Source organism: Mustela lutreola, chromosome 4 (assembly GCF_030435805.1).
Source record: "Mustela lutreola isolate mMusLut2 chromosome 4, mMusLut2.pri, whole genome shotgun sequence".
NCBI classification, from domain to species: domain Eukaryota; kingdom Metazoa; phylum Chordata; class Mammalia; order Carnivora; family Mustelidae; genus Mustela; species Mustela lutreola.
In genome coordinates, this window is record NC_081293.1 from 90,969,781 (window position 1) to 91,113,959 (window position 144,179).

Here is a 144,179-nt window from a genome sequence, read left to right on the forward strand (position 1 = left end):
TTTTTTTTGTAACACCAGTATAAGGTTGATACTTAATGCTGTTACAAATAATACAAAAACAACTACTGGCCAAAGCAATTCAGGATTATCAAGGCTAAGATATTATATTAGTTTGCTAGGACTGCCAAAAGAAATACCACAGAAGGGACGCCTGGGTGGCTCAGTTGGTTAAGCAGCTGCCTTTGGCTCAGGTCATGATCCCGGCGTCCTGGGATCAAGTCCCACATCAGGCTCCTTCCTCAGCAGGGAGCCTCTGCCTGCCATTCTGTCTGCCTGTGCTTGCTCTCTCCCTCTCTCTCTCTGATAAATAAATAAAATCTTAAAAAAAAAAAAAAAGAAATACCACAGACAATGGGGTTTAAACACCAGAAATTGATTTTCTCACAGTTCTGGAGGTTAGACATCCAAGATTAATGTGTTGGCCACTCCCCCTGCTTGTGCACTTTCTCTCTCTGACAAACAAATAAAATCTTTAAAAAGAAAGAAAGAAAGAAAGCTGTATTTTGTAAAATGCTTTTCCTATGTCTATTTAGAGTATCATATGGTTCTTGTTCTTTTATTAATGTGGTGTATCACATTGATTGATTCACTGATGTTGAACCACACTTGCAACCCAGGAATAAATCCCACTTGGTTATGGTGAATAATTCTTTTAATGTGCTGTTGGATCCTATGAGCTAGTGTCTTGGTGAGAATTTTTGCATCCATGTTCATCAGGGATATTAGTCTGTAATTCTTTTTGGTGGGGTCTTTGGTTTTGGGATCAAGGTGATGCTGGCCTCATAGAATGAGTTTGGAAGTTTTCTTCCATTTCTACTTTTGAGAACAGTTACAGAAGAATAGTTATTGATTCTTCTTTAAATGTTTGGTAGAACATTTAAGGTAGAACTTTAAGGTAGGACTTTCCCCTGGGAAGCCATCTGGCCTGGACTCTTATTCATTGGGAGACTATTTATTTATTTGAGAGAGAGACAGAGCAAGCACAAATGGGGGGAGAAGCAGAGGAAGGGAGAGAAGCAGACATCCTGCTTAGCAGGGAGCTTGACATGGAGCTCAATCCCAGGACCCTGAGATATGATATGAGCTGAAGTCAGAGACCCAGGCACCCCTCATTGGGAGATTTTTGATTACTATTTCAATTTCTTTGCTGGTTATGGGTCTGTTCAGGTTTTCTATTTCTTCCTATATCAGTTTGGTAGTTTATATGTTTCTAGGAATGCATCCATTTCTTCCAGATTGCCTAATTTGTTGGCATATAATTGCTCATAATATTCTCTTATGATTGTATTTCTTCAGTATTAGTTGTGATCTCTCCTCTTTCATTCATGACTTTATTCATTTGGGTCCTTCCTGTTTTCTTTTTGATAAGTCTGGCTAGGGGTTTATTAATCTTATTAATGCTTTCAAAGAAAGAGCTCCTAGTTTCATTGATGTATTCTACTGTTTTTTTTTTTTTTAATTTCTATATCATTGATTTCTTCCCTAATCTTTATTCTTTCTTCTCCTGCCAGATTAGGCTTTATTTGTTGTTCTTTTTCCAGATCCTTTAGGTAGAAGCTTAGGTTGTGTATTTCAGACTTTTCTTGTTTGTAGTATAAGGCCTATATCGCTATGTACTTCCCACTTGGGACTGCCTTTGCTGCAACCCAAAGGTTTTGAACTGTTGTGTTCTCATTTTCACTTGCTACCATGTATTTTAGAGAATTCTTTAATTTCCTGGTTGAACCATCCATTCTTCAGTAGGATTTTTTTAACCTCCATGTATTTGAGATCCTTCCAAATTTTTTCTTGTGATTGACTTGAAGTTTTATAGTGTTGTAGTCTGAAAATATGCATGGTATGATCTTAGTCTTTTTGTACCAGTTGAGACCTGATTTGAAACCCAGTATATAATCTATCCTGGAGAATGTTACGTGCACATTAAGGAAGAATGTATATTCTGTTGCTTTAGGATGAAATGCTTTGAATATATCTGTTAAGTCCATTTGGCCCAGTGTGCCATTCAAAGTCTTGTTTCCTTATTGTTCTTCTGCTTAGATGATCTATCCATTGCAGTGAGTGGGGTGTTAAAGTCCCTCACTATTATTGTATTATTATCAATGAGTTTTTAAAATTCTGTCATTAATTGGTTTATATATTCAGCTGTTCCCAACCTAGGGGAATAAATACAATTGTTAGGTCTTCTTGTTGGGCAGACATTTTTATTATGATATAGTGTCCCTCTTCATCTCTTCTTACAGTTTTCGGTTTAAAATCTAGTTTGTCTGATAAAAGATAACTACACAAGCTTTCTTTTGATGTCCATTAGCGTGCTAAATGGTTCTTCACCCCACTGTCAATCTGGAAGTGTCTTTGGATCTAAAATGAGTCTCCTGTGAGCAGCATATCGATATGTCTTGTTGTTTTAAGATTTTATTTATTTACTTGAAAGAGAGAGCAAGTGAGAAATAGAGCATGAGCTGGGAAGAAGGACAGAGGGATAGGGAGAAGCAGATTCCCTGCTGAGCAGGGAGCCCAACTTGGCTCAATCCCAGGATCCTGGGACCATGATCAGATCTGAAGGCAGTTGCTTAACTGACTGAGTCACCCAGGTGCCCCTCAGTGGCTCTTGTTTTTTTTTTTTTTAAGATTTTATTTATTTATTTGTCAGAGAGAGAGCAAGCGAGAGCGAGCACAGGCAGACAGAGTGGAAGGCAGAGTCAGAGGGAGAAGCAGGCTCCCTGTGGAGCAAGGAGCCCGATGTGGGACTCGATCCCAGGACGCTGGGATCATGACCTGAGCAGAAGGCAGCTGCTTAACCAACTGAGCCACCCAGGCGTCCCTTTTTTTTTTTTTAATCCACTCTGATACCCTATGTCTTTTTACTGAAGCATCTATCTAGTCCATTTACATTCAGAGTAATTATTAAAAGATATAAATGTAGTGCCATTTTATTACTTGTAAAATCTCTGTTCCTGTATATTGTCTCTGTCCCTTTCTGGTCTTTGTTACATTTGTTACAAAGAGAGTTTGCTCAAAGGATTCCCTTTAATATTTCTTGCAGGCCTGGTTTAGTGTTCACAAATTCCTTTAGCTTTTGTTTGTTCTGGAAACTTTTTATCTCTTCTTCTATTCTGAATGACAGCCTTGCTAGATAAAGTATTCTTGGCTGCACATTTTTCTTATTTAGCACCTTGAATATATCATGCCAGTCCTCTCCAGCCTGCCAGGTCTCTGTGGACAGGTCTGCTGCCAGCCTTATGCTTCTACCCTTGTAAGTTAATGACCTCTTGTCCTAAGCTGCTGTCAAGATTTTCTCTTTATCTTGGAAATTTACAAGTTTCACTATTATATGTCAAGATGTTGACCTGTTTTTATTGATTTTGAGGGGGGTTATCTGTGGCTCCTGGACTTGAATGCCCATTTCCTTCCCTAGATTAGGGAAGTTTTCAGCATAATTTGTTTAAACAAACTGTCTTCCCCTTTCTCCCGTCCCTCATCTTCTGGGAACCCTATTATATGGATATTATTTTGCTTATGGAATTGATGAGTCTCCCTTTCTCTCTTCTTTTCATTTTCCTTGTTTTCCATCATTTTATGTTCTATATCACTGAATATCTCTTCTGCTTCACTCATCCTCATTTTTATGGCCTCTACTCAGGTCTGCATCTTGGTAACAGCATTTTCAATTTCGGCTTGACTAAATTTCAGTTCTTTTCTTTCTACAATATGGGATTCTCTAGTGTCTTCTATTCTTCTTTTCAAGCACAGCCAGTATCTTTACAATCATTGTTTTAAACACTAGTTCAGACATCTTACTTATATCCATATTGATTAAATCCCTGGCAGTGAGTACTACCCTCCTGTTCTTTTGTCCAGAAAAGAAAGGAAGAAAGAAAGATGAAAAACAATAATAACAACAATGACAACAGGAAAAAATAAAACAAACAAAAAACAACAAAAAACTGGATCCTGGGTGTGTTTTTGTCTGGTTGTTAAACGAAACTCCCGAAAAGTGGTCAGTTTTCTACTTGTAGAATTGAAGCATTTCTTTTCTCAGATCTCTGATTGATTTCTCAGGTGTTCAGGATGATTTGATAAATATCTAGCTGACTTCAAGGGACCAGACAAACATAGGGTTCCTCTACTTCTCCACCATCTTAACTCCTCCCCTGTATCCTAGCTCTAAAGTAACATTTTACTTAAAGAGGAAGTGTTAGCTGCGTTTCTGTTAGGATCAGGAACCAGTAAGGATGCCCGGTACCTATGCTACTATTTCACATAGTACTGGAGGTTTTAGCCAATACAAACAATAAAAGGAAATCAACCAGAAACAGGAGAATCGGTAAAAGAAGTAAAAAGGTCTGATTGCAGATGACATGTTAGAATTCCTAGAAAGCTCAGAGACTCAACCATAAAGCTGACTGAAGCAACATAGTTCTATTATGGCAGCAAAATATAATATCGACATATAAAACTTAAATGTCTTCAGATACAGTATAATTATATAACAGAAATATGTTTAGGAATAAACATAAAATATATGTTCAAAGTTTATAAAAGGATACTTTAAAACATGTCTGAAAGGTACAAAAATGGATTTTAGACAAGTGAAAATATATCCAGTGTTCTTGGATAGAATAGCTCAGTATCATAAACACACTGAATCTCTGTAGGTTAATTTCTAAATTTAATGGAATCTCAGTAAAAACACCAAAAATCTTTTCTAGAGAGTGAAACTAAAGTTCATATGGAAAAATAAACTCACAGTAGAAAATTAAGGCAACAAATATGAAAAAATATTGACCTTACTAGTAATTAAGTGCAAATTAAAACCATGAGATATCAATCTCTCTATTAAATTAACTAACCATGTTAACCAATATATTAAATGAACTGATATATTTAAAAATAGCAATAAGAAACTACAATAGAAACACAAAAGAAATTATTGTGGAGAATGTAAGGAATAGCACATTCATATACCTGTTAGTGGTGTTTTTAATTGTACACACTTTGGAGGACTATCTGGCAACATGTTAAAAAAAAAAAAATACACTTCTTCTTAATGTTTCACTTCTAGGAACCTATCCTAAAGAAAATATTGGGAATAGGCAGCAAACTAAATGGCCCATGGTAAGACTCATAAAATGAATTATGGCACCCCCCACAATAAGGCCATGAAAAATCATGCAGAAGAATATTTAATGACAAAAGAAAATATTCATGACATATTGTTAAGTGAAAAAAAGAAAATGACATTAGTAACATGGTCAGTACGATTCCGATTTTGCAATTGAGAAGAATTGTATGATTCTCTCTGAGTGGTGTGGCTGCCTGTAATTCTAGTATTTATCTTTGTGATTATTGGTCTTTTTCCTAGAAGACTTTAATAAAAACTCTCTTTTGGGGGCGCCTGGGTGGCTCAGTGAGTTAAAGCCTCTGCCTTTGGCTCAGGTCATCATCTCAGGGTCATGGGGATCGAACCCCGCATTAAGCTGTTAGGCAACAGACTCTTGATTTTGAATGCGGTCATGATCTCAGTGTCATGAGATCAAGTCCCACCTTGGACTACCTGCTCTGCATGGAGTCTGTTGGAGATTCTCTCCCTCTCCCTCTGCACTTACTCTCTCTGTCTCAAATTAATAAATAAATTTTTAAAAAAGAGACCCTCATATACCCACATGTATCCATCTGTGTATCTATATCAAAGTTCAAATACTGAATTAAATATTTGAAGTCAGGATGTGTATATCTGTTTCATTTTCCTAAACAGCAGTAGTTCATTTCAATGTCAGGGATGATGAGGGGATGGGAGGAGTATGTGAATTGATGAGCTGTCTTACTGTTTAGACTTTTTAGGGGCTGCTTGAAACTTTCCTTTGGCTTAATTAGTAAGGCTCATCTTGCCTATTTACACACCATGCCCTCCTTATTTCTCCTGTCTAAAAGACTGCTTTGGCAGCAGGTTTCCCAAGCAGTCACCTTATTATATAGTTCTAAGGAATACCCATGGATTTAAATGAGATTAGAAAAAAAGACAATGGTGTTTTTGCAGCTAAGTAAGTTTGAAAATAGTTTTTAAAGTGTAATTTTCAATAAGTTACAAAGCATGACTACCTCTTACGAGTATAAAATCAAAATGTGTCAAAGGTCTATTAACTACATCATTAATGAGGGAATGGCAGGATGGTAAAACTAGCTCAAGAAGTGTTTGAAGAACAAGAGTCCATATGTTAATCAGGACTAGAATTTTTTTTTGAAAATGTAGAATAAGATTACTGTGTTAAATACAAAAGTGGTTAATTTCCCACCGGGCAAAATGATACTTTGGGGGGTTATCTTTACTCTGACAAGACAAATATCATTTGTTGTACTATCAGCTGTGTTCAGGTTAAACTCCTTTGGAATTGCAAAATATCCTAATCAGTAGTAAGTAGGAAGTCAAACAAAGGTTTTCCTAGCAAGCTTGCTAGAAACTTTGACGTGGACATTGAAACAATCCCCAGGAATCCCTTTTGCCTGTTTCCAAATTTGGGTCATTTTTCTTTTCTTTTAAAGAGTTTATTTATTTATAAATAAACCTGATTCACGGCTCAATCCCAGGACCCTGGATCATGACCTGAGCCAAAGGCAGATGCTTAACGACTCAGTCACCCAGGCACCCCAGTGGATCATTTTTCTTAATAAGCAGGTTAAACCAAAGCTAAACAGGTTTCTTTCCTACTGGTTGTCTTCTATGAATATGTTAATGTGCACATAATGGTATTTCAAACAAGCAGAGTTCGTAACATGATGAAAATTCAATTTTATTTATTTATGTATTTACTTACGTATTTATTTTCCTATGTATTTATTTAATTGACACAGGTCACGTTATTTTTGGTGCAGAGCGTAGTGATTCGAGGAGTCTCTGTGTTATGCTGTGCTCACCACAGGTATAAGTAACATCTGTCACGATAAAATACTGGTATGGTACAATGGACTATATTCTCTATGTTCTAGCTCTTATCCCCATGACCTACATATTTCATAACTAGAAACTTGTATCTCCCACTCCCCTTTATTCATTTTTTCCCATTTCATCCCCTCTGGCAACCATCAGTTTGTTCTCTGTGTTTACGGGTCTGTTTCAATTTTACTTTAGTCTCCCACAACACTTATAAAGTTTATTGAACAGACGTAATCTTCTCTTGCTCCTGGAAGAAAAGTAGGGTGGGTGCAAAGATTTTCTACTTTACCTAGGTAATAGTTCTAATTTGGTACCAAATCTTCCTTGTCACCCCTGGGGTTATCTTTTCTATCTGACAGGAATCTATGTGGTAAAGTGCTTCACAGATTCTGGGCTTTATAACACTTTTTTTTTTTTTCTTTTTCTTGAAAAGGGAGAAAGAGTGCATGAGCAGGAGGGACAGGGGGAGAGAGAGAATCCTAAGCAGGGCGCACACCCAGCACAGAGCCTGGCACCAGGCTTAATCTCATGACCCTGAGATCATGACCTGAGCCCCAACCAAGAGTCGGAGGTTTAACTGACTGAGCCACCCAGGTGCCCCCCCAGATTCTGGGCTTTAATGAATAATAAACAACAAAGTCAGACACAATGCATTTCTCTAGATGACTAAATAATCTTCTGTGTAAACTGAATTGACATGCCTCCCCACCTTTTTGGGAGGGGCTCTGGAAAGCAGATGCTGAGTCCAAGTGCGTTACTGGGGTGTGTGGGTTGAATTGCGTCCCTCGCCCCCAAAGAACACAGAGGAGGGATGGGAAGCTCAAAGTCCCCCAGTGTGTCAAGGAGATGATGATAAGCAGCCCACACTCACCCCTGACCTTTGGTTCTTGGACCCTTGTATTCTATTGGAGAAGACTGTGGCTACAATGTAGCTGCCATTTTTGGCTTGAACTTACTCCCTGAGGCATCCATCATAAATCAAGTTTGGGTATTTTCTTCTGCCTCACCCACCCCTGGCTATTCATGTAAGTTGAGGAAGGGTTCCTGGTGCAACCATGGTGAGTGGTCAGGGCTGTGGATACTCTAGCTTGTGGTTTACTGATACCCTCTTGTCCTGCTTGGGCTTGATTAGGATGCGCCATTTCCCTCTTATGATGGGTTGTCTCTGGGATGACCTGATCCTATGAGCTGAAGAGTTTGACAGAACCCAGGTCTTGATAAGCAGATCTACATGCATGACCACTTAGTGTCCACGGGAAAGCATTTATCTCTTCCAGAGCCTGGAAGCACATCAGGAGCTATTTTTTTTTAAAGATTTTATTTATTTATTTATTTATTTATTTGACAGACAGAGATCACAGGCAGGCAGCAAGCAGGCAGAGAGAAAGGAAGGAAAGCAGGCCCCCCGCTGAGCATAGAGCCTGATGCAGGGTCTGATCCCAAGACCCTGGGATCATGACCTGAGCTGAAGGCAGCGGCTTTAACCCACCGAGCCAGCCAGGTGCCCCTGGGTGCTATTTTCAAAGTATCAGGATAGCCTTGTTCGAGACCCTGAGCCTGCATTGCTGACTCACCCTCTCGAGCCTGCCGTCAGCACCTCCCTGCATCTTCTCCACTATTGATCCCTCTGCCAGGTTCAGGCCTATTGGGCCATATGCCTAGAGCGGGGCTGCTTTGCCTACAGCCTGGGTCTGTTGAAGATCTCCTTCCTGCTCTAGGTCCCATTCAAAGGGGGAAGCCTTTTGTGTCACATGGAATAGGGGCTGGAGCTCAGCATCTTTGTATGGTTTATCTCTTGACCTCTGATCTTATTTATTTATTTATGAGAGAGAAAGAGTGAGAGAGAGAGAGAGAGGGAGCATGAGCAGAGGGGAGGGGCAGAGGGAGAAGCAGAGAGGTCCACAGGTGACCTGATTCCAAGACCGTGGGATCATGACTTGAACTGAAGGCAGACACTTACCTGACTGAGCCATCCAGGTGCCCCTGACGCACTGTATTTTATCAAGCCTCCAGCGTGCCAGCCATTTCTTGCTTACCCAGTGGATCAGCATGACGTCAACATTGTACATTGCATATATTTAGAAAGGTCGACCACCCTCCCTGGTGCTGGGTCAGGAACACCAAGTGGTAGAAAAACATGACACGTATCTCCAACATAAATATATGTGGTCTTAAAGGTAAAAGAATGATTAAGGAAGATATGTTGCCATGCCAATTTTCTGGCTTTGTTTGATCAAATCATCAGATCAGATAATGGGTACAACACGACCGAAATAGAGTTAAGTTCTAGATGAAGTGTTGACATTTGCCACAAAACTGGATTTTGAGCATTGTTTTAAATAAACTGAACTTGAAAGAGAAAGAATTTGTTTTTCCTTAATAGGCGAGATCTAAGGCATTAATGCTCATGGGAATTTCCTGAATAATTGGGCACATTTACCAAGCACAAAACAGAACAAAATGACTTACCAGGAGGGCTTAGTGCACATTGTTAGTATTCAACTTATGGGGCAAACATTTCCTATGTCCGAGAACCTACTACTAACAAGGCTGGCCTCTCTGTTACCTGAAAAATGGAGGTACCAGTTGAACAAATCTGGAAGTGTGAAAATTCACCCTACATCCAACAGCACTGACAACTTCTAGAAGTTTGGGTCTTACCTACACAGAGTCTGAGGGCATCACTGAAGTAGTGCTAAGTGTCAGGAAATAGTTCACATGATCTTAACGTTCTTGGGCCGCACTTGACAGTATTCTCTTGGAATTTGCAGAGTAGCACATCAATGGATAGGACGTCACCCCGGCTGACCTGGTTGGAGTACTTTAGGCCTTGTTTTTTGCTAATGGGCTAGATCTATGGCATTCCTGTTCATGGAACTTCCTGAATGGCTGCGCATGCTGACAAGAAGCAGGCAGATCTAAAGCAGCAAAGCTGGTATTCAACCTACAAGCAAACATCTCAAATTAGAGCATTTTTCAGGTAACAGAGCACCCACTGTGAACAAGGCCTCCCGAGTCACTGGAAAACGGAAGTAGTAGTGAACACCGTTTCTGCGTGATTTCTCACGGAATCTTGCATGTAGGACGATATCCGGTACACAGCATGTATTCTGTAAGTGATAGCTTTTATTATTATCCTTTATAATGATCCTAGCCTTCTGTCTACACTCCCCTTCCTCTCCCCATCTCCAAACGTCCCAGAGACCAAAAAAAGAACATCTCCCAGAGGAGTCTCTTAATATTTTATCAGAGCTTTGATTTGGCTTAGTGCTGATGCTCACCTAAGTGCTAATTCCATCCGGTCACTGGCTCCCTTCATCATTCCCAAAGAAGGTAAGAGGATGGGGAGGAGGGGGAGATCTGTGGGACCTTCAAAAGGAACGTGTGAACCACTGGCTAGAAGAACAATGTCACGGGAACATAAAGCCTTGAGAGAAACATCTAAAAATAGAGAAAAGGAGCAGAGAAATTAACTTCTGGCCTGCCCCCAATTCGTGTAACTAGTGCTCAGAGCTCAGCAGAGAGAGAGGAGAGATGTGGGCAGGAAGCTAGGCTGTAGCTGATGGGAGACTCAGGTGTCCTTATCCTGATGCGCATTTTTTTTTTTTTAAAGATATTACTTACTTATTTGGCAGAAAGAGACACAGTGAGAGAGGGATCGCAAGCAGGGGAAGTGGGAGAGGGAGAATCAGGCTTCCTGTGCAGCAGAGAGCCTGTGCAGGGCTCGATTCCAGGACCCCCGGGATCACGACCTGAGCTGAAGACAGATGCTTAACAACGGAGCCACCCGGGCGCCCCGCTGGTGGGACTTTTTGGACCGCAGTGTGGATGGGCACAACACACAAACAGAAAGCCATTTCAGGACTCCCCAGCTGCAGTCAGCAGGCCCTCTGTGTGCTCTGACTGCTGCTGGAAGGAAGCCCAAGCAGCTCTGTTCTCACTGTCCAGGACTTACAGATCATTGTGCTGAGAACAGTCTTCAGAGCCCAGGCTAGGAGCCACATGCTGGAGCGGGGCCCTGCGCCATGCTCAGGTGGCAGGATCCGACCCGTCACACAGTCTAAAGTCGGATTCGGAGTGATGGTCGTATTTTGGGAACTCTTAGCAAGTTGAGAAAAGGTGTGAGGCTTGAAAACGACATGGGAACTGGATAAGAGAGAGGAAGACAAGACAGGAAGGGGCTCTCCAAAGACTGCAAAACTTTGGGGATCAGATTCTCAGTAGCATTGGAACTAGGGATTTTATTCTTTAGAGGGATTAAAAGTTTATAATAAAAGAGGAATGTTTCTAGTTATGGGTACATTAGTTTTTTGTCTTTTAAGGAAGTGGGTTTGTTGACTTCTCTGTTTTATATACCTAGCCCTTAACAAAGATGATGATTAAGAGGTAGATTAAGCACTGAATTACATAGCTTGATAGCACTGCAAATCACTTCATTTTATTTTTCTGAGCTCAAGTAATAATTGCAGTACCTTTTCTCTTCTTATACTTACTTATGGTTTTATTCTGAGATGCCAAAGGATTTTACCAACATAAATTCAATGAACCATCAGAGAGCTTGTGGTTTAATTCAGGTCTGAACTTTGCTTTTTAAAAGTAATTTTATTTAAATTCAATTAATATATAGTGTATTATTAGTTTCAGAGGTAGAGTTCAGTAAGACCTTTGTTTTATAGATAGAGGCAAACTTGGAAACATTAATCAGCCCAGTAATATTGGCTTGAATTGTCAAGAAATTGTCAAGAAATATGTTTGAAATAAATTTTAGAGACACTTTTTTTTTTAAAGATTTTATTTATTTATTTGACAGAGGGAGATCACAAGTAGGCAGAGAGGCAGGCAGAGAGAGAGAGGAGGAAGCAGGCTCCCCGCTGAGCAGAGAGCCCGATGCGGGACTCGATCCCAGGACCCTGAGATCATGACCTGAGCCGAAGGCAGCGGCTTAACCCACTGAGCCACCCAGGTGCCCCAAGAGACACTTTCAGGAAGCATAAACCCTGTTTTTGTTTTTAAACTAGAACAATTCAAAATACAAAACTTGATCGTGGACTTGATGTCTGACGCTGCTCCATTGGAGTTTAGCCTTCAAGGTTCTGCAGGGAGTTGAGCTGGCGTTTTCTCAAGGGTGGAAGGAGGGCTGTTGTTCCCTCCCATAATTACGCAGCTACCTTGAGCTCTGCACTCCTTTACTCACTCACGCAGTGAGCATTTGAGGCCCAGCTATAGGTGAGTTACATTATTTGGAGACAGTATCATATCTTTGGAATTTTTTCTTTTCGGCAACAGCTTTATTGAGATTGAACTCACCTACCCTAAGACTCACCCATTTAAAGTGCACAACCCAGGGGAGTTAGTGTATTCAGAGTCGTGCAGCTATCGACACGATCGATTTTCATCAAGCCTAGGTGACCTTTCAATTTTACCTTTGATTTCTCTAGGCAAATGTATTTGCTTTTGCATATTTTTGGTAAGAGATATTTTACGAAATTAGATTTTCAGGTTCATATTGCTAAGTATATATTATGGCACCATTTGACTATGAAAATTTAGCTGTTTTAAATGGTACTTTAATTCTTTTTTTTTTTTCCACATTCGTGATGGAAACAGGCTCAGAGAGGCCAAGATGCTTAGCCGCGGCCACGGCACACCTCACAGCAGTTGGCCATCAACAGCGTGCCTCGTCTCCTTAGGCCACAGTGTTCTACATTCTACAAATAAACCCTGGGCTGTCTCCCCTGCACCAGCTCAAGGTAAACAAGTCAACTAAAATACCCTTCTTTCCCTCCACCCCCCCAAAAAACCCTGCTTTCTGACAGGTTCGTGCATTTCATAGCATGTGAATTCAGTGCCCCCACTGCTGGAGGGAGAAAACCACGCATCTTTCTATGTCTCCAGAAAGCCAGATTGAGAGCAACGCTGCCAGGCTATGGGACCATCAAGACCAGGCTAAAGTGGTCACAATCACTGGGATTGTACCCAGACAAAATAGCCAGCATTAATGGAACTCTATGATTTCCCCCCCCTTCTTTGTGTTTTCAAAAAACAATTTCAGGTTTAGAGAGGTCTAAGCAGCTTACTTTGGTTATCATATCTCTGTCAAAGCTGAGTGTTTTGAACAAAACCTAATGCAAAAATATAAATCCGAGTGGGGCGTCTGGGTGGCTCAGTGGGTTAAGCCGCTGCCTTCGGCTCAGGTCATGATCTCAGGGTCCTGGGATCGAGTCCCGCATCGGGCTCTCTGCTCGGCAGGGAGCCTGCTTCCCTCTCTCTCTCTCTGCCTACCTCTCCATCTACTTGTGATTTCTCTCTGTCAAATAAATAAATAAAATCTTTTTAAAAAAATAAATAAATAAATCCGAGTGAACCAAAATAAATCATTTTGGCTCATAAGCTCATTATTTTTATTTACAACCCCCCTTCCTCTCCTTTCCCTTCCTTTCTCCCTACTTGTAAACACTGGGGAAGGGCCAGTACCCAGAACTACTGACCCTAGCCCTTCTACCTACTTGTCTCCATGAACAACACGCTTTGTTCTTCCTTCTCCCCAATCTGGACCCCCCTCCCCAGCATTCAGAGGGCCCCAGAGCAATGCTGTCCAGTTCCCATGTAATGGCCACATTAGGGGGCTATGAAATTAATCAGTAGGTTAAAATGATTAATTTTAAAAATTATTATGAATATTAAAATTTATATATCACAGTATATCACATACAGAAATTTTTTAAGCATAGTATAAGATTTAGACTTAAATCTCAAGTCTAAGATTTAATTTAAAACCTTTTTTGGGGAACATTTCTGGCATCAGGAGAGGATGGGACTTAAAAGTGGATGACACTTTATAGCTGCTCTCAGCCAGGTGGTCCTTGTGACACGGAAGCGGGTTGTTAGTTTGTCCAGGTGCCGGGACTGCATCACTGTGATCACTCTTTATTTCCATCAGAAAACTATTTGAGGACAGTTAAGGAAGGAATGAGAAGTTTGGTTGTTTTTGGAAAGCCTTAAGACAAAGAAGGTGCCAACGTCAAACCTTGAAGAATATCCTGGAAGAAAATCCTGGAAACAACAGTGGTACCCTCCTTTCTCCCCCCCCCCCCAAGCATTATTTATTTATTTATTTATTTATTTATTTGAAAGAGAGAGGGGGAGGCAGAAGGAAGAGGAAGGAGAGGGAGAGAGTGATAGAGTGTGCAGGAATGAGAGAGGCAGCAGGAGAGGGAGAGAGAATCCCAAGCAGACTCCATGATGAGCATGGAGCCTGATGCAGGGCTTGATCCCAGGACCCCAAGATCGGGACTTGAGCTGAAATCAGGAGTCAGATGTTCAACAAACTGAGCTACCCAGGTGCCCCAGTGGTGCCCTCTTTTAAGATGCTTCATCCAACATTTATTCAAGGGCACAGAGGGGAGAATTTAGCTATTGATGATTCGCTCAAAAAGCTGAATTCAAGGTAAAGAGGTTTTTGGACCACAATAGCAATATATTTCACTCATGAGAGAAAAACTACGTAAGTCTAAAGTTTTAAAATAAACATAAAGTTAAAATTCTAATAATAAACAAAAAACTTCTAAGCAATAAGAAGGCATTGCTCCACATTTGATGACAGCAAAACTAAATGCTACATTGAAGAATGTACCTCTCCAGCATCACCTTGATCCCAAAACCAGACAAGGATCCCATCAAAAAAGAGAACGACAGACCAATATCCTTGATGAACACAGATGCAAAAATTCTTACCAAAATACTAGCCAATAGGATTCAACAGTACATTAAAAGGATTATTCACTACGACCAAGTTGGATTTATTCCAGGGCTGCAAGGTTGGTTCAACATCCACAAGTTAATCAATGTGATACAACACATTAATAAAAAAAAAAAAAGAACAAGAACCATATTATACTCTCAATAGATGCTGAAAAAGCATTTGACAAAGTACAGCATCCCTTCCTGACCAAAACTCTTCAAAGTATAGGGATAGAGGGCACATACTTCAATATCATCAAAGCCATCTATGAAAAACCCACCGCAAATATCATTCTCAATGGAGAAAAACTTTTCCTTTTTTCCCAAAAAAAGAAAGCTTTTCTGCTAAGGTCAGGAACACGGCAGGGATGTCCATTATCACCACTGCTATTCAACATAGTACTAGAAGTCCTAGCCTCAGCAATCAGACAACAAAAGGAAATTAAAGGCATCCAAATCGGCAAAGAAGTCAAACTATTACTCTTCGCAGATGATATGATACTATATGTGGAAAACCCAAAAGACTTCTAGAAACTGCTAGAACTTGTACAGGAATTCAGTAAGGTGTCAGGATATAAAATCAATGCATAGAAATCAGTTGCATTTCTCTACACCAACAAGACAGAAGAAAGAGATATTAAGGAGTCAATCCCATTTACAATTGCACCCCAAACCATAAGATACCTAGGAATAAATCTAATCAAAGAGGCAAAGAATCTATACTCAGAAAACTATAAAGTAATCATGAAAGAAATTGAGGAAGACACAAAGAAATGGAAAAATGTTCCATGCTCCTGGATTGGAAGAATAAATATTGTGAAAATGTCTATGCTACCTAAAGCAATCTACACATTTAATGCAATTCCTATCAAAGTGCCATCCATCTTTTTCAAAGAAATGGAACAAATAATCCTAAAATTTATATGGAACCAGAAAAGACCTAGAATAGCCAAAGGAATATTGAAAAAGAAAGCCAACGTTGGTGGCATCACAATTCCGGACTTCAAGCTCTATTACAAAGCTGTCATCATCAAGACAGCATGGTACTGGCACAAAAACAGACACATAGATCAATGGAACAGAATAGAGAGCCCAGAAATGGACCCTCAGCTCTATGGTCAACTAATCCTCGACAAAGCAGGAAAGAATGTCCAATGGAAAAAAGACAGCCTCTTCAATAAATGGTGTGGGGAAAATTGGACAGCCACATGCAGAAAAATGAAATTGGACTATTTCCTTACACCACACATGAAAATAGACTCAAAATGGAGGAAGGACCACAATGTGAGAAAGGAATCCATCAAAATCCTTGGGGAGAACACAGGCAGCAACCTCTTTGACCTCAGCCACAGCATCTTCCTAGGAACATAGCCAAAGGTGAGGGAAGCAAGGGCAAAAATGAACTATTGGGATTTCACCAAGATCAAAAGCTTTAGCACAGCAAAACAAAGTTTGCACAGTTAGCAAAACCAAAAGACAACTGACAGAATGGAAGAAGATATTTGCAAATGACATATCAGATAAAGGGCTAGTGTCCAAAATCTATAAAGAACTTAGCAAATCAACACCCAAAGAACAAATAATCTAATCAAGAAATGGGCAGAAGACATGTACAGACATTTTTGCAAAGAAGACATCCAACAGACACGTGAAAAAGTGCTCCACATGACCCGGCATCAGGGAAATACAAATCAAAACCACAATGAGATACCACCTCACACCAGTCAGAATGGCTAAAATTAACAAGTCAGGAAATGACAGATGCTGGCGAGGATGCGGAGAAAGGGGAACCCTCCTACACTGTTGGTGGGAATGCAAGCTGGTGCAACTACTCTGGAGAACAGCATGGAAGTTCCTCAAAATGTTGAAAATAGAACTACCCTACAACCCAGCAGTTGCACTACTGGGTATTTACCCTAAAGATACAAACGTAGTGATCCAAAGGGGCACGTGCACCCGAATGTTTATAGCAGCAATGTCTATGATAGCCAAATGGAAAGAACCTAGGTGTCCATCAACAGATGAATGGATAAAGAAGATGTGGTATATATACACAATGGAATACTATACAGCCATCAAAAGAAATGAAATCTTGCCATTTGCGACAACATGGATGGAACTAGAGTGTATCATGCTTAGCAAAATAAGTCAAGCGGAGAAAGACAACTATCATATGATCTCCCTGATATGAGGAAGTGGAGATGCAACATGGGGGGTTAAGGGGGTAGGAGAAGAATCAATGAAACAAGATGGGATTGGGAGGGAGACAAACCATAAGTGACTCTTAATCTCACAAAACAGACTGAGGGTTGCTGGGGGGAGAGGGGTTGGGAGAAGAGGGGTGGGATTATGGACATTGGGGAGGGTATGTGCTTTGGTGAGTGCTGTGAAGTGTTTAAATCTGGCGATTCAGAGACCTGTATCCCAGGGGATAAAAATATATTATATGTTTATAAAAAATAAAAAAAAAGAAGAATGTACCTCTTCTAGTCAATGAAATCTTAGTTTAATAAAGCCCTGTGTATGTGCATACTAGGTCACAATGTAAAATACATTTTTCTTACGGGTTGTGGTGTAAACATTTGAAAGCCCCTGTTTTAGGAACTTTGGTTAATGATCAAACCAAACCAAGCAACGGGCAAATTAAGTGATTCTTCCTCGCTTCCACATGTCTCGGTCTCTGCACCCCTTTAAGGATTTCAAGAGATATTTGCTTCCCTCATCCCACTCTCCTCTTCTCACCAACTTTTTATTCTTTCAGAAATGTTTCTAATATAATGAAATAAAACATCTTTGTGCCACCTAATGAAGTTCTCAAGTGCACGTTGGGGTGACCACCGCCCAAGGCAAGAAACAGAACATCTCTGGCACTCCGGCATCCCCTCCTGATCAGTACCCTTCCCTCTCTACAATTCTGACGTCGTCATACACATACTAAAATCTATACGGTCAGTTTTGATGGTTCGGGCTCTATGTAAATGGAATCATTCTGTAGGAATCATTTGTCTTTCTCTTCAGTCAACACTGTAAATTTGGTGCTTGCAGCTCTCATGTTTATTTTTTTAGGGTCAAGTTTGTCATCCTTTCTATTCATGGGCATTTAATTTGTTTCCAGCTTTGGAAAATGATAGACAGTGTGGTCATGGACATTGTCTTCTATGTATCCTGGTAGATGTGGATTGCTGGGCATAACAGAGCTTGACTTTCTTCAGTTTAGCTATGTAATACTGCACCCTCCACAGATAGGTTACAAACTGACATTCTCACCAGTGTGGGAGGGTCCAGACGCACCACCACTTGACATTGTCAGGCTTTTACAATGTTGTTAGTCTGAAGGGTGTTTAACAGTACGTTTTAAATTTGCATTTCCTTGAGTAATACAAGGTTCAGTAATTTCTAATTTATTAGCCATTTGGATTTCTTCTCTGAAGAGGTGCTTCCCTTTAAGACTTTTGCTTATGATTTTTACTCACCGATTTGTTGTTTTTCATATAGTTTAGAATTCTGCAGTCTGAGATGTTAGCCACTAGTCTCATGTGGTAATATAAATTAATAGAAAATTCAGTTCCTTAGTTACACTATCCATATTTCAAATGCTCAATGGCTACATGGGGCTGGTAGCTACTTTATGGGATGGCAGAGAACTACAGAATATCCCCCCTTACAGCAATTTCTACAGGAAATGTCTACAGGAGAGAGACTACAGAACATTTCTGACCTCACACAAAGCTCTCTAGGACAGAACAGAACTAGAGAGCATTCCATTGTACAGCAAATCCCACCGCACGATGTTGCTCTAGACACTTGTCTCTGTTGTATCTCCCCACATTCAGGGCCTGTCCATTAGTTCTTCCATGGTTCTTTTGATGAATGAATATTTTGAGTTTAACCAATCTTGTCCTTTTTGGACAGGGCTTTTTTTTTTTCCTTTAGGAATTTCTTCCCATCCCAAGGTCACAAGGATGTCCTTTTGTGCATCTGGAACTGTGTATAGAGTGTATAGAGAGGTAAGGGGCCAATTTAATTTTTCCCCTATGGATTGCCAATTGTCTTACCCTGTGGTGACAGTCTGTTCTTCTCCCTTCTCTGTATGCATCACCTGTCATAAATGAAGTGTATTTGTGTTTCTATGGCCTTTCCACTTTTCAGTCCGTTCCAATGTCCTTTCCATTTCCCTTACTCAACCGTAACTGCTGGACCCAGATTGTCAGCCACCTACCTACTGTATTGTCATGGATACTCTCCCGTCTTTATTTGAATTCTTGGTAGCATCAGGACAGTTAACTTTTTTTTTTTTTTTTTTTAAGATTTCATTTTTAAGCAATCTCTACACCCAGCGTGGGGCCCCAACTTACAGTCCGGAGATAGAGAGTCGCATGTTCACTGGGCAGCCAGCCAAAGCCACTCCCCTACCACTCCTGTTTTGAAGTACTTTCTTCTCTCGGCTTCTGGGACAGCGCCCTCTCCTGTTTTGCTCTCTTTGTTGGTGGCTTCTCCTTTCTGACCCGAACCGGTTTAGTTGTGAGGCCTCATCTCTTTTTACGCTATGCTCTTGTCCTTGGTAATCACGTCCATTTGGAAGGCTTCAAATTCCAACCATATGCTAGGGACTCTTGCCTTTGTCAGGGGCAGAGTCAATGATTCACTGGTCTAATGCAAGTTGGAGATGTTTGCTGGAACTTCTGGACATTTTTTCCTTGCTCTTAAGAGTGAGGAATGGGCAGTAAGCTCACATTCCTACTGGATATCAATGAGGGGGGAGTCTGGCCTTCACTGCTGTTGGTAGCCCTCTCCCAATGGGATAAGTCGGGCTGTGAGGAAGCCAACCGCAGAAGAGAGCACAACGGAGTTACAGAACCCAAGTGAGGCCCTTAGTGAGTTGCCTGTGAAACCCACCGGACCTCTACACTGATATGTGAACCAATAAAATACCTTATTTTTAAACCACTTGGAGTCAGATTTTTGTCCCTAGTGGCAGAAAGCACTCTAATGAATCTAAATCTGAAACTAACATGTCAAGGTAGACCTCTGCTCTGAACTCCAGGTGTGTTTATCTAAATGCCTATCTGGTATTGTCACTTGGTTCTCTTATATGCACCTCACATTTCAGAGATCTCAAACTGGACTCTTGATCTTTGCCCAGAAACCTCCTCCTCACAATAAATGGTAACTGTATCCACCAAACTGCTCATGCCAGAAACATGTGGGTCATCCATGATTCCTGTGTTTGTTCCCCAGACAACCCACTTAAGTCTTGCCAACCCACCTCTAACATGTTCATCGGATGTGTCAACTTTTTTCCATTTCCACTGTGGCCACTCTAGTCCACACCATCCTTGTCTCTCTCCTGGACAACTGCAAAGATCTTAATTGGACTCCCTGCTCACTCTCATACCCTCCAATCCTATTCCTTACAGCTGCCAATTTTAATCTGTAATTATTTCACTTTCTATAGCACAGCAGTTAATAGAATGGATTATGGGGTAGGACTGATGGGCTAGTTATCTACTCTACACAAGAAATTACCCCAAACCTCAGTGATCTAAAACGACATGTGACATCTCACAGTTTGTCAGTTAAGAATGTGGGCAGACTTAGCTGGATATCTCTGTCTCAAGGTTGATCAGGAGGCTGCAGTCTTATCTGAAGGCTGAACCGGGACAGGATCTGCATCTAAGCTCCCTCGTGTGGTGGTTGGTGGGTCCACACAGGTTGTTGGTTAGAGGCTGCTTTTGGTTCATTGCCTGAGGGGCCACTCCACATAGGGCAGCCCACAACATAGTAGCTGGCTTCCATCGGTTGGCTGTGTCCTGCAGTGCTTGGCACATATGGGTTCAGTAAATGTTGCCTTGTTATCCTGTTGAAGTGCAAGTCCACTGCAAATGTGTCTATGTCTTCTTGCAGTCAGGTATATTATTAAGGTGGAACTTGGACTGGGTCACTTCCCTGTTGTATACCCTTCAGTAGCTTCCACCCCACCTGGGATAAAAGCCAATCTTCTGAAGGGGCCCAAAGCCCTTGCAATTATCCAAACTTGTGTCATGCTGTTGTTCCTTACTCACATTGCTTCAGCCCCTGTGGACTTGAGTGTACCAGGTTCTTTCCCAGGTGGGGTCTGGACCATTCTTCCCTGAACTCTGCCTGGCTAAGTCCTGCTTGCCTTCCAGGTCCCAGCTTCATTACTAATTCTTTGGGGAGGCCTTCCTTGATTGCTTCATCTAAATTAGATCCCTGGGCATATTCTTTCATTGCACCCAGTGTAGCACTCCCTACTATTTGAAATTAAATGTTTATTTACGGGATTACTTGATCGATATCTGCCTCCCTCTTTAAACTATAAAGTCACCCTGATATGAGGAAGTGGTGTTGCAACATGGGGGCTTAAGTGGGTACAAGAAGAATAAATGAAAGAAGATGGGATTGGGAGGGAGACAAACCATAAGTGACTCTTAATCTCACAAAACAAACTGAGGGTTGCTGGGGGGAGGGGGTTTGGGAGAAGGGGGTGGTATTATGGACATTGGGGAGGGTATGTGCTTTGGTGAGTGCTGTGAAGTGTGTAAACCTGGTGATTCACAGACCTGTACCACTGGGGATAAAAATATATGTTTATAAAAAATAAAAAATTATATTAAAAAAAATAAACTATAAAGTCAAATCAGTTTTGCTTACTCTTGCATTTCTGCCCCCTGACACAATGTCTGATCATAACAGATACATAGTTAATATAAAGATACCTCTTTAAGGAATTTCAGAATCATGGGAAAGTATCTAAGTTGTTCTTCAATGGGTCAAACTGCCAAGGAACATCTGGATTCCCCAAATTCTATAATGAAGATTTTCTGTTTACCATAAAGGAGTTTCAGACTTATTTGGTTGCTATATAGGTGTCAATAATATGAATCCTTGCTGTGGGCTGGGCATAGATATAATGGACACTTTTCTAAAACATGCAACTGAAAGACAAGTTGAAGTACAGACTAACCTTTTAATCCATATATTTAAATACCAATCTGGGTAATAGCAAAATTAGAAGCCTACATATTCAATGGATTTTTTTAATACAACCAAGACATTTTTAATATATGAATAAAACAAATGAAAAGCTAGTAATCACAGCTATCCTTAGAAGCTGGATCTTGAATATATAAAAAAATTTCAAATTGATTCTCATTTCATTTCTATTTCTTACTTTCCTTTGTTTCAACGTTCTCTTTCTTTTGGCCAGCGTACTGCTACGTTGAAATTACAGTCAGGTTTTTCTGAGCCTATCAGCCTACGGAATTTCAAGAGGTTTGTTTTTTCTGTTTTGTTTTTGTTTTTGCTTTTTTTCCCCCTGCACCGTATATACATTGCAGAGATTTATCATTGTGGTTCATAATAATTGAATATTTTCAAGTTTCTTTTAATCATATATTGTTTAAGTTTGTTCTCACTGCCAGTTTCTGATCCTGCTAGATGCTGCTGATTTACCTGGCAAAGGGAAGCGTGAGTCATAACTATTGCCAGGAACATTTAGCTACTAGTAACCTCAGGCCACTCTTTACCTGGTACTGTGGGAACGAGGGGAGACAAGAGCCTGGGAAAGGGCATGAACTCTGGAGCCACACTTCCCAGATGTAGATTCTGGCTTCATTGTTTACGAGCTCTGTGACCCTCTGGCAAAGTGACTTACTCCAACAGGGCTTAGAATCCTTGTCTTCAAGATGCAGACAAAAATGGCATTTATCTCACTGGGTTGTTATGGAGATAAAAAGTTAATTTTCATAAAGCTCATGGAATGATTTCTGGTAGATAGCACTATCTACCAGAATTACTAATTCTTTGGGGAGGCTCTCTGGTAGATAGATAGCACTATCTACCAGAAATCATTCCATGAGCTTTATGAAAATAACATACATATATATATGTTATATATTCATATTTCCTTTTTGGAGGTTGTTGTTCCCTCCACCCCCCAGCAAAAAAGGTTTTTCTGGAGCGCCTGGGTGGTTTCATAGTTAAGTGTCTGCCTTTGGCTCAGGTCATGATCCCAGAGTCCTGGGATCGAGCCCTGCATCAGGCTCCCTGCTCAGCGTGGAGTCTGCTTCTCTCTCCCTCTGCCTGCCGCTCCCCCTACTTGCACTCAAACTCTGTCAAATAAATAAATAAATAAAATCTTTAAAAAAATAAAAAATAAAAAAAGGTTTTTCTGTCATCAGGGCTGTATCCTCCAGCTTGAACTTGAGGATACTGAATACAGAACTTCTACGTAACACATCCAAGCTATGGGACCGTTCCACGTTGTGTATAGATAATAGAGCTTCTCTGGGCTTTGGCTATTTCATCTACAAAATGGTAGTATCACCAGCCCTATCCGCCTAACAGACTTGCTCTGAAGAGGAAATAAAATGCAAGACAGCAACCTGAAGAGCATGTTCTTATGCATCCTTGTGGCCATAAACATACATATTTACCCCTTATGATAGTTCTAAGATTCTGGGAGCGTTGTGAGGGGCATTCTATAAAGTTAAATTATCCCACACTAAAGTTAGTTCAACAAAAGAGGCCAAAGATGCAGAACATTAAGAGGCTGAATTCAAATGACAAAGTATATACATGATCAATCATTTGAAGACTGAGCAACCTAATACATTTTTGTGTTCAATTAAAAAAATTTTTGCATTAAAAAACAAACACAAAGCCTTTCCAAATCATCCAGGATTCAGTGGTATTTTCACTTCTGAGAATGATTAGGCCCAATTTAGGGATTTTATTGGTTCTAGCAATATACCAGACAATTTAACCTAAGAGTTCACTTATTGTAGATAAGAACACATTTGAATTCTATCTGGGCTTCTTCCCTGCACACTACGTGGAAGGGAAAGCTGGCTGAGGAACTAACGGATCCTTCTTACAATATTTCAAATACATCAGTTTTTATGAATGAGAAACATTTCCTATTAATCAGTATCTAAGGCTCAACTGAGTTTTTTTTTTTTTTTTTTGGCATAGAATTCTAGAGTCTTCCTTTAATTTCCTCATAATCCTTGGTGTTCTTGCCAGGAAATTTTGTTTCATAGTACATTAAAAAAATTCTGGCATCATTTAAATTTTTGAACGAGTCTTTTATCTGGAATTGTTTGAGAAAAAGTTTAAGTTAATTATATAGCAGAGTTCTTAAGCCCCTTAGAAATTTTATAATGGGGATCATTAAAGAAAACCAGAAGTGGGATCTTGCCAAATTAGTCTAGATGGTAAAATATATGTTGTCTCCTGTTGGCAACTGCCAATCTTGGATATATAAACAGTAGTAAATGTTACCAATAATTCCTGTGAATGCCAAGAGGAATCAAAGTAAGCCGAACAGAACACAGGAACAGGTGGGAGTGCCCCTGAGTTGGGGCCAGTTTGGCCGACATGATTGGCTATTATCCCCAAGAGAGGTGGGGGGCACATCACCCAGGAGAGGCCACACACCCGCCTGTCCTCATGGTTTAAATGAGATGACAACACTTTTTTTTTCTTTTTTTGGAAACTAAATACATTTTAATAGAAAACAAAATACAAAATAACTCTTTTCAGAAAACAGAAATATTTAATCCTTTTTTCCACGAATTTGAACTCGCTTTATCCTCAAAGCACAGTTTTGGATGCGTGCGTATGTACTTACGATTTGTTTCACAAAGTGTTCGTTAAACCGCTATTGCAATGCAGGAGGTGGGAGCCAATGATGGCAGGAGGAAAAGACGTTGAGAGCCTCACACCTCCAAATAAATGGGCATTTGGAAATTTCACATCTTCTAATTCTATCTTTTGACTTATCACTTCCAATCCTTTTCATTTCTTTACTACCATCTGTCCTTTTGGGGGGAGAGAACTGTTCATACAAGTGCAGCCGTGAGGAACCTCTTCCTCTCCCACCATCACTGCGGGAGCCCAGGACTTTCTCAAACCAACCCTCCCCCCGCCCGCCCCACTTCTAGACATGTCAGCCGGAGTGATCCATCCATCACCCAGAAAGTTTCCCTTTCTCCCCAAACACTGTGCTACCCAATTCTCTGAATTCCCTGAACCTCAAGATTCCAAGTATCACAGCCAGTGCCAGGAGTAAAACCTGAAAGATGAGAGCAGAGAAGGCCCCTCTGCCAGTGCTAGGTTTCCTCTTCTCAATAATAATAATAATTATAATTATAATAATAAAAAATCCTGGTTCTCTGTAATTATGGAAAAGGAGAGACTTTTTGCCAGGATGATCCCTGCCCCCGGTCCTAGTTCCCAGCCCCGCCTTCCTGCACCGGTAAAGATCCACCCCGCACCCGCCGACGGAGCAGCCGTGAGCAGGTGGCACCGCTCCTCCTAAGGGTGCCCCATGACCATCCTGGGACCCAAATGCAGCACCCGGCGGCGAGGTAAGCAGCATCTCTTACGCGCGGGAAAATGAGACAGAGACACGAAGGTGCTCACACAAGGACACGAGCGGGATCTTTGTGGGAACTCACAATCTGACCTCTGGAGCCTCTTCCTTCTCCATCTCATGTCCAATCACAGCACCTTCCCCCTCCGGTCCTTCGACATTATGGGGGAGGGCAGCGAGTGAAGGGGTGACGAGCTCAGGATGTCTGCATGGGATGGAGGTGGGGGGTGGGGGGAGCAGGGGTCAGAGGAAGAAGCAGGGAGTCTTTCACAGTCAGTCAGTGATTCGATCTCGATGTGTCCTAAGACTGGCAGCCTGGAGGCTTTCCATGACTGCCCCAGTCCCTTACGACAAAGATTAAAAAAAAAAAAAAAATTTAATGTTCCTGATTTTCTTGTGTGATTCCAGTCACTAGAAGGAGGTTGCAGGCCATGAACTGCACGCTCAGCACGTTGCTCATCTGCCCGGTGTACACGCCCACGAGTTCGCCCGAGGAGCCGTCGGCAGGTGCACTGCAGTGCGTGTTCCTGATGTCCCAGACGCGCACGGAGTTGTCCATGGACGCGGACGCGATCAGGCTGCTGTCCGGGCTGAAGGTGAGGCTGGTGATATTGTCCGTGTGGCCCCTCAGTTCTTTATAAAGGGTCCCAGAGGCCAAGTCCCATAGCTTCAGCCGCTGGTCCTCGCCAGCTGATGCCAAGTACTTACCGTTAGGAGAGAAGGCAAGAGAGAGCACGGGGCCGCGGTGGCCCGTGAAGAGCCTCACTGAGTTGCCCTGTTGAGCGCTCCACAGCCGGACAGTCTTGTCGGTCGAGCCCGTGGCTAAGTAGTTTGAATTAGGGTGGAATTTGACACAGTCCACATCTGCCAGGTGTCCGGCATATATTCTCAGCGGGTACGTCCGATCAAATGACCACAACCTTGCGGTGCGGTCATGGGACCCGCTGGCAAAGTACAGGCTATATGGGCTAATGTCCAGGTCCCACACAGGGTAGGCATGTCCTTGGTACAACACAGTGTTGGTGAAACTGCTGAGGTCCCAGTACCTAATGGACATGTCTTCAGAACAAGAGAGCAACCCTGAGCTGTCTGCAAGGAACCTTGTGCTGTATACTGGTCCACAGTGTCCCCGGAGGATCTTCATCTCTGTGCCCGCATTGTCATCCTCATCATCCTGGGGACAGTGGGGGGAGGGGCAGGTGGCAGAGAGACACACAAGGGAAACATGTTTAGTGGTCTGCCATGAAAACCAAACAGTCCAGCAAAAAGAAAAATAAAGAAAGAAAGAAAAAAAAAAGCCACTACTTAGAAATAGCCTCTGACCAGTAGATGACAGTGGTCTTGTCCTTAAGGGCGACCCCAGGAAAACAACTCACAATTGCACAATGAAACACAAAGTCTCGTGCAACATTGTCTTCCTCAAGTCCATCTTGTAGCTAAGACTCAATCAAATCAAAAGTACACAAATGCCAAGCTATCATTACATGGTAACGACTGTGGACCTTACTGTCAGGCTGGGGGGGGACAGGTTTCCAAGGCTGCTTCAAAGATCACCCATGGTCACTTCCACTGTTAATCCTGACAGACATCATTTGGAAAGATTTACTGCCGAGTTTACATTAAGTTCTCAGATTCTTTTATTCTGTGGGCTTGTCTTCATCTGCTGGTTTTAGCTGCTTTCTAAGCCACATTGCTGTTTCGGCTCCACTAAGAAAATTTCTGGCATGTTCATTACTCCCATGAGTGGGGTCAGTGATGAAGGTAGACATGGTCTCACTTTAAAATTTACATGAAACTGTTGTAAAAGGTTAGCCAAAATAATGCCTGGACGTATCAGAACAAACAGTAGACCAGAAAGGTGCAGTTATCAGCAAGCAACACTCATACCGTGTGACCAGGCATAAACTGCCAGTGTCCAAAAAGAAATAAAGATGAAGTTTTAAAACTGTGACTTTCTGGAGGGTCTCAAACATTTTCCCAAGTGAGGCATGGGTTCAGAATGGCTTTAAACAAGCCGAGTGACTCATGGGATTCTTGGAACTAAAAGTGGGGACAGAAAAGAAGACAACCACTCATGGTACCGAGGGAGGGAGTCCTCCTACCTCACCCTCTTCCCCACAAGGACAGTATCTCTGTTCAAAATCTGTTTTCCCTTCATTCCCTCACAGACAAGCTCCTTAACACTACAGCTGTCTCTACCCAAGAATTCACAAATGAAAATGGGTTTTCATTAAATGCCGTAAGGAGGAGTAAGAAGAGTCCTGAACCAATCGGCTTTGTTAGCTGAGATATAAATATGTCTGTGGGCCTTAAGTTCCTGTACAGGAAAATCGCATCTTTTTAACTCCCATTTGAAAACTATTAAATTCAAAATAAAACAAACGCCTTCAATGTGTACAGATTTCAGAAAAAGTTAAGAGAAAATAAACATTGATGTCCATGAATATTCAAAATGCCTATTCCAGACACTCAACATTAAAAATACATAAGCATTTGGGAGCTTAACGTTCTACCGCGTTACCAAGAATATTAGTAATTTTCCTTTCAAAAGAGGTTACGACAACACTTCAAAATTTCAAGGATGACTCACTGCTGTACACCAGAAAGATTATATAAAAACTGTGGGAGCAAAAAACGACCCCAGATGAATTACACCAAGGCCCTTTGGAAGTGAGTGGTGGATTAAAGGGCACGTTACCATCTCTGGGGCTTAAGTGGTCTTCGTTTGGAACAGGCAGTTAGGGAAGCGGGTCTTCAGCTCCTTAGTGGGGACCTAAACAGTGCGCTCAGAGACGGGATGAGGGGGGTGTGCCAGGAGTCAAGCTGGCACTTCCCAGGGGTCTTGATGACTGTCTCGAGCACATGGACAAGCGCCTGGTGGACTCTATGGACCAGGAGATGGGGAAACCAGAGTATTCATGCTGGCTATCGCTATCAGCTCTTTGCCAGGACCACAGCTTAAAATAACCCAGCCACATTTTCTTCTGTGGCTCAACCCAGTCCCACAAAGGCCTCAGCACAGAGCTAAAACTCTGAACAAGTAGCTGATTCACACATGCCCAGCCCCAGATTCTCTCTTCCTTCCATGCTCACAGGGCAAAACCCCAAATTCCCTACAACTGACTGAATACCCAAGAGTAATGGGCATGCGTCCCAAATATGAATTTTTAATTTGTCAAGTATATTTGTGTCATGATAAATAATACTATGTACATTATACAGCATGCATAAAGAAATTTAAAAATAGTAAGAAAAGTAAGTATAAAAAGACTTTCAAAGCTTATCTTCTGTACCCCTGTGCCATAGTTTGCTAAGCCCTGCTTGAGACTATGGAGGCCCTAAAAATCTCAGACTTGTTACAGATGTCTGCTCCTGGACTAGGGGGTTCAGAGTGCCTCAGCTCAGCTCCAGGGTACTTTTTGGGGTCTGAAATGTAGCCTTGGGCTGTTGTCCCAACATTAGCTTCCAATGGAACTGAAAAAAATTATATCTGGCTGGGTTTGGGGCTGAGTTAAGACTTGGAAGCAAGTGGGGGGTTGCTCTCTCCAGGAGAGATGACGGTGGCCTGAACTAGAAAAGGCGGCTATTGGCTAGCTAAGCTGAACATGTGTTGTAAGTGTAAAACACACCAGATTTCCAAGACTGAGGACAAAAAAGGAGAATGTAACAGATTTCATTAATAATCTTTTAATATTGCTTACACGTTGAAATGATATTTTGGCCATACTGGATTGAATAAAATACATTGTTAAAATTAAATGACTCTTTCTTTTTACTTTTTCCACGTGGCTACTAGAAAAATCAAAGTTACAAACATAGCTCACATTATATTCCTCTAGGCCAGCACAGACCTACAGGACCATTTTATATACAAATCACAGAACTGAGTATTATACAACACTGACTTCTTTACTTTTGAAACTTAAAGACTGCTGGATTGGGGGAAGGCTCACTAGCCAGCGCATGGACCCAATACTGGTGCTGTAGTGCTGGCCTAGGAGGGCGGGAGGAAGGCAGTGATGAGGGTGATCATGAACACAAACCTGAAACGAAGAGCAAATCCTTGATTTGGTATCTGTGGTTTTGCCATGTTGCTCACATATTAAAAATACATAGTTACCAATCAATGAGGGTAAAAGTTGGACTTCATTTCCAACTCCATTTAGTGTGGAACAGAGGATGGAGGGTCTCAGACAGGATGGGGGCTACTGGTCCTAGCAGGAGGTGGGTCACTGCTATGCCAATTAATAGCATTTCAAAGGTTAATCTAGAAATATTTTTAAGTTGCAGATATCAGAAGGTATAGGGCAGTGCTGTAGATCCAGTTTTATTTGGCTTAATAAAGAGAGAAAATTTCATGCCCTCATAGAAGCTTTTGATTACTGTTTTTTACTTTCTAAAACGGAGATATAATTCATGTACTATAAAATTCACTCTTTTAGGAAGTATACAGAATTATGCAACTTTCACCATTCCCTACTACAGAACATTTTCATCAACTCAAAAAAGAACCTTTTACCCATTAGTCACTGCCTCTTTCCCTGTCCCCAGCCCCTGGCCACCATCAATCTGCTTTCTGTTTCTATGGATATGCCTATTCTGGATATTTCCTAGAAATGGAGCCATATAGCATGAGGGCCTTTATGGCTGGCTTCTTTTACTTAGTTAGCACAATGTTTACAAGGCTCATCCACAACACAGCATGTCTCATGTAGATGCACTCCTTTCTACGGCAGAACAATATTCTATTGCACGGATATATCCTATTTTGTTTATCTCTTAATCAGCTGGCTGACACTTGGGTTGCTCCCACTTTTTGGCAATTATGAATAATGATGTTATGAACATTCATGTACAAGTTTTTGTGGGGATATATGTTTTCAATTCCTTTGGGTATATACCTGGAAATGGAATCCGTGGGTCTGGTCAGTATTTTAAATACTCACTAGTAAAACATTTTCTCCACTAATTTATGTGGCCACTATTCCTTCAGGAAGATTAAGGTAGAAGTTGCAAACTGGCTTTTTAGTTGGGTTTTCATGTGGTTTCATACTTCCTACCATCTCTTTGATCCAGGGAGCTTTAAATGTTTATAGTTACCTGCTTGAATTCTACAGGTATGTGAATTTGTGACCTTTGCACTAAGAATTTCTATTTTAATTGTGAATCCTATCAGGAAAACAAAAAGTCCATGTTCTCATTGAAGAAATATTAAAAACTAAGTACCAGAACTGATTTGTACCTTGCTTTTCCCCAAAATGTTCCTTATCAGGAACAACCACCACACTCCCATTCCCCCCACCCAAAAAACCCCAAATCAAAAAACCCAAAGAACACCCCCCCAAACCAAAAACCATCCCCCCGAACTCCATCAACAACAAAAACTTTTGTCAACTGCTATGACAAAATGGGTGGGGGATTTAGAAATCCCAAACAGGAAACTCCTAGACAACATGAGAAGAAGATTGCAACTGTAGTTAAAAAATGAAACAAAAGTTTCTTCACAAGGAAAGCAGTTCCTTTATACTGTAGCAGAATCTACAGCACTTTCAATATGGACAACTGGGACTACATCAGGAAGATACTTAAACAAAGTATCTTCTTTTGGAGTGGAACAGCACCTCCTACCAGAGCTCTTCTCTCCTTGGTCTGGGCGCTCTCTTCCTGCTGCCACTCCCCTAGCTCAGGCCACCATAATCCCGAGTACAGCCTGTGCCGAGCTGCTCCCTATGTAAGCCCTCCCAACTCTAGCCTGCTTGAATTTCTCTCACTTCCTGGCATCCATCATGTTATTCTTTACTTCTGGGTCTTCAAATGCATACCTTCCAAAGTCTGGAAATCTTCACAGAATAAGTCACAGAGCTAATTTTCAGTGGTAGCCAGGGTAGATAGAGTCTTAAACATTTTTTTTTTTTTTAGTCTAATGTTCTTTCCCTATTTGTATCTACCTTTCTGTCTTTGCTGTTTTCCTTTATATTAATTTGTAATGCTGAGAATAATCTCCAAACACAATGTCAGTGGAATAAAGTCAGTGGAAAAATATTTTTCCTTGTATTTACAGAAAGTTGTAAATGAATGATGGCAGTATCCTTCAGTCGTATGTAAAGAACACTCAACGGGCTAGAATTGTCTCCTAGGAAAACAAATTTTAAAACTCAAATACATGTGCAATAAAAAAATTTTGGAGGGTACTAAAAAATCCTAGAAATCAAAGTATGTACATTGGAATGTAGGCCTTTTACTCATCACAACAAACTCCTCTAATTATATTGTCGGAGTCACAAGAAACAAAAATTCAAGGACCATGCTAACTGGAAGGTGACTAAGAAAACAAGAATCAGAAAAAAGGGCTTATTTTGTGCATCTAATATTCTTGGTATCCTTGAATGTTGGTTTTTTGTGGAAATTAACTTGAATGTTGGTTTTTTGTTTGTTTGTTTTGTTTTGACTCCTTGATTTCTCTACCCCATGCAAATAATTTTCCATTGAAAGTAACCTGAGGCAGAGCTACCTGAATTTCAGTGGTGAGATGACAAAAATATTCTCACTTTTAGCTTTCGTAGGGCCATTCGCAGGGGAAGTTAACTCTGTGAAGTTCAATTTTCTCTCTCTTTGTGCAACTTTGTGACCTGAAATGCAGGCCACTCGGCCTGCCCTTTTCAGTAACCACCCCAAATCATTACACTGACTGATGGATAAAATAGCAACTACACTTCCTGTGCACTTTTCAAAATGGGGCTGGGGAACATCCTGGAGCACATGAAGCCAGAAGACGTGCCCTGGCCTCAGGCCGGTAACACCCCATGCTGATGAGGGGAAGAGCAACCGGTGTTCTCGTTCATTACTGCTGATGAGACTGGCAAGTGACAATATTCATCACAATTTAAAATGCAGATCCTCTGACCCAGTAATGCTACTTCTAATTATTTATATTCGCATAAATGTACACACACACACACGCACATGCACACACGCACACACACACACACACACACACTTAGGGTAAATCTTAATATTAGCTAAAGGTCTTTAATTAGGCTTAGCAGTGTTATCCATATTCAGACAGTACTAAATATTGACCAATCATTAATAATGTTCTGTTAATGTTGTTAAACATAGTTTTCATCTCTTCCAAGGTTAGGCATGAGGAGGAATTCAGCGGTTACAGGTTACATGGGAATTAGTCTGGCCTTAGCTATACAATGGAGGAAATAATGAAGTCCATTCTCCACAAGAGCTGTCATGTTTGGTAAGAATTCTAAGCAAATTAATAAGGCAGGTGTAGGGAAGAAAAATGATATTCATACCTCCTCCTCCAGAATGTCACAAGCCAAGTGGATGCGGGACACGTCTACTGGATGGGGTTCTGATTTTAACTTCTTGGATCGTAAACTCCACAGTTTTATACAGGAGTTGTCAAACCCCGCAGCAAGCAGCTTGCTATCTGGGGAGATTTCTGCAGTGTTCAACAGCTGCTCTGTGTTATAGAAGGCATAGAAACAGATGGTGGTGAGGGAGGGAGGGCCATCTTTGACGCGCTTAATGCTCTCCTGCAAGACCTCCAGGGCAGCCTCGTTCTGCAGAATAGGGGCAGGCATGTCAGTGGGCTCGAGGCCACTGCTCTCACTCCGAGAGGAGCTGCCGCTGGCGTAGAGCTGGTAATCTGTTCTCTTGGCGGGCTGCACGTCAAGATGGATATGTAAGGTGAGGACTTTGCACAGGGCGGTGTTGTTGTCACTTTGGAGGTAGCGGATAAGGTAGTCGTAGCTGTCTTCCTGGAGACGGACCACGTACTTGTTATCTAGGAATGCTCGAAGCTTGAAGTTAGACAGGATGTCCTGGATGGTTTGAGTGGTCTGTAGCTGCTCAATGACATCCTTCTGGCTAGCGTTCTGCAGAAACATTCCATGGAAGCGGCTGTAAAAACTTTCCACTGTGCTCTTCGGACTATTCTGGACCAGGTTGAGATGGAGGTAGACAAAGAGAGGATAGAGGAGAGGCATCACTTCGTGGCTATGCTGGGAATCAGAATCTATAATGGAAAAAAGTGAGGGCTTTATCATCGGTATAATTTCAAAGAATAATGTGGCCCTCCTGGGGAGCCCACCATCACACAACACATTCTGGTCAGTACTGCTGATTGAAAGAGAAGCCCAACATAAAATTATGGGAACTCAAAGTCCACGCCTTTTGACCGAAGAAGGAAGAGCAGGGACTCTGAAGTCCAGCAAACCTGGCCCAGAAGTCGACCACAAATCAGGAATTTGATGCCCAGAGAGGGCAAGTGACTCGCCTAAGTTCTCCCGACACTTCACGGCTTGTCTCCAGGTCTTCAAGGTTCACAGTTTCTCCCCAACACATTAGTGTTTCTCAGATTGGGAGGCACAGACCTCTGAGGGTCCGTAGTTATATTCTTGGGAGACTGTGAGTTCTTCACAGAAACTTTTTGGTTGGATAATTTCTAAAAACAATGAACAAAGGCATATTCATAATTATCCGGCTGGCCATGAAGCAAGGACTGACATACGATTTTAGTGCTCTACTTTGTTTTTTGACTACTTTTGGCCTCCATCATCCGACAGGATTATCAGAATACTTATTTTAGTGAGTTCATGGGCATGCCTGGCTACCCGGGCCTGCACGTCCTAACACTAAGATGACAACACTCACCCAAAACTGTCCCATCTCTGCCAGTGCAGTCATTTTGATTAGGTTGGCTAAAAAAGTAAAACTACTCTTCTGCAGTGATAATTACAAATGAGACATCTTCATGTCATTAATGCTAAGCCATTTACTGATTTGAGACTTGAACACCATATGACTACGTGACTGAGGATGTTCCCAAGTGTCCAGCTTTAGCTGCCACAGGCGAGTGAGAAAAGCACAGAGGTGTATGTGATGCCCAAGTATGTGAGGGCGGGGAGAGCTGTGATGGCGCAGAGGTCTCACAGCCACTCCACCTGAGGCCAGCAGGGGCAGCAGGACTGACGCAGGGTGCAAGCACCTTGGGAAGCTGAAGCGAGACTAGGTTGTGTCACAGCCATGGGGACTGCCCCCATGCCCCTGGGGAGCAGCAGGTGAGTTCTGGCAAAATCTATCCGTTATATTCACTTGCTGTTAATTTGAACTTTATTGCTTTTGTGGTTTTGCTTGTACTTTGTGAGTTTTGGTTTCATACAGAAATACAGTAACCATAAACATTTTATATCTTGTGTAACGTTTGTGCATATTTAAGTAAATTAATATCAAAATGCTTTAATCAGCACTTAGTACTTCTGCTAGCATTTTTTTTTTTCCCCTTCATGAAAAAGAATCCATCTATGGCTCAAAATCAGGAACATTACATCAGGGAACCTTGCCTCCCCAATTTGATGATGAAAGACCCCAGCATGCTCCCTCTGCCTAATACCCTACTTCACTTTACCGCAGGTGAATTAAGTGCATAAAATGTGTATTTTAGAATAAATTTGTCCCTACTTAAAGACATATTTAGCAAATGAACTTAAATTACAATGATGCTTCCAATAAACTTAAGACTGTTACCTGGCCACTTTAGGCTCCTCATGTCTTTAATAGGCCAAGAAGGGAGTTACGATGCTGGCTGGGGTGACTGATCCTAACTACCAAGGAGACACTGGACTGCCAGTCCACAGCTGAGGTAAGGCAGAGTATGTCTGCACTAAAGGAGATCCCCCAGGGCATCTCTTTGTATCATTCTGCCCTGTGGTTAAGGTTAATGGAAAGCTATAAAAATCGAATCCAGGTAGGACCAGTAATGGCCCAAGACTCTTCAGAAATGAGATTTAGAAAAGAAAGAAAGAAGGAAATGAGGTTTGGATCATCCTATCCAGTAAAGAACCAGGACCAGCTAAGGTGTTTGCTGAAGGCAAAGAAAATGCAGAATGGGTAGTGGAAGAAAGTAGTTAAATACCAGCTATGAAGTATGTGACCAGTTACAGAAACTAAGATTAATTATTTAAGTTACCCTCCCTATTTTATTATGAATATGTGTGTGTATATATTTACACATATCTTTGTTTCCTTCCTTCTTTGTTCCCTTATCAGGTACATAAGTGACCCTTACTTTGTTTCAGAGTACTTAAGTTCTGTTAATACTACACCATAGTATTTGAGTTACAGGATATCAAGGAGAAGAGTAAATCATCTAAGGACTTTGCTTTCTCTTCTGGGGAAGGGATTCACGCATTTTTGGTTGTATCCAGGAGAGCTATACCATGTTAGGTGGATTAAAGACCTTGTTAATTGTTATCTGGAGATTAAGTATGGTTTAAGGGGATAGAGATGGGTACCAAATTGAACTGGGGGTAGACCTGGGGATGGTTAATTCTGTGTCATCTTGGCTGGGCCACAGTGCTCAGATACTTGGTTAAAACAACATCTAAATGCTTCTGTGAAGGTAATTTTTAGGTGTGGTTAAGATAAATCAGCAGACTTTGAGGAAAGCAGATTACTCTCCATAATGTGGGTGAGCCTGTCCAATCAGCTGAAGGCCTTCTGAGAACAAAGGCCGATGTCCTCGGAAGAGGGAATTCTGCCAGCGGATTGACTTTGGGTTAGAGTTGCAGCTCTTCCCTGGGTCTCCAGCCTGCCTTCCTGTCTTGCAGATTTTGGACTTGCTAGTTTCCATAAGTACATGAGCCAATTCCTTAAAATAAATCTTTCTGTTTATACATCGTATTGGTTCTGTTTCTATGGCGGATCCTGACTAATTCAGATTTTGGTGTTTCCTTAAATACTATAATTCTTTGGAAGACCTTTGGAAAAAATTTTTCCCCAAACTAATGAAAAAAACCCCAAAACCCCAAAACTCAACCCTTACCAATTACACAATGAAGGATTGTTTGCAATTCCTTAAAATCTTAGTTTTAGGCTTCTTTTTCAAAATAAGAGGCATTTTATTTTAATAAGTCTAGGGAAAAAATCCCCAAAACAAAAAAATGCAACCCAGCCACCAAAAGATAGGGCTACATTACTTTAAACTTACTGTAATTCACTGTTGTTTCAGCTCAGTTTCAAAATTGTTTAATTGTTCTCTCTCGTCTGAAGAGAACAGCATATCAGGTATAAAATAAAATTTTGATCAACATATTCATTATGTGGAACAAAGACTCACATAAGACTTAATTCCCATTTTTAATCTCGTTTCCTTGAAATTGTAACATATGTTTTACATTTTACTGAAAGTGTATTTGCTTGAAATACATTTTTTTCTAATTTCAAAAGAAAATGTCCTCTGAAAAGTGCGCTTTTCCTTCCTTCTATCCATCTAGCCACCGGCAATGTAACAAACTCCTACTTAGTGCCACACTCTGCTGGTGGTGTAAGAGGAAGTTTTTCACAGAGTTTGCAGAAATTAGTAGTGAAAAGGACACTACATTAAATGTAAACCAAGCTTGTCAGTCCTTGTTCTCCTGCCTGTCTCTGTAGGGTGGACCCCACTAACCCCACACCCCTGTCTTTTGTTCTGAAACCTCACACTACCCAGCTCGACTATTTAGCTCCCTTCCCTTTCAGGCCCCTCTTCCTCCTCTCATCCCTCAAATACTCACTTCGTTTCAAGGACGAACACTGAGCATGTGCTTCCTGTGATCCAGACACCTGACAACTATTGTAGTGTCTAAGGATCACAGACTCACACCCAGCTCGATTCCAAAGTCTATGCTCTTCCTACTATGCCTCCTGAAGAAAAGGGCCCAGAGCAACAGGTGAGCTCACAGAATCTCTCACCCTCAGATAACTTACAGAGGAAAGACAAACTTAAGGTACTACAGCCCGAGATGCTGTTATTTTCCTCGTATCTTCCTTTGAGATAATTATCTCCTAAAATTGGCATTTGTGCCTCCATGAAGCTGATACTGAGTTCTTCATCACAAGTCTGTAACTTTCTCTTAAATACTAGCCTCCAATTTTCTACTACAAGTGATACAGTAGGAGACTGCCATCATGATGTAAAAAACAACCTGATTTATTTCTGCTCAATGTAGCTTAAGTCCCCATTTGTCACAGAGCCCGAGTTATCCTCAACTCTTCCCCCTGTAATCCTGAGCCGTGGAGAGTCTACCTTGGGAATTTTAAGTACGCATTCAAGACCTGGCTTTCCATGGGCACAGCACTGCTGAGCTGTGGTCCTTTTCAGCTTGCTTTTCCAATACTGCAGTGGACTTTGGGCCAACCTCCTGGTCATCCCACTGCTTTCAGACTTGTCTCCTAGGCCTGATGGTCAGGTCGCTCCTCAACCTGGCTCCGGTGCGGCTGCTCTATCTCCGATCTGAAAACCCCATTCTTAACAAGGTGTTTCCTTCGCTGCTCCTGCACAAAGAATCTCTTCCTTTTTGCTCATGTCTTTCCACACACCCCAAATCTTCCTAGTTCTCTTCCCCAGTTTACTGAAATCCAACCCAAACACTGACTTAAATTCTACCTCCTCCTGAAACTCAGTAGGGCCTTCTCTGATACTCCATCCAAACCATGTTCTCCTTTCATTCCACAGTTCCTCTCGTACAAACTTCAGCACTGATCTCATCCTGGCCCGTGAAAACTCTTCCACCATATCTGAACTTTATTTAAAAACTTTTACTTCTAGCCTTCTTAGATTGCTCCCTATTTAGATTAATGACTGTATCTTACACTTTATCTTGGTGCTCAGAAAACTCTTGTTCATTTGACTTGGCTGACTGCTCTTCAGAGGCCTGAGGATAGGGAAAAATAATCCAGGAAAAGCAGTCTGTAAAAACACAAAAACAGGGCAACCTTTTCGGGTCCCCTCCCTCCTCGGGAGCTTTGGGCTATCACTTTGCTATCACTCAATAAACCTTGATAAAAAAATAAATTAATAAATAAATTAAAAAAAAAACCCAAATAAAAAACCCCACAAAATATTTATTTACCCCTCTAAATAATCTGGGTCCAGTGGATTAAAGAATTATAGCAGACAACTTCCTCAGTTTTGAAACAAGACAAAGAAGAAGGTTAACAGATTACCATTCATTAAAATTTGAAGTTCTGAGGGGAGGAAATTATGAGCGAAGACTAAAAAAAGTACCACATATTAGGAAAAAAACGGCATCATCAGACAAAAGGAGTCAACAGCTATTCTACAATAAGAGTTTTACTAAATATTCAAGAAAAATGGCAAGAACCCAAAGAAATAAAAATTTTTTAAAAGATTTTTTAAAAATTTATTTTAGAGATAGCGTGAGTGAAAGAGAGAGCATGAGCAGGGACGGGGCAGAGAGAAAGGGAGAAGCAGACTCCCTGTGGAGCAGGAAGCCCAACACAGGGCTGGATTCCAGGACCTGAGAGCATGACCTGGGCTGAAGGCATATGCTTAACCCACTGAGCCATCCAGGTGCCCCCTTAAGAAATAATTTTTTTTTTTTTAAAGATTTTATTTATTTATTTGACAGAGAGAGATCACAAGTAGGCAGAGAGGCAGGCAGAGAGAGAGAGAGGAGGAAGCAGGCTCCCTGCTGAGCAGCAGAGAGCCCGATGTGGGACTCGATCCCAGGAGCCTGAGATCATGACCCGAGCCGAAGGCAGCGGCTTAACCCACTGAGCCACCCAGGCGCCCCTTAAGAAATAAATTTAAGCAGAAAACTCTGCACCAGGATAAATCACATTAGTGATCAATTAAATGTATTAGTTCTTCATTGTGAAAAGTAATCACAGTTCTGTAATACATTATTCCAACGAGTCTATTTTATAACAACTATGCTTCACTGATTAAAAAATATAAGGGGCACCTGGGTGGCTCAGTGGGTTAATAAGCCTCTGCCTTCGGCTCAGGTCATGATCTTAGGGTCCTGGGATCGAGCCCTGCATAGGGCTCTCTGCTCAGCAGGGAGCCTGCTTCCACCCCTTTCTCTGCCTGCCTCTCTGCCTCCTTGTGATCTCTCTCTGTCAAATAAATAAATAAAATCTTTAAAAAAAATATAAACAAAAACTGGTATGTCACTACAGTCACGGATGTCATTCATAATGAAAGTCAGTCATGACTATGACAAGAGCCAACTCATGCATGAGTACATGGAGGGCATCCCTACTATGATACACTGGAGCTTTACGCTTCTGTCCGTTTCCCTCATTAGGCAGCAGGCAACGCACCAATATGCTCTACTGCAACATCTAGCCCAGCAAACAGTCAGTGCCTGACATAAACACCGGCGGAATGAACGAATGAGAAAGGGTGAGAGAAGCTAGGCATTCCTTCTTAAACTGGCTTCCTCAACTCTAGCATGCAGAGAAGAATTGATCATGGGGAAATGAACATAGTTATATTTTAAAAACAGAGTAAAATGCCTTCCTAAAGATTTCTAAAGATCTAAAGTTAAAAATTAAAAAGAAAACTGCCTAAAGCCTCAAACACCAATGCCAGTGATTACATAAAGCGTTATCTTCAACTTCTTGCTTACCTCTAAATGAAAGATTTTCCATAAATTTAATTTTTCTTTTTTTATCACTACTGGAGATGGAAAGCAGTTGATCACTATTCTGAGATATTTAACACTCATATGATATGAGGATCTTAATAGAACTTCCTTCTTTTCAGTTTAAATATAATAGACTCTTTTTTGCTAAACCTTTAAGCTTCATGATTTTTTCATTTTTATAACAATTTAACAGATGATTCATATGAATTCCATCACTTCAGTAACTCTGAGGCAGGTAAGATAACCCTCTCTATGGTTTATTTTGTAACCATTATTTCTTACTTCTTAACATTTTGGCCATTTTCCCTAGAATACAAAAAATGTGGAATTTTTCCTTTTAAAAATTCAGATCATTATGAGGGTCACGTAAAATCAGGACAACCTTAAGTGATGTAAGATTGAGTATATTATTGTGGTTTATACACTGATTGCCTTATATGCATTTGTGTGTGTGTGTCTCACATACATCTTTACCACTAAAACTTATTATTACCCTGAGAATTTTTTCAAATAAAAAAAGAAAAATGAAATAACCTCAAAGTGTTTTAACTACAAGTTACCACTAACCAATACCTGCTAATTACCCTCAACCCTTTGAGGGCACAGAAAGTTTGTATTTCTTACACTTCAAGGTGTTTTGTATGAAGAAAGCACTCAACAAAGGACTTTGATTAATAATCTGAATCAACATGATCTCCCTCACTGCAATAATCTTTCCAACATTAAAATTATCTGTAATTAAAATTATCTGTATCCCAGGCTTGGATGAAATTACTTGCTTGTACTTTTGAATCGCCTTATTTCACCAGGGAAGAAACCAGGGCCCCAGAGATGCTAAACAACTAAGTTTTTTTAAGCGATTCATTTAAAAAGTCATACAGTGAGATAGAGGAACTGACTAGAACCCCTATCTACTGATGTTGTGTTTTAGTGGTCATTACACCAGCCACAAACTGGACTAAACTACTTCTAATTTTTTTTGTCTTGCTGATTCATGAGGACTAGGTCTCACACTTTGGGAAATAAGAGGAAAAGTCATTTTGAGATGTACTATATTATTAATAGTGATTTCAATGTACATTTCAAATTCTCTGCATTTAAGGATGTTTCTCTACATGGCTGATTTAACTTTCACTACTTCAGTGCAAGCTGTGGGCATTCTGTGGACAAAACACCGGGAGCCTTAGCCCTCGCCAACTTTAACTCATGACTTAACTCTCCTAGGAGTTCCAATGGATCGTAAGATTGAAAGCAAGGACTGTGCTCAACTACCTTTGAATCTGCACTCAGCACACCCGACCTGGAATCTAGTAGGTTCTGAGGAAAACTTGCATGATTCCTTCTCGATAAGAGGAAGTTCTTAGTGCTGAGCACTTACCAGTGAGAAAATTCCGTAGTCGTCCAAACTGTACTTCATACTGCTGGGGCTCTGCCTGGCAAGGGGCTGCAGACACTATGTTGGCACAACCGGATTCTGATTGGACTGAGGAGGAAAAGATACATAAGGTGGCGATGGGAAACACAATTATTAACCCAGGATGTGGCAAGATGGATGGAAGATGGTGTTAAGTATATGTGTCAGTAGCAATGGACATTTCAGTAGACTTTCAAAATATGGTGGGGCTTCTAGTTAAATACGGCCAAGTGATGACACGTATCCCCTCTCCTTCCTGATACCCAAGATGAAATGACAGTGGAGGAATGAAAAGGCATAAAGTACAGGATTAAGTTGAATGAGAGAGGACATGTACGTAAGTTCCCGAGGGACATACTAGAAAGCATCTGACCCCATGTTTTGACATCCTACAATAATGTGAATCGTTGTGGGTCTGTTTTCAAACCATGGACACTCAGGCAGGCCCTTTCAACAAAAATTCATGTCTCTTGGTTCTGAGACATTTGTTGGTTCGCTGTTTTTTCTCTCAGGGACCCTTACTATTTCTCCTCCTCTTCCTCCTCCTCCTTCTTCAAGAAAGCTCTAGGCCTGGGACACCCGAGTGGCTCAGTGGATTAAAGCCTCTGCTTTTGGCTCAGGTCATGATCCCAGGGTCCTAGCATCGAGCCCCGCATCGGGCTCTCTATTCAGCAGGGAGCCTGCTTCCCCCTCTCTCTCTGCCTGCTCCTCTGCCTACTTGTGATTTCTGCCTGTCAAATAAATAAATAAAATTAAAAAAAAAAAAAAAGAAAGAAAGAAAGCAAGCAAGCTCTAGGCCTAATGTGGGGCTCAAACTCACAACCAGAGATCAAGAGTCACACGCTCTACCGACTGAATCAGCCACATGTCCTGGGACCCCTACTATGGCAAGATTAGATCCCTGAACTGATCTGCTTCCTCAACTTTCAACCTTTCTACTGATTTCTCATCTTTACTACCATTTACTTAAATTTACCACATTTCTTGCTCTTCTCCCAATGTTCTTTGTTTCTTTAAAGATAGCATTTTCTTCTTGGCTCAAGGCTATCAATGATGGTATTTTTGAAGTTTTCTTCTCTTGGCTCCTTGCTTCACTCAAGTTGCTTCTCGCTGATTCTGCCACATCTCCTCCTCACAGTGAGTACGTTGGGTTCTTAAGTGGCTGAACGTGAGGTACTACAGAGCTGATGGAAACTGTGTGTTTATCACCCAGCATGACCTGCATGGGTCATTTCCCAATGTCAATGTCTTTAGAGGTCTTCTCTCTTGGGCAGGTCAGAATCACCAGGGAAGAACCTATAATTACCTTCCTATGGATTTGTGACTAGCTACTAGTGTTCTAGGGAGCGGGACATGGGGAAGAAGGCAGGGTCTCAATATTCTGATATATGCATGTAAACATGTGTTTCATGTCCATTCTGTGAGTTTATGCTTTCTAAAACAACAACAACAACAACATTCCCTTACCTTTCTGCGGGGGTAAGGGGGCATTGGGGAAAAGTGGCTGGGGACTGAGGAAGCCATCTTTAATAATCTGGATGAAACATTAACACATTTCAGAAGACAGAATATGGATGTAGGAATGAAATTAATGCTGCAGGACTGAGGTAGCCACAACATAACATGTACAGAAATGCGGGATGCGGCTGAGAAGTCAATGTGCCCTGTGAGAACTCAAAGCAACACCCTGAAGCAGTAAGATGTGCGTCTGCCTTCAGCTCAGGTCATGATCCCAAGGTCCTGGGATCGAGGCCCACATCGGGCTCCTGGCTGGGCAGAAGGCCTGTTTCTCCCTCTCCTACTCCCCCTGCTTGTGTTCCCTCTCTCTGTGTCTCTCTTTCAAATAAATCAATAAAATCCCCCCCCCCCCAAAAAAAAAGGAATAAGAAGGCAGATGCCTGACTGGGCTACTTCTATTGTTGCAGGGGGAGTCAGAAAGCACCTTTGAGGACATCCTCAGTTTTTACTGTCCCATCATTCTTTTCCTATGACAATGGCAATGGCAACACACCCTTAGAGTGTGAAGGGTCTGGGTTCATGACCCTGAAGACAATAAGGGGGAGCAGAGGGAGCTGCTGCTACCAGTATGGGGGGCAGGAACCATCACGGGATGAAGCAGGTGGTGATGGATACTTAGAAGAGCAGAAGGGGGATGAAGCAGGTGGTGATAGATACTTAGAAGAGCAGAAGGAAGTATGGAATGAGAGAGAGAGAGAAGAGTCCAGTCAGAGCAGGTAAGAGGAACCAGGGCCGAGCTGGAGAAAGCGCTGTGATGTTGAACTCCACATACAGCCATTAAAGCAGCTCCCAGTCACCTGAAAAGCACTGCGGCCATCTGTTTTTTGGCAGAGTCTCCAGTACCCAGATCCAACAGAAGAAAATTATATCATATAAAAACTGAACTTACAACATAGCTAAGTAAAAACTATTTGCTGTTCTAAATAGATTTAAGACGCATTTTTCTAAAAAAGAATCTGATTTCAAGACAAAGGCCAAAAACAAATCTTAAAAACCTCAGGAACATATCTAGGATGCCAATCTTTCCAACCACTGATCCCAAAGTACTGTTCACCCAAGAAACCTGACTTCTGTGGGCAAGGCTCCAGGCTACAGGGAGGGACATGATGGAAACCCTGGCCCTCCGGCTCTTGTAGCATACTAGCTCACAGAGGGGAAAAGCTGCGCATAACATCAGATACAGAGAAAAGCAGAGAATTCCAAGGCAGGATAGGTTACGACAGAAGGCTTCCAGAAGTGGCTTTGAAGGAAAGATAGCATCTCTGAGGGCCGGCACCACCATGTGGTGCAGGTCTCTCCAGAAGAGGAGGGCAAGTAACTTCCCACGGACCTCTGCCTGAGTTCTCCAGCCTGCCTCCCCGGAGGACCCCCCGTGTTACCTGTGAGGTTGGCTGCCATCTCCTCAGCAGTCTGTGACAGCCGCAGTCCTTGCTTCAGGGGACCGTCGGAGTCCACGTACTGCCGGCGTTTGAGGTAGCAGGACACTGCCATCTGAATCTGCTCGGTGCGCACTCGTTTCATGACCTTCGGGGAGAACCACAGAACACTAAGCCACGTGGGAGATGACCCAATGCAGCCAGGACGCACGGGTCAAGTAAGGAGTAGAGAAAGACGTGGCTAGTTCAGTGACCTAGTCAGGATGCAAAGCAAGTGTCTTAGTTCCTAACCTGGTGCACTCTCTCACGTATCTAGTTTCTCAATAGTGATATGGTCAAGCTCAATTGTGGAACACAGGAATATTATGGAGACTAAAGCTGCACAGACCACCCTCCAAACTTCATTACACCACGATTTCCATCGTTCTTGTGGAACTTTTCATTAGAGCTGGTAACAACAAGCCAACAGGACCAAGTTGGTTCTGGAGCCTTTCACTTCTCCTCCTGACTCCAGGAGAGAGGTGTTGATCGGCAGTGAGCTAGCCAAAAAAAAGCAGGCAGGAGGCAATATGAAAATCAAAGATCCGAGAAACTCAGAATCTGGATACAAGGATGTTGAGAAAGTGAGCAGTTAACAATAAGGAAAGAATGCTGTGTTTTTCCTAATAGGAAAAGGCTGGCAGCACTACGTCAATGATTTGAGCAATGTGTCTTTGCTGTAATTCCACTACTGACCACCCTCACTCTTTATTTATAGCCTCAGGCGCAGGAAAGCATCAAAATGGTAAGAGAGTATGTATGTATGCTCTCACAATTCATACAAGAAAGGAAAAGAAAATGGTAGGCAGTGCGCCAAACAGGGCTCAATTACTTTATTGATCATTTAAGCTAATTTGAGGGTTCCCCTCAAAAAGGACTATTTTCCTTGACGACTCAATGAATGATCAAGAAGAAGAGGATCTCCTGAAGGTCCCACAGGTCTCAAACATTGCTCTGCCACAAGTAAAGGATACTGACATCTGGGTGACCCATGACAGCTGGATAAATTTTCTACGTTTGCTCTGTCATGTAAAAATGGAATGCTTGCAACATTATTCATACACATGTGATTGTCCCCATTGAAGTAACTTTCCTCAATCAATGGTTCCCAACATTTTATGAGTGGGAGATCTGCTTTTGGTAATTTATCTGGTGTGTCTGAGTTTTCTGTTTCAATGACATGCACTAGCCTTCTCCTTTCTCCATTCCTTTTTAAGATTTGAAATTCCCCCATTTCAGCAATCTATTTTTTTTCTTTAAACGTTTCAAAAATTTTATTTGTATCTAATTTTTATCCATCTGCTATTTCTTTTAGTGTATACGTGTGATGAATGGCCACATGTTGTACACAAATACTGGGCAACAAATTATTCTACAATTATTTGCAAATAATTCTTTCTTTCCAAACTGAGTGGTAGCCCTTTTAAAGTATACTCTGAATATCTACTTTTCAATTTCCTAAAAGTTCTACAACAGAGGAAACATTGAAGGCAGAACATACCCACACCAAAACATAAATATCTATATAAAAATAAAAATGTTGGGATATTATAAATGTTATTTTAAACTCTGTATTTAGAAAAATTACATTATTTATGCATTTCACTTTTGGATTACCAAAGAAAGTACAAAACATTTGCTAAAAAATAAAAATGAGGGGCACTGGGTGTGATACGGTTGACAGTGATACAATGAAAATTACTAATAAATTTCCCAAGACTGAACCACCTTTTTAATGTAGCATTTGCCTCACTCAGTTTTGGTGTATTAGCCTTTCACTATATTGCCAACTTAGATTATTTTTTAAATTAAGATTTATTTTATTGCCAACACAAGGATTTTGATACTTTGAGATTGGCAATCCCTGCTCCAAGCATTCATCTGTCCATCAATGAAAGCAGATAATTGTTTTCTAGTGGTTACTATTAAGTATTTTTGGCGGTGTATCATTTTCACTGTATCCGTGATTCTCTATGGTTCTCTAACTTGGCTACACCTAAGAACCTCCTATAACTGTGTGTATAAATAATTTCAGCCCTGGAAAGTCTGATTCAATGTTATATTTTGAGAAAAACAATGAATGTGCAGAGACGGTGACAATACTGCCCCTTCTCAGTTTGGCCCCAAGTCAGGGCTAGTCAAATCCAACCAGCTCCCACCGCCCCATCCTGTGCCTTCCCCCCCCGCCCCACCATGATGCTTGCTAAAGCTGCTTTTAATCTAACTTCAAGAGCTCCTAGTCTCCAAACTCTTCCAAAGCAGCCCAATTCCTTGTATTTTAGCTGAGACTAACACTTTTTCAGATTTCTTCCTGCCAATCTCTTGTTGCTATGGGAATACATGCTTGTATCAATGTGTGTCCCTCAGTGCTCCAAATAAGATGGGCATAAGAGATCGCCTCTCTAACAGGAAGAAACCACACATGGGAAAGACAAAGAACAACTGACAGAACAGACCCTGCAATGACACACTGACCTCACAGCAGGGCAATGTTTATGCGCATCAGAGGAGGGGGCAAAAAGATATGAAAGGTAAGGAAGAGTAAACAGGAGTGAGAATAAATGAACAATAGCAAAAACTGGCCATATTTGGGATTGCTAGAAATTAACTTATAAATACTGATTCTGATGACTTTGTCCAAATTAGCTGCCCCAAATGGCAGTTTCTCAGAATCCAAACCATTTATGACAAGGGACCTTCCCTGAGGGTGGGTGGTGAGCCAACAGTAGGACCAAGGACCTTCAGAGCAGGAATGCTGCCATTAACTCTCTTTTATAACCACACTCAACTGAAATACCAGAGACATGACCCAATGGATTTAAGTGGATTTGATTCCAACGCACACATATTTCAAATGAAATAAATAAATAATGAAGAGTTCTGTGGAGAAACCAGCTCCCCTCCCCCTTCTGATTTCTGTAATACTAATATCCATAAATGGACACATGAGGGGGGAAAAAAAACCTCCTTAAAATAGACCTTTCGGGACTCAGACAGGACACTAACACAGCAATTTCCAGTTACTTGCTTAGCTTTCCCCACAATTATGAAATCTTTAAAATTTAAATGAGGGTTGGATATAATTATATCCTTGTTAAAATTTCAGGATTTCCCATGATTTTCAATTTACATAACATCTTAACTTTAAAAAGTAAAAATACATGATCACATACTTTTCTCTTCATGTCATATTAGTAGTATTTCTGGAAATTAAAAGGAATTCTGACATAATATGTATCAATTTCTCACATATCAACAGCTGCCTACTGTTTAATACTTTAACAAAGTTGCTACATAAAATCAAGGGAGGATCATCTTCCTGTCTTAAAGTAACAACTGTGCAGGAAAAACCCCAGTCACAGTCTTGATATTTAACTACAGAAATACCGGGGGTAAAGATGCATGGAACCCAGGCACAGTCTAAAGATGATGATAATACGCGACTGCAACCAAGTAAATTTCTGACTGGTTACAGACCGCATCCTAACTCCGCCCATTCATGTTCAAATGTGTGTGTTGGTGGAGGGTATTAGAAGACTCCCAGGGCACCATGGGAAGGGCTAAACAGGACAAATACTACACAATTCCATTACGTGCTAATAGAATACTGCACGGACAATACCTCTTGGGTAAGGTGGCAGCTTTGAGCATGTATGAATTCGGAATGCATCCAGGCAAATTCACCACCCTGATTCTCAAATCAGCTCCCTGAATGAGTCTACTGACAGTGACTGTGCTTTAAAGCAAATGTGGTATGTGTGCTTTGAAGCAAATGTATTCCCATTATAAATTTATGGTTAGAAACAGATAAAAATGATTGTATTTTCTGTTAAATAAGATGTCATATAAAGTGCATACTAGGTGCCCAAATACATCAGCTCCCTTCTCTTTACTTGCAGAAGTTTAAATGTAGTATCTATCAAAAAGCCATTCTAAGGAGAACCTAAAAATCCAGCTTTTGCATTAATCATCATGAAGTGTATTCAATTATCTTTGTGACAACATAAATCACAGGTGACAAATGAGCCACAGTACTCTCAGTTTTAGTAACACCTAACATAATTTTAACATTATGATGGCCTTTCACATTTGATCTTTGCTCACAGACTGACAAGACTATACTTGAACTAGAAGCTGTGTTCTTTCTAATGGTGTCCCAAGAAGTAAATGGCCTGAATGAGAACAATGCCTGGAACTAGGGGCTCAGGATGTAATATAGCACCTGGAGTTTTTTGTTTGTTTTGGTTTGGTTTTGTGGCAGGGAGGGGGTAGGAGAGAAGCAGAACTCACCCAACTAGGCGGATGCCACTAAAATTGATCTTCTCTAACATCACCTGGGGCCTCTATCATGTTCCAGAAGTCTTTTCTCACTAACTTGTTTCCTTCCCGACGACTTCCCACCCCGCTATCCCAGTATCCTTATCCAGTCAACTGACCCTGCCCCCTCCCTTGGCGGGCTATTTACTAAGACCTGAGATTCCTCAACTCTTGCCAAATCAAACAGTCACTTTCCCACTCTATTCCACAAGTTCTCTTGGCTGCTGCATGTGCCTCCTCCTTTGAAACTCCCCTCCCCTGGCTGCTCCCCCTCTCCCATTCTTGGTCTGTTTCTCATTCTTCACATTCCCCACATCATCATACTACTTACACAAGACTTATGCCGTCTCTAGTTAGATCACCTTCCTGAGCTCAAGTCTGAGGGACATCTCTACGTAGATGCTGCAAACATCTGAAATTCGACATGCTCAAATTTATTATCTTCCTTCAAAACCACTTCATTCTCCTACTGTTCATAGCCAGCTTGACAGGACCGTGGTCTATCACTAAAGCAAAAACCCCAGTCATCATCTTAAGACTTTTCATCTCTCTCTCTCATTTCTAAGAGGCCACCAACTCCTTCTATTCCACACAGAATTCTACCCCATCTTCACTGCTGTGATGTGACAGCACAAATCACTTCCCGACTGGAATATTCCAGTATCCTCCCACCTCTAGCCCTACCTCAAAGCACGCTCTAGAATGCAGCCAGGGTAGAAGACAAATCTGATTATGCTACTACCAAGCTTAAAATTGCTCCCAGCCCTGTCCCAACGCAGGCTGTCCAATCCTGCCATCACTGTTCCTTAGTTTGCCCAGATAGATGGAGAATTCCTGGAGAACAGAGTTTTTCTTATCTTTACTCATGTTAAAAATAAAGTGAGGGTTGGGCGCCTAGGTGGTTCAGCCGGATAAGTGTCTACCTCTGGCTCAGGCCGTGATCTCAGGGTCCTGGGATGGAGCCCCACCACAGGCTCCCTGCTGCTTCTCCCTCTCCTACTCCCCCTGCCTGTGCCTGCTCTGTGTGAAATAAATTAATAAAATCTTTAAAAAAAAAAAATAAAGTGAGGGTTGTCTAGCTTCTGTTTGGAATTCTTGACAGTTTAGGTTCATGATCTTTCTGAATTTTTATGAGCCACAAATATTTGATTCCTGCTTTAATACTGTTTAACAGCACAGGAAAAAAAAAAAAAAAACTCCTACACAAAATCTCAGTAACACAGAAGAGTATGGCACAAGAACGGATATCTACATTATTTACTATGACTTCAGAAAGGAAACTTTCATATGTGTTCTATTTGTGAACACCGTTGTAGATGGAAAAACCAGACATTTTGTTCTCAGAGAATTAGGAGGAATATGTTTTCCTATGTTAATCTTTCTCCATGAAACTGAATCAAATGTAGCCAGGTTTCGGAAACAGTTTGACATTAAAACATTTATGTGATTTATGCATGCGTCGCAAAGTAGAATGATATTAATTTTTCATTTTAGAGTAGTTCTGTCCTATAGGACTTTCCTCAATAAAAATGTTTTAAGTCCGCAGTGTTCAGTATGCTAGCCAACAGCCACAGAGCTATTGAGCAATTAAACTGTGACTAGTGCTGAATTTTTATTTTAATTAAATTTAAGTAAACACATGTGCCAACGGTTACTGTACTAGACAACAGTTCTAAAGCATGGCATTACTTTGTGAAACTAATGTACTAGCGTCTTAGCCTAAAAATGCTGATTGACAAAGTTTTGTAAACATGTCTCATTACTAAATTACCAAATAACCAAAACCGAGTACCATTGACCCCTGAACAACATAAGTGACCCTCCTTGCCCCCCCCAGCAAAAATCTGCATATAACTTTTGACTCCCCCAAAGCTTCATTATTAATAGCCTGTTGACTGAAAGACTTACTGATAACATAAACAAAGAATTAACATGTTTCATGTAAGAGTTATGTACTGTATTCTCACAATAAAGAAAGCCAGAGAAAAGAAAATGTTACAAAAATCGCAAGGAAAATATTTACAGTACTGTTCTATCTTTATGGGAAAAAAAAAGTCTGTGTATACGTGGATCCACACAGTTATACCTGTGTTGTTCACGGGTCAGCTGTATTTTGCTAGTAAAACAGAACTACCCTCTATGACAACCAATCACTGTGACTATGATACATTTCAATACATTTTACCAGACGAGTATCTTATTTGACTGCTGAACAAAGAATTATGAATGGAAATTCTCCACAGTGTTTTCTAAACCTTGCCAGTATGCAATGTTTTTTAAACCTTCTAAAAGTTAAAAAATGAGAAAAGGGAATGTGTTCCAGGAGAGAGAAAGATCTGCAGTCAATTTCTGTGAAACATCGAAATAAAAGGTTAAGTTCAAACCCAAGACAATGATCTGCTTGCAATGAGAAAATTAAGAAGAAATTTTGGGGGTTAATTTAAATAAAAAAACCTTTGAGGACTATAGAGGAAACAGTCAAACGTCTGCTTATAACCTTTATTAACTTACATATATTTAAAAATACATTATATAATGCAATATATTAATTCACAAAACAATTTTACTCTATTCACTTTCATCTTCTACTTACTGGTCTCTCTGTGCTCACTTAAGCCACTTGGAATTATCAAATTCCATTTTCTAGAGCCACAATTACCAAATCAGCTATTAAAGAGAACCTCTTGAGTCCATACATGATGCTCTCATTGGAAATCTCAACCAACAAAAGCCAGCAACACCTCCTCAGGAGGGCAGAACATTTTTCAGTTCATCATATTGATTGATTGGATAAATATGTCAAAGTAGCATCAACTGAAGTTATTTTCATTCCATATGTATTTCCCAAACAGCAACAAGTTGTTTAAAATAGAGAGACTGAGGGATGTCTGGGTGGCTCAGTCCATTAAGCATCTGCCTTCAGCAAGGTCATGATCCCAGGGTCCTGGGATAGAGTCCACCACCAGGCTCCTTGCTCAACAGGGAGCCTGCTTCTCCTTCTGCCTACCTCCGTGTCTCTCTCTCTGACAAATAAATAAATAAAATCTAAAAAAAAGAAAAAAGAAAAAGAAAAAAAAAAGCGCGACTCAGAGTGCCCTGTAATAGCAGAGACTTGAACATGTGGTGACACTCTCCTTACAGAGGTATACACCTGGGGGACCCTTTGCCTTATAAACAGGTATATACAGTGTATCCCTGAAGTCAACTTTTAAGAGGGAAGGCTGCCTGGGATGAGCTAAGGGTTTCTTCATGTCTTCTGTAAATGCTCTCTAAGCTTCCAGATTTGGAATGAAGTGCCTCTCTCTGCTAAGCAGTCATTTTCCTCTCCGAGTCACAGGCAGATACAAAGACGCCAGGACAAGCGGATGGATGGGCCTTCCCTACTTTTAATCCAGTCCCACATGACTGCAGGCACAATCGACACAATCTTTCAAAAAAAACTAATCTGATGGCATCTGCTCAGCTTCAAAACTCTACTGCCTCCACCTGTGTGGAGGACAAAAAATTCACTCTCCCTTGTGTCATTCTGAGGTTACTCTGATCCACCTTTGTTAACTGATAGGTACCACCCCACTTTCTCATGAGTCTCAGGGGCTTTGGCCAAGACCTCTCCAGTAACTGGAGGTGCTCCCTACACTGGCACTCCAACTTGGGTAAATCCTAGTCTTTTCCCAGCTCAGTTCAGCTTCCTCCACCACTGAATCCAGGAACAACTTTGTCTCATTGCTTATCATAATATTTGCTTCCTACCCTATCATCCAATAACTAATACTTACTCAGTGTATGCCACTGGTAAGACGCTATTTTAACGGCTGCACATAAATTACCTCCTGTATACATCAACAGCTTTTTAAGCTAGGTAATACTCTCAGGACAGGAAAGCTGAGGCCCACAGAGGTCAGACACTGTCCCAAGGTTCCATAGTGCTAGGATGGAAAGGTCAACTGGCTTCAGGGTCTGAACACTTAACCTTTGCAATGTCCTACTGCCCAAAGGGTTCTACAAAATCAGAGGCTTCTTGACAATAGTGAAGGCTTACCAGTTGCTCGTTGAAGAATGATCTGAATAATTACAGGAAGAACAATTACCACCTGAGACGATGAAGGGAGGCTGGCAAGGACTTCTAGTACCATCCACTGAGTAATGTTGGTTTAACAGAGGATCCCTAGGGCTCCCTTCCAGTGAAAATCAATCGTCAAAATCAAAACCCTTTTTCTTTCTCCAAAGATGTCCTTCACAGGTGTTATGAAGGACATACGTTTGCAAAAACTATCCCCCACTCCAACTAGTTGCTGAGAAACTAAGTGAGGCCTTTACCTAGCTTCACAGTGACAGAAGCACACATAAACTTCATGTTTATAGACAGAAGCAACAAAACTATTCCAAGACACAATAACCTCATTTATTGCTTGATGACAAAGGAAAAACAAAACAAAACAACAACAACAAAAAAACCCCTCAAGGCAAGCCCACTCTTTGGTATCCTAGTTTAACACTGATTTTTCAAGGCAAGAAAAATTTGTAATTCGTAAAGCAAATCAATGTTAGTACAGGCTTCCCACTTAACACAAAATATTTAGGCCTACAAGGAATCTAAAAGGTAGTTTCCCAAAAAGGAAATTACAACAGCTAATATTTAGAGTGTTTTCCATATACCAGGCATTATTCCATTCATTATTTCTTTCTGTGGCAGCCTTTGAAAGATCCACTTTGAAGTCAGCAGGCATCACCTGAGGAAACTAAGGCTCACGGATAGTTACACGGATAGTTACATGGTTTTAACCTTAGCTCTAGACAGTCCGCAAGCCCCACGCACTACATTAAGTTTCTCGGAGTTTAAAGATGTGGCACAAACTCCCCTTCCTGCTCTGACTTTCAAGCGGGGCTGTGAGCACGGCTGGGGAACGGCTGCCTTGTCCTCCTTCCACGCCACAACTCAGGTATGTCACACACTGGTATCACAAGAAAAGACAAACTCCGCCCTCACGGTTCCTCCCGACACAGCACCCAACTAACTGCTTGTTCGCGGGACTCCCCATTCCAAGATTTCAATCTGCAAGGTCAGAGTTTAGGTAATTTAAGACGGACGCCGCATGGGACTGGCAGACTTACCTTCTGATCCCAGAGCCACACCAGCTGCGAGATCCGCAGTATAACGACACTTTCACAACTGATGGGAGAACTGCATGAAGCTTTCAAGCGCTCCACTTCCGCTAAGTCTAAAATGACACCACTGTTTCCCCCATCCACTGACTTCGGACCGACGCCTTACCTCCTACATTTTCAAAAGCCCTGGAGCCTCGCGAGTACCGCCTAGGCGCACCGACCTCTCGCTGTCAGGAGTTAAACCACCCCGAAGGCAACCTTGCAGGTCGGGATCCCCTAGTTCCGACCCGTCTAACTTGAGATCTCTCCTGTCACATGGAGAGGTCGATTTCACACCCAGCCACCCGCAACCACCATGTGCGAAGTTTAATCCCGAGTTCGGCCAAAGGCATTTCCTTTTTCCTTAAATGAAAAGGCGATTCGGACCTGAGCTCCTGCCCTGCTGCCCGGCGCTCAGGACCCCTTCCCGGCGGGCGCCCGGCAGCCGCCCCGGCAGGACCCACCCCGAGCAGGAACGCGGAGCCCTCCAGGTGTAGCTGGCGACTGCAGGCCACGCCGCCCGCGGCCGCCTGGGACTCGGAGGCCGAGGGCGGAGGCGCGGCCGCCGCGCCCGCGCACAGCCGGCCCCGCCCGCCCGCCCGCCCCGCCCCCACCGCCCCGCCGGCGGGAGCTGCGGACGCGCGCCCCGCCTAGGCCTCGCCGCGCGCCGCCGCGCCGCCGCCCGCGCTCCCTCCCTCCCGGCCCCCGCCCGCCCGCGCGCTCCCGGCTCGCGACCCCCTCCCCCGGCCCTCCCCGCCCGCGCGCCCCGCACTCACTGAACATCCCAGGCGGCTCCGGCTCCTCCCGCCGCCGCCGCCTCCGCGATCGGGTCGCTTCCGCCTCCGTCGTCTCTGCCGCAGGGTCTCGCTCCGACGGCCGGCTCAGCCGGGCCCCCGCGCCCCGCGCCCTGCCGCCCCCGCGGCGGCGGCTCTGGGCGGCCGCTCCATGACTGACTGACACGGAGCGGGCCGCGGGGTGGGCCGCTCGGGCCTCCAACGCGCAACCGTCTCCACCAATGGGCGAGGCGCCTCGGCGCTCGGCTGGCGATGCCTGGCGTGCGCGCCGCCCCGCCCTGCCGCGCCGCCCGCGTCGGACGGAAGGAGCGCGGGGGCCGCGCCCACGTGCTGGGGCGCCCGGGAGTTCGTAACGCCGCCGCCGCCGCCGTCCTCCGGCCCCGCCCGCGGTCCCCAAGCGGGTGGCCGCCAGCTGAGCTCCTTCAGCCGGACACCGCCTTCCGTCGCGCCCGCCGGCCCTGTCCGGGGCGGGTCTGAGGGGAGCCCCTTACCTGAGGACGGCGTCCAGGTGAGCCCCTTGCCGGGGCCGGCCCTGAGGCGAGCACCCCCCCAGCGCCGCGCTGCCCGGGCCGGCGCTGCGCCCCGCCCGCGGTCCCTCCCCGGGGTCGGTCTGGGAGGGAGCCCCTTCACCGAGGAAGACCCACCCCCCGGTGCGGCCGCGGGCCCTCGAGCGGACGGCAGGCGCTGGGGAGAGCCTCCTGGGCCCGCCGCTGGTCCGGCCTCTCCCGTCGCTCCTCCCCGCTCTCCGCGGATTCTTGTTACTTGGTTTCCTTCTGCTCCGCGGGATGCCCCGTGTGGCCGCGCGTGAGCGCTCTTTGCGTGAGTGCTAGCGCGGTTTTGCGTTGGGCGCTGGGCTTACGACGTCCAGGCACTGAGACCTCTGCGCGGCCCCGAGCGCGGAACGTGGGCAACCTCCGTGACGGTGTCTGCGGCGTCTTTGTAACCAATTCTGCGAACACGTTTTAAGTAATTTTGTAGCCGGTACGGGGGTTTCCTGACACACTGATGGAGAAGTAAGTTGTTGGACGCGCTCGTCTTGGACGTTTTGACAGAATGGGAAAACTGACAGCACTCGCGTGTTCCTCTGCTCTGTAGTAGAGTGAAGGAGGCCCTGCTGAATGTTCGCGCCCTGCACGCGGTGCTTGCTTGTTCCCTGCAGGATTACCTGTTGAGGGTAAGTAAGTTACGAAGGCCGGTCTGTAGGATTTCAGGCCCCATAGATTGAAGAAATGAAAGGGATCCAGCCTTTGGCATATCCTTTTGGTTTCATAGTATGTTAGAATCATGGGACTCCGGTTTTTTGTCTGTTTGTTTTGTTTGTTGTCCTATTTTGTTTTTATATATAATATTTATATTTCAGTATTTTGAAAAGTTTTCACTTTTGAGGAGCTGACTCCTTTTATATAATGAAAATGACTTAATGTGATACATTTCCCCTTTTTATTATGACTTAGGAAACTCAAAGCTATGTTTATCTCAGATTTGTAGAATTTCAGTTGGTTGGTATGCTTGCTTTTCTTTGTTCACGATTTTATTGTGCTCTATTTTTACAGTTTCAATTATGTAACAGTATTTTGTAGAGTCTTTTTGGAAGCAGTGCGTGTCCTTAAGCTCATATGTAAATGAATAATGTTGTAGTGGGAAGTTACTGTTGCAGCTGAAACAACAGTATTTCTTTTGGGACTGGTTTTATACTTTATTTCTTTTTTACTTGGTGAAATATTACTGTTTCCAAATACTGCTTATTTTTCTCTCTCAACTAATTTTTTATAACACTGGTTATTTATTTGAGAGAGAGCATGCACTAAAGAGAGAGAGAGAGCAGAAGCAGCGGGGTGGGGGTGGAGAGGGAGAAGCAGGCTCCCTGCAGAACAGGGAGCCACATGCCAGGCTCCATCCCAGGACTCTCAGATCATGACCTAAGCCCAAGGCAGCTGCTTAACCGACTGAGACACCCAGGTGTCCCTCTCTTTCAACTAGTTAATGGATCTTTTCTTAATGCATAGTATATTTCAGATGATTTGTGCAGAACCTTTCAGTCTAAAACCATATGTGACTCTCCTTTCACAAATAATTTGAACGCTTTGGGTTTTGCCCAGTTGTATTTCTTCACAATCACCTCTTGAGGACTTTTGCCCAGTTGTATTCCTACACAGTCACCTCATAGCAGGAATACTCCTACGTATGTCTATATAATACTTCTGCCCACTTTTGTTTAAATTTCCCCCAGAAAAATTAATGGGCTAAAGCATTTAAGATTTTTTTTTATTTAAATTCCATTTAATCAACATATATTGTATTATATGTTTCAGAGGTAGAATTTAGTGATTCATCAGTTTGATTCAACACCCAGTGCTCATTATTTCAAGTGCCCTCCTTAACACCCATCACTCAGTTACTCCATTCTTTCCATCCTCCTCCCCTTCAGCTACTCTGTTTGTTTCCTATAGTTGAGTCTTTCATGGTTTGCTTCCCTCTCTGTTTCTGTCTTTATTTTTCCTTCCCTTCCCTTGTGTTCATCTGTTTTCTTTCTTAAATTCCATATGTGAGTGAAATCATATGGTATTTATCTTTCTCTGTCTTATTTCACTTAGCATAATATTCTCTATTTCCATCCAGGTCTTTGCAGATGGCAAGCTCTAGTTCTTTTTGATGGCTGAATAATATTCCATTTTTATTTATATACCACATCTTCTTTATCCATTCATCTGTTTATGGATATCTGGGCTCTTTCCATAGTTTGGCTATTGTGGACTTTGCTGCTACAAACATTGGGGTGCAAGTGCCCTTTTGAATCACTATGTTTGTACCTTTGGATAAATACCTGGTACTACAATTGCTGGGTAGCTCTATTTTTAACTTTTTGAGGAACGTCCATACTCTCCTCTAGAAGTTTGCATTCCCACCAACAGTGTAAAGGGGTTCCTTCCTGTGCATCCTTGACAACATCTGTTGTTTCCTGAGTTGTTAATTTTAGCCATTCTGACCAGTGCAAAGTGTTATCTTATTGTGGTTTTGATTTGTATTTTTGTGATCATGGGCTACAGCATTTTAGTATATGTGCTGCTGAAGCGAGCATGGCTACGGCATCTTATATATATAGATTTATACCCAAATGTTTTGTTGAGGTATTTTAATTCACCAATTTTTTTTTTTTTTTCCTAAGGAATATATGTTACATGCATAATAGTGTATGTGATGTTCATTTTTGGTGCCTGTTGAGTTTGACCTTAATACATTTTTTCCACTTTAAATTGTAGATAAAGTGTAGCGATGGCTGCTGTTTACTCTGGCATTTCCTTTAAGCTTAAAAGCAAGACAACTTCTTGGGAAGATAAACTAAAACTAGCTCACTTTGCCTGGATTTCCCACCAGTGCATTCTCCCAAATAAAGAGCAAGTAAGTGTAACGTGAAACTTACATTTTTACAACCGAAAAGAACACTTATATGCATTGTATATCGACATTTAGTTAAAATTTTAAAAGATTCAAGAAAAGGTTGGAGAAGGAAACATGGTTGCAGGTTAAAAGTAACGTCAGGGAAAAAAATGCATGAGTTAAATATTTGATTGACAGTTTTCTATTACGAAGTCTCAGCATTTCTTTTATATTTGGAAACATTTCTTATATTTTGAATCAAATGTATGCATCAGTGAACAAGTTGGGAATTGAGTTACAGAAATTAGAATCTGAGTCTGGGTAGCTCCATTTGTTGATAAATCCAAGCTGCTGCGCCATAAGCAAGTGCTTGTTGGTGCTTAGTTAAACGTCTTTGAATTTGGTAAATTGACAGGAGGGGAAGTAGAGAAACTTCAGTATTTGTAGAAAGCCATTCTAGAAATAGATTAGGAACCAAGAAAGGCTTTTCTCTTTGTTAACATTTTTCAAGCTTATTTGGCAAAAAAAACAAAAACAAAAACCTCAAAAAACTTAACTGTAAAACACTAGAAACCCCAGGGTGTTGAGCTTATCATATTGTATTAACACACACCCATATGCTGGTATTCAAGAAGACCACGCAAAGTGTGCCCCAGGTGGATGACATCTTTTAAGATGATGATGAGGCGCAGTATGTAGAGCAGAGCACTCTTACATCCAGTGGTCTCTAAACCTGGCTGCACCTGAGAATCGTCTTGGCAGCTTGGTAGTCACTAGGGAAGGGCTAACCAAGGTGAGATGGAAGGGGAAGTGGTGGTGGCAGTTTGATTAAGGTCTCACCCAGTCTCATGCTCAGAACTTTTTTCCCCTTTTAGCACCTGACACTTTCATACTGTTATTGACAGTGCCGGTGGCTTGAGCTGAGGCCTCACCACCTTTTCTTGTGTTTACGAATAAGGGAATGTATCACAGCAATAGAAACTATATATGACCAACCCTCCTTTTCATAAAGCACTTGTGCATTATTTTGCAGAAGACTTTCTCTGTCTCCTGAGGAAGTAAATGTACCTAGAGGGTACATGTAACATGGGAAACCAGGACACAAGCTCTGTCTTTTGGCTCTACATTTTTACTTTTGTGCGTTTTTCATTTTGTGGCCGTTCTGAGCAATTGTTGTGCTACCTACTTTTGAAAATGAGTATAACTTCAGAAAAGTTAGAAGAAACAAGAGTTTCATTTGAAACATTTAAATGGCCCTGCAGGAAGACAAAATTGCTTTTTCTTGCTTCATATTGATTCTATAATAATAAACATTTTAAGATACTGAGATGTTTATATAATGTTACCAAAGGTAAGTTTTAAAGGACAGCTTTTCCCCTGGCAATTAGATATGGCCACACATGGAATGTCCAGCATCTTTATTGGCAAAGAAATTCATTTATTTTTAGAGTATTATTTCTTCCAAATTCAGGTACTACTTGATTGGGCAAGACAGTCATTGATTGCATTTTATAAGAAAAAACTTGAACTGAAGGAAGACATTGTTGAAAGGCTTTGGATCTATATAGATAACATTCTACACAGCAAAAAACTGCAGGATCTCCTCAAGAATGGGAAGACAATTAACCTTCAGATTTCCCTAGTCAAGGTAATTATCTGTTTGCCCTGTTGTCCTGTATGTGTGAAGTGTATCTCTGTTGATTTTCTGTTATTTATTGAAGTTGCAGGAAGTATCAAGGTAGAAGAAGAGAAAGAAATAATACTGCGATTATAATGACTGACATTTATTGAAAGCATATGGTATGCTTTATGCTGTGTGAAGCATTTTCTATTGTTTAATATTCAAGGAAAGCCTAGAACTATTTCATAGAGTGGTTGTTGATTACCTTTTAATTGGAAAATGTTGCCAGTAAATAATACTACTTTGTGCTCCCTACCTCTCCCTGCCCTACTTTGTCATTGGCCTGAAGGAATATCAAAGGCCAAAATCTGACTAGGAATTTCCTCAACGGTTTTTGAGTCAAAGCAATTTTGAAGTCTCAGATTAGAATTATGAACTTCATTGTCAAAACTAAGTGTTTTGAAATACTGTGAGAGTAGTTGGTGACAGTAGAAAGTACTAATAATGAGCGCTTAGTTTGTGCCAGGCACAAAGGGGTTCAGTAACTTGTTTAGAGTCACACAGCTGGTAAGTGGCAGAGCAGGCATTTGAACATAGATCTGCCTGGTTGCAAAGCTTGTGCTCTTAACCCTCATTCTGCCTTGCCCACAGGAGTGTGTAGGCCGAACGAAAAAATTTGTAAAGATTGATAATAAGAAAATTAAATAGTTGAGCTGCCTTATGGTTCACAGACATTAGTGATTTTTAAAATCGTGTTCTAAATTATATGTTACTTTTTAAAATAATAGACTGGCCACCAAAGTGGGTTATTCTGATTTATCCTTTGGGAGTATGGAAAGAAAATCTTACGTTTCTAAATGTCATGTTTTAATTTAGATACATTTTTTACTTCCATGAGATATTTGTACTGTAGTGTATGCGTATGATTTATGAATAAATTATTCTTATTGGGTACAAACATGAAAAAATTTGGTAGATGAGTTTATATAATCAGAAATATTGATGGTCACTGTAGTAGTACATTGGCATTTAAGTATTTGGTATTTTCATTTCAGTTTTTCCAGAGCCAGCGGTTACTTGAATAGAGATCAGTGCACCTGTGTCTTTGGGCTACTGATAATTTAGCCCCCAGGATACATTTGGTTTTCAGATACTGTAAGGCGGGGAGCAAGCCTCTTAGCCTATGAGTGAATTTTGGAATCTGCCTAGGCCTCACAATTTCTGGCACTTTTGAATTTCAGAATTTTAGAAGCAGAAGACTATAGGTTTGCTGTATAGTATGTAGTGACTGCCAACATTGGCTTTCCTCTGTCAAGAGTACCTTTTGCTTTGGTTTTTTAAAATAGAAAAACAGTGTATTTTGGGCCACAGGATTATAGCCCAGGCCTACTGTCCATCCATCTGTAGCATCTAAGCTGAATTGCAGGTTTAGGATCTAAGCAAAAGTAATCTTTGGAGTTTAAGTCTTATAAAAACCAGGAGCTGTTTAAATAGGGACAGCGGAATTACAAAGGCACTAATCCCTTTTCAGAATTCATGTTGGTAGGAGATGGATGTATGAAGGACTTAAAACAGGTACTCTGCTTTTGCTGGGTGCATTAAGCAAATATCAAGTTCATTTAGATGTGATAACCTGGGGATTTCTTTCTCATCAAGATAAGTGCAAAGAGTGAGTTCATTGATTCTCTTGTATTTTTCTTGTATATGTGTGGAGCCAGTAATGAGTCTTTTTTTTTTTTTTTTTTTTTTTTCTTCTTAACGCTCAGATCATAAATGAGAGAATAACTGAATTCTCTCTTTCGGAATCCCGAAGAAGTATGTGTGCTGTGCTGAGCTGCTGCCAGGGCATCCTCTCAACGCCCACCCTTGCTGTCATCTACACGGCTAGACAGGAGCTGATAGTGGCGTTGCTGAGCCAGCTGTGCTGGCTGGCCTGTAGGCAGCCGGAAGGAGCCGTGGTAGCCCAGTTATTCGAGGTCATTCACTTGGCGCTTGGCCACTACCTCTTGATCCAGCAACAGCAAGTCAACCCAAGACGTGCCTTTGGGGAGGTTACTGGGCACTTGCTTCAGCCCTGCCTGGTCCTTAGGCACTTACTCTCAGGGGGCACGTGGACACAGACTGTCCCGGGCCAGTTGCGGCAGGCGCTGAGCCGGGATGTAAGGAATCAGATTGAGGCCATGCTTCGAGGTGGAGCTTTTCAGCCCGAGTTGCTCTCGTCCTACAAAGAGGAGCTTTTAGACCAGCAGCAAGGTGACATGAAGATAGGCGCCATGAAGAATCTTCTAGCTCCTCTGGACACTGTGATCGCCAGGCTGGTAGATGCTGGCTACTGTGAACCGTCCCTTCATGCTGCTGTTATAGCCAACTCAGTGGCCTTGCTGTATAAGCTCTTTTTCGAGTCTTACTTCAAGGAGGGGAACCAGCTTCTCTGCTTCCAGGTACTCTCCAGGCTGTTTGGCTGCTTGAGGATTTCACACCTGCAGGAGGAGCAGCTAAAAGGCCTGGCTGCATCAGATTGGACCACAGAACTCCTGGTTCTAGAACAGCTGCTCAGCTCAGTGGCCAACAACAATATTTACAACATTGCTGCTGATAGGATCCGGCATGGAGAGGCTCAGTTCCACTTCTACTGCCGTGTGGCTGAGCTGCTGATAAACCATTCCCAAGCATCTGTGCCAGCCTGGTTCCGCTGCCTTAAGGCTTTGATGTCTCTGAATCATTTGATTTTGGAGCCAGACCTGGATGACCTTTTGGCTTCAGCTTGGATCGATGCAGAAGTGACAGACGTTCGAACCAAAAAAGCACAGGAGGCACTTCTTCACACTGTCTTCCAGACATATGTCAAACTCCGACAAGTGCCGCGGTTGTTTGAAGAGATTTTGGGAGTGATCGGTCGTCCAGCTGCTGAGGCACTGAGGCAGCCTGTGCTGACCTCAGGCCCCTCCAGGGTGCTCTGCGAGTGCCTCCAGGACTTGCCTCCAAGTCAGATCTTGGACACTTGGTCCCTCATGTTGGAGAAGTTCCAGTCTTCGGTCTTACCGTATTTGCGGGGTGATGCTGACATGGCCTTGAAGTTGTTGTCCCTGAGCTCTCTGCTGCACTGCGTCATGTTCAACATGCGGAGTCTGGACAGCAGCACCCCTCTGCCCGTCATCAGACGGATGCAGTGCACAATGGAGAGGATGCTCCAAGAGCTTGTGAGGCCCCTGTTGGACCTTCTGGATCCCCAAGGCCCAGAGCTTGAGCTCTGGCTACAGAAGGTCAGTGACTCTGCACTCCTGCTCTCTTACACTTGGGCCCAGGTTGATGCCATGCTCAGTATAAACTGCAGCCAGTATCACTCTGTGTCTGGGGCTCTTACAGATGTTGCTGTAGAGATCTCACACCTGCCCTTGTTGCTCCCCGGTGTTGAAACGTGCCATTGGAAGAAGATAGAAAAGTTTACAGCTCAGTTTGACTCTCTTGGCAGGTACTGCTTAGCACAGCTCTACCTGCAGAAAATGAAAAGGACTTTAATGCAAACCAGTTTCCAGTCTGAAGAAGCCCTCCACAGTTTGAAGTGTGATGCTGCCTACATTCTTGGTTCTGGCAGAGAAAGCTTGAATCGAGGGACAGCAGCTTCCTGGGATGGCCAGGTTGGGACAGTGAGTGCACTCACGTACCCTGTAGCTCACTGGCACTTGGTTGTATCGAATCTCACAATTTTGATATCCTATCTTAGTCCAGATGATGTGAGATCTCTGGCCAGTGTGCTGCTGAGAACTTTACCAGTGAGCAAAGCCCAGGAAGGCTCAGCAGAGGAAGAGCCAAGCCTCACGCTTGAAAAAATATCCAGCGCTGTCCTCCATAGCCCTCTCTTTCCAGAAATGCAGTCCCTTTATTCTGCTTTCTTAATGTGCCTAACTGAAGGATGTACTAGCGTCTTGCGTTCTGGTGCCCAGAGTGACCCAAGTCTTCTCAGTGAACAGCTGCCCTGGCTTTTTGAAAAGGACCACCTGGTGGTGGCTCTTTGGGAAAACAAATTTGCAAAAGTTGGACCTGAAGGTGTAGAACCAAAAGGAGAAATTGCCCAAAACTTACTGTCCTTGGTGAAGAGTGACTTCCCCATTCAGCTGGAGGGAGAACAGTTAGAGAGCATCCTGGGACTTTTGGAAGTTATTTCTGCTCTGCAACTGGATAGCCTCTTGACTCCCTATCATGTGCATTATTTTCTTCTGTTACTGTACTTGGCCATCACCAAGCTGGGGAGCTCTTGCTCCTCTTCAGTGACCCTCAAATTTTTGATGACTTGCTATCGGCTTCTCGGTTCCCTGCAGAGAGGGAAAAGTGCTCGCTCAGTGCTCAAGATTATGTATGTTAGTGATATATTTGAGATCACATTGACCTCATTGTTCAAAGCCAGTGGTAGATTTCTTGTTAACGTGGATGACCCCTCTTGGTTGGAATTCCTCCAAGTGGTAGGGGCATTCTTAGAACAGCTAATGCAGATGCTCACCCAGACGAAGCTCAGCTTGGTGCTCAATTTCAGGAAAATCGTTGCATTCCTCCACGAACTGTGCCCTGAAGCAATTGCAGGCAAACGGGTGAAAAATCAGAATCCTTGGGGCCAGCACCTCCTTCTGGTGTCTTTAACCAAGTTGTGCCAAGTCCTGGGGCCTTTTGTCAGAGAGCGGAAACAGCAGCGTGAGGCCCCTGAAGCGCTGTGCGAGCTGCTGCAGAAGGCCATTCTCCACACGGGAGCCGTGCTGCAGCAGTGCTGGGCACAGGGGGCCCGGGGCCAGCGCCTTCCCTCTGTCTTCATCGCGTCGGTCAGCACACTTTTGGAGGCAGATGTGGGCCAGCTCTCCAGGCATAGGACAGAGGTTTCCACAATGACAGACGAGGTGCCGCTGTCCCTTACTGCCTTCTACCAGAGTGTTTGCTCTCAGCTGCTCTCAGAGTTGCCGGCTCTTGCAGGAGATAGACCGTGTTTCCAGGCGGCCATGCGGTTTTTAACTCTGTTCTTTTTGGCCCCAGAACTACATCCCAAGAAAGATTCTGTTTTTACCTCCATGTTTCATTCTGTGAGAAAAGTTCTTACAGGTAAGGTATTTTCTCTTGAGCTAATTCTGTGCTGTAGAGCTTTTGGTAAAAGCTAGTAAGCCACCAATAAAGTGAGTGCCCCCCATCCCTCACACCCTTTTGGAACAGGTGTTCATTTTAGAAGGTGCAGGCCAGTGAGCAGGAGACCCCCCACCCCCCACCCAATCCCCCAGTCCACTCTGAGGAGCTCATTTCTAGTATCTGCATTCTCTGCATGGATCAGCAGTGACCCTCACAGTCCTGCTTTGTACACAGATAGTAACCTTCTAGATGTACTGTTTGTCACTGTGGTTTTTCATTTATTTTGGAGATTGTTCTAGGTTATAGTTTTGAAATCTATTACTCTTATCTTTTTTAGCTTTTATCTGTCTTGGCTCTGGATAGTCAACATCTATGATTTCATCCTTCTTAGTAGGGTTTTTTGTATTTGATCTTCAGTGCCATCTTCGATGACTTAAAGATCTAAAATTGGTGAACTTGAAAAATGCAGCTGACTTTATTTACAGGGAATTCCTTGAAGGCCAGACTCCTACTCCTAGGTCTTAGGGTGGTGCCTGGCGGTCATCAGGCTATGGATTCTAATAGGGCAGAAACTCAGCTGTCTTCTTGATCTTTTAGTCTGATGTCATCCTTCTGGGCCAGCCAATCAGGACTACAAACCTAGCCCATGTCTGTGCAGAAGCGTTCAGTATCTGTGGTCCCTTATCTCAAAGGCCAGTGGGCCAGACTTGCCTCTGTTTTAAGACAGCACTGTTTCAAGTTGGTGTAGGTTTGTTTTCTTTTTGTTTTGGTTGTTCCTGAGGGGTTGAGCTTTGTTAGGACAGTCCTTAGAGGTGAGGCTGGGGAGTCCCTAGTTCTCAGAATGAATGACAGGCGGGAGGGAGACACAGATGGGGCTGCAGGCATGCTCAGATACAAGAGTGGAAAATAGGGCCTTTTAGAAAGCAAAGCTGCCCGGGCTGCCCGGGCCAGCGCCAGAGCTGGAGTGTTAAGGCCAGAATAACACTCCTGTTGTCTCCCTCTCAATAGCCTTTCTATCCCTGCCTTGATTGTGGATTGACTGAAAAGGCTTTGGTGTCACATGTTCTATCTTATTCTGTCAGCCACTCTTTTAGGGAATGGTGTTCACTGTAGTGGAGGCTAGAGTTTAGTCTTTTAGTAACACTTTCACAGTGTCCTAAATGAGTAATCTAAGAAATGGCAGCTGATGATGGTCTGAAGCTCTCTCTTCCCTTTTGTTAGAATACTGTGTCTTTCTTTCCCTCCAGTCCTCGTGACTTGAGGTGGCCTCTAGGTCCTAACTCTGTGTCCGTGGACTTCGGATGCTTCTGGCCCCAGGGCCTCAGTTGTGGCGGTGAGGGGGTGCTGCCTGGCTGCCCCTCAGACCACAGGCTCAGGTGTTGCTATTGGGTCCAGGCCTCATGCCCTTGAGCTGCTGGACTTTGTCTAGAAAAGACCAGAGTGAGAGGTCCAGAAGAAATGCCTACTGGGGAGGGCCTAAAGCTTTGAGTGGGGAGAGGGAGAGTTTTGGTGGCTATGAATAACCTGAGTGTGGCCCTCTGGTATCCTCAGGGGTGTTTCAGGTAGGTTGCAGCGCATAAAAGTAAACATTTGTAAGGAATGCTTTCTGATGGTAGAATAGAATAGACAACTTCAATTCGATCACAAAAAAATGGTTATTTTTACAAATGTTTCGTATATATATGTGGAACCACGTCCTACTCTGGAGTTGAGTGCAGTGTTGATTTTGATCTATCTAATCAAGTAAACAGACATTCACACAAATCAGAAATTGCAGAACAGTGAAATGCTGTCGAGTACACCAGAAGTAGGGGACTGTGGGGTGAGAGTTTGTGTAGGCAAAGCAGTAGTTGGCAGTGGCCTTCAAGGGACAGGCAGGGGACAGTGGGGAGCGCTAATGTTGAGCCTCCAAGCGGCAGACAGTGCGGTGCTCCTTCCTTTGTTTGCCAACCGTGGGAGTTAGTGCTGTTACGCCCATTTCACTGATAGAGAGCTCATGAGTCCAGGATCTTAAAGCTTATAGGACACTTCCAGGCTGAGGTCTTTCTCTCTCAAATCCTGTTGTTCCTTCCACCCCTCAGTGCTGACGTAGTGAGCAAAGACTGGGACATGGGAAGGTACTCTGGCATTGTGGAACAGTCTGTGGGCTGAAATGTGCAGGGAAGGTAAACTGGTAGCAGATGGTAGAATGGCCCAGGAGGAGCCATTAGCAGGCTTTCCCGCATCAAGTGAGGAACATCTGGATGCCTGCGGCAGACAGACCCTGGAAGTTTGGAGCTTTTTTAAGGTCTTCATGCTCCCGTCTCTTTCAACGTACCATGCCACACCTGTGTCCCTACTGATTTTACCAAAGAATATGGGCATACCTCATTTTATTGTGCTTTTCTTTTTTGAGCTTCACAGATACTCCATTTTTTAGTTTGAAGGCTTGGGACAGACTTGCTCAAGCAAGTCTGTTGCACCATTTTTCCAGGAACATTTTGGTAAATATTGTGGTATCAAACTTTTTCATTATTATATTTGTTACGACGATTTGTGATCAGTGATTAAGACTCACAGCTAGATGGTGGTTAGCATTTTTTTAGCAAGAAAGTATTTTTAAATTAAGGTACGTGCATTGTTTTTTTGGATGTGATGCTGTCATACACTCAGTAGACCACAGTATAGTGTAAATAAAACTTATCTGTGCTGGGTAACCCAAAAATTCATTTGATTCATTTGATTGCAACATTTGCGTCATTGTGGTGGTCTGGAACTGACCCTGTCCTGTCGGCAAGGTACATCTGTACAAGGAAAGTAGAAGAAAGTATAGAGAAAGTAGCAGTCATCTGTGTCCCATAGCCCAGTGTTGAGCACTGTGGACCATTGTCGTCATCCTCTCAGGCTTGCCCCTTCCCTGTGCTGTGTGTGTGCACTCTGCACAGGTCAGCTGTGTGCAAGAGAACACTATCGCTCTGTGGCATGGGCCCCGCCTTCTTTGCTTGCTCCTCAAGTATTTCCATGCCTCTCAGACCATGACTTTTAAGGGCTGGGGCCCCATTTATCATGTGGTTGTTCTAGTATATTTGACCTGCCCCCATTTTATTTTATCTTAGCAATTTTGGTTTCTTTTCCACACAGATCCTGCAGTTCCGGCTGAGGTAATTCAGGATATTGAACCTGACTTGGGAGCCTTACTCACCCAAATGTTAGAAGTTGGGACCACAGAGGATTTTAGGATGATGATGCGGTGTATTCTGCAAGGATTGGACATCAGTAACATGTGGAAAGCCGATCTGCAGGTGTGTACTCCTCCCTGGTACGGCAGGCACATAAATGATAGCTCAAATGGGAAAATTTATTTGAGATGTGATGTCACCCCTAAAATTAAACACACAAGATCAAACCCCAAGGGGGGTTTATGAAGGTAGTCCTGGCATGTGAAGAGGCTTGGGGCTTTAGTGTAAGGGCCCCTTATTCTTTAAAGAGGAACTTTTTCACACCTAAACTATGAGTGTTTATTATATGAAGTACTAAGTGTTGCATACTTATAATTATCAATATATGAAAAGAGATGGACTCTGTTTATCCTATGTGTAAGATACCTCTCATCATACTTTTTAAAAATTTTACTTGACTTGGTCACATCGCCCTGATCCTGTTTGAGAATCAGTCCGATTAGCAAGCTGCCCTGCGGTCCTTTGCACCTTAGTATGCTTGGTAGTTGGTAATAAAGCCCTGTATTTGCATCTGTCATTGCGTATTTTGGAGAGCCTCTCTACGGAGCTTACATGCTCGAGTTTGGTCTGCTAAGCAGCCCTGTGTGCTGGACTGGTCAGACGTCCCTGCTTGCACAGGAGGAAGAACGTTACAGAGCTAATTATCTTGGAACCAGCAATGCAGGCCATGTCTTTTGGTTCTGAGTTTTCTCTGCCCCATGAATGGCTTCTTGACTTGAGGGTATAATCAGCATTCAGGCTTGGGTTTTGATTGGGGTGGGAGGAGAGCTAGAGAGGGTAATTGAGGCCACAGAGGGGCAGCAGGGAGAACTCACATCTCCTGTATGTGAGCAAGAAGCCCGGGCTGGACCAGAGCTACTGCTCTGCACCAGCCCCCTACTCATTGCGCACGGTACTTGCCCTTCTCTCTGGAAGTTTTCATTGTATTTCATTGTATGCATTTGTAGCATGGTTGGGACCCAGCTTTGAGAAGTCCTCACTGTGGATTTCTATTTAAACCAGTCAGTCAGAAGGTATGGAGGAGGCGAGGCTGGATCCTGAGTGTTCAGAGCTGAGAGGATTTGGATGGGGAATGTTGCTATGGAGATGAGGAGGGTGTTTATGAACAGCAGGGCAGAGGTTGTGTGGGTGTGAGAGGTAGACAGCAAGGAAGGCACCACTATGCAGGCCCTATGTGGGTACACAGGTCCTACAGGTAGGCAGGAAAGTGAGCCCCCACCTCAGCAGAGAGGGCCGAGCTGCCTGGGGTTGGGGGAGGGAGTGTAGGTAGGGTAATGGCTAGTCAGGGAGGGAGAGATGGGAAAGAAGCTGAGAGCAGAGGGCTGAGGCCAGAATTGCATGGGTTGTGGGGCTGCAGGGTTAGGAGCGGAAGGGCTGGCATTGGACTGAAATTGATGGTGTCAGGTGCCAGCATAGGGTTAGATGTTTAATGACACAGGTACTCAATAAAGTGAGTTCCCATCCCACATAGTTTCTTCTCATGGTTTAAAACCCTCACCTGCAATCATAGCACCTCATCTAGTTGTTTTACTTTATCCGTGTTTTCCCCTGGCTTCTCCTGTACCCACAAGCATATGGTTTTCTTTTGTAGGTAAGTTATAGCTTGCTGCCTCTTTCCGCACCGCCTTGACAAGATGGGATCTCTGTAATTAGGTTGCTGTGTCCATTTGTGGCCTTCTTTTCTTCCACTATCCTGGCACATTTGCATGCTTGGTTTAGTGAGATGCTACTGAAAAGGCCTCCCCTTGGCCACAGTTCTGCTCATCTTACGCATTTATTTCCTGGCTGCCTGGTGATGGAGGGGACCTCTCCCTCAGTCTTGAGCCCAAACCAGGGCTTGTCTGTGACCTGACACCACGGTTCTAATGGGTTCTACTCCTCTTTTCAGCACCAGTGACTGGGTTTTTTTCCCAAGATGGACTTCTTAAGAGAGAGCTGGCTATTTCTGCTAAGTTTTTGTCCCCTTTCTCCTAGGACGTTCTGTCAGCTGTTACACTGACCAAGTTGCTTCTGAAATGCACATTCGGTGGAGAGAAGGCGAGTCTGTTCTGGTGTGCGTGCCCCCAGATAATCACGGCTCTCACTGTGAGTACCCCTGGGCTGTGCCCTGCATCTCAGTTCATCTTATCACCCCATCCCTCTACAGACAAGAGGCTGCATTTTGGCTTCTGCCATCTCTGGTTTTATGCAGAGTAGGTTTCTGGGCACTGCGGCCTGAAGACGGTGGCTGGCAAGATGATGTCCTGTCAGTGTGTGTACTGTGTGAGTGCTTTCTTGTCTGCAGACACTGGTGTCAGCTCCAGATGTGGCAGAGTGGTGGTGTGAAGGGGTGTCAGGCCCCGGGAAGCATGAGGCCGGCCGTAACAGGCGTGCGGTGATAAGATGGGCTCCCTTGGAAGCCTGTTGAAAGTAGATGAGAAGGAATTCTGGCACTTTATTTGGTCCCCACAAAATGCTGTAGTTAGTTTAGTGCATTTGTTCATTTGTAGGGGGTTTGTGCACATTCAAAAGCTATGATACAGTGAGAAAGGAATGGCTTTATAGAGCGGGACAGTAATGTTGCAGGTAGATTATTGTTATAATCCCGCTCGGTTGTTAGGTTTTGGCACTTGGTGGATATACATGGCAGCCACATGACTTTGTTTCACTCGCACTAAAACTTCGTTTTGATGGGGACTGTCTCAAGTGTTTCTGCCATCTGGAGAGTCTCCAGTCAGTATTCTTGCACTTGGGTTCAAAAGATCACTATCTATTTTAAGATTATTATCAGCCGTAATTCTCTTGTGCTACCTGAGAGAATTGCCCTGGATTAGCATCTTCCCAGGGCAGAAGGATCTGAAGAGTAGACATAATGTTCCCTCCTATTCTGTTTTGTTGCTTTGTTGTTTACCTGGGAATCCTTCATTAGTGGATGAATCTCATCCTTCCCAGGTGTGTGTAGCAGGTGTCAGGAGGAAGAGTGCAGGGAATGGGGGAGGGAGAGAGCGGGAACTCATGGGATGCGCAGTCAGTGTTGGTGGTATGCACAGTTGGGCTGTGTTAATAGAAACACTAGGTAGAAACCACACAGATAAATCTAAAAGTAGATCTAACAGCATGAAGTCCGCACAGTTGGAGACCCCAAACCTCGGGAGTGGTGTGTAAGGCCCCAGCAGGCCACACCAGAGCTGCTGTTTACAGCTGCAGCCTGAGGATGTGGGTCACAGGTGACCCAGGTTAGGTGGGTAGAACTTTGAGCTAGCCCTCATTTTGAGCTTGTTCTCTTCATTCTCTAGAATAGTAATTGAACATCTTAATTAGAGCTGATTTTTTTTTTAAAGGTTTTGTTTATTTATTTGACAGAGAGGTAGCGAGCCCAAGTAGTGGGAGCAGCAGGCAGAGAGGGGGGAGCAGGCTCCCTGCTGAGCAAGCAGCCCAGTGCAGGGCTCTATCCCAGGATCCTGGGATCATGACCTGAGCAGAAGGCACAGCTTAACGACTGAGCCACCCCAGCACCTGTAGAGCTGATTTTTAAGAAATGTAACAAATGAACTTCAATGTTATTTACAACTAATGGTATTTTTGGGAAAATACTGTTTTGTGTATCTGAGATCTGATGAAGTCTTCCTGTTCTGAGAAGTTGGATGGGTCATCTCTTGTAAGAAGTTATTTCTCTTCGTGGTTGATGAGTCCAACAAAAAGCATGGACCAGAATGGCCAAGCCCACAGTAGGTTGCCTTCAGAGATTGAACGCTGGCTGGCCTCCTTGTCTCTTCAAAGTGTCTTCTGACCGCATCCAGACCTTTTGGACATTCTTACCTCCGTCACTTCAGTTCTTACTTTGTCTACTTCAGTTTTTATATTCTTTCTTTAGAGAATCACCTTCATTTTCTTTCCTTTACTCCTTCTTTTCCTGTAGCTGCTAAACCGAGAGGCTTGTCAGGAGCAGCCTGTGCCCCTGGCGGTGGTGGGACCTGTTTTGGATGTCCTGGCGGCACTGCTGCGACAGGGGGAGGAGACCATCCGCAACCCGCACCACGTCAGCCTGGCCTTCAGCATCCTGCTGACGGTCCCTTTGGACCACCTGAAGCCCTCTGAGTATGGGAGCATCTTCCTGCGGGTGCACAACGTGCTCTTCTCCATCCTTCAGTGTCATCCAAAGGTGAGAGGGAGGAGCAGGGTAGTTTCAGCCTGTAGGACAGTGGCAGCAGAGCTTTACTATTAGAGGATAAGAAAAGCAGTGATTTGCTAAGCAAACGTTTTGGTTCCAGTGATTTCCAGGGTCACAGTGGTTTCTCTAGCACAAAAATGTTTGATTCTTACATCAGCATGTTTGAGTGAGTTTCATCTTTGTCGGGTCTGACACTTAGACGGTGTTTGTATACTAGCTATTTAAGGATGCTTATTGCAAGTAGTTCTGTTTTTGCAGACCACACATTCAGATCTCACTGACTTGCTTAGATGTCTTCGTGGGTTTATAACTCAGATGTGTGTAGGGAGTGAGGCTTCCTGAGTTCCAGTTTTATAGTATGCTGCCTTTGAAATTAAACTGAATTAACTTTGAAATTAAACTTTTCTGTCCTACAGAAAAGATTCTAGTTCAGCCACCATCTGTTGAACGTTTGCTACGTGTCTTGTTTTACCCCTACAGTAAGTCTGTAAAGTAGATGGTCGTCCATCTTATTGATAAAGAACCTGTGGCTCGGAGCTGTTATGTGATTACACCATTGTCACCCAGCTGGCTCAAAATCTTAGCTTCAGGGCTGTTGATTCTTTGGTCTGGGTTCTTTCCATTGCACCACTGCTGTGCATGTGACGCATAGGAAGTCATAAATAAGATACATACACGTATACATAGGCACATTCATATATTTTTAAGTGTTTTAATGTTCTCAGGTTAGTAACCTGACCGCAGTGCCATTTTTAAAAAATTTTATTGTCTGGTAAACTAAGCACTTATGACATTGGGCCTTATTGCAGGGCCTTTGACCCTGCCTAATCTTGTGAGCATCTTTGTTTTCAGTCTCTGCTGATTGTTAAATTTTTATGTGGCCATACCATATAAATGCAAATAGCTGATGAAAGTAATGTTAGAAAACTGTGGGAGTCTCCTGCAGAACCATTGGCAAATGACCATTTAGCAGAATTAGACCATTTGTTGAAAGGAGAAAATTGACAGGAATAATGACATGGTATTGCAATGGAGAATGATGTGACTAATAACCACCTGCTACTCACTGCCTGTGGGTTAGAGTGGGGGGGATGGGGGCCCTATGTAGTGCATGATCACACTATTGGCCCTGTGCATAGTTGAGTTGATAGAATCACCAGGCTACAATCCGCTTCAGTAAACCTAAAGGGGGTAGCATGAGGTCAGCTCAGCCGACGTACCCAGCAGAACGATCAGCTGGTGCCATATTAAGCCAGGGTGTGAACTCAAGTAGTCTGGCTCTGGATCTGTGTGCCTTTAATCAATACGATAGCAGAGGCTTACGAGGGGTCCTTGGGAAATTTGATGAAACTCTGGAATACTTTCGTAAAAATGAGTTTTTTCAGAGCATGCTGTGGATGTTGGTAATTTGATGTAAAGAACAGGATGTTATGCTATCCAGAATTCTGTTGGATAAATTCTACCAAATGAAAAAATCTCAACTGTTGATTTAATCTTTATTCATTCTAAGAATTCTGAGAAAAGAGCAGGACTGGCCAGTAGAACTTTAAAGCACTGCTGATGTGTTTTATGTCTGTGTTGTCCGCACAGTAATCACAGGCCACTCATGTCTTGAAATGTGGTCAGGAGCTGTAGGACTAGGAACTGAATTTTAGTTGATTTAAGTTTAAGTAACCTCATGTAGCTCATGGCTGCTTTATTGGGTAGTATGTTGTTTTGACCACGATCTAAAAGGTGGTTGCATATAAAAGAAGCATATTTTAAAATTTTCATGTCATTCTTTAAAATAAAGTCCTAGCCAGAACTTTTCATCACTAAAAAATGAGAAGTTTGGGTCCTTCTTTTAAATGGGTTTGTTTTATGTAACCTCTTTCTAATGCCCTTAAATATGTTGTTACTGTTGCTTCTGTTAACTTATTTCTACCCATTTCTAGAATGCACTAACAATTTAGAGTAACAGATTAAGCGAATTCTAAGCTGAGATCACTCCATTAGATGCCTAAACTTAGAAGCTCTTTCCCAAAGAAAGAGCTTAAAACAAATATTAAAGAGTCCAATAAGATGAGTGAGTTATTTCCCTAGAAAGTTCAGGCAAAAAGAAGTTGCCATGCTGTTTTGAACATCCTGCTAGATACGGTTAGGAAGGAAATAAACATGCGCTCCTTTGAAGTAGAGACAAAGTGTAAGAGACTCTTGATCATGGGAAACTGAGGGTTGCTGAAGGGCAGAGGGTGAAGGGGTGGGATAACTGGGGGATGGACATTAAGGAGCCCATGTGATGTAATGAGCGCTGGGGATTATATGACTGATGAATCACAGGCATTACCTCAGAAACAAGTAAGACATATGTTCATTAAGTTTAAATAGAAAATATTTAAAAAAACAAAGTAGAACTTGAAATAAACAATTATATGTTTTTATATTCTTTTGCCTATTATTATTACAGGTAATGCTGAAAGCCATTCCTTCTTTCTTGAACTCTTTTAATAGATTGGTGTATTCGGTCATGCACGAAGGGAGGCAGAAAGACAAAGGTAATTCAAAGTAACAGTATCAGATATGTGATTTCAAATGTGTTTGTCTTGTGATGTCTCCAGCCTCATATGTTACAGAAAATAAAATCACCCATTTGAGTCTAAGTAAGAAGTGTTCAGATCAATAAATAAATACCTAAAATAATTTTCTAAAAATTTCAAGCTGTGTTTCCTTTTTTTTTTTTTTTCGCTATGTCCAAAACAATGACCGCGCTTATGATCTCCTAATTGAAATAGTTCTTTTCCTGGTGGGAACAAAAGTACTTACATTTAGGAAATGTTTATTCTCATGTAGAGGGGACAGAAAGTGGCTACAATTCCGTTCTTGCCCTAAAGGAGTTCCTAGTTTGAGGGGGAAGTTAAATAAGAATGGGCAGCTACAGAGCTATTTCATTTTATAGAAGGAGTGACGTCTGGCAAGTCATCATTTCAGCCGTATCTTGGCAAGGTTGTGTTTGTTTACCAGTGAAATGAACTGCCATATGGTGATAGCATAAATTATGTGTACAGCTTGTTTTCAGCTTTGAAGGTTGTTGATCCTTGCTGAATTTCTAATTTGGGGGAGAGTCTCATTATTTAAAAATTTGCATATAGATTGAGGTGGTCTATATTTGCGCTACTTCAAATTTGCATGGTGTGGTACCTGACAGAATGCTCTGGGACCAACAAGGAGGGCTTTATGACAGCTCGGAGGGCTTCTGGGCAGACCGTGTGGCAGCAGTTCTGGACTAACTAGAAATATAGGAGTGGTGCTCAGCCCCCCCCCCCCCCCCGCCCCACCCCAGGGGAACCACTTTGATGGGTTCAGACTTGTGATTGATGCTACTGAAACCAAGTAACTATTGAGAAAAGAGAAAAGGTATCGTTAACATTGGACTGTAATTTCCATATTATTGTGCCTGGTTTTGAGATCAGTCAGTGGCACATTAAAGTCTTTCGCTTTCTCCCAGGCCTGCTGCAGAGTGATATAATGTTGGTGTCAGTGTACAGTTGTGACTATGTTTAGGAGCAGGGTAGGAACACAGGTTCCGTCTCCTAAGCTAGCCTTGGTCAGTTGGTGGTGGCTGGCTGTAGCGTTGTGCTGAGGCCCCTAAGGTCGTTGCCGTGTCTGAACTCAGCAAGAAGAATCCCTGTTTTACTAGTGATGTCTGCCTGGACAGGAGATGGGAAGTGGCAGGGTAGGGAAGGCCCCGATCCAGCCCTTGCTGAGCAGTAGGGGAGCAGAGCCCTTGTCACACACTGACACAGGTGTGTCCCGTGACACAGTGTGTCCTTTGTTGTGTGTTCTGAGGGAGTGTTGGGGCATGTTTCATGAGTGTGACTCTGCTGTGTCCATGTTGGTGCAGCTCACTTATCTCTGGTCAGCCAAGACCTGCTTCTCTGACGTGTTCAGAACTTAACTGAGCAGAGTTTTAACTATTTACTCTTTTCTTGTTGGTATCCAGTGTACTCTTCATATGCACCCGTGAACTGTCATAACTGCTAGGCAGTCCCTGAACTGCACGTGTGCGCTGAGCACTCTGACAGGAGGGAAGAAATGGAACGTGGTAGATATTTCAGTGCTTTGCTAAAGTACTTGGCTGTTGAAATGCCCCGTGAATGTTCAAGATTTTCAGCATTTCATAAAATGTTACTGTATCTGGAAAAATGCATATATGTAACGTGTTTGTACATTCAGGGTTTTAAGAAAAGACATTGTGGGGGTGCCTGGGTGGCCCAGTGGGTTAAGCCGCTGCCTTCAGCTCAGGTCATGATCTCAGAGTCCTGGGATCGAGTCCCGCATCGGGCTCTCTGCTCAGCAGGGAGCCTGCTTCCTCCTCTCTCTCTCTGCCTGCCTCTCTGCCTACTTGTAATCTCTCTCTGTCAAATAAATAAATAAATCTTTAAAAAAAAAAAAAGAAAAGACATTGTGTATTTTAAAACTGAAGCTTATTGAATCATAAAGTATGTGTAACCACATCTGTTAATACAGTGTGAATGAGTTTTGATAGGTAAATTCATGCAGGAAGCCATCTCCGCAATCAAAAAACAAAACATTCACATCATCCCCAAAAGAGTCCTCTTGTAGCCTCTTCCCATTCTGGCCCCAGCCCCAGCCAACCACTGATCTGCTTTTTGTCACTGTAGATTTGTTTGCAGTTTCTGGAATTTTACAAAAATGGGTGTATTTCTATGCTGAATGAAAGCTGGGGAAGGTGCTCTGGCCTGTACTGGGGTTCCCCACTGACTCTGCTGTGCCGGCCTAGGGGAATGGGGGTGTGACCAGGGCTGCAGGGCCATTCTAGGCCATTGGAATCCTTTAGAGGAGTTTTTAAAGAAGGCCTTGAGTGGTCCGAGCACTTTAAGGTGGACAGAACTAGGAAATAGGAAGTAAAGCTGGGAAAACAGGAAGATTATTTGGTATTGGTAGCTGAGCCTTCTATCTCTCTGTCTACATGATCTCTGAAACATAAGGAGGGAAAGGCATAATTAGGTCTTCTTATCTTTAAAGTTATACGTCACCAAAAACCATGTTTTTTAAAGATAGTTTTCCAATTTAAACCTTTCTTACAGACCTCCACCTTTAAAAAAAATACAATAGCAATCAGATTTCATCTTAAAATTTTCGATTCTTCTAGACTCCTAAAAAAACACATGTACTTGAGTATTTTAAGTGTTTTCTCTTTTGTAATATAGATAAATATTTGGACTTAGTATCTCTCCCTCATTCTCTCTGTGAAATAAGCCGATTAAGGAGCCTAGAAAAAAGGGAAGACTTGAATAATTTTCAGCTATAGTAAACGCATAAAGCTGATGGGTTTTGGACTAATCAGTTTGGCAAACCTTTGCTCCTTTAGGAAGCACAGATGATCTGTCAGTGGTCCTCGAGTGTGCCCGCCTGGTGGAAAGGATGTATAGCCACATTGCAGCTCGGGCTGAAGAGTTCACGGTGTTTTCTCCCTTTATGGTGGCCCAGTATGTCACAGAGGTGCAGAAGGTAAATGGAGCCCCCTCCCTTTCACCAAGTGCTTTCATTTGTAGTTCTTTGTAGCAGGGCTTCTCAGCCATAGTGGCAAGTATTGTCTTCGTCTTGATGGTCCCAAGCCTGCGTCGTAGCAGGCTGTCCTGCTTATCTGCAGGATTCTGCAACAGCCCTGAAGGGTTACCGGAACCACTGAGTGAGGCAATATTCAAAGGGCTGGTGGTGCCTAGAAGGCGCTCTGTGACTGCTAGCTGTCCCCATTCCTGCTGCAGCACAAGCGGGGCCTGTTTTGGTCAGTTTCTTGAGTAATGAGCAAGCTGAAATGCTTCCCACATTGAAGAACAGGAGTTCTGCTAGGACCAGGCTTAATGGTGATGAGGAAGAAGGGTCTTGGGACCTCCAACAGCAGGAGTTCCTGGGTTTATCCTCTCGCAGTGCATCATGTGTGTGAGTCCGCTGCTCTCAGACACTCAAAGGAGATGATGTGGTAGAGATACCGGCAGATTCCTTCAGTTCCATTAAGTGAAAGAACCTTTGTCCTATTTAATCTGACTTTTTTGTTTGTTTGTTTTAAAAATTTTATATATTTATTTGACAAAGATCACAAGTAGGCAGAGGGGGGTGTGTGAAGCAGGCTCCCTACTGAGCAGAGAGCCAGATGCGGGGCTCTATCCCAGGACCTTGGGATTATGACCTGAGCCGAAGGCAGAGGCTTTAACCCACTGAGCCACCCAAGCGCTCAATCAATATTTCTGAGTACATTGTACCCAGAATTGTCCAAGGTATAATGATTATGATCACAGACCCTGTGTGACCTGTGAAGGCTTCCTATCTTCCTTGGTTTAAATTGAATGTCAGAGGCTTAAAGTACAGTGTGTTTCTGTGTGTATCGACTTTTGTAGGCGTAGATACATACATCTGCCTTGTTTATATTGCTCTCCATAGAATAGCCCCCCTTTGTAAATCTTGTAAGAATAATGTTAGAACCCTGGTAAACTTGTTACACTAAGAGATTTCTCAAAGGAGTTTGGGCTGAATGAGCTTTCTCAGAAAATCTGGTGTTGCCTCTGTTTTCATTCTGACCCTGTTTCAGGATAAATCTATAACTATTAAATAATTTTCAAACACACTGGCCCCACTCATCTCAGCCAGTGGGGATGCCTGTCATGTGGGGGGGCACTTGGCTGTGTTTGAGATGGGGCTGGGGTAAGGAGGTGGAGGGGCGCTGTAGGACACAGCCCACCCCATGGGTGTGCACGGGGTCCTCACCAGGCACGGTGTGCAGAGGAGTGGGGGCAACATGTGAGACCTCTTCAAGTCAGCCTTTGAATGAATGTTGGGCTTTGTGTTTGGTTTCCTTGGAATTTCTTAGCATTTTTATAGAATCTTGATATTTCACAGGCACTCAAGTCATTGATATGTAAGCCTTTGCTGAAAGAAAAGCTGGCATTATTTTGTGTTTCAGTAAAAAATAAAATGAGAGATAGTAATATCATTTAACTAAGGGCCAAGAAGGGAGGGGATAATTTGAACTCTTAAATCACTAATTATTATTCTGAGATTTATTTTATGAAAAGTCTGGTTTCCTGGCTTCATTATTCATGTCTAATTTATGCCTCTCAGTTATTTTTTTTTAATTTTTAATCTTGAAAGCCAAAGGCCTTGGGAATTATCTAAGGCTGTAGCATCCCAGAATTTGTTGGCAAGAGTCTGTGTTTTATCTTTCATTTGTTTTTTAACTCAGTAATGAAGGAAATATTCCATATGTATTAGAGGCTTCTACTGAGAATGTTTCCAGACCAGAAAGACATTTATAAGTTTAATTAAATGCTAGATAGCGAGCACAGCTAAATGAATCTCCTTTGCATTCCCCTGGTAGTCCTGTGGAATGGGTATTGGTGAAGGTCTGGTGGTGACCTGGTGAGACCATGTTAGGAAGGACACGCAGTGACTCCTACAGACCTTGGACCCTCTGTGCAGTAATGTGTCATAGTGGGGATGTGCCAGAGGAAATGACGGTCACTGGTCTCTTTTATCCATAGATCAGACTTACATCTGCCTAGAGTAAATAGTTTGTACTGCCTATCCTGCGTAAGGTCCCTTTAGCCACCTAGAGATATTTCCATTCAGAGGTCAGTGATCTTAGTGTCAAAGAAACTGAGTTTTTTCCACTTGTTTTATCAGTGGGCTAAAACACAAAGACACGCAGTGGTTGTGTAGACCAGACGCGGCTGGCCTTCCAGTGACCCAGCAGGGCTGTGTGCTCGGCGCTGTCCTTTGGCCAAGGAGCCCCCGGGTGAGGGGGTGGTGGAGTGCGTGAGCCCTGGCCTCCTACTGGCGGGCTCAGCTCTCGTTCTGTCGCTGGGACAGTTTGGTCACCTCTGCTTCTGGAGGTGGAATTGCCTGTTTAGTGAGTGCTGATGAGAGGAATAGGTGGGTGGTCCACTTACAGGGTCCTCACCCGGCTGGTAAGATTCAGGACTTCTTTTATTTTTCCTTCCTTCTAATGCTTTCCACTGAAACCACGGACAGTTCCACCGTCTGTTCTCGAGTGTTATTATCCTCTATAAACAGTAAAACTTAAGATGATTGTCAAGTTTTTTGAGCTGTCATGTGAAAATGACAGCAACTTTGAAAAACACCATCGTAGCGGCAGAAACAAACCGTCCTCTCAGCGGTTGCTTTGGCGAATCCGACTTCTCTGAGTGAATACCATATATCCTCCCCAGAAGCTGTGTGCTTTCGGAGGGGCTCTCACGCTTTTAGGCCATTAAGATGGTAATAAAGAACCTGCCAAATCCCAGGCCTGCCTGTTCGGACTGTCCAGTTGCTCTTTGGTTTCAGTTCCTGGAGTGTCTGGAACTCCAGTGCGAGGTTCGGCTGCAGCCTCAGTGGTCGTGGCAGAGGCGAGTAGAGCCTGCTCCACCGGCCTTTTCGTCTAGACAGTGTGAACCTCTGATCTGAAAGCGTGTGTGCAGCAGCCAGTGCAGCCACATTGGAGCCAGACTGCCCACTCCTGCTGTGCCCCAGATTTTTGTTAACCCAGAAGTTTAGGAAAGAAAGGCATCTTGAGGCTCAAGAAGCAGATCAGCCATTGGGGGGAAGTAAGAAATTCAGGTCCCATTGAGCTGTTGTTGATAGGAATGATAAGAATAAAAAAATGTATTAAGTGTCATCATAAGTCACATATGATTTGTTTGGCTATGATGTGACCTAATTACTAATATAGCCTGTCAGTGATCAGTTTGCGGAGTGTTGGAGCCCGCCCGGCCACCTGCCTTGCCGGGGGTGGGGGGTTGTAAGTCACAGTGAGCATTGCTGTCATTGTCCCACGTTAGTGCAACTTCCCGGGCAACTGGTCATGGTGAAGGACTTGGCACAATGTCCAAGTGGCTCTCATACAATTTGTAAGTTTAAAGATTGGTTTTTAAATGTCCCAGGTAGGCATCATTCACTGAATAGCAAAGCTACCCCTGTGATTTTGTGAGGTTTTATTCCAGCCTTTTGTCACTCAAGTTGGCTTTTATTTCCCTAAAATACAAATTTTGAAGATAGGAATATTTATTTCTGTGCAAAGTGATAGTTTAAAAGGGAGGTCTCTTCTCAAGTCAAGGGGCGAACTTTAGACTCCTTGTGAGGTCTTCTGAGGGCCTGGTCTGTGTTTGCTCTCACAGACGGTGTGTCCTCCTTTCACAGGTCACCTTGTATCCTGCAGTGAAGGGCCTTCTGCAGGAGGGCATTTACCTCATCCTGGACCTCTGTATTGAGCCGGATGTCCAGTTCCTGCGAGTCTCCTTGCAGCCGGGGGTGAGAGACATCTTTAAGGAGCTGCACAATGATTATGTGAAATATCACAAGGCAAAACACGAAGGAGAGAGAAGATACACGGCCTGAGACTGTCTTCTGGAAGCACTGCTGGCCTTACTGCGGAGTGGCTCTGGCCTTCCGGTCTGAAAGAGCTGGGGAAGGGGGACCGGAGGTGTTTTAATTTGTGATGTTGGGATATGCGGAATACACTCTGGGCTTTATGTCATATATACTGTCTTTGATAGCTATATTTTTCACGATGAATATTTTTTAACATATTTTTTTAAGCCGTTATGTATTACAAATAGAATCCTGATAATTGACCCCAGAATAAGGTGAAGTGAATAAAAAGATTGCCGAATGTCTCTTGTGGCTGTTCCAAATGGAATTCTTGTCTCTCTCATCTAGTGGGATGAGAGAAACTGTGTTGGTACGTGGCTGTATAATAATAAATAAAATATCTTTGCTTTTTATATTCTCCAAGTAAAATGGGCAGTGTTCTTGAAATATCACTTGCTCTACCTTCCCTGAGTATATCTTCTGATGGGGGCTGGGGACCGTTAGAGCTTTGTGACTTGGTGTTAGCTGAGGGGTCTGCTACAGGGTGGGGGTGCGCAGCCTGTGTGAGGTGCGTCCGCCTCACCAGTGCTCCGCTCTCCTGCCTGCTCTGCTCTTCCTGCTTCAGGTCTCTCAAGTTTATTTTGGAATTTTTTTTTTCTTTTCAGTTTGAGAAATACTCTTTTTTAAAAAAATTAACCTATATATATATATTTTTTTAAAGAGAATCTTTTTTTTTTTTTTTTAAGATTTTATTTATTTATTTGACACAGAGAGAGAGATCACAAGCAGGCAGAGAGTCAGGCAGAGAGAAAGGGGGAAGCAGGCTCCCTGCCGAGCGGAGAGCCTGATGTGGGGCTTGATCCCAGAACCCTGAGGTCATGACCTGAGCTGAAGGCAGCGGCTTAGTCCACTGAGCCACGCAGGCGCTCTGATTAACCAATATATTTTATTGTACTAACCTCAGAAAATAAAAGGGAAAAAATTTAACAAAATACCCCACGTATCAGCTACACGGATAGTATCTGTCATCTTGAGTCTCTTGTTTCCATCTCTAGTTGCCAAATCAGTTCTTTTTTTTTTTTTTTTTTAAAGATTTTATTTATTTATTTGACAGAGATCACAAGTAGGCAGAGAGAGAGGAGGAAGCAGGCTCCCTGCTGAGCAGAGAGCCCGATGCGGGACTCGATTCCAGGACCCTGAGATCATGACCTGAGCCGAAGGCAGAGGCTTTAACCCACTGAGCCACCCAGGCGCCCCACCAGATCAGTTCTTAAATGCATATTTGTTTGTTTCAGTTACCTAGCTTTTTCCTATATAATACTGCAGTAACATCTTTGGGTCCATAAAGATATTTGACATACTTTTTAACAGCTGTGTAGTAGTCCATTGCATAGATAACAGCTGTTTAATTTAATACATCTTCCATGGTTAGACATTGAATCTTTCCAAACTTCCTTTTACACATGGTGCTTGCAGCTGACTCTTTCCTTCTATCTTTATTTCCATAAAATGAACTCCCCTAATTGCATAGTTTGTCAAAAAATCCTATGCATTTTTACATGTATAAATATTGCCAAATTACCTCCAGAAAGAGTACTAGTTAATTTTCTTACCAGTGAATCAACTTTAATTGATTTTCCTGGTTTTATGTTTCCTTGATAGAGAAATATTATTTTGTCTTGAATTTCTTTAGTTACCTGGAGATTATACATTTTTCATATTCACCATTTCTTATTTCTTATATAAAATTGTATTTATGTAATTAGGTTTCTTAGGTAATATTAGCCTGTTTCTCAATTGCAATGTTTGCTTTTTTTCTTACACACACTGTTTGTGGAATTTATGTTGGAATTCTCCTGAAATAGAGACTTAAATTATTTGAAGGATCATACCTAAGCAAAAGGCTTGTTCTTACCCTACTTTTTCAAGCATGTATGATTGGAATAGACAATATAAAATGGATTTTTTGGTCTGCCTAAGAGAAATAGCTCATTTTTCATGCCGCACATTTGATTTTGTTTCTTGCATCGACTGAGTTGTGGAGATGTTCTGCTTTGCATGCTACATGCTTGATCCATTTGCTTCCTACCCTCTGTCTTGACAGTATGTGTGCAGAAGCTTCTAAGCTCCAGTAACCCAAAGTGGATTCAGGTGGTCTGGCATCTTTTTACTTAATGTGCTGTACTGATGAAATTTTGTTTCTGTGCCCAGTTCCCTGAAGAATCCTCCAAGAGAGGTTGGTTGATAACGTTGTTTCTTGTTCACACCTGGCGATGGTGTGTTGGAGCAAGCAGGTGACTTTTCAAGGACACAGGCTATAAACAAAGCTGGAATTAAAACCACATTCTTGGTTTTATCATTTTGGTCAAGTGCCCAGACAGGAGGGTCGCTGGTCTCAGAATTCCCTCATGAAGTTGTAACTATTTTTTCTGCCCAGAGTTCACCGTGGCCAGAGATTCCAGTGATCCGTTTTCTCCTGCCTTGGGAATGTTCATGGGGCACCGACCCACATGGAGCAGTTCCTCGGGCATCCTCATGATGGCACTGCGGGCTGCAACTGAAGGCCTTCCTGCGCTGCCGGCCCTGGAGCAAGTGCAGAGAAGCCAGTGTGTAAGGCACTCCCCGCTTGGGAAGAAGGAATGAGGGAAAGAAGGCTGTGGACCCTGCGGCCTTCCTGCCCAGTTCAGACTTGCTACCTCTGCAGTATGCCTGTTCCTGAGAAACACTGTGCCCCTGTCCTCACTGTCATTGCTTAGGGAACTCTAAACCTCCCTCAGGAAAGAAGAATTTTCAACTGTATTTTCCTGGTTAACGGGGGGAGAGGAGACATTTCTTGTAGTGGCAATAAGGGCAGCTACACGGTGTGTTTTATTTGATTAGAGTAGATCTCACAGGCCGGGAGAGTCGGCCCAGGCTAGCTGTCTGCAAGGCAAAGGGGGAGGCTTTCGGGTGAAAGTGAAAGATGGCTTGAGCAGGACCCCATCAGATCCACGTGGAGCCAAACGCCTCGGCACTGGGAGGTTCTGGCTACATTCTTTAGACAAGTGGGCATCAGTCTCTTCTGTGTTCTGCCAAGTGCTGGGGCTGTGCTCTTGGTCTTCATAGCTTGCTTTATGGCTGGGGACAGGGACAAGGAGCCCACAGTCAGGATCATTCTGGGGCGTGTCACAGGGAAGGGCAGCAGAGAAAACAAGTGCAGAAGCTGGTGGGAAGGTGGCCATCCTGGGGAGGTGACCTTTGAGCTGAGAGCGCCTGATGGAAGGGCAGGGGCTTTTAAGGAGGCCTGCTCGGTCCCTCAGTCCCTCCTCAGACTGGTTTGGGCAGAGATAAGGCACCAGAAGGGAGGGGCAGACATAGGGGAAGTTAGGAGGGAGAAGGCTTGGAGCGGGGGCGGTGAGGTGGGCTCTGCAGGAGCCCCTGGGGTGGTGCTGGATGGTAGCCCATCAAGTGGCCCAAGCGGGAACACCACCAACTGCCCCCTTCCCAGCCTTGACCTTGACCACCACCCCTGGGCCACAGTGGGTAGGTCTTCACAGCTTATCTTCCTCTTCAGCTTTCTGAAATGCAGACCTTCCTCATAATCTCCCTTCCTTTCTTGCCACGTCCTCTCTGCTGCTTTGTTGAAACTACCTGATGCTGTGGAAGGAAAAGTCTTCTGAAGAAAAAATGTCAAGGAGGGCAGGACGCACCTGAAAGTGTTCTGGTCAGATCTTCCAAATAGTTCACAGAGATTACTCTGATTGCTCATGTGCCAGGCTGCAGCCCTGTGTCTTTTGTCTGAAAAGCTCCCATCTTTATGCGTTGAGTGTAGTAAAACCCACCACAGAGGCTGTGGTCCTACTTGGGTTTGATTCTTCGTTCCCTGGTGTGTCATCACAACACTCTCACTTTTTCATTCCCTTTTCCTTTCTGAGGGGCTCAAGTTTCACTCTCCTTTTTCCAGCTCTTCGTTTCCTACTCAGCCTGTAGGTAACCATTGTCTCTCTAATGGGTGTGACTTGTGTCGCCTGGGCCGGGGGGTCCTGAGGGATCTTTCATCCGCATGTTGTTGGGGACACTGAGCTGCCATTCACATCGGCAGCCTGTGCTCCAGGCTCTCTAGCCAGCCGCTGCGTCTATCCGTGCAGCTCTCAGCTCTCTCTTTCCCTAGTCTCCCCTCTTGTGGCCTCCCGGTATCCTGCGTAGCCTCAGTGTCCACAGGGAAGACCCTTCTGACACTCTGGCCTCACATTTACAGGTCTGCACCTCTGCTCTCTCTCAGCCATCAGTCAGTCTCTCCAAGGAGCCAATGTCCCCTTCCCTCTGTGCCACCTCGTCTCAGTTTGCCCTATTGTCCCTCCACCCAGCTTATTCCCTGTTGCCACTGCGTCCACCGTGGTCCTGCTCCCAGCACCACATCTAGCATCTCCCTCCTTTGGCTGTTGTTGCTTTGTCACGCTCTGGAGATGCCCCTGGTTACCCTCCTGCATTCCCCCTCCCCTGTCCTACTCCAGAGGGACAAGCTCTGTTCCTAGAGAGGGGAATAGGATCCTGGGGATGATTCTGCACAAAATCCTGCTATCTCAGCTGAGTCCACGTGCTTGGGGGAAAACCTTTTAAAAAAAAATTTTATTTTTTTTTAAATCGAAGAAGCATCCATGAGGCAACATGTTACGAGTCAGTGATGATTGGTTTATTGTAGTGGTTTTAGTATGAAGTTCTGGTTGATTGTGGAACATAAATTTATGGACAAGAGAAAGAGGTCTATAAGCTGCTCTATTACAGACACAACCGATAGGAGCAGGAGATTCGTTTCATTACCTAGGAGGACTGAGAGAGGTGGCTCAGCACCAACCATGACACATGCAGTGGGACCAGCTCACCTGGTGTGTGGATGAGAAACACATTCAGAAAAATGGGACCATGGAAGAGTCTACAGTGAAAGCCTGGCCAGATGCCGCATTGGTGCTAAGCCCCCAGGGGCAGAGTTCTGAGGGAAGCCACAGGAATAAACGCACAGGGACGTGCCAGCATCACGGTGGAGGACATGGTCACACTCACTTTTACTGACTGTGGTCACTTTTAGAGACTGAGATGATTGCTGTCTTGTGCATGAGTGTGGAGGTGCCCACGGCCTTCAGTGTCCGGTATTCTGTGGACATGCAGCATGTGCTGGCATTTCTTCCAAGCCCCCTTCGAGCTTTTATCACAGGCAAAATGAGCCAAACAATCTTTTTCCAGTGTTCTCACTATATTGCTTCTGTGTCTTGAATCTCTGTCAGTTTCCTTTCTGTTTATAGACATACACAGAATGCCCCTAATCTAAAAAATTTGAATATTATTCCTGTTATCCTCCCAAATCACAGCAAACCAAATATAGGACCACCCTGCCTTGTTTCTAGAGTTGACTGCCTGAGAGGACAGAGTGGATTTCTCACATTGGGTCCTCCAGACTCTTGTCTAACTCTTCTGGCTTGAGCTTGCATTCCCGGTGTCTGTGTTGCCACACCAGCCCCCATCTTCCCTCCTTTCTCTTGCTGCCTCTGGTCATCCCATGTATTGTTCTAAATCACCTTAATTACTGTAGCTCTGCCTTGCTTGAAAATCTTCAAGGATCCTTTGTCTTCTAAAAACTGACCCTTTATCTCTGCGCTAGAAACTCTCCGTGACCAGACTACACTACCATCTATGATCTTCCTAGCAGTCAAGAAGGGACCTTCACCTAGGTGGTCTCTCTCTCATCTCTCAAACACATCCTGCTTGTTAAACCTGCATCTTGTTTGTGCTGTCCCCTCCACCTGCAGTGTCTTCCCTGATTCATATGCTGTCTTAAAAAAGCTGCCTTTGCTTGCCGGCCTCATTCTGGGGTTGCCTTCTCCTGGTCCCTGTAGCTGAAAATAATGGCCTCTGGCGATAAACTCTCTAGCTCGCCATGGCCTGGTGCTGCCTTTGTATCCATCATCTCACCTTGTTTACTGGCTGACGTGTTCCTCAAAGGCAGGTTCCATATCCATGCTTCCCTCAAGTGCAGCCCAAACCATGATAGGAACAGGGAAACCATCCACTGTGCTCTGGTAAGTTCCAAACCCTAGGCCGGTGGCTCCTTCTCCAAGTCTTCCCATGCTGGCTGCACACAAGAGTGAAAGTGAGAGCTCCAGGAAACTCAGGCTACAGGTGACCAACTTGGGAATTGAACCCAGCACTGTCTTATTCCGAAGCCTTGGTACTACTGCACATGGGTTTTCAACCCTTCCCCCAGCCCTACTCTTTTTTAGCAGTGAACGATATTCCAAAACAAAAACCAGTGCAGAACATCAGAATTTCAAACAGATGAAAGGGCTACCATAGTTGAAAACTGGGTCACCTGGCATAGCCCGCTCAGTCCTCCCTCCTTTGTCCTCCCTCTCTGATCTGCCTTCCCTCCCCTCCCTGACCACATGTCCCCCACCCCGTCACCCCCACTTCCCTGGCTCCACCTTCCATTTTCTCCCTGTCTTCCCCCCACCCTCCCTCCCTGGCTCTGCTAGACTACCAGGGTCTCCTTTTCTTTCAGAGTTTTACTGGGAAGTCTCTCTGTGAAGCCTTCCCTAGAAACCCGATCTGAAGCCCCACCCTCCGGGCTTTGACCATCCCACCCCCTTTCCCTGCTGTATTACGTTTTCCTATTATTACCACTACTGCTAATTGTCATTACGATTACTTTCCAACTTACCGTGTATTTTACTCATTAAACTTGTCTGGTATCCTTGTTAGGAGTTAAGATCCACATGAACTTGGGTTGTTTGTGCTATTGTCCATGGCTCCATCTCAGCACCCACCCAGCATGGTGCCTGGCAGGCACCTAGTAGGTGTTCAGTTCACAGTCGTTAAATGAAGACCTCCTGGGAACTCGGGATTTTCAGCAGACTAGTTTGAAAACCTCTGTTCCACCCTCCCACCTCCATAAATGTCAACGAATGCATCTTTGTAGAATAAATATTTGAAAGAACAGGTGAAGGCGCCCGAGGGGTTTTGCATCCCCTGTTGCAGCCACCCGCCGGAGTCTCCAGAAGCCACCGCTTACTGCCGGGGATGTTACTGAAGCTTGACACCAAATTGTGTCATCATTCCACTTACCACCCACGGCTTACATTGCAATAAAACTGGGGAAATGTGGCACTAGCGTTGAGTTTCATTTTGCTTTGTTTTTTAGTTTCCTGGTTGTTACAGTTTCCAGATGCACCATCTCTAATCCACCCATGTCAGGAGGGCTGCTTTCAGTCCCAGAGGCTGAGCTTTTTGGAACCCGCTTGCTAAGGCCCCTCGTTTTGGTGGTCACTCAGATTTGAGAGCAGGCGGAAGACAGTTCCGCCAGATTTGATGGTCTGATGAGGCTCCTGGCCACACATCCTGCAGCTGGCTCTGGTGTGGGGTGTTGGCAATGCAGGGACTGGTGGCTCCTTTGCAAGAGGAGGCCTCAAGAGAGGAGGAAATATTCAGAGGAGCTGGAGTGCATTTAAAGCAGCCATTCCCTCCATCCGCCGTGCCTTTGCATGGAGCAGGGCGCAGGATGGACCTAATGGATTACTGGTCCCTTAGGACTCTCTAGGTGGCATTTGGATGCCTCTGTTGGTTTTTAGCTGACAGGTTGTCAAAATGATTAGCATGCATGTCCAAGACTGTTGCATTAGCTGTGCATTCAGCGATTGCTGATGGTTTCCCCCGGCCCCTTAAATGCATATTCATCACAGATGTAGGCATGTGGCCAGGGGTTTTTCCTGTTTCCTCCTTCGAGAAGAGGAGGGAGAACAGTCAAGTTTCCTTTCAAAGTCTCCAGAAGGGCAAATGTTTCTCCTTTCAGGATACCTGGGTTGGAAGTGACTTACAGAACCCTCCCCACCCAAGCCCCAGTGGCATTTTCCTTCCTGGTGTAGGAGTTGGGGAGCATGTGTGGTGATTCGGATGGCGGCATGCAGGGCCGCAGATGCTGGGATCTGGGGGAATGGCTCTTCCTGCCTGTGGGCTTCTGGACTGCAGAAGGTTTTGTAGCGAACCTTTTATCTTACTGAACAATTTTGATGCTTCTTGCTAAAACACAAAGGGCGTTTGGGGAAAAGATGTATGCCGAGATTGGGATACATCAGGAGCTGGAGCTCAAAATCCATTTTAAACTCTCATCCAGTTCTTTGGTAATTTAAAAAAAGATTTTATTTATATATTTGAGAGAGAGAATGAGAAAGAGAGAGCACGAGATGGGGAGAGGGCCAGAGGGAGAAGTAGGCTCTGCTGAGCAAGGAGCTGGATGCATCCCTTGATCCCAGGACTCCAGGGTTATGACCTGAGCCAGAGACAGTTGGCCAACCAACTGTGCCACCCAGGCATCCTTTTTGATAATTTTTTTTTAATTTTTATTTATTTATTTATTTATTTGACAGAGAGAGATCACAGTAGGAGAGAAGAAGGGAAGAGATCACAGAGAGAGAGGAAGGGAAGCAGGCCCCCTGCTGAGCAGTGAGCCCGATGTGGGACTCGATCCCAGAACCCTGAGATCATGACCTGAGCCGAAGGCAGCGGCTTAACCCACTGAGCCACCCAGGCACCCCCCTTTTTGGTAATTTTTGACAGCTGCTTGACTCCTCGGTTTTAGCTTCTGGTGAAAGATTTGAGGCTTCTGAGTGCTATGTTGAGCTCCCCTTTCTGTGACCAATTCCCGAGTTTTCCCAGAGTCAGAAGTCCTGGCGTGTGTCCAAGGGTAAGAAGAAGAAAATGTGGTTCAATTTAGAAACCATAACCTCTACCTTTTCTCCCTAGGTCACATTTTTTCTTTTTTTAGAGATTTTATTTATTTATTAGAGAGCAAGAGCATGCACAAGCAGGGGCAAGGGGCAGAGGGAGATGCAGACTTTCTCCTGAGCAGGGGGCCTGATGCAGGGTTCGATGTGGGGGTTGATGTGGGGCTCGATCCCACGACCAAGAAGCTCATGACTTGACCTGAAGGCAGATGCTTAACCAACGGAGCCACCCAGGCACCCCTTAAGTTCACATTCTTACACTGACTTTCAGGGGTGCCTAAAGCTACTGAACCCTCATGCCTCAGTTCATATATGAAGTTTTCTGAGGAGTGGATCTGTGGCTCATTTATTCTGTCTTAGCCTGGGCTCCCCAGAAAGTAGACTATGAGACAGGATGTGTGTGATCTCATTTTCCTACAGAGTCCAAGCCCAGGGAGCAGGAGTGAGGACACGGGCCATGAAGCAGAGGAGAGAGAGCTAATAGGACTGCATGTTCCTGCCTTGGCCTCTGGCCTGCCTCTGCATTGTGTGGGCACCAGGTAGGGGAGGAGAGGGAGGCCTCCATCGAGGGAAACAGCGGCGTAGGAGGCAAGGTCGTGTCTGCAAGAGTTCAGAATTCCCAGAGTTGGAAATCTACACACAACTCTACAGTGGGACCAAGAGTTGTCTGATACAGATTCTTGGACTAACCTGGTCAGCTTCCGGGCTGGTGTGTATAGTTCGCACGATGCCCAAAGTGCCTGACTGAAGGAACGAGTCAGGGCTGGAATCTGACCTGATTTCTGTTTGCAGAGCCTGTACCCGGGGTCCTGTGTCCACCCAGAGCAGGCCCCTTTTCCTCTTCGCTCCGGGGCAGTTCTGTTCACCTGCTTTTCTGCAGTGACCAGTGGTCTCCCATGCCACTTGACCCTGTGCCCCACCCGGGCACCTCAAAGCACGGCTCAGATACCTCTGCATGGGTGGTCACTGCCCCTGGGGCCCCTTTCCTCCCCACCTGCCCCCAGGTTTCGTTCCAGGCTCTTGTTTTTTGGAGGCAGTTGGTATTGCCTTGGGTTTCTTGTGCAGATTTGGCCCTGGGTTCTTTCCCTTTGTTTCCTATTGCTTCCCTTCGCTTACTGCCTCCTTCCAGCACGGCCCCATGCCAGGGCTGCCTCTGTTATGACATGGGAGCCTCAGGCACTGAGCCACAGTCTTCCTTTTGACAAGCAGCTACATTTAGCTTAGGGCATGTATGACAGTCCCTGTATTTTTATTTTTTAACTCATGAAACAACTTGTGCTTTGCTTTAGCAAACCTTTGTTAACTTACAGTATGTGGCAGGAACCGCTTCCTAATTATGAGACTCTGAGGAAGTGGCTTAATTTCCCGAGTTCTGTTTTCTCATCTGTGAAATGGAGATAATTATTAATTACCCCTAGAGTGGTCATGTACCTTAAACAAGATAATGGAGTTTGAAGGGCTTCACCCAATATAGCACGCAGAAGGAGTTCAACTCCTCCTCTCTCTCTCTGCCAATCCTCCCCTCCCCTTCCCAGAGGGCCGTGTGATACAATGGCTGCCGCTACGGCGCTCATGGCCAGGCCTGTGCTCACCCCCGTTCCAGTGTAACAAACTCTGGGGAGGCCACCTTCCACCTTGCCATGCGGTGGTGAGAAGTATGTGCTCTGAAAATACGTTATTCAGCCTGTACTTAGTATCTGTGACTGCTGTGCCTCATTTTCCTTCTAGAACATACCTCACAGTGTTGTTAGGAGAATTTAGTTAGGCCGTGTATGAAGAGCACTCGGAAAGGTGTCTGCTACACAGCAAGTGTTCAATGCATAGTAACTTACAGTTCCCATCGTCGCTATTCTGTAAGCCATTAGAGAGGACTGAGTGGAAATCCAACCTTGCTGGTAGTATTTGAAGTGACTTGCATTGGACCTTTGCCCGTGGGAGGTTGGAGAAAATTGTCATAGTTACTGGAGACATTAGACTGACCAAAGGCTTGTTTAATAAGTGAGAGGACGCAGTGGCTCTGGTCCTGGGAGGAGGCCGGCACCCTCACTGCAATCATGGTGGGTGACCTCGCCAGCAGGGTCCTGAGTCAAGATTATAGTTTCTCGGAGTACACGTCCCACTGCTTCTGGGTCTTTAGAATAAAGATGGAGGGGCACTTGGGCGGCTCCATCCGTGAAGCGTCTGCCTTCCACTCAGGTCATCCCCGGGGCCCCCTCCCTTTCCCCGGTTCATGCTTGTGCTCTCACGGGTGCGCTCACTCTTTCTTTCAAATAAACGAATACAATCTTTTAAAAGAATAGAAGAAAGGCAGAGTTTGGAAAGACCTAGAAAAAGGACTTCCCTGAACTGTAACTCTTTCTCTTGAATACTGAGGGGGCAATATACTTCCGTGATTCAAATCTTGGATTCCAAATAACACATACTCAATTCAGTCTTGTCACTCATTAGGTAAGCTCTGTGTAACTTTGTGCAAAATCATGTAACCTCTCTGTTCCTTGTTTTCTTTGTCAGGAAGAGTCAGATGATACAGCCCCTACCTCGGAGGGGTTGTTTTGGAGATTAAATGTGCTGATGCAGGAAAGACTTTTAACAATTTTTTTGTACAGTCCATGGAAGAAAATAAGTGCTATTATTTATTGTTCAAAAATTTTGACTTGGCTTTTTATTGTAAAGAATTTCAAAATTATAGAAGGATTGAAAATATAGCATGATAGACTCCCATATATTGTGCACCTAGATTTTTTAAAATTGTCAGTATTTTACATATTTGCTTTATCTCTTTTTGAACATATCAATTTATGTACATCTGCATATATTCATATGTAACATTTCTGCTAATACAGTGTGAACATAAGTTGCAAACATCATGATGTTTCATTCCTGCTCCTAGTAATAAGGACATTATCCTACATTGTTGCAAAGTCCTTATCATAACTGAGAAAAATCAAAATAACTCCACAAAGTCATCTAATGTTCAGTCTACATTCACATTTTCCACTTGTTCCAAGAAGAATATTTGTATGATGCCAAAGTATCAGCTCAAGGATTACTTACTGAGGACAAAGAGGGAGGAAGGTATCTGTATCACAGAGAGATCTAGCCATGTTAACAATAAACATAATAGGGGCGCTTGGGTGGCTCAGTGGGTTAAGCCTCTGACTTCAGTTCAGGTCACGATCTCAGGGTCTTGGGATCAAGCCCTGCCTCAGGCTATCTGCTCTGCAGGGAGCCTGCTTTCCCCTCCCCCTCTGCCTGCCTCTCTGTCTACTTGTGATCTCTGTCTGTCAAATAAACAAACAAAATCTTAAAAAAAAAAAACACCCATAAACATAATATCATCAAGTAGTGGTCTGCTCACATACCATCACTTAGATAATCGCCACCAAAATTTTTACCTGTAATCTAATCAAGTGTCTAGACCTGTGCGGTTCAACATGGTAGCCATTAGCTAGCCGTGTGTGACTACTGAGCACTTGAAATGTGACTAGTCCCCATTGGGATGTATTCTATGTATACGATGTGTTCCACATTTAGAAGACTTACGTTGGAGAAAGAATGTAAAATGTTTCACTAATAACTTTTAAAATACTGATTGAAGTGTGGAAATGATAAGATTTTAAATATAGTGAGTTAAAGTATGTTATCAAAATTAACTTCACCTGTTTTAAAATTTTAAAAATGTGGCTATTAAAATTTTTAAATTACATGTGTGACACATGTCACACGTCATATTTCTCTTGGATAGCATTGCTCTAGACTGAATTTTCAGAAAGTCAAGGAGGGGAGATGTCTATCTTTGGGGTGCCCTGTAAAACTCTTCAAAAAGTCAGTGTCATGAAAGAACAAATCATAAGAGGCATTCTTCGAAGCTGTTATTAGTAAAGACAGGCAGGAACTAGATGGTGTTGGGACATGTTCTGTATTTAATGATGACAATGCAAATATTTAAGAGGAGTGTATTGTTAGATATGGTTCTTATGGAGATTTCCATGGGAAATGGGGATGCTGATGTTTTAAGATGTCAAGGTTTGAGAAACTCTAGGTGACTAGACAAGATCATCCTATTCTCTTGGGAAGAGTAACAAAAGGAAAAGGTCACATGGCATGGGGAAGGGGTTTGCTGGTTTTCATTACAGACACTGAAGCCACTCTTGAAGAACAGAGGTTGGGGTTCATAGGAGCACCAGCAATGATAACACACGTAATGAAACTGAAGAAGTCTTGACCTCCCTTGTTCTCTTTGTTGTCCTTGGCACTTGGGTCATTAGACTTGATTTTATATCCCTAGCTCTAAACAAGGAAGGATATTTTAACACAGAAAAAGAAAGACTCTTTGGTTCCCTAAAATGGACACAACCCTACTGGGATCAAACTGTCCCCCCAGGTGGCCGGGAGCTTTTCATGCTACAGATGTTTTTCTGTGGGTTCTGCAGGTGTCTCATTTTTATTTGCTACCTCTTCAAAACGGCTCACTTTCTGGGAGCTTCAAAATTGTTTCTGCTCTATTTCTTTTTAGAAACATCTAAACATCAACTGATAGAGATGAATTTTATGCCAGCTCTGGGCTTTTCTCCATCCAAATTACACATTTATCAAGAATAGCTATGTCTGTAATTTCCACGGAACACGAAAAGATCACTTAAGAAAATTGATAGTCAGGGCACTATGTACCTTTGATTATATTTAAAATGTATTTCTGATTTGGGCTTTTTTGGTAAAGATTTATTATTTTATTTCCATGGTAGCTGTTGGCAGGAGATCCGCTCCTCCTTTCTACCCTCACATACGAATCTCCAACCGGAGATGGAAAATCAGAAATACTGGTGGTCTTATTTTTGAGTGCTAGGGAAAAGGCATTTGGGGATTTCTCTGTTTATTTGCCCTACGAGTTTCTGTGATTCTTGGTGACTTCAGTAGCGCCTCCTATCTCAAATGCAGCTCTGTGGACGTGCCAGCTATCGTGTTACACCGGCAGGCAGTCATTCTGGTATAAACACCCACATTCAAGCCACGAGACCACAGTCAGGCTAACCTTCTGTTGTCGTGAAACATACATGCACTTGATAGAAATGCTGAAGGTGGTGCTGGCTGGGCGTGCTGGTGGACCCGTACTGGGCATGCCCATAACAGGATTCCTGTGTTATGGTGTCGTGCATTCACTTAGCAGTTTTAGAAACTTCACTGTATCCATAAACCCAGCATTAACTAGGTTCTCAGATCCAGCTCATAATGTCACAATCATCAAACCTGAAAGATATTTACAATGGAAAAGATCCACTGACAGTGACAACCAGATTTGATCTATTGAGGGGGATACTGAGCTCTTATCCAGTTTCAGAGTCTTTGGGAAAGCTGGTTCCTCATCTGGGGTTTGTTGGGTAAAGAGGTATAAAAGGAGCTGCATGACCTTAAAGGATTATTTCACATAGGTCTTTCCATGCCATTCCTCTGTGCTTTAAATGCTGACAGTGCCAGTCTGCTTTGCAAGTCTCACACACGGCTTTTTAAGCCATGACTCGGAGCCTGTGCCCAGGCTGTGCACTCCCTTCCTACCGAATTATAGGCTGTTTCTGTGAGTGCCTCTAACCTTCTCCACCTGCTGTGGCATACTTGCCTGGTGAAGTTCATGGGCCCACCAAAGCCATGCTCATTTACCCCGGTGTGGTAGCAGCAGCTCTATGCCTTGTTATTTACTCAGAACCCTGTCAAAACAAAAGACAAGAGGGACATACAACTTGCAAATTGCAAAAAGCAAAAAGCAAAAAATCCTTAACATACATCAATGTTTTAACTTTTACTGGAGCCAGAGTACCCAGAAAACACCTTATGAATGATTCTGCTCTGTCCCCAGTATCTGTCCTCCCTTCCGCAGTGACAGAGTTTTACCAGGTATGTGACCCCTGAAGAGAAAGGCCACACTTCCTAGCCTACCTTGTGTGGCCACGTGGCTGTGGGTGAAGTAGTGCGTGCACCTTCAGGGTCATCATTCCCTTAAAAAGAAGGGGAGTCCTTTCTCTTTCCTGCTGCATACTGTGCAGCCAGCTGGGCCACGCAGATAAGGCAGATGCCCTGGGGATGGCTGAAGACCAAGGGAAGAGCCTGGGTCCTGCACCTTGAGAGCCGTAGCTCACCGGATAGCCTCATGCCCCCACGTTCCCTGGCAGTTCAACAGAGCCACGTTCAGTTGTGACGTAGGCTGTCTTCTGGGCAAAAGCACACACAACCTTCCAGTCTGTGTTCTTTCCCAGTGCAGGTGGAGACGGTGGGCTTGCAGGCATGGGGAACAGCTCCATTGGAGGCTTGACATGCGGTGAATCTGTCTTGCTAGTAGGTCTTGGATGCTTGTGCAATACAAGAGGATGGGGGGCTTGTGTGGAGCCCTCCCAGACCATGCCCAAGCCTCCCTCTCTCCCTTCCTTGCTTCCGGGGTCCTGAGCGGTGGTGCTTCCTGCCCCAGCCTGTTGGAATAAAGCTGCAGGACTGTAAAACCATGTGACCGACCTTGGCAGAGAGCTGTTCCACCACTGGGTGTCCCACAGTGTTGTGTTGTGGTCCCCTGGCCTCTAGTTTGAAGGTTCATCCTTCCAGTTTGTGTGGCGAGGACCTCAGGAAGGGGGCGCTTTTGGCAGCGTTTCTTCACTGTCCATGTAAGTAGTAAACTGTCTAAGTCAGAAAAAGAGCTCTTTGTTACTTTATCAGCTGACCCTCCAGGACTTGGGCCTTGTCTTGGCCTTGTGCTTGACAGAAACATTGATTCAATCAAGATCCCAGCACCACCACCTGAAGTAGCTTTCTCAGATGCCAGTCAGGCCCGTAGCAGCTGCTCCATGAGCGGGGGAAGGATCCAGAAAAATGTTTACTTACTAAGGCGTTGAGACTTCAGGGCGGTGTTCCTGCAGCATAATTTAGTTTAACCCGACGAGCACACGGCCTGTTCCTGGAATCACTGTGGAGCAGAGCCGCCATGCGGTCTGGATGTGTGCGTGAGAGAGAAACACAGTCCCCTGCTGCTGAGGACACTTACTTTCAGGTTTAATCACAGCCAACTGATCTATAGCTCGATGAACACCCATGAGTCTTTTAACATCGCATTTGAGAACGATTCCATGGTAGACAGTCAATAAATGTTTATTAACAGAGCTGAGCATAGTGAAGCTGGGTAAACCATCTCTTTCTCAAAATAACAGATGTCATTCAGGTGACCCAAAGCCTTCTGTTTGACGGATTCAATGATTGCTTCTCCCGGATCATGCTGGATTAACAAGGACAGAGTCTTCCATGCATGGATAAGAGATTGAAAGAATTATCTATTCCTTCATCCATCCATACATGCATCCATCCAAATAGACAAAAACAATTTCTTCCCTCATGGAGCTTACTTTATTAGTCAGGGAATCAGAAAAACAAAGAAAATTTTTTTTTTAGTATTTAGAGATTATTTCTTTTATAATTTGAGATTTTCCCTTCCAGATATGTATAGTTTTAATTTAAAGGAAATATCATCTATAATCTCAATTTTTATTTACCATTTGATGGTGAATATTTTTTCATCAAGTATATACTTCAAAAACCTGGTAATTTTATATTTATTTTTCCTTATTTTATTTTAATTCCAGTATAGTTAACAAACATGTTACTCTGCTCTACTATACTATACATATATACAAGTATAAATGTATACAAGTGTAATATCTAGTAATTCAGCAGAAAGATTAAAAAAAGTTTTTCTTTTTTTTAGAAAGAGAGAGAGCATGTATGCACATGGAGGGTGGAAGGGGCAGAGGGAGAGAGAGAATCTTAGGCAAGGCTCCAAGCCCTACGCAGAGCCTGATGCAGGGCTCGATCTCACTCCTGTAAGACTATAACCTGAGCCAAAATAAAGACTCATACACCCAACCAACTCAGCCACCCAGGCAACCCTGAAAAATTAAAATATTCATCTCTGATCTCTTATTTCCCAGATCCTGTTTGGTTACATAATTTTTTTCCCTAGCAGTATATAAAAAACAGTCCTCTATTTTTTTTTTTTTTTTTTTGGTCGCAATAATGTTTACATCACAACTCCCTGATACTATCTCCCATATCTTAATTATACTCAGGAGTCCCCAGTCTGCCCCCCCTCCACATATATAGGCAAGCTTTTGGATTATTTTTTACAGAGAACTGTGGCCTTTCTTATATCTTATTAGTTTCATTCCCAGCCCTTGACCTTACTTCCAAGTTTTGGCAGGCATTTACTTCTGTATCTAAGTGACATTCATTCACTCACTCAAAAGCGTTCATTCTTTTCACAGATACTTCTCGAGCAGAAACTATGTGCCATACTGTTGTCGGTGCTGGGAGGACAACAGTGAAGTAAACGGACACGTCCGCCCTCTCGAAGCTCACAATGCAGTCACGTGGTGGGGATTAACTTACACTCAGCTGTGATTGCAGAGGAGTATGTGGCGAGGCTGGAAGAAAGAGTATTTTGACTCAATTTGTAAAATTCTAGTTAATCCTGAAATTCAAGAGTTTTCCTAATATCAGCCTCATAACTTAAACATCAATACTGTAATTTCTGTACCTTATATCACAGCAGTAAAAGTGCTTTTTAAAAAATCTGGTGTAGGTCCCCAGTTTTCCTTGGGAAACTTTTCCTACTTTCTGTAATTTGTTCTATAAAGACAGCAGCCCCATTTTCACTACTTATCCCATTCTTTTTTCTTGTTAGGATTTACACTCAATACATTCCATTTTTTGCAGAGTCCTCGGATTTAGCCACCATCAATTTCAGTCTGTATTATGAAAATCATTTAATGAGCAAAAACTATCATAGATAATTCTCAAGTGGACTTAATAGTTTTGCTTTTATGTTGAAATTTGGGAATTCTTTTTGATGAGCCAAATCATGAATTCTTCGCCTTATAGCAGTAGGCATACTAATTTTTCATATTATTCCTAACTTAAATAGAAGCATCTGAATATTTTGTTCTCTATTTTAAGCTGTAAGCAGACTACTACCTGGCTGACATTCCAAGTAATATTTTATTTGACATCTTCATATATTTTGATGTATGTTCTATTAATACTTCTTCCTCAACAATTTCACCTCATTCTGAGTTTTTTTTTTAAATTTCATCACTTTCTTTCAATACCTAATAAAAACTTCATTTATAAGGCACTTTATTTCCATTATAAAGAAGAGAGGAAAATCAAAGAACAGTTTTCTATTGAATGATCAGAGTTATGCCAACAGGGAGCAGCTTATTAGCTTCTATCTGTATTCTGATTGCAGACACTCAGTGTTTATTAGATTATTAAAATGTTTTTTCCTGTTTGTAATTAAATAGTAAGTATCACCATCTTAATTTTTAAACAATTGAGGGAACACAAAGTAGCTTTGGCATATACATTTGTGTTTCACCTATTGTTCTTAAAATAATTTTCATAGAATATTGCTTTTTAACATTTTTATGAGATAATATTGATTAAAACCAGATTATTCCATATAGGTAGGATGATCATCCATGGAGGTTAATGATTTTTTTTAAATATATAGTTTTTATTATGTTATGTTAGTCTCCATACAGTACATCATTAGTTTTTGATGTAGGTAAATGATAATTTTAACCCACATCTCTCTCTCTGGGGCTCTGCTTTTAATCAGCAACATAGACTAACCACACTGCAGGTTTATGTCAGAAATCCCAGCTAGGACTCCCTGTACAGTTCTTGTTCAAATACGTGTGGAGGAGTCCCAGAAGGAAGTGCAATCCATGGACACACACTCACACTCATCTTGGCTCTAACCAGTTCTTTAGAGAGCTGTGAATTGGACTGCATTAGTTTGGCCTCACACAGAGCTTCCTAAACTCACATGTTCTTTGGCTTTATGCTAACTGCAATGAAGTGTATGAATTCCAAGAGTATGAGTTATAAAACTCATCGTAGTATTAACTATGAAGATGTTGTCAGGACATCATCCATGACATCACACAGCATTATTCTCTCTATGAAGACTCAAGGGTAAAATTCTCTCAGTTTCAGAAAAATTGGGGCTATGCTAAGTTTGTACTTATCTTAAGAGTATTGTGACTCTTAAACTAGGGTTCTTCCTTTTTTGATTTGTCTACTAGGAATCTTTAGTATTTTTGGCTTATTCTTGGCTTCCAATCAAGACAATATGGAATACAATTCTAGGGGATAATCAGGATTTAATTTATTAATCATGTTTTTCCTTTACTTTGACTTTTCAACTAGTTAGCCTAACAGTTAAGAGCTTGAGGACTCAAACTAGACTTGAATTCTAGCTTGCCACTTACTAGCTGTATCACATCATGCAATTACTTAAAAGACTGTACAAATCCCAGTGTTTTCACTCAAAAAAATGGAGGTAGGGGGTGCTTGGGTGGCTCAGTTGGTTAAGCATCTGCCTTCAGCTCAGATCATCATCTCAGGGTCCTGGGATCAAGTCCCACATCATGCTCCTTGCTCAGTGGGGAAGCCTTCTCCCTCTCCCTCTGCCACTCCCCCTGCTTGTGCTCTCTCTCTCTCTCTCATGTGCTGTCTCTCTCAAATAAATAAATAAAATCTTAAAAAACAATGGAGGTAATAATACCACCTACTGTAAAGGGTTATTGCAGATAAAATATAATAATGTTGGTGAAAGCTTTAACACATACCTGGCCTATTGTAAATGTTTGATGAGTAATTTCTGAAAATAATGTAGTTTTATATGCCTCTCAGAAACTTTATAAAAACATGGTATTATATTAGTAAACAAACAAATTCATAATTTTATGGAGCTTTTTTTTTCATACTTGCTCAGACTAGCGAAATATTTTTCTGCCCAAAGAGTTGCAGTGATGAGCAGAGGAAAGGGCATGGGCTTTTGGACTGGATAGACTTGATCTCAGTGCTCAATCTCCATGTTACTAGCTCTGTGAACTGGAACTGTGGGTCCTTCTGGCTCCCTCTGACCCACCTCAGATCCTGTGTTTCCCATCTTCGCTTTGCTTGGTTTTGGCTTTAGAAAATAAAAAACAGGGACACCTGGGTGGCTCAGTAGGTTAAGCGTCTGCTTTGGGCTCAGGTCATGATCCCAGAGTCCTGGGATTGAGTCCCGCACTGGACTCCTTGCTCATCGGGGATCCTGCTTCTCCCTTTCTGCCCTTCCCTGCTTGTGCTCTCCCTCTCTCTCTGTCCAATAAATAAAAGATCTTTTTAAAATTTTTAAAAAATACAGAAAAGAAAAGAAAAAAACATAGCTCAACCTTGTGTGTAGCTGCTGTATTCAATATGGCATCTCCCTCTCTGCCCCTACTGTAGATTCTAGGGCTCCTCTGATATGGTTTTAGAGCACTCTGTGCTCACCACCAACATTTAGCACACTGAGCTATTAATTATATTCTGGTGCTCCCCACCCACCATTGTGGATGCCTTTTGGCTTGTCTGTTTTGCCCCTCAAATCCACATAGTAGCCATGGTGGTCTCTTAGTAGCTATCTGTGCTGATGATCCTAGCCCCCTGGTTACAGTTAATCGGATCAGGAGAAGGCAGCTAATACAGGCCAATTATTATCCTACTTAGGCTATAGTTGAGGAATTTATGGATGGAGACTTGTCCTCAATGTCTCTTCCTAGGAATTTAAATTTGGGACAGAGAGACATATTTAGACCACTAATGAGCAAATATGGTTAATATCTTTGGCCACATTTGCTACCATATAGATGGGAAGAGCAGTGGAAGCCAATATGTGAGGAAGAGAAGAAGGAAGCAGATGTCAGGAAAGACACAGGTATGAGAGATCGTGGTGGAGAGCATTCTGAGCACCGAACAACTTTCTAGTTTGTGGTTCCTTGCTTTCTCTGAGGCCTGGCTGTCATTCTTACAATTAACCCCTCCTTGTTTCTCAAATTAGTTTTAGTGAATGTCTGCTGTAACCAAAAGATCCTAACACATGCTGTACTTGACTTTGAGGTTCACAAGAGCATGAGGTATATCTTGTCTTTGAACCTAAGTGCCTAGCACAAAATGTGGCAAATTGTGGGTACCTAGTAAATGCTGTGGAATATAAGAATGGATAAAGGATTCTTGTTAATCTTTGGTCCTGCTTCTATTGCTCTCTGATTCCTGACACAGCGTGGTTGGCAGGGTTTATTACTGGTCCCCTGGAAACAGGTTCCAATAATGTTCCCTTCCTGCTTTGATGATTGGGTCAATCACATGTTTATGTCGTAGAAGACATAACATCCTTAAGATGACAATACTACTCATGCAATTTACATTCAGTGCAATTCCTGTGAAATGCCACTGTGATGTTTTTGTTTTTGATTTTGCAGAAGCAGAAAAATCTTCCCAAGATTCCTATGAAATCACAAGGGACTCCAAATGACCAAAACAATATTTATTTATTTATTAAAGGATTCTTTTATTTATTTATTTGACAGAGAAAGACAGAGTGACCTCAGATTAGGTAATAGGTTATTAGATATGATACCAAAAGTATGAACAACAAAGGTAAACAATAGAGAAATTGGATTTCCTCAAAATTAAAGACTTCTGTGTGTAAAAGAACAAGATGTTAATCACACAAGATGTGCAAAAGGCAGCCTAGAGTGGGAGGAAATACTTGCAAAGCCTATTTCTGATAAGGGCTTAATGTTCAGAATATATAAAGAATATGTAAGACTTAATAACAACAAAACAAATAACCCAATTTAAAAATGCTCAAAAGACTTGAATAGACATTTTTCCAGAGAAGATGTATGAATGGCCAATATGCACATGAAAAGATACTCAGTAACAAGGGATGCTGAGTATCAGTATCAGTATCTAGGGAAATGCAAATCAAAACCACAATAAGATACCATGTTACACTCATTAGCATGGATATAACCAAAACAGAGGAAAATAACACGTGTTGGTGGAGATGTGGAGAAATTTGAGCCCTTTACATTTCTGGGAGGATGCATGTAAACTGGGATAGCCACTGTGGGATATGGTTTGATGGTTCCTCGGAAAGCTAAATATAGAATTACTAAACGAGCCAGAAATTCCACTTCTAAGTATATCCTCAAGAGAACTGAAAACAGGGACTCAAATATTTGCATACCAGTGTTCATAGCAACATTATTCACAATAGCCAAAAGGTGGTGTGCGTTGTAAGTTCAGAGCTCCTTGATGGCCGACTGAGTGCGCAGCCTGCTTTCCCAGATGCCTGCAGTTCACCCCCTTCTGCTAAGCAGGGCACGGCTCCTGCCAGTCATGGGAGCATCCAAATTTTTGAAATATTTAATTAATTTATTTATTTTAGAGGGAGAGTAAGTAGGGGGAGGGGCAGGGGGAGAAGGAGGGAGAGACTCTGAAGCAGACTCCGATCCAAGTGTGAAGCTGGACATGGGGCTTGATCTCACAACCCTGAGATCATGACCTGAGCTGAAATCGAGAGTTGGTCACTCAATGGACTGAGCCACCCAGGCACCCCAGGAACATCCACACTTTTGTGCCTTATACTGTCCTGAGAAGAAGAACCTGCCTGCGCCCTCTACCTGGGGTGATCTCTTAATTTTATTTCAATTTTTAAATATTGTGGTAAGGGGCGCCTGGGTGGCTCAGTGGGTTAAAGCCTCTGCCTTCAGCTCAGGTCATGATCCCAGGGTCCTGGGATTGAGCCCCGCATCGGGCTCTCAACTCAGCAGGGAGCCTGCTTCCTCCTCTCTCTCTCTGCCTCTCTGCCTACTTGTGATCTCTGTCAAATAAATAAATAAAATCTTAAAAAAAATACTGTGGTAAAATGCATATCATATGTAAAATTTACCATTTTAACCATTTTTAGTTGCATAATTGAGTGGCATTGAGTACCTTCACTATGTTGTATAACTATCAACACTACCTACTTCCAAAACCTTTTCAGCATCCCAATTCAAAATTCGATACCCATCAGATAAGAACTCCTCCCAGCCCCTAGGAACCACTATTATACTTTCTATCTAGGAATTTCACCTCTCTAGTTATCTGCTATAAGTAGAACCATATCATATTTGTCCATTTGTGTCTGAGTTATTTCGTTCAGCATATCTTCAAGATATATTCATGTTGTAGCATGGGTGAGAACTTTCTTCTTTTTTAAGGCTGAATAATATTCCATTGTATGTGCATATCACAATTTGCCTATCCATTTATCTATGTTTCCACCTTTTGGCTGTTGTGAATAATGCCACTGTGAATGTTGGAGAAACATCTGTTTAAATACCTGTTTTCAATTCTTTGAGTATATACCTGTGAGCTGAATTGCCAGACCAATGGTGAGTCTATGTCTAAGTATCTGAGGAACTGCCAACCTGTTTTCCACAGCAGCTGCATCATTTTACGTTCCCATCAGAAATGGAAGAGGGTTCTGCTTTCTCTACAACTTTGTCAACAGTAACTGTATCCTTTTTTATTTTAGTAATAGACATTGTAATGAGTTTGAAGTGGTGTTTCATTGTGGTTTTCAATTGCATGTTTCTAATGAATATGATGTTGAACATCTTTTATGTACTAATCATCCATTTGTATATCTTCTTTGGAGGAATGCCTACTCACAGGTTTGCTCATTTCTTAATTGTCTTTATTGTTGTTGAGTTGTAAAAGCTCTTTACATATATTCTTATTAAGCTTTTATTAGATATATGATTTGCAAATATTTTCTACCATTTTGTGCATTTCTTTTTGCTCTCTTGATGGTATTCTCTGATGCATAAAAGTTTTTTATTCTGATGAAGTCCAATTTATCTATTTTTTTTTCTTTGTTGCTTGTGCTTTTGGTGTCATATCCAAGAAATCAATGCCAAATTCAATGTCATGAAGCTTTTCCTATACATTTTCATCTATTTTATAGTTTGAGCTCTTGAATTTAGGTCTTTGATACATTTCGGGTTAATTTTTTAATATAATATGTCCAATTTATTCTTTTTCATGTGGATATTCAGTTTTTCCAACACCATTTCTTAAAGAGACTATCTTTTCCCCATAACATATCCTTGGCACTGTTGTCAAAGGTCATTTGACCGTATATGGGAGGGTTTATTTCTGAGCTGTCTATTCATTACTCTGTATGTCTGTCTTTATGCAAGTACCATACCGCTTTATTACTATAGCTTTGTAAGTGTTTTGATTCAGGAAATGTGAGACTTCTAGCTTTGTTTTTCTTTCTTAAGATTGTTTTTGATATTCAGGGTCCTTTGAGATTCTATTTTTTTCTATTTTCTAATATTTTTTCTATTTTAAAATGCTGTTGGGATCTTATAGGGATTGTAGTGAATCTGTAGATTTCTTTGAATATTATTGTAATCTAAACAATGTAATGTCTTTTCATCTATGAACATGAGACCTCTCTCTTATTTATGTTTTATTTTCTTCAGAATGCATTGCAATTTTCAGTGTGAAGTCTTTCATCTCCTTTGCTAAACTTATTCCTGATTATTTTATTTTTTTTTCATGCTATTATAAGTGTAATTGTTTTCCTAATTTCCTCTTTGGGTTGTTCATTGCCCATGTGCAGAAACACAACTGATTTTCAAGTGTTGATTTTGTATCCTACACCTTTGCTGAATTCATTTGTTAGCTTTAACAGGGTTTTTTGAGTGGAATCTTAAAGGTTTTCTACCTATAGGAACATGTCATCTGTGAACAGAGATAATTTTCTTCTTCTTTTCAATTTGATGCCCTTAATTTATTTTTCTTGGTTAATTTCTTTGGCTAGAATGTCTAGTCTTATGTTGAATAGAAGTAGTGAAAGTAGGCATCTTATTCTCATCTGAGAGAGATTTTACCTTTCAGTCTTTCACCACTGAGTATCATGTTAGCTGTGCATTTTTCACCTATGGCTCTTGTCATATTGAAGAAGTTTCCTTCTACTTTAATGAATGTTTTTATCATAAAAGGGTGTTGAATTTAGTCAGATGTTTTTCTGCATTGAGATCATCATGGGGTTTCCTCCTTTCATTCTAGTAATGTGATGTATTGGTTGATTTTTGTGTGCTGAACCATCCTTACATTCCAGGAACAAATCCTACTTGGCCATGGTGTATTTCCTTTTAATATGCTGCTGAATTTGGTTTTCTAGTATTTTGTTGAGGATTTTGCATACTGTTCATAAAGGCTATTGGTCTATAATTTCCTCTTGTGATGTTTTTGTCTTGTTTTATTGTAAGGATATTGCTGGATTAATGGGGATTATTACTGAAACCTTAAATTTATAACAATGTAATTTTAATAATGCCAACTTATTTTCAGTAATGTAGAATATCTTGCTCCTATGTTATACATCTTTCCCTTTTATACAGCTATAGTCACAAATTATATCTTTTTTTGCATTTTTATGTCCATTAACATAGAATTATAACTATTGCTCAATGTATTTGCTTATTAAATCATGTAGGAAATAGAGAGAATTTGTAAAGCTACCAAAATTACAATAACACTGGCTTTTATATTTACTGGTCTTTTATATTCACCTCTGTAGTTATCTTTGCCAATGTTCTTTATTTTTTCTTATGGCTTTGAGTTATTCTCTAGTGTGATGGTGGGCTAAATGGAGAGAGTGCCACTTCTTCCTTTTGCTTTTAACATTTGCTTTATGTTTTGCCAGTTTGCTTAGAATGTGTCTATGCATGGGTCTCTTGGTGTTTATTCTACTAGTGGTTGAGTTTCTTGGACCTGTACATTCATGTCTTTGATGAAATTTGGAATGTCTTCAAAATTATTTCTTCAAATGTTGTTTCTTCCTTCTCCCACTTCTCCTCCTGGGACACCCATAATGTGTATGTTGCTCTACTGGATAGTGTCCCAAAGATCCTTTAGGTTTTATTCACTTGTCTTAATTCTTTCTTCTTTATTCATTATCTTCATTCTTTTGTTCTTCTCAGCCTCAACCATTTCAATCGTCCTATTTTCAAGTTTGTTGACTCTTTCTTCTGCTTGCTTAAATCTGCTTTTGAGCCCTCTGGTGAATCTTTCCTTTCAGTTATTATACTTTCTATTCTAGAATTTCAGTTTTTTAAAAATAATTTATACCTCTTTATTGATATTGTCAATCTGTTCATACATCATTTTCCTGATTTTCTTTTATTCTTTGTTCATGTTTTCCTCTGGTGGTTTGATCATATTCTGTACAATTTAAAAAATCTTTGTCTAGTAACTCTGAGTTTCTGGCCTTCCTCAGGGATAGTTTCAGTTAATTTTATTACCCTGGCTGAGCCACAATTTCATGTTTCTTTGTGTGCCTTAAGATTTTATTTATTTATTTGACAGACAAAGGTCACAGGTAGGCAGAGAGGCAGGCAGAGAGAGAGGAGGAAGCAGGCTCCCTGCTGAGCAGAGAGCCCAATGCGGGGCTCGATTCCAGGACCCTGAGATCATGACCTGAGCTGAGGGCAGAGGCTTAACCCACTGAGCCACCCAGGAGCTCCTGCCTTAAGATTTTTCACTGAAAATTGTACACTTGACTATTATTAAGTGGTAACTCTGGAAGCCAAATCCTTCCCTTTCCCAAGGATTTGCTGGCTTTTTTAGTTGTTGGAGGTTTTAGTAGTCTATTTGTTTCGTGACATTCCCAAAGTATTATTTCAAAGACTGTGTTCCTTTTGATGTGGCCACCAACATCTCCGTTCCTTAGCCTTTATTCAGCTGATGGTTTGACTGGGAATTCTTTAAAAGCCAGGAGCTCTCTGACTCTTTGCAAATTGGTTCTGTGTCTGGTTTCTCCTTTGACTTTCAGGCAGGCCTGCACTGTGCCTAAGGATCTCAGTTCAAGGTGAAAGCTTAGGTTCTTCTCAGGTCTTGCCTTAGGAATCTTCATGTCTGTCTAGATTCCCTGATTGGTTTTGAATGTCCTGATTTCCTAGAGGAACGCTCTACAGCTTTGCGTTAGGCTGTGTATTGTATGTTGAACTGTAATAGTTTTTCCAGGCATCTAAATGTTAATTCAGCTTCCAGTGTTTTTGAGCTTTTTCAGTCTGTGTTCTGAGGTAGGCGAAACAGAGAGAAGCACTTTGTATCAGTCCTTCAGGTAGTCTCAACAGGTTAGAAGGGACATGTGGCTCAGATATATGTGATATACACAAGAATTTGCAAATAAAGTGTGCTCTGCTCCCTCAAGAACCAGAGAAATTGTCCCATACTGGGAACGCAGCCTGTTGCCTCTTCAAGCTTTTTGTCACTAAGACCATTGCTGCTTTAAGACTGTTGCCACTTTAAGACTGCTATCACATGGTGTGGGGGGGGTGCATATAAAATAGGTAGAAAAGCCTTGTAGAATTTTGAAGTGACTTTTTCTCAATCTAGCTTTCACTTGGTTGTTGTAAACTTTTGACTGTTTTCCAGAGTTCTTACAAATTTTTTTCTGACAGTTTCTGCTTGTTTTTTAATGTTTCTGTGGGAGAGATGAGAGCTTAGGGCTTCCTAGTCTGTCATTTTTTTGACATCACTCTGCTATTTGTTTTTACATGCAGATTTTCCTTTTGTAATAAAATGTGCCTTGGAAAGAACCTGTGGTGGTATGGATATATTGATTTTCAGTTTAGGAATATGCAATTTCTTCCTAATATTGCAGGTGGAGAAATCAGTGTCCCAGAAAGGGCTGACTGTGCTCTAGAGTACTGGCTGTCTCGTGGCCTCTGCAATGTCCATGCAATGGTGATCCTCCTTTTATCACAAGAAGTCTCAATGTTTTCATCCAGACAGCAGCATGTGTGCCTTTATTTGTGGCACAGATAAGCAAGTAAAATCAGTTCAGTTGAAAAACATTTATTGAGTGCCTGCTGTTTGTCAAGTACCCCTTGGAAGGCACTGGGATGTAACTGTGGATAAAGATAGAGGTTCCATGCTAAAGGAACTTACTTCTAGTGAGAGAGATAGGTGGTGAGCAAACATTTCAGGACAATGTGAAGTTGCCATTATGGGGTTATGTAGGGGGTCCCATAGGAGTACAAAGCTGAAGCTTCCTGGAGTCTTGGAAATAAAATTGGTTGGGAGTTCACAAGACGAAGAGGGAGGGACTCCCAGATGGAAATTTCATCACATAACCTGAATTAATACCCAGGTCTCCTGAGTCCCAGTGCAGAATTTTTCACGCTTACCCAAGTTTTAGAGTCTCATCTAAAGTAGGCCCATCTTCTTATTGAATCTGGTGGGGCTTTTTTTTTTTTTTTTTTCCTAGTAAGGTATGTTGAGAAATGAGGCATTTTGCTCTGTTTGAATAATTTCATTTATTAAAAGTGATTTATAATCACTGGTCTAGATAACCACTTCCTCAGAGAGGATGTAATCTAACAGATTCTGTGTCCTAGTGTTCGTGTTACTATCCATTGTTCTTTTTTTTTTTTAAAGCTTTATTTATTTATTTTAGAGAGAGGGAGAGAGAGCATGTGAAGGGGAGGGGCAGAGGCAGAGGGAGAGGGAGAGAGAATCTCATGCGGATTCCCTGCTGAGCGTGGAGCTGTATGGGGGGCTCGACCTCATGCTCCTGAGATCATGAGATTATGAGATCATGAGCCAAAATCAAGGGTTGGCTGCTTCACCAACTGAGTCACCCAGGTGCCCCATTATCCATCGTTCTAACCCATATTCCAACACTGCTTGACAGACTGTTTATTTAGTGGCCTCTAGAAGTAAGGCCTTTCTTTCTGAGATGTTGCACAGGAGTGCTTGTCTAGGCTCTGTTCGAAGGAACTGGTGTCCACAGAAGGGTGGGTCTGATGGCGTTCCCTGTGTCCCAGTCCCCTGGAGTCACTGGGTGGATCGGGGACGGGCCCTGCCAGCCTAGCTGAACCACAAAATCTGCTTTCTCAGCCCCTGGAGTTGGGGCATGTCCAATTCCAGGGACTCATTTGGTAGCTGTAGGGTCCAGGTGCAGACGGAGCCAAAGTTCATGCTGAGGCACATGAGACAAAGCAAAAAACACAGTGAAAGGATAAGGAAGTAGAAGCGCCGAGCAGAGAAACCATGACACAGGGAAGACAAGGGACCAGGCCTGCAGAGAGCCTGAGATGAGAGATGACATGTGGGGGTGGTGGGGAGAGAGCGAGAGCGAGAGAGAGCGAGAGAGAGAGAGAGGAGGTATGCCATTTATTCTGCAGTTTTTCTTGGGGCCCTGCTGCACCCCTTGGGTCTGGCTGGGCTCTGAGACATTGCTCTGTACCATAAACATCCTCATCAGCTGGCTTCTGATGCCTGAACCGAAGCTGCTCCTGATTCCGTCTGTCTCACAGTGGTTTTTCTTCAGGCCCCTCTGCTGCTGTCTTCCCTCAGAGTGCAGGACGTTCTGTCTGTCGGGTGACTTCCTTTTCCCGGCTGTCGTGAAGGCGTCTGGCATTGACCCGGGCTTGGAGGCGGTGACCCCGATTTTACCCTGGAGGTGGAGAAGCCTCTGTGGTTGATGAGGGCCACTTGGGGACAGTTCCACATGACCTGTGGACCAGCCATCGGCTTGCTTTCTCCACAGAGACCGTCATTATTTGAAAGCACAGCCACGCTAATAAGATCGACGCATGGCTCTGTGACAGGGTAGGAAATGTACCAGACCAGGAACCAGGGAGACAAGATGCCGGGTTCCAAGTCTACCTTTAATTGCTTACTGATTTGAGGTACCAGGGGCTTTAAGCACAGCATGGGGCTTTGACGCACAGGATGAAATGGGACAAGTATATGAAAGTGCTTTGAAAAAGTGTAGAGTGTGCTATCCTGAGCCATGTGGAGAATGGTATTTGGCTAGTGGGAACGGGAACGGGCCAGCTGCTTTCCCATTTGTCCTGTCAAAGGCCCACTGGCAGGACAGCTGGAGGAGAGGACAGAGACGGATGAAGCTGCAGATCTTAGTCCTGGCACGGCTTCAACTCACCGCAGTGCTTTGAGGACCCAGAGGGCCTCTGCTTCTCCAGTCTGTCGGAATCAGAAGCTCCCCGGGCCATGGTGGGAGCCTGGGGTTCTCCATCCTGTCTTGGTTGGGGGCAGAACTCTGGGAGGCAGGCCTCTATGAGCTCCAGGTAGACAGGGAAGTCAGAGCTGAATGAAGAGGCAGCAAAGCCACAGTACTGGCCTACGCACAGAAACACGCTCACCCTCCCCTTTGCAGGTCACACTGATGGGAACCAGGAGGAGAGACGATGCCATCAGGACTAACGGTCCATAGCTGTTGGAGCGGCCATTGCCAGCTGGTGTGTTGGTGTGTGTTTGCCAGGGTTCATTCGTAGTGGGAAGGGGTCAGGGCAGGCTTTACCCTCTGCCTTCTTTTGTCCACAGCAGAACCCTGTCTCTGGGTGAGCAGTGTAGCTGCGAGAGACAGTTGGATTTGATGAACATCTGGTCCTACAGAGACAGAGAGCACTTCAGGTTTTTCCATCAAAGCCAAAGGCAAGCTTTTAATTTCAAGATTTAACCCCTGGCACCCCAAAATACAGGAGCTGGCAAGTTATCTCATGTGTTTGTGGTTGGAATTTGGCTCTTTCAAATGGCCAGGGTGTACCAAATAACAGAATATGACCACGGAGAATGCCTTCTGGACTCTTCTAGAGTCCGTTGGAGAATGGCCTGGTCCTTTCCACCTCTCCGGCACCACCGCTGACATCTCATAGACATGGTGGGGGCCTTTCAGGCACCGACCTGCCATGCACGTCCATTCTGGGTACTTTTTTTTTTCTTTGCCCAAATCGCTAGCCCCTTGCCCAGACAGCTCTTGTACTTTCTTCGAAACTCGGGTTAGGAATCATATTTCCTGGAAACTTTGTAGGTCTTTCCTCTACCATTTGGTACAGTTCACTGGGTTGATTTCCATCAAAGAAAGTCCTGTGCTTGCTGTGCTCAAAGGTCAGCCATGTGCTCCCCTGCCCCAGGGCAAGTCCCCTCTTTTTGGGGACTATAGTAGACTACCTTTTTGATCTGCTGGACTTGCCACTCTTGAATAATAATAATAATAATAATATGTACATTTTAAAACATATGGGTATTGCCTTCTGGATGTAACCAGCACCTAGGTTGGGAAACAACATTAGCAACACTCCTGGAATCATCTAGCAAACAGTTATTAAGTGTCTTCAGCTCACTCATACATTCATATATTCACCAAATATTTACCAGTTATCTGCCGTGTGCTGGGTAGTATGCTGGGAGTTACTGAAGTACAGAGATGAGCAAAACAGCTTCTGGCTTCACCAAGCGTGTCTTTTAGTGGAAAAGACAGTTGTTAGTCAAATAGCCACACAAATGAATATGCAACAGCAAAGGATATTAAGCACGAGAGAGGAGAATCAAAATAGCTAACATTTCTTGAGCTCTGCTCTACATAGATCACTTCCATGCATTATGTCCCTAAGCCCTCCCAAAGGGCCAATTAGGGGGGTCCTGTTGGTATTGACAGTCTAGACATGAGGAAGTAAAAAGTGAGGCATTGCCCAAAGCTGTGTAATTGGAAAGAGGTAGAGCAGGGAGAGCAACAAGCCCCCAGACAGCGGGGAGTGTCTTCACCTGTACCCCTCCCCATGCTGCAGAGCTGCCGGATCCTTCCCCCGCCACAAGCTCTAAGGACATAACATTCTCCATGAATGGCCACACCAAAGCCTCACTATCCTGTCTGGCCCTCTTACACTCGACCCTTGTGAGTTACCGAATTGGATTAGGTGCCCCAACAAAACAGTGAGGACCGAACAAACAAGCCTCTGTGGGTGGGAGCTGTGTGTTAGGAACTATAGACACCCAATGTGTGTAAGTCATGACCTGCACTCGGAGAATACTGTGCATAAGCAAATAAGAGCTTTGGGCAACAAAATGAGAGCCATCGTAATAGTGCAGCGGCCCGATGCATTGCCAAAGAGATGGCAGCTACAATAAAGGTGTGTCCATTTCAGAGGAGGGAGGAATCACTAGGAAAGTCTAGCTAGTCAGGAAAGACATCAGGAAGGGGCAAGGCTTGACTTAGGTCTTGAGGGAAGGGTAGGATTCAGGTAGGAGAAGCTGGAAGGGGCATTCCTCAAATTACCACTGGAGTTTTGGTCCATGCTGTGAAGGTGGGTGCCATTGTCTTTACTGAAAGAAGAATTCAGGATTCTGTTTTAGCAGGCGTTTGCTCTCTTCAAGGCTCCTAGATGGTATGCTATAGCAAGGAACTTTTGAACTGGAACTTCATGTAACATCTCTCGTTGGAAGGGACATGTTTTCCCTCTTCAGTCTGGTACTGACATCTGACATCCTGCAGAAGTCAGTCCAAAGCTTGAGGCTTCTGACTGAGTGAAGCTTCCCCAGACCAGGCTGTGTACATACTGAAAGAGCTACCCTGGAGAGCTTGGGAGCCTTGGGTCTCAGGAGGGTGTCTCTCGCTAAAAGCAGGGTGACCTTGGCCAAAGTTTTAAAGCTTCATTTCTTAACTGAGGGTTTGGAAAAAACTCAGCATTTTACATTTTCTGAAGAAACATCAACTTTGACAGAGTGTCTCAAACAGGACAGGTGAAGACCACATCATTGGAGATCCCCAAAATACCCCCGGCAAATCAGACCTGCCCAGTGAGGCTGATGCAGAATTATATGCTGCTTTTCTCCCTGTCAGGTAGAGCTGCTTCCTGGGGGTGAGAGTGGAAATGTACTTCTTTAGGACAGAGGTAGTTGGTGCCCTCAAAGAGGGCAAGGGTTAAATCCCTATTTTGCCACTTACTAGCTGTCTTACCTGTACAAGTGACTTAGCCTATATGAGCTGGTTTCTGCATTGGGCTACAATGTGAGTCTGATGGTCTGATAGTGTCAGATAGTGAGTTCATATACATCTAGACATTGACACAGTACCTGACACAGAGCAGCCAGGGCTGGCACCCAATGTTTACTCATCTACATGGGATATATCCTTTTCCCAGAAGGGGACCACACGTTTATGATAGAGAGTCGAGAAACCAAACCAGCATACTCAGGACAATAGCTGGCAAACCTGTCATGGTAGCACAGGGATGAGATGTTCTTTTTTGTATCTTCTTTCTCCCCCTTTTAAACATTTTTCTCCTCTGGGACTCCACACAAGGCCAGACTTACAGAGGCACAGCTATGGAACCGAAGACACATCTTTCAAATGATTGCTGTGACCTCAAACAAGTGACCTCAAACACCCTCATCCTTGGCTGGCCTCAATTTCATGAACACACTCTGCACAAGACCATGTGTCCCCTGGGACTTCTCAGAGGACTGTGCTAGATAGCTTCCCCAGGAGCATAAATGCTGAGAAAACAAGAAATTTCCATACCAATGAGAGAGAACCAGTCATTGATTTCAGGCCAGCTGGGGCCCCTGATTGTGGCTTGTAGGAGTGTGTTTGGCAGAGATTAAACTCCTTCTTTAATTTTTTATGTTGTTTCCTTCTTCCTTGCCTTGACCCCAACAGTGTCTCAGAAATTTTAAGAGGAAGAAAGTCCCCACCATGTAGCAATGACTTGAGGTCATGTAATAACTGATTAGAGTTTACATAAATTTTAGTTATTTCCATTAAATACTTGGGAAAAATAACAGAAAAAGATGCCATAAAAATGAATGGTTCTTCTTACACATAGACTCAGCCCGTAGGAGGAACAAATTTGCTATTTATATATGTATGGAAAGCCCTGTTTCCAGTCTTGATAGATACTCTGCAAACCAATTTATATTGGCTTTGCTTGGGGCAAGGAAGTACATTTGGGGTTCCTTCTAACTTTATTTCTGTGACAGAAACAAATACCTGCCCTTTAGAGTACTAGATTAGAATGTTGTGTTTTGTCTCCTTTTAGGGACAAAATTAGGCTTCAGAGAAGATACCGTCTTTGGTCCCCAGATTTTAGGATAGATTTTGCTAGCTGTCATATATATTGTCCTATATTGTAAATGCTGGAGTCACCTTGTCCCCAGCCTTGGGATGGGGATGGTGTTCATAACGGGGGGAGGTAGAAGGATGTGTTGTGTGTTAATCCATGAACATATTGTGCTAATTCTGGTAATGAAGGTCAGTGGAGCTAAGGGGACTCCGGAGACCATTTATCTTGCTTACCAGATGGGGTCAGATATGCCGATTTCTGAGGGCTTGGGGATGGTTGAACCAGGAATCATATCTTTGTATTTAGCTTTTTAAAAAAATTTATCAAAAGTAAACTGTCTACCACAGGCTTTTTTTTTTTTTTTTTTTTAATTAAATGTATTTGAATGTCTTGTAACCAACTTCTCAGTTATGTGATTAGTGCCTCCCTGGCTCACCTCACAATCAACAGTGTCATTTCTCCCCTGTTTCTTTTAAAAAATGTTATTATTAAATATTAACTAGAGCCTCCACCATTGGTTAGGATGTAGAAAGCTGTAAGAGTATGTTGCTCTTACCTTGATGAGAAGAGTCCAGATAACCTGCAACAATGTAACTTTTTAAAGGCTTCATAAAATTCTTTGTTGCTTTCCAGCTGCAGGTAGACTGAGGGTGTGTCTGTACAACCTCTTGTTAATACCCCAGAGTGGTCAAAAGGTGGGAGTAGCGGTCACACAAAAAGCTCTTTGAAGAGAGGAAGGTCCTCCAGGGTAAGATCCTTGAGATGGGGAGATTTTTTCTGGATCATCCAGAAAGGCCTAATGTAAACACGTGAGTCCATAACTGTGGAGAACCTTTTCTGGCTGCAGAGAACTAGAAAAATGCCAGCATGAGAGACTCCGCCCACCATTGCTGGCTTTGAAAATGGAGGAGGGGATCAAAAGCCCAAGAATGTGAGACCCCCCCCCACCTCCTATAAATATCAAGACATATATAAGATCAAAGAAATTGGGTAAAAACAACCAAAAAAGAAGTCAGGGGTGGTTATATTAGTATCAAAGTCAATTTCCAAGCCAGGGATAAGGAAGGACTTCCTGTAATCATAAAGGGTAGAGTAGCTGAAGAAGAGGTAACAGTCCTAAATGTGTATGCATCTAAAAACACAGTTCCAAAATACATAAAGCAAAAAATATAGAACTGAGAGGAGAAACAGACATAATCACAGTTATAATTGGAAATGTCAACATTCCTCTTTCAGTGATTGGTAGAACAAACAGACCCAACAAAATCAGTAAGGATATAGAAACTAGAACAACACAGTTGTGGGGCTTTTTCCCACCTTCTGGTATCCCCACTTATGTGTAGTCATATCATACCAGTGTTGATCTGAGAGCCCTATATCATATAGCAGAGGTGATGGTATGTCACGTTTAAGTTTAGGTTATTAAAGACTGTGGTTTCCATCCTACACGTTCATGTTCTCTCTCTTGGATTACTCACTGTGGGGGAAGCCATCATGTGAATAGCCCTGTGTAGCAGAGGCCAGGAACTAAGGAACTAAGGCTTCCTGCCAATAGTCATGTGACAGAGCTTGGAAATGGACCGTTCAGCTCCAGTCAAGTCTTCAGAGACTGCAAGCTCTGGGCAACAACTTGAGAGACAACCCCGAAAGAGACACTGAGCCAGAACCACCTAGCTAAACCACTTTCAGATTCCTCCAGAAACTTTGTGAAATAATAAATGTTTATTGTTTGGGGGTAATTTGTCATGCAGCAATAGGTCTTACAAAGACCAAAGATTTAACCTAACTGGCACTTACGGAATACTCCACCGAACGAGAGCACAGTACATAACCTTTTCCATTGCCCAAAGAAATTTCATTAAGATAACTTATATTCTGGGCCATAAGACAAATCTTGTCCTATTTCTAATCATTTACTTATATTTAATTCTCACCGTTTCTTTTTCCCTTTTTAAAGACCTTTCATCTGGGATCACTTTCCTGGTACTTAAAATATATTCTTCAGAATTCGTTTCTGAAGAAAGGACGTGTTTGTGGCTAACTTCAATTTTTGTTTTTAGGAAGTTACTTTTTTTCTTCTTCCCGTCTGTTGAAGTTATTTTGACTGATAGAACTTTAGGTTGGTGATTTTTCTCTGTGAGCACATTGAGGACAATTCTGCTGTCTTAATTGTTGCTATTGAGAAGTCAAATACCAATTTAAGTGTTATTTATTTATAAGTAATCTGTCTTTCCTCTGTAGTTGCTTTTAATTTATTTTGCCTATGTCAGGAGTCAACAAACTAGTCCACATACCAAATTTGACCCACCTATGGTTTTAGTAAATACAATTTTATTAGAATACAGCCTTGATTGTTTATTCACACATTGCAACTCTTGTAACCCTGCAACAGCAGAGTTGAGTAGTGGTAACGCCAAGGGGATGGTCTGCAAAAACTAAAATTTGTACCAACTAACTCTATTCAGAAATAGTTTGTGTACCCTTGGTCTATGGTATTTTGCAATTTTACCATGATGTAAACAAAAAGTTTTTATTCTGCTTGGGAATCTTTGGCATCCTTAAATCTGAGGATTTTTATCTTACGATTTTTAGAAAAATTTTATCTACTATCACTTTAAATCCTGCATCTGACTCTTTCTTTTTCTTCTTCTTCTTTTTTTAAAAGATTTTATTTATTTATTTGACAGACAGAGATCGCAAGTAGGCAGAGAGGCAGGCGGGGGATGGGGGAAACAGGCTCCCTGCTGAGCAGAGAGCCCAATGTGGGGCTTGATCCTGGGACCCCAAGATTATGACCCGAGCCAAAGGCAGAGGCTTAACCCACTGAGCCACCCAGGCACCCCTCTTTTTCTTCTTTTGAAATCCCAATTAGACATTTGCTAAACCTTATTTTTTTTTATCTTTCAAATTTTTTCTTGTTCTTTACACCTCATTCTGCATAATTTTTTCACATTTATTTTTCATTCTCTAATTTTTTAATGTATTTCATCTGCTGTTAAACCCAACATAAATCTTTAAATTTCAATTATTATATTTTGAAGTTTTCAAACCTTGTTCATCTAAAATTTTTGTTCTTTAAATATTTTACATATATGCTTTTATATAAGTCTAATAATTCCAATTTTAGAATTCTTTTTAATTTGTTTTTATTATTTAAAATATTTTTATTTATTGTTTTGACAGAGAGAGAGAGAGAGAGATCACAAGCAGGCAGAGCAGCAGGCAGAGAGAGAGGGGGAAGCAGGAGCCTTGCTGAGCAGAGAGCCCAATGCTCGATCCCAGGACCCTGAAATCACGACCTGAGCCAAAGGGAGAGGCTTAACCCACTGAGCCACCCAAGTGTCCATAGAATTCTTTTTTTTTTTAATTAAATTTAATTTTTTCAGTGTTCTAAGATTCATTGTTCATGCACCACACCCAGTGCTCCATGCAATACACACCCTCCTTGACACCCATCACCAGGCTCAACCTTTCCCCCATCCCCCTCCCCTCCAAAACCCTCGGTTTGTTTCTCAGAGTCCATAGTCTCTCATGGTTCCTCTCCCCCTCCAATTTTCCCTCCTTCACATTTCCTTTCCTTCTCCTAATGTTCTGCATGTTATTCCTTATGCTCCACAAGTAAGTGAAACCATATGATAATTGACTTTCTCTGCTTGACTTATTTCACGAAGCATCATCTCCTCCAGTCCTGTCCATGTTGATGCAAAAGTTAGGTATTCATCCTTTCTGATGGCCGTGTAATACTCCATTGTATATATGAGCCATATCTCCTTTATCCATTCATCTGTTGAAGGACATCTTGGTTCAGATGCAGCGAAAAGAAGGGCCATATATACCCCAATTTTCATAGCAGCAATGGCTACAATCGCCAAACTGTGGGAAGAGCCAAGATGCCCCTTCAGTGTTAGAATTCTTTATGGATCTGATTCTGTTGTTTGTTTTTTGTTCTAGCTCTAACTCATGGACACTTTTGTTTCCTTGGTATTAAATGATATTTTTATTTGTGAGCTCATGATTGTTGGGATTTTATGTGTGGAAATTCTTTGAGTTCTCCACTGAAAGTGGTTTTCTTGAGGAAAGGTTTGTATGTGTCAGTTGCCTGGGGCACTATTAATTCAGAACCTGTTTTTTTTTTTTTTTTTGAGACAGAATCGATATATTGACATATAATTGACATTATTACTTCTTGACATTAACATTATATTATTTGAATTGGGTATACAACATAATAATTTCATATTTGTATATATTGCAAAATCATTACAACAGTCAGTCTTGTTTTGTTTTACTTATTAATTAATTAATTAATTAATTTATAGATTTTATTTATTTACAGAGAGAGAGACAGCCAGAGAGGGAACACAAGCAGGGGGAGTGGGAGAGGGAGAAGCAGGCTCCCCGCTGAGCAGGGAGCCTGACGCAGGGCTCGATCCCAGGACCCTGAGATCATGACCTGAGCCTAAGGCAGACACTTAACGACTGAGCCACCCAGGTGCCCCAATTTTATTTTGTTTTAGTAATTCTAGTTTAGTTAACATACATCACCACACACAGTTACACAGTCTTTTAACAACTTTCAAATATACAATACAGTATTATTAACTATAGTCACCACGCTGTACGTTACATGTCCAAGATTTATATATTTTATAACTGGAAGTTGAAGTTTGTAGCTTTTGACACCCTTCACCACTTCATCCATCCCGCCACCCCACACCTCTGGCAGCGACCAATCTGTTCTCTGAATCTGTGAATTTGATGGTGTTGTGTTTCACCTTTGGTTTTTGTGGGGGTTTTTTTTGGTTTGTTTTTTTAGATTCCATATGTAAGAGAAATCATATGGTGTTTGTCCTTCTCCGTCTGACTTCCTTCATTTATCATAATGCCTTCAAGGTCATCTATATTTTGCAAATGGCAAGCTTTCCTTCTTTTCAATGGATGAATAACACCCTATTGTGTGTAATAATATTCCGTTGTGTGGTGTGGCATATACCACATCTTTTTTATTCATTCATCCTTTGATGGACATTTAGGTTGCATATTTGGGCTGTTATAAATCATGCTACAGTGAACATAGGAATGCATATATCTTTTCAAGCTAGAGTTTTCATTTCCTTCAGATAAATACCCAGAAAAGGACAACTGACTCTTATGGTAGTTTTATTTTTAATTTTTATTTTTTTGAGGAACCTCCATAACTATTTTCCGTAATGCCTGCACCAGTCATTCCTACCAACAGTGCATGATGGTTCCCTTTCCTCTACATCCCGAACAACACTTGTTATTTATCGCCTTTTCGGTAAGATTCCATTTAAACCTAGTGATCCAAGGGGGCACATACACTCTGACGTTTATAGCAGCAAAGTCCACAATAGCCAAACTGGAAAGAGCCCAGATGTCCATCCATGGAAGAATGGGGCGCTATTTATTGAAAAGGCGACCTTTTCTCCATTGTATATTCTTGCCTGCTGTGTCATAGATTAATTGACCATAGAAGTGTAGGTTTGTTTCTGGGCTCTCTATTCTGTCCCATTGATCTGTGTGTCCTATAGTGGTAGTCCTATAGTGTTTTGATTATTATAGCTTTGTAGTATACCTTGAAATCTGGAATTATGATACATCCAGTTTAGTTCTTCTTTCTTAAAATTGCTTTGGCTGTTTGGGGTCTTGGGTGGTTCCATACAAATTTTAGGATTATTTGTTCTAGTTGTGTGAAAATTCTACTAACATTTTGATATGGTTGCAATGGGTTTGTAGACTGCTTTGAGTAGTTTCGGGATTTTTAACAGTATTGGTTTTTCCAGTCCATGAGCATGAAATGGTTCTCATTTGTGTTGTCTTCAGTTTCTTTTATCAATGTGTATAGTTTTTAGAGTACAGAGCTTTCATCTCCCTGGTTAAGTTTATGTCTAGGTATCTGATTATTTTTGGTATAATTGTGAACGGAATTGGTATTAGCTGTGGGTCTTTATATGTGGCCTTTATTGTGTTGAGGTATATTCCCTCTAAACCCACTTCGCTGAAAGTTTTTGTCATGAATGGTTGTTAAATTTTGTCAAATGCTTTTTCTGCATCTACTGAGATAATCATATGATTTTTATCCTTTGTTTTGTTAATGTGGTGTTATTCCTTGATTGATTGAAATTGATTCCTTGATTGATTGAATTTTGAAACATCCAGAATAAATCCCTCTTGATCAGGCGAATGCGCCCTTTAATGTATTGTTGAATGTGGTTTGCTAATATTTTGTTGAGGATATTTGTGTCTGTGTTCATCGGGGATTTGGGCCTATAGTTTTCCTCTTTTGTGGTGTCTTTGGTTTTGGTATCGGGGTAATGTTCATGGAAGGTATTTGTAAGCTTTACTCTCTCTTTTATTTTTTGGAATAGTTTAAGAAGAATAGACAATAACTCTTTAAATGTTTGGTAGTTTCACCTGTGAATCTCTCTGGTCCCGGACTTGCATTCAGTAAGTTTTAGTTGTTATGTTTCCATTTTCATTTGTCTCAGGGTATTTTTTGATCTCTCTTTTGATCTTTTCTTTGATCCTTTGTTTGTTTAATAGAATGTTGCCACATCTCCACATATTTGCAAATTTTCCAGTTTTTTTCTTGTAGTTGATTTCTAGTTTCATACCAATGTAATTTGAAAAGAGACTTGATATGATTTAAATCTTCTTAAATTTATTAAGACGTATTTTGTGACCTAACATATGATCTGTCCTAGAGAATGTTCCAGTGTACTTGAGAAAAATGCATATTATGTTGATTTTGGATTGAATATTCTATATATGTCTATTAAGTCATATGTTAAGTCAAATGTGTTAAGGCCTATGTTTTCTTGTTGATTTTTTTTCAGATTTATCCATTGTTGAAAGTGAAATATTAAAGTCCCCTATTATTATTGTATACTACCTATTTCTTTTTTTAAAAAAGATTTTATTTATTTGCTTGACAGACAGAGATCACAAGTAGGCAGAGAGGCAAGCAGAGAGAGAGGGAGAAGCAGGTTCCCTGTCGAGCAGAGAGCCCAATGTGGGGCTCCATCCCAGGACCCTGAGATCATGACCTGAGCTGAAGGCAGAGGATTTAACCCACTGAGCCACTCAGGCACCTCTGTCTATTTCTTTCCTTAGGTCTGTTAATATTTGCTTTGTATATTGGTTGCATACATACTTAAAAGTGTTATATCCTCTTGTTGGGTTGACCCCAGGACCTTTTTTTTTTTTTTTTAAGATTTTATTTATTTATTTGACAGACAGAGATCACAAGTAGGCAGAGAGGTAGGCAGAGGGAGAGAGAGGAGGAAGCAGGCTCCTCGCTGAGCAGAGAACCCAATGTGGGGCTTAATCCCAGGACCCTGGGATCATGACCTAAGCTGAAGGCAGAAGCTTTAACCCTCTGAGCCATCCAGGTTCCTCCAGGACCTGGTTTTTAAAAAGATTTATCTTGAGGTTTTTCAAACTTTGCAGGTGGTATGAAATTTGGGCTGCATCTATGTAGGAAGTAGCTTTCCCCCTCTTGTCCATCAAGGGTCAATGTGAGTCAGCAGTTTTGCTATTATAGTCTGCTATGGATGAGGACATACTTACTTCTGATTCACCCTTGTATTGAGAGTATAGCTCTTTAGGATCCTAGCATAATGGGGGTGTCTCCTAATAAATTTACCACCTTGGGCAGGCCCTGGTCTTTTTCTCTTGTGTCTTGTTCTTTGAGGGCATAAAAACTGACAATAAAATTCACTGATCTAGCAAATGCCTTCAAGGTGAAAGTTGGCTTCAATTCCTCACCTACCTCTTCAGTTCTTACTTCCTTGAGCTGTCATCCATTAGGCATTCCTTAATTTCTCCCCAGACTGATTGTGTCTAAAAGTTGTTTTATGTATTATCCAGCACTGAAGATACTTTACAGTGTAACATGAAAGTAATCTTGTAGGGTGGGAGCCAAGGTAGTTAGTCTGCTGTATTTTTAAAAACAAAAGATTTCTCTCTCTAGACATTTGTGGATAAAGATAGTGTTTTTCAAAATGTGGTTCTCTGCTATCCTCTTCAGGACTGGTTATTTAAAATATAGGGTAGAAAGTCTCAGACCTATTGAATCAAAGTTTTTTGGGGGATGGAGCCCATGAATCTTCTCTTTTAGTAAGTAACCTTGATGATTATGATGTGTACTCTTTTACAAGAAGCACTCCATTGGATCTTCTGTAAAAATGGAATAATCCTCATATAACCTCATTGGGTGTTGTGAAGATGAACTAATTGAAGATTATAAAGGTGTTTAAAGAATGCTAAAAAGTACTATTCTAGGAGGTAGCACAGAAAGTCCTTAAACTACATTGGAAACCATCTAAAGCCCTTAAATGGACCTGACTGAAGGAAATGGTCAATAAATTACAAGGTAAGAGAAGCTTAGCTTTAATTTACACAGCAATGCTTTCCCTAGTGGAGTGTTGAACTTATATCAATCCATCATTGCTTTCCCAGTGACATAGCAAAATGTTTGTAATCTATGAGGGGAGAAAAAGCAGCAGCTCTTTTTCAGGCATTTATGGGTAGAAAAAAATAGGCCCCTTCAAATGAGGGAAAGATTCTTTAATTTGAATTAATTAATAAAAGAAAATATTTGTTATAATTAATTTTTAAATTATTCTATTTGTGTCTGGTTAAATTTTGCATACTTTCCTTTTTTCACATATTTTCCATATCTATCTATCTATCTATCTATCTACCTATCTATCATCTATCTCAATCATACTAGGACTCTAAATTGAAGGCAGTAGCCTTATGATCACTTCCAGGTATTTCCTGCCTGTCTAGGTAAATGATGTTGCCGTAACATTTTCAGGAATTCTGGGAGGCTGATGCCATTCTCTAGTGCCTTGATCTCTCTAAATAACAGGTAGTCAGTCTTGCATAGAAAGATAGGACAGGCTACCTCTGATTTTTAACAAAAAGTCAAGGTCCCACTTCTAACCCAGATTTCTCCTCCCTCTAATGAGAAGTGTTGATATGGATCAAGGACCAGCATCTGGGAACTTGCTGGGGGGAGGAAGAATTTTCCAAGAGAAACTAAAAGATTAAAAGCTTTCTTTATTTCAAAGAGAGGCACTCTTTTGGGAACATTTCCCTTCTGTGCTATATATACCTTTTTTGCTTTGGAACACTCTTTATCTTCCCTTTCATGGGACATGGATGATAAGGTATAATAAGAATGTCTTCCAGCTAGAGAAGAAGTAGCTAATCCTCTATTTGTTGACATTTTGCTAGAAGTTGTTCTATCCATTACTGAATGTAATGTGTTAAAGTCTTCAACTATTATTGTTGAATTTTTTTTATTTTCCTTTCAATTCTATCAGTTTTCCTTTATGTATTTAGGGCTTCCTTGTTAGGAGCATATAGGTTTATAATCGTTATGTTTTCCTGCTGGATTATTCCTTTTATGGTTATAAAATGTAGTAATGTAGTTCTAGTAACAACTTTTGTCTTAGACCATTTTGTCTATGTAGGCATTCCAGTTGTCTTTTGGGTACTCTTTGTATGGTATATCTTTTTCCATTCATTTAGTTTCATCTTATTGTGTCTTGAATCTAAAGTGTGTCTCTTGTACACAGCATATATAGTTTTGTTTTTTAATTAAACCATGCTGCCAGTCATCCCTGTTTTTGATTCTTTAGTCCATTTACATTTAATGAAATTATTGATGAGGTAGGTTGACATCTGCCATTTTGTTATTTGTTTTTGGTATGTCTTATGTATTTTTCATTCTTCTATCTCTTCATTACTGTCTTCTTTTTAGTTAGAGATTTTCTTTTCTTTTTTTTTTAAGATTTTATTTATTTATTTGACAGAGAGAGATCACAAGTAGACAGAGAGGCAGGCATCGAGAGAGAGAGAGAGAGAGAGAGGGAAGCAGGCTCCCTGCTGAGCAGAGACCCTGATGTGGTACTCGATCCCAGGACTCTGAGATCATGAGCTGAGCCGAAGGCAGCAGGTTAACCCACTGAGCCACCCAGGTGCCCTAGTTAGAGATTTTCTAATATATTACTCCTATTTCCTTGTTCTTGTGCTAATTTTTTAAAGCTATCTTTTAGTGGTGCCTCTGAGGATTACAATTAACATCTTAATTTAAAACACTGTGGATGTGGTGCATAAACAATGAATTTTGGAACACTGAAAAAAAATTAAATTAAATTAAAAAACCAATATGGTTCAAATTAAAACTAGCTCGATTTCATAATATACAAAAACTGTTCCACTATAGGTCCATGTCCCCCACTCCTCTGTACTGTTACTATAAAACAAATTATATCCTTTTACATTATTAGCCTGCCAATATGGTTTTATAATTATGGCTTTATGCAGCTGCCTCTTAAATCAGATAGGAGAAGACTAACAAAATACATTCATATTGTAATATTTACCTGTGTAGTTATTGTTATTGGTACCCTTTATTTTTTCATGTGAATTCGGGTTATTTTCCAGTGTCCTTTCATTTCATCCTAAAGTATTCCCTTTAGTATTTCTTATAGGGCCAGTCTACTAGTGATGAATTCTCTGCTTTTGTTTCCTTAGAAATATCTTAATTCCTTCTTTGTTTTTCAAAAGTTGTCCTTTTATTTCAGCACTTTGACTATGTCATCCTATTAGCTTCTGGCCACCATGTTTCTTGATGAGAATTCAGATGTTAATCTTATTGGAGATTCCCTGTATGTGATGAGATGTTTCTCTTGCTGTTTTAAGATTCTGTCTTCATCTTGTCTTTTGACAGTTTGACTATAGTGTGTCTCAGTGTCAATCTCTTTGATGTATCCTACATAGAGTTTATTGAGTTTTTCAGATACACAAATTAATAGTTTTAATCAATTCTGAGTATTTGGCCATTTCTTCAAATGCCTTTTCTATTCTTTTCTCTCTTCTCTTTCATGTGTATGCTAGTATACTTCACAGGCTCTATTCATTTTTCTTCATTCTTTCTCTTCCACACTAGATGATCTCAACTGGCCCGAATTCAAGTTCACTGATTATTCTGCCAGTTTGACCCTTCTGTTAAACCTCTCTAGTGAATTTTTATTTCAAATTTTGTGCTTTTCAACTCAAGAATTTGGTCCTTTAAGAAATAATTTCTTTTTTTCCCCTTTTTTCTTTTTTTTTTACAAACTGAAAGTTTTTGTATTTATTTATTTATTTTTAAATTTTTTATTTTTTCAGCATAACGGTATTCATTATTTTTGCACCACACCCAGTGCTCCATGCAATCCTTGCCCTCTCCAGTACCCACCACCTGGATCCCCCAACCTCCCACCCCCCACCCCTTCAAAACCCTCAGATTGTTTTTCAGAGTCCATAGTCTCTCATGGTTCACCTCCCCTTCCAATTTCCCTCAACTCCCTTCTCCTCTCCATCTCCCCTTGTCCTCCATGCTATTTGTTATGCTCCACAAATAAGTGAAACCATATGATAATTGAATGATAATTGACTTTCTCTGCTTGACTTATTTCACTCAGCATAATCTCTTCCAGTCCTGTCCATGTAGCTACAAAAGTTGGGTATTCATCCTTTCTGATGGAGGCATAATACTCCATAGTGTATAGGGACCACATCTTCCTTATCCATTCATCCGTTGAAGGGCATCCTGGTTCTTTCCACAGTTTGGTGACCATGGCCATTGTTGCTATAAACATTGGGGTACAGATGGTCCTTCTTTTCACTGCACCCCGTGGTGCAATTGCAGGGTCATAGGGAAGCTCTATTTTTAATTTAAGAAATAATTTCTATCCATTTATACAGAAGCTGTATTTGGTGAAACATCATTCTCAGGATTAAAAAAAATTTTTTAGATGTGGTTTCCTTTTGTTCTTTGAACATATTTATAGTATCTAAGATCTTTTCCTAGTAAGTCCAATATTTGGGCTTTTTCAATGACTGTTTGTAGAGATTGCTCATTTTAACCATATATGGGCCATACTGTCCTGTTTCTTTACATGACTTGTAATTTTTTTCTTTGAAACTGGACATTAAACAGTATAATGTGGTAACTCTGGAAATAAGTTTCCTCCTATTCCCCTAGGTTTGTTGTTTCTGTTTGTAGTTATTGCTATTTATTTGGAAAATTTCCTGGACTAAATCTATAAAATTTGTATTCTTTGTTATGTGAAGCCGTTGAATTTTGTGTAACCAAACACTTAGTGGTCAGCTAATGATTGGACAGATTTCTTTAAATGCTTTGAACTAGTATGACTCCCAGCCTTTGCCAATGATTGTGTGTGTGTGTGTGTGTGTGTGTGTGTGTGTGTGTGTATGTTGAGGTATGCCATCAATGGTACTAGGAGGTAGTTTACAACTCTTTCTTTGTGTTTATTTCTTGCTTGTGCTAAGTCTGAAATTAACCAGAGGGAAGAAATTAGGGCTTTCTCAGTACTTCCTGGGCATGCATGCAGCCCGGCACATGTGTGTGGCCTTCTAGATTCCCAGCATTGTATTAGAAATTTTCAATGCCCCCTACAAATATTTCATGCTCCAGTTTTTACTTTGAAGTGTTTTGGCCTGCCTCTTATCTTTTCCACTGGTAATGCCGACTCAGGCACCTGAGATGTTAAGCAATTGTTGCTGATTGTTTTTGACAAATACCTTGGCGATAGGACTGCCTGTACTGAATGAGCTCTGAGTTGGTCTAAATAAAATTAAGTCCTGAGAATGGGGCTTTTGAGCTGTCTGAGTGTTCACATAGTGATAATTCTCTGGGGATAAGCCTTTGAGAGTGCACCAAACCCATTCTCCCTCTCAAATGGCTGTTCAGCTGCTGATTTTCTACAGCTATGGTATTGTTAGGCTGTTGGTGTTCAAGGCTATTGTGGAGCTGGAAAGATGGTAGTGGAATTAGGATACGTTAAAGTGCTACAAATCTTGTTCTTCTTACTGATATTTAGCTGTTTTTCTTGAATAAACACTCACTGGACTATTTCAAGTCTTCATTTTTCAGTTCTAAAGCATCGATCTGTTTTGTTGTTGTTGTTGTGCTGTGTTTTATTTTGCCAGTGTTCTAGTTGTTTTATAAAGGGGCAGAATTTTGGAGTCTTTATTCTGTCATTCCAGAAGTACTTCCACTATTCTCATCATCTTAGAACGCCATGTGGAAACAAGGACTCTTTCCTGGAGAAAGGAAATGTGGAGCCAGTAATTGGCTCTTAATCTGGAGAGGCTACAGGAGTTTTTCACAGTCCAGTTTTCTAGTATAGGAAATAAGATGGAGATTAGGGGCTAAAATGTGCATGGGTCTAAACTGTATTCTAAAAAACTTTTGGGAATCTACTGTGATGATTGGTGGCATTCTGGGCTAGGAGGACTTGCACTTAATAATTGCAAGTACCAGTTTGGTCACCTTTGCCCTACACCAAGGATTTCTTCACTCTTCATTCTATCTTCTGAATTCCTTTCACATGAAGGTAAATCCTGGCTCTTTTTCTTAACAATATATCCACTGATCTGTCCATTCTTCCTTCCTCCACCATTCTTTTTTATTGTTAACTATGCTGTCCCTTTCTATGTTCTGGTAGTTCTAATGTACTTTGTAATTCTAAAGACTACCAAAAGTGTTCCAATGTTACAGTTTAGAAAGAGAATCCGGGTGTATTGGTACGTGAGTACCAATATCACACAGGTGAACCCTTATAACTGAAGAAAAAGGACAGATATTGTCATCATTCAAAGTCAGTGTATTAACTGATCCTTGAACAATGCAGGGTTGGGGCATCAACGCTCTGTGCAGTTGCAAATCCATGTGCAACTTTTGACTCCCCAAAAACTCAACTACCAATAGCCTACTGTTGGCTGGAGGACTAAATGATAACATAAACAGTTGACTAACACATATTTTCTGTGTTCCATATTTTATATACTATATTCTTATTATAAAGTAAAATAGAGAAAAGAAAATTTTATTAAGAAAATCATAAGAAAGAGAAAATACATCTACAGTAATGTACAGTATTTACTGAAAAAAATCCATGAGTAAGTGGACCCACGCAGTTCAAATCCATGTTATTCAAAGATCAACTCTATATGATAAAGATTAATCTTAGTAATTGCAACACTTTTATGGTAAATGTCAACTCTAGGGTGGTAGTTTATATGGCGCATAGGAAAAAGAAAGTTCAGAAACAAAGCGTTTGTGTTTAACACTATCTAATGGGGACAGAAAGGGACTCTAAAGGTAGAAGAGATTAAAATTATAGTTACAACAGAGTAAACTCTAGGGGAGCATTGAGATCCTTATTCATGGTCTTCCCTAGGCTGACGAAAATAACCTACAAAACTCCCTTTGCTCTGATTCTCTGCTTAATCTTCCAATTACTATTTCATATAACTCGCTTAGAGAGGAAGTGTCATGCTTCTTCTGAATGCTTCTGTGTGTACAAATGTTTATCTCCCTCCTCCCACCTCACTCTCTCACTCCCTAGCTGTACATCCATGGGCTCCTTTACAACTCAGTGTCCCCATGGCTTTGGCTGGTGTGATTTCTTCCCCCCAACTGGTCTGATATCTGCAGAATCTCTAGAAATCTCCAGCTGAACTGCCTTCCAACTTCTCTCTTCATTCTGTATTACAGCTTAGGAGAAACCTAACATCCCAACCATAGGCATAAAGAAAAAAAGGCACTAGTAGAAAGCAGTGCATCTCTTTTGGCAATAGTGCAAATGAAAGTGACAGTCAGTAACCTTGTTTGCAAATAACCAGGTCAATTCAAAAGCGCTGTTGATGTGGGTAATTACAAGCCTCTAGCACTCATCACCAGGGTCTGAGTAGTACACATACATACCTGTGAAGGGAGGCCTCTCTTTTCACCTACAATGCTTCAGGTCTTCTCATTTAAAAACACACTGTTTCCCTACCCCTGCCAAATGTAAGCCACGCTCATTTATAGTAGTGAGGATTCTCAGTGCCTCTGGGTTTCTTGCTGGCACCCTTCAAGACCATGGCTCCTCACATTAGCTAGGCTGTGATATGCTTCCAAGCAAAAGGAGCATCTCCACAGAAACAGATGTTAACATCCCCAGGCACAGTGTGCCCTCTTCCTGTGATAGTTTCTCCAAATTTGCATTTGTGCTGTCAGTCGGGGAATTGCACAGAATGACAAATTGATGCCACTAGTGAAAGAAGTTATGACAGGAATGAGGGATGGGGGAGAGCAGTGGACTCATTAATTAATGGCTCCAGAAGGGGAAATGGGCTCTCTCAGCTCACATAATCTGTTTGAACTCAACTAGGGCTAATTGTTTCCTATGCCAGCCCCAGAGTAGCTTTCATCTCAGGAGATGGCAGTGAGTGAGTCTTAATTAGCCAACCTGACCTAATCTCATAGTCAATTACATATAGGACATCACCTGGTTTGTTCTCCGTTCTTCCGGAATGGATTCACACACACACACACACACACACACACACACACACACACCCCCAACCTGAGCATAGAAAGTAGTCAGTCATCCTTTCATTGAAAGGTGTGGGTGGGGAAGTGTGCCTGTTGCCTGTCACTCCGAAATGTTTGAACCAAGCCTTGCTTAAGGCAGGCCTATGTCAGGCATGGGTGGGTAGCTGTCTTGGGTTCTTTGCTGAGAGAGGCAGACTCTGAGATGGAGGCCGAGTGCAGCGGCCAGCTGGGGGAGTCCTTTAGGGGAACAGCACCTATGAGGGGATAAGGGGACCAGGAAGGGGAGCTGGACTTTGATGTGGTTCTGCCAAAGGCCTTGGTACATCTCACAGGGACTCTGCAACTCGGATGGTCCTCTGAATTGTCCTAAAATGAGGCCAGGGGACTGGGCCATTGTCCAACCACCTAATGGGGCTGTCCTCAAGGGGAGACATGTAACCTGGGCACCTTAGCACTTCCTTCAGGCAAGGGCAGTTCTCAAAGAGGAGCTCAGCTGGGGCCCGCAGCCAGCCTCCTGAAGCCTGGGTGCTGCACGCGGGCCTGGGGGGCACCATGGACTCCATCACAGGGCTGTGGCCTCCCTTAAATGAACGAGACAGGATGACTGGAAGTGTTTACCTGCCGCCTCACCGACTGCCAGCTTTCTGTCTGGAGCAGAGTGTAGAAAACGGGTCTGGCAACATACTGAAATGTATGGAGAGATTCTAATGGTTATTGTTTTTATAGAGGTAGGGAATGAAGGAACTACCCTTAGTTTTCCTGACAAGCAGGGACCCAGAAATCGATGGGCTCAACATACCTTGGGAAATGCACATCTGAAGCAGGGGGGTAAAATGAATAAACCGAGGCCCCTGTGCGTCATGAAGCGACTCGCCCCGAACTGGTTCATACACAGAGCTGGGCATCCAGGTCTCCTTAAATCTAAGAGCTGCCAGCATTTCCTCTGCTTCTCAATGCTGCCTTCAAAATATGGTATTTTTAAAGAGCTAAGGGAGGACATATTTGTAAATGTTAGCATTCCTGTGACATGGCAAACTCGTTTTTTCTAGCTTTATTGAGATGTAATTGACATATAACATTGTGTAATTTTAAGATGTAAAATGTGATGATTTGACACATGTATATATTGTGAAGTTATTTCCATAATGTTAGTCATTTCACATTATGGAAATGTGAAATGGGGTGGCTCACATGTCTACCTCGTGTGTGTGTGTGTGTGTGTGTGTGTTGAGAACATTTAAGATCTACTCTCTTAACAACTTTCATGTATACAATACTGTTCACTACAGTCCCCGTGCCATACACTGGATCTCCGGAACGTGTCCATCTCAGAACTGGAAGCCTGTACCCTTTGGCACCACCTCCCTATTTCCCTCAGCCCATAGCCCCTGGCAACCACCGATCTACTCTCTGTTTCTCAGTTCAGCTTTTTTAGATTCCACATGGAAGTGAGATCAGACAGTATTTGTCTTTCTTGGCCTGATTTATTTCACTTAACCCAATGCCCTCAAGGTCCATGCATGTCGTTGCGAATGGCAGATTTGCATTCTTTATTATGGTTGCGTGTGTCCATACATGTATTTGTGTGTTATGTGTATGTATACATATACACACATATATAAAAACCATACTTTATGTGTATGTATATAGATTTATAAAAAATCATATATATATATATATATATATAAAATCATATTTTGGGGTGCCGGGGTGGCTCAGTTGGGTAAGCATCTGACTCTTGATTTTGACTCAGATCATGGTCTCAGGGTCCTGGGATTAAGCCCCAGGTGGGGCTCCACGCTCAGCACAGAGTCTGTTCATCCCTTTCCATCTCCCTCTGCCCCCCCAACCCCGCTCACACACATGCTCTTTCAAAGAAAGAAAGAAAGAAAATCTTTAAAATCATGTTTTCTTTATCCATTTAGGTTGTTTCCATGTCTTGCCTGTTATGAAAAATTCAGCAGTGTATGTGGGTGCAGCTGCGCCTTCAAGATGTCGTTTCCTTTGGATCAATACCAATTGCCGTATCATAGGGTAGTTGTATTTTTATTTTTTTGAGGAACGTCCACCAGTTTGCACCCATTTGTATTCCCACAGACAGCGCGCAAGGGGTCCGTTTTCTCTTTTCGTTTTGCTGTAGTGATACGGCGTATTGAAATCCATCTCAGGCAGCTAGTGGAGATCACCTGATGTGTGGGTGATCCCACATGCGGCCTAGAAAATCCGAGTTAATTGAGAAAATGAATAGTTGAAGTTCCTTCCCAATTTCCTATTCTCCCAAGACCAAAGGAGGAATTTTGTTAAGTTCCTGCTGGTTCCGTATGACACAGGGCCCTCACATCCTTGTGGGGCAGGGCCATCTAAAGGTTGGGAGCAGGAAACACGGGAGCTAGAGGAAGTGGTGCTGGGCCTTGGGTAGATTCCTGTGATGGCGCTCAGGGCCTTACCTGCCTGAGTGACTGCCAGTCAGTGCCGGGCAGCCCAGAAACTAACTGTACCCAGTCCGTGGGTCACCGTCCATCTCCTCTCCATGCTGTTGCTAGTCTATTCCTATTGCAACTTCTCCTGGTTAACAGGGGTTTTCCTGAGTGCCAAAGGCCACATCAGTGCTAGTTGCTTGATAGACACTTGTGGGTGAATGAATGTAGTTCCCAGAGGCTCATGGGGTTGGCCCTGGAAGAAACAATAGGATTATCAGTCTTCCCTGATTGTACTGTCTGTGGCCAACCTGTTGCTCCTCGGGCTGAGTTGAAGTTTGCATGACTTCCTCCAAAGAAGGCCCTCAGACCATGCAGGTGACTGACAGGGCAACGCCACAGCTAACCAGCGGCCTCTCTGAGCATCAGGACGGTGGCAGGGCCAGAGCCGGTAGGGATGTTCACAGGCACCAAGGAGTCCTCTTTTCACACAACAGAATGCTTTAAATATAGGTAGGCCTGACTGTCCCAAGTTCCAGGAACTGCCGGAGGGAAGCCAGGCTGGCCTGGGGAGTTTGTCTGTAGGCCGCCGTCCTTCCCGCCGGACTGGGCCGTTCCTCCAGGCTTTTCTCGTTGCTGCGGGTGGCACGGGAAGGTGTCTGCGGTGGCCCTGGCCTCTGCTTCTTTCTCTGAGACACAAACTGTCAGTGAACGCAGAATGGCCAGGGCAGGTCGAGCTCTTTGCAGACCACGGAGGGACTGAAGAAAATGAAGCTTGAGGAAACATCACTCAGACCGTTTCCTCTCCAGGCTTTATCTCACGAGGCAGGAAAGACACGCACAACATAGACGCATATGCATGCGCACACACATATTTCATACAGATGTGTTACTGAGGTCCCAATGCAGAAGCTTTTGGGAAAGGAACCAAACCAAAAAACCCAAGACCAGGGAGGACAGCAGACAACCTGGGCGGCCTGAGGTCTCACTGCATCTCTGCTATTGCCTTGCAGCGCCGACTTAAGCAAGTCCACGAACCTTCCTGTGTTCTACTTCCTAACCTTCTAAGTGGAAAAGAATAATACCGACCCAGCTCAGAGGGGTGCCAGAAGATTAACCTACACCTTCGAAGGGCTCATCCTCATCAGGGTGCTGCGTAAAGGCTAGGTAGTGTTATTTTTATTAAAAGTTGCATGGCCGTTCACGACTGTTCTCCTCACCAGCGCCGTCCCCAGGCCTTCTCGGATTCTGCCGAGTGATAGGGGGTAAGGCTTCGGGAATGTGTCAAATTGAAATGTCTTGGGCCTTAAAAATGTCCTCTGCAAATAGTACTGGTTTGGTGCAACGTGAAGACACTTAAGTAGGGTGCATTTACAGATGAAATGTTAAAGAACAGGAATGGCAGCTGGGTGTGAAACCAGACCGACCTTTCAAGGTGGCAGCGGGTGGTAGTGGGAGAAGGAACATTTAGCGAGTGCCAGGCGCTGTGAGCACGTCTTCTTGGATGTGACTAGGACTGGTATTTTGGTCTGTTAAAAAAGGTCACTGGAAGCAGGGAGTCATACAAAGTGATGTACTCAGACCTTCTACTTTAACTAAAAGCATAAATCTGTACATTTCTTTGCCAAACTATTGATTTGTGGCTGAGATCCTTTCTTTGAGGACGATGCCTGACTGCATTCCAGATCCTTGTTCTTGCACAAATCGCATCTGTGATCCATTATCTAAGATTTCCAGCTTAGGGTTCTGTAAAGTGGAGCAAACACTGAAAGGTAAGTTGTAGGAATAGGGCAGAATCTTTCTAGATTTTGACTCTTCCCACCAACTCTTCTACAAGATGGCTCGTGTGCATGTGATCTGACAGTAGTTTATTTTAACAACTTGCCTTTATGGAGACTTCCCAAAGCAGACAAGTTATTTTTCACAGAAACAAAAGTGGTCTTTCTTTTTACATTCATATTTCATGGATTTAAGTAATATTTAGTTAAATTACATTTTACACTCATATTTCATAGATTTAAGTAATATTTAGTTAAATTACATAGTTACATTATGAAATGCAACTAGCAAACAGGTTTGATAGCCGATGCACCTGACTATGATATGTCTGTCGTTCCATTGGTAGAGGTAGAAGGACTGTGCAGGACAGGGAAGGACATGTGGGCTGTGAGCCTGTTGCTGGCCTTGGCCAGTAGGCTTAGGTCGGGAAGAGAGATGGTTAATCTGGCAGGTTGTTGAAGTAGAAATTGAGTAAGACAGTTTCTCCTTTATTTTACTTACTCCATCTCACCTAACCTTTATGATAAGCCCATGAGTTTGCTGCAATCACCTCTGTTTTATAGATACAGTATCTGAAATCCAGAAAGGTTAGATATTTCACCAAAGTCACACAGCTAGTGTGCAGAACACTCAGAATTTCAATCTCCTTTTCTTTTTGACTATCTGGGGTCTCATTGAAGATTTGCTTTCTTCATGAATTGGTTTTTTTACCCGTTTTACTGAGCACAATTGCACTCAAGAAAAAAAAATTTCTTTCTCCTAAGTCTAATTAAATTTGGCTTTCAACATCCCCACTGAGAGTAGCAAGAAATTCAGTCTTAATTCTGTTTTGGACTCCTCAGCCTGGTTTGTTGTTGTTGTTGTTTTGTAATAACCTGAGGGTTATTGTATTTACACAGAAATTTGAGCAAGGAGCTGGTCTTCCAATTATGGAAACTGTTTCTTCTAAATCAGTGGCTCTCAGTGTGTGGTCCCAGACCAGCAGCATCAGCAATAACCTGGGAACTTGTAAGAAATGCAAATTCTCAGGCTACATCCCCAGTCTGTTGAATCAGGAGCTCTGGGCCCCGCAACCTGTGTTTTGACAAGCCCTCCAGGGCTTCTGATACATGCAGATGCATTCTGATACCAGACATTATTATATTGTTTGCGAATGGTTTCACAACTGATTGACTGATTCATTCATTCAATAAATACCTATTGAGTGTCCATTTTGTGTCAGAAGCTAGTGATAAAACAATGAACGCAGAGAGGGTGTCTGTCATTCTAGATGAGACGTGCCTGATGCCCTGTGTGGTCCTGGTGCTCTAGGCAGGCTCTAGGCAGGCTCCTGGTTGGAGGTCCAGCCAGCAGGCTGCCTCCACAGGCCCCTTTCAGCTCCTCTCTCTCTGCTAAGCAGGGCACTGCTCCTGGCACTCAGGAGACATCCAAACTTAGGTGATCTTCACAGTGCTGGCAAGAAGCATCACCCTTCAGCCTCCTGCCTGGGTAGATCCCCCTTATTTTATTTTGTTTGTTTACATATGGCGGTACAATACAAAATGTAATGTTTACATTGTAACTATTTTGATCGAACAGTGCAATGGCACTAAGTACATTCACAATGTTTTTGTAACCACCACGATGAGTCATTTCCAGAAATTTTCATCATCCCAAGTCGAAACACTGTATCTGTTAAACAGTAACTCTCCATTCCCGTTCCTGGCCACCCTGGGTTACTTCCATCCTACTTTACTTGCCTATTCTGGGTACCTTGTACCAGTGGAATCCTACTATATTTGTTGTTTTATGTCTTGCTGATTTTGTCTAGCATAACATTTTTAGGGTTTATCCATGTTGTAGCATGAATCAGAATTTTATTTCTTTTTATGGTTAGATATTACCATTGTTCTTTTCTGTTATTCCTTAATAGCCATCCTAATGGATGTGAAATGGTATCTTACTGTGGTTTGGATTTGCATTTCTCTCATGATTAAGGATGCTGACATCTTTCCTTTTTTTAAGATTTTATTTATTTGAGAGAGAGAGAGAGAAAGAGAGAGAGAGAGGAGAGCACAAAGGGAGAGGGAGAGTGAGAAGCAAACTCCCCACTAAGCAGAGAGCCCATTGTGGGGCTCAATCTCAGGACCCTGAGATCATGCCTGAGCCAGAAAGGCAGATGCTTAACTGAGCCCCCCAGGCGCCCAGATGTTGACATCTTTTTATGTGCTTATTGGCCATATGTGTCTTTTTTGGAGAAATGTTTTTCCAAATCCCTTTGGTCATTTTGAGTTCGGTTTGTTGTTGTAGTAGTTGAGTTTTAGAAGATCTTTATATATTCTACATACTAACCACTTATCAGATACGTGATTTGAAATATTTTCTTCTATTCTGTGCATTGTCCTGTCACTCCGTGGAGAGCATCCTTTGATTCACAAAGTTTTAAAATTTTGAGGAAGTCTAATTTATCCATTTTTTCTTTTGTTGCCAGAACTTGTGGTGTCATATCCAAGAAATCATTACCAAATCCAATGTCATGAAGCTTTTCTTCCATGTGTTCCTCTAAGAGTTTGATAGATTTAGCTTTTATAAATTTAGGTCTTCGATTCATTTTGAGTTAGTTTTTGTATACTATGGGGTATGAGTCCAACAACATTGTTTTGCACGTGGATATCCTATTTTCCCAGCTCCATTTTTTGAAAAGACTATCTTTTCCCTATTGAATAGTCTTGGCAATATTTTCAAAAAAAGTTTTATGAAAAATTTTACTATTTTTTTTTAAATTGAAGTATAGTTAGATACATTGTTACATTACTCTCGGGTGTACAACGCGGTGGTTTGACAACTATGTATGCTGTGTTCCCCACAAATACAACTACCATCTGTCACCGGACAACACTATTATAATACCATTGACTGTATTCTCGGTGCTGTGTCTTTCATCTCTTGTAGCTCCCACAGTACCTCCCACTCCTCTTCACTCATTCTGTCCATCCCTCTATCCCCCTTCCCTCTGGCAACCACCAGTTTGTTCTCTGTATTTAGAAGGTCTGTTTCTGCTCTGTTTGTTTGTTCATTTCTTTCGGCTTTTAGATTCCACATGTAAGTGAAGTGACGTAGTATTTGTCTTTCTCTGACTTATTTGACTCAGCATATACCACAGGTCCATCCATGTTGTTTCAGATGGCAGGATCTCGTTCCTTTTATGGCTGATTGATACTCCTTTGTGTGTGTATATACATACACTTAGGTTGCTTCCTTTAGCTTTTATAAGTAATGCTGCAATAAATATAGGGGACATATTATCTTTTCAAGTTGTGTTTTTATTTTCTTTGGGTTAAATATCCAGTAGTGGTCTTGGCAATCTTGTCAGTAATTGGTTGACTATATATATATGTGAGAGTTTACTTCTGGGCTCTTTATTCTAGTCAGTTGGTCTGTATGTCTACCCTTATACCAGTACTATTCTGTTTTGATTAGTGTTGTTTTGTACTGCATTTTGAAATCAAGAAGTGAAAGTTCTCTGACTTGTTCTTCTTTTTAAAGATTGATTTGGCTATTCAGTGTTGTTTGAGATTACATAATAATTTGGGGATGGATTTTTCTATTTCTGCAAAAAACATTATTGGAATTTTGATAGAGATTGTACTGAGGATGTAGATCACTAGTATTGTTGTATTAACAATTAAGTCTTCTGCTCTATGACCATGGGACACCTTTCCATCTATTTAAGTCTTTAAAAATTCCTCTTGGCAATGTTTTGAAGTTTTCAATGTGCAAGTCTTTTGCCTTCTTGCTTAAATTTATTCCCAAGTATTTAATTCTTTTTGATGATATTATAAATGGGGTTGTTTCTTCATTTCTTTTTTTTGAGTTGTTCATTTCTACTTATAGAAATGCAATTAATTTTTGAATGTTGATTTTGCATACTGAAAATTTGCTGCATTCATTTATTGGCTCTAACAATTTTTTTTTTTTTTTTTTTTGGTGGAGTCTTTAGGGCTTTCTACATGTGAGATCATGTCATCTGTGAATAGAGATAATTTTACTTCTTCCTTTCCAATTTAGATGCTTTTAATTTATTTTTCTTGCCTATTTTCTCTGGCTAGAACTTTCTGTAATATGCTGAATGTTAGTTGTGAAGTGGGCATCCTTGTCTTGTTCCTGATCTTAGGGGAGAAGCTTTCAGTCTTAGACAGAAATTGATTGAATATTATGTTAGGTGAGAGTTTTTCATATGTAGCTTTTACTATGCTGGAGAAGTTTCCTTCTTTTACTGGTTTGTTGAGTGTTATTTTATCATGAAAGTGTGTTGAAGTTTGCCAGATGCTTTTTCTGTATCAACTGAGGAATGTCTTTAAGTTCCTTGGAAACCACTCCAGCCAATGAGGATTGAAACAGTGGCCACCAGACCCAGAGTTCTCAAAAGCAGCAATCAATGATCAGAACACACAGCCCTGATATCTGGAGGACAAGGTGCTATTGGTCACCCTAGTTCCAAAAAGCCACCCAAGAAATGCAGGCCAGCCATCGGCACAAAGGCTTGCCATAGTAGTTTGTAATCTCTACTGTGCACAGAGGCTGAAATTCACTGAAATTCTCTGGCCTCTCCATCAAGATCTTCCCTGAGTGCTGCAAGTGTTTGACTGGATACAGAGTTTCTGAGTAGCTACTTCAGACAGTCCCAGTCAGTTTAATAGCTGTAGAGGTGGAAGGATGGGTTTCTAGAGTTCCCTATTCTCCTTTCTTCCAAGATGTCCCTCCTGGGTTCGTCTCTTTCTGCTATTGCCTTGTGAACTTTCTTCCATGATCTTGTTTAAATTCCACATAATTGGAATGCCTGGGTAGCTAATTTGGTTAAGCATCTGCCTTCGGCTCTGGTCATAATCCTGGGGTCCTGGGTTTGAGTCCCGCATTGGGCTCCCTGCTCAGCAAGAAGCCTGCTTCTCCTTTTCCACTCTCCCTGCTTGCACTCTCTCTTTCTGTTTCTGACAGATAAATAAATAAAATCTTTAAAAAAGAATTCCACATAATCCAAGTGGCTTTTTGATGATCAATCAGCTTAGAATCGCTTTCCCCAAATCACTGTTGGGGATCTCACACCATAGCACTTTATTGTTGTCTTATTGTTTCAAATTTATACTTCTTTCTCCACTGCCAGATTATTAATAAGTACCTTTTTTATTACTTATTAACTTTTATCCAACTTACATGTATTTAATCCTCTTGTTCTTAACAAGTAGTGTTTGTTTGTTTGTTTGTTTCTTAGTCAGAGTCAGACCTATAAATACAGGGAACAAACTGATGGTTGCCAGAGGGAGAGGGTTACTGGGAAAAATGGGTGAAGGGGAGTGGGATGTACAGACTTCCAGTTACGGAATGAATAAATCATGGGAATATATTAAATGGTATTGTAATGGTGTTGTATGGTCACAGACGGTAGCTGTACGTGCAGTAAGCATTGCGTAATATATACAGATGTTGAATTACTATACTGTACCCCTGAAATTAATGTAATATTGTGTGTCAACTATAGTAAAAAAATTTTTTTAAGGAAATAGTCACATAAATTAAGGAATTGCTATGTAATGAAAATATTTGCAACCTTTAAAGGATACAATCTTTAAGAAACACTTCTATCTTTTCCTCTTGCATTGAGGCTCCCTGATAGGTGAGCATTTTGATCTGCAGCTCAGTGGGAACTGGCCTGGAAGTCCAGTGCTTGGACAGTGTCATCATTAAGGTCTACATAATAGTGTATGTATTTAAATAATTTATTGCATTTGCCCTCATTATTTTATAAAAAATGAAAGGAAACTGAAAGTCAATAATAGTGATAAAGAGAATAGGCCTATGTAAAAAAAACGTATTATTGACGTATAGCTGATGTACAATGTTATATTAGCTTCAGGTGATTTAACGTAGTGCTCACCTTACATGTAGTCATTCTCTGTCACCACACAACGTGATCACAGTATTACTGACTCTACTCCATAGGCTGTATTTTCATCTCTGTGACTTACTTATTTCATAAATGGCAGTTTGTACCTCTTAGTCCCCTTTGTCTGTATCGCCCATTCCCTCATCCCCCTCCCCTTCAGCAACCGCCACTTTGTTCAAACAGATGCTTAAATACAAAGAGGAGTACAGATCTAACAAACTTTGCTTGATTGCAACAATGATGCAGATCATTAGGTATGCTCACAGGGAAACTCCAGTCTCAGTGGGATCTTCCTTGGAGTCAGGCTGGTTGAGAATGTATTCAACTGTGAACGAAAAAGGACAGAATTTAAAACTATGTATGGAATGCTGAAAATGTCATCAAATATCAAGTCAAAAAGGCTGGCATAAGGAGCAATTTTACAATTTTTTTTTATCTCTTTGGAAATATAATCCTCTTAGAACACATAAAGGCATTAAAAAGTTTTCATATATTTTACTTTAGCATAGTTTTTCAGGTATTATTAGTATTAAAGTAAAGGACTTAGACCTTAGCAACCACGTTCATCCTTTGTATTTCTCAATCAATTAAGGGGAAATCTTACATCTGAATTTCTTCCTATTTATTCAGTGATTCAACAATAATTGGGTATCTCTGTGCCCGATACAATTTCCTGGAGAAAGTTTTCTGAATAAAATCCTATATTATGCTTATATTCTAATGAGTGAGAGGGATATTAATCAAGTAATTATTAAAATAAATATAAAACTACCACTGGAAAGAGGGATTGGCGCTTCTGGGATGGCCTAGAGTATAGGGACCTGGCTTAGGCTGAAGCTGTGGGTAAGGTTTCCCAAGGAAGAGATATAGGAACTGAGATCTGAAAGATGAGCTGGAGGAGTTTCCTGGGGAGTAAATAAGGGTACAAGGCTCTGGATGGAGGGTAAAGCCTGTGCAAAGTCCCTGTGGTGAGAGGAAGCATGGAAGACTTGAGGGGCCAACAGGAAGACAGTATGAACGGAGAATAAGGAGAAAAGGATGGAGATGTAGGCAAAATGTAGATCACACAGAAGATCTAATCTTTACAGAAAGCTATTACTTGAAAATATGTTGTTACATTATATGTAAACATACATATAATTTTTACCAAGTTCTAAGTTTTGAACCTATGCAAGCCTATGTTATAGATACCTTCTAGCCTATAACTACGAGGGATGTGAGTTATGCTGTAGTTTCCAATATTCTCATGTAGGTGGCTGGCAACAGTTCAGTCAGAGGTCAGAGGTGGCTGTGGCTGTATCTTGGGCTGCCTTTCTAGCCCTGACCTTGTACCTCTAGCCAGTTCCTGGTTTCTCTCACCATATCTGTTCCTCCCCACATCTTCTCAGTAAATGGTAATCCAACCCTACAGTTGCTCAGGCAGAAGTCCAGACTCACCCTTGATCCCTCCCTTTCTCTCACAGTGCACATCCAAACCAGCACCCAGTGTTGACAGTTCAACCTTCAAAAGGTACCTGAGCTCGGACAGCTTCCTTCTGCCGCCATCACATGCACCCTTGTCCCAGCTATTACCATCTGTCCTGGATTATGGCAGTCACCTCCTAACTGGTTTTCCTGCTTCTAATTCCGCCTCAGACAGTCTTCCCTTCTTGCCCCAATACTCTAAGTGATATTTTAAAAACGTAAATCAGGTTGCACCTCTTCTCCATTCCAACTCCCTAACGTCTTGCCAGCTCAGTCAGAACAAGAGCCCAAGTCCCTAACCTGATTTGGCACCCTCCTACTCACTGACGCCACTTCCTAACACTTTCCCTTCATCCATCCCTCTAAGCCACACTGGTCTCCTTTGTGTCCCTCAAACATGCTTCAGCTCATTTCTGCCCCAGGGCTTTTGCACATTCTCTTTCTTCTGCCTGGATTTCTTCCCCGCAGATATCTGCATGTCTCACTCCCTCTCATTCTCTCTCTTCCTTCAGATCTATGTTCAAATGTCACTGTAATAGAGGGTACTTTCCTCATCTTTCTGTATAAAATAGGAACATATGCCATCCCCTTTTATCCTTGCCCTGTATCATTCTCCATAGAGCTCACCATCTGTAATGCTGTATATTTACCTAATTATCAGTCTCCTGCCATCACAATGAAAGCTCCGTGAAGGACTAATTTGTCTGTTTTATTCATTGGTAGTCTTCAGTGTCTTGAACAATGCCTGACATCTAGGGCAAGCTCAATAAATAAATGCATAAATCCATAGTTCTCTGTTTTCTCTTCTCAAGATATTTCTGCTGTCCTTATTGCTGGTGGCCTGCAAAGAACTTGCAGCCAGCTGTTTATAGAAAGCTGGGTTTCTTTACTTTCCCTCCTCCTTTCTCCTAATCAATGGATCCCTTAAAATGCAGGATATATGCTATCATTTGTCCTCTAGCTTATTTTCTTTTCCCCATTATTCTCTCTTTCCAATCTCACGTATGTTAAGTGGTAGTATTCTTTCTTATCTCCCGAAGATGTCTGGCTTCCTAGCAACGACACCAGGAATATAATTCCAATAGGAAACAACCCATCCTTCAGAATTTTTTAGTTCTTGAGAAGAACTGAAATGTTTCTTTTTTGAAAATTCCCATGTAGACGTAGGAGAGGGACCAAACTGGATGCCAAGGAGAGACTGAAATTCCTCTTGACACCTTTAATACATGGCTACCCACCTCGTGTTCCACATCTTCCTTATGGGATATCAAATACTCAGGTCATCCCCAGCAGGATGGCTACAGTACAAATAAACCCAGAAAACAACAACTGTAGGCGAGGATATGGAGAAATTGGGACCCTTAGGCAATGTTGGTGGGAATGTGAAACGGTGTAGCCGCTGTGGCAAACAAGGTATAGATGCTTGTACTCAGCAGCATTATTTACAATAGCCAAAAGGTAAAAGGGATCCAAGTGTCCCTTGATGGATAAATAAACAAAATGTGATGTACACATACAGTGGAAATTATTCAGCCTACAAAGGGAAGGAAATGCTGACCCAGGCTACAACACGGATGAACCTCGAGGACATTATGCAGAGTGAAATAAGCCGGTCACAAAAGACAAACGCAGTATGGCCCCACTGATCTGAGGTACCTCAGGTAGTCAGGTTCCTAGGGATAGAAAGCTGAGTAGTGGTTGCTGGATGCCGGGTGGAAGGAGGACTAGAGAGTAGTTTCATGGGTATAAACTTTCAGTTTTGCAAGTTGAAAAGCATTCTGGAGACTGTCTTCAGAACAATGTGAATGCACTTAACACTACTGAATAAGTGAATAACGCTTGAAAATAGTTCAGATGGTAAATTGTATATTGTGTGTATTTTACTACAATTAAAAAAAATCCTCATAGACCAATTACTGTGAAAATATACCAGAAGATATAACATGGGAAAAAGGATTTATAAAAACTTACCGAGGGTGGTGCCTGGGTGGCTCAGTGGGTTAAAAGCCTCTGCCTTTGGCTCAGGTCATGATCCCAGGGTCCTGGGATCGAGCCCCACATCGGGCTCTCTGCTCGGCGGGGAGCCTGCTTCCTCCTCTCTCTCTGCCTGCCTCTCTGCCTACTTGTGATCTCTTCCTGTCAAATAAATAAATAAAATCTTAGAAAAACAACAACAACAAAAAACCCTTACTGTGGGGTGCCTGGATGGCTCAGTCAGTTAAGTGTCTGACTCTTGATCCTTGCTCAAGTCATGATCTCGGTGTCCTAGGATGTCAAGCAACATGCTAGGCTCCACGCTCTGCAGTGGGTCTGCTCCAGGGTTCTTTCCTTGCCCTCTGCCCCTCCCCCCCACAAGCATGCGTGCACACTCTCTCTTTCTCAAATAAAGAAAGAAATCTTAAAAAAAAAAAATCTTACTGCGTGTGTTTTAAAAACGTATGGACCAAATTGATATATTTTAGTGCTGGGCAAATGATCTTCTTTGTTAACGACTGAATTCATCTAAAATAAAGCAGCTTAAAAATCTGCCGGAGACTTATTGTATTACCAGGAATGAATCAAAATGACAGAACTCGATGTTGGCAATATTTGGGGGAAATCGCTATCCTAATACACATTACCATTATACTATTCTTTTATTGTGATTTTATTACACATTGATACTTTTTTTCTTCTGGAGAAAATCT

At 42.3% G+C, this 144,179-nt stretch overlaps 2 protein-coding genes across 11 annotated transcripts; one reads left to right on the forward strand and one right to left on the reverse strand.

Moving 5' to 3' along the window:
* Positions 1-21,645: 21,645 nt before the first annotated feature.
* On the reverse strand, positions 21,646-54,257 carry TAF5L (TATA-box binding protein associated factor 5 like). 7 transcript variants are annotated; one of them, XM_059170527.1, is made up of 5 exons: positions 54,103-54,256; positions 43,829-43,973; positions 40,896-41,000; positions 32,375-33,099; positions 21,646-26,241 (listed from the first exon to the last, which is right to left on the reverse strand). In XM_059170527.1, the coding sequence occupies exons 2-5, from the start codon at positions 43,968-43,970 to the stop codon at positions 25,444-25,446; spliced, it is 1,770 nt and encodes a 589-aa protein (XP_059026510.1). In that variant the 5' UTR covers positions 43,971-43,973; positions 54,103-54,256; the 3' UTR covers positions 21,646-25,443. The 7 variants fall into 7 exon arrangements, with proteins under 7 accessions (XP_059026510.1, XP_059026513.1, XP_059026511.1 ...); XM_059170530.1 differs by lacking the exon at positions 54,103-54,256 and adding an exon at positions 53,791-53,876; XM_059170528.1 differs by lacking the exon at positions 54,103-54,256 and adding an exon at positions 53,714-53,864.
* Positions 54,258-54,439: 182 nt separating this feature from the next.
* URB2 (URB2 ribosome biogenesis homolog) lies at positions 54,440-81,261 on the forward strand. Of its 4 annotated transcripts, XM_059170523.1 has the most exons (10): positions 54,443-55,294; positions 57,381-57,519; positions 58,970-59,146; positions 60,886-64,204; positions 67,346-67,506; positions 69,418-69,528; positions 71,342-71,584; positions 74,040-74,127; positions 76,965-77,104; positions 80,786-81,261. In XM_059170523.1, the coding sequence occupies exons 2-10, from the start codon at positions 57,394-57,396 to the stop codon at positions 80,981-80,983; spliced, it is 4,563 nt and encodes a 1,520-aa protein (XP_059026506.1). In that variant the 5' UTR covers positions 54,443-55,294; positions 57,381-57,393; the 3' UTR covers positions 80,984-81,261. The 4 variants fall into 4 exon arrangements, with proteins under 4 accessions (XP_059026508.1, XP_059026509.1, XP_059026507.1 ...); XM_059170525.1 differs by lacking the exon at positions 76,965-77,104 and having other exon boundaries at positions 54,440-55,294; positions 74,084-74,127; positions 80,786-80,958; XM_059170526.1 differs by lacking the exon at positions 80,786-81,261 and having other exon boundaries at positions 54,440-55,294; positions 74,084-74,127; positions 76,965-77,100.
* The last annotated feature ends 62,918 nt before the right edge of the window (positions 81,262-144,179 follow it).

What these genes read in the sequence shown, in the direction of transcription:
- TAF5L (XM_059170527.1), bottom strand. Translation starts at nt 43,970, where the DNA reads ATGAAACGAGTGCGCACCGAGCAGATTCAGATGGCAGTGTCCTGCTAC. An exon ending in GATGGCAGCCAACCTCACAG is followed by an intron (nt 41,001 to 43,828) that starts GTAACACGGGGG and finishes TTTCCTCCTCAG; the next exon opens with TCCAATCAGAATCCGGTTGT. An exon ending in GTGACATTCTGGAGGAGGAG is followed by an intron (nt 26,242 to 32,374) that starts GTATGAATATCA and finishes CACTGTCCCCAG; the next exon opens with GATGATGAGGATGACAATGC.
- URB2 (XM_059170523.1), top strand. Translation starts at nt 57,394, where the DNA reads ATGGCTGCTGTTTACTCTGGCATTTCCTTTAAGCTTAAAAGCAAGACA. An exon ending in TTCTCCCAAATAAAGAGCAA is followed by an intron (nt 57,520 to 58,969) that starts GTAAGTGTAACG and finishes TTCCAAATTCAG; the next exon opens with GTACTACTTGATTGGGCAAG. An exon ending in TGTGGAAAGCCGATCTGCAG is followed by an intron (nt 67,507 to 69,417) that starts GTGTGTACTCCT and finishes CCTTTCTCCTAG; the next exon opens with GACGTTCTGTCAGCTGTTAC.